Genomic DNA, 144179 nt, shown 5'->3' on the forward strand with positions numbered 1-144179 from the left:
ACATGGGATACATACACAGCATATACAGACACATGGGATACATACACAGCATATACAGACACATGGGATACATACACAGCATATACAGACACATGGGATACATACACAGCATATACAGACACATGGGATACATACACAGCATATACAGACACATAGGATACATACACAGCATACATGTACACACAAACAGAGCATACATACATGCATAAATACACACAGCATGCACACATACAGCATATACACACATGGCATTTACACACACACACACACACACACACACACACACACACACACACACACACACACACACACACACTACACATATAGTATCCATACACACAACATATACAGATATAGTATACATGCACAACATATACACACACAGCATATATACATACAAACATAGCGGATACATACACACAGCATATACAGACACATGGGATACATACACAGCATATACAGACACAGGATACATACACAGCATATACAGACACATGGGATACATACACACAGCATATACAGACACATAGGATACATACACAGCATATACAGACACAGGATACATACACAGCATATACAGACACATGGGATACATACACAGCATATACAGACACATGGGATACATACACAGCATATACAGACACATGGGATACATACACAGCATATACAGACACATGGGATACATACACAGCATATACAGACACATGGGATACATACACAGCATATACAGACACAGGATACATACACAGCAGCATATACAGACACATGGGATACATACACAGCATATACAGACACATGGAATACATACACAGCATATACAGACACATAGAATACATACACACAGCATATACAAACACAGGATACATACACAGCATATACAAACACAGGATACATACACAGCATATGCAGACACATGGGATACATACACAGCATATACAGACACATGGGATACATACACAGCATATACAGACACATGGGATACATACACAGCATATACAGATACATGGGATACATACACAGCATATACAGACACATGGGATACATACACAGCATATACAGACACATGGGATACATACACAGCATATACAGACACATGGGATACATACACAGCATATACAGACACAGGATACATACACAGCATATACAGACACAGGATACATACACAGCATATACAGACACAGGATACATACACAGCATTTACAGACACAGGATACATACACAGCATATACAGACACATGGGATACATACACAGCATATACAGACACAGACACAGGATACATACACAGCATATACAGACACATGGGATACATACACAGCATATACAGACACAGGATACATACACAGCATATACAAACACAGGATACATACACAGCATATACAAACACAGGATACATACACAGCATATACAGACACATGGGATACATACACAGCATATACAGACACAGGATACATACACAGCATATACAGACACAGGATACATACACAGCATATAGACACATGGGATACATACACAGCATATACAGACACATGGGATACATACACAGCATATACAGACACAGGATACATACACAGCATATACAGACACAGGATACATACACAGCATATACAGGTTTCTAGGTACTCTGAAACCCCCCTGCGTGCGCGGATGGGCAGGGGGCCCTGTTGGAAAGGGGGGCCCGGGGGTACGTATCCCTGGGCCCCCCCCCTTAATCCGGCTCTGATCCCCAATTAAATACATGGGCGCCATAAGCCCCACGCCCGACAGGGGTGTCAGTGGGTCCTGCACTGTACTAGGGACAGCGGGGACGTCTCCCCGCTGTCCCTGTCTCATATCCCCCACCTGCGCACCGGCCCCCCCCTCCCCGCCTGGAGCCCGGCCGCGGCCGCCCGGAACCACGTGGGCGCCCGAGCTGCCGCCGAGAGCCGCCGGCGGGGAAGGCAGGAGAGGCCCGGCGCTGATCAGCGCGCTGCGTGACGTAGCCGGCGCCGCAGATCGTGCTGCTGAGGACCGGGCAGCGGGCCGTCACAGCCCGTCCCCGCCGCCTGTCAGCAGCATTGGGAGAAAGTCTCCGGGGGCCCAGAACTAGGAGAACGTGAGCAGGGGGTGCCCTCAGCCTCCACGAGGCGGCGGGGGGGGGGGAGCAGAACTCCTGGGACGCGACATGTGAGAATGGGGGGAAAAAACTCTAAAGCAAATATATTGGCACTCACAAGGCAGCTAACCAGCACAAAGAGGGGCAAAAAGGAGGGGGTATATGAAAGCAATGAATACACAATGAGGAAGCAATGAATACCACGAATAAGTCAGATATACTTATCTTTCTTGGGCCATACAATGAATGGCAAGAGGAAGTCTAGGAAAATGGCCACCACCTATATACTATCCTAAGACCCTCCTCTTGATCCTGATGCACAACCTTCTAATCCAATAGTAAAAATCCAACCGGGAAAACTGATCTGCCTAGCAACTGCTTAGCCATTTCAACAACCAATCACAAAAAGTTGATCGCTTATATGGCCTCAGGCTTATGCAGCCTTCAGCTTATCTTCACACTGCTTCACATGCATTTGAGTACTTAAAAAGTCATCACAATCAATTTCCTAGCAATAGAATGGTGTTTAGAAGCTCAAATCTAATGCCTAACTTAGTTCTATTTACTGGGGGATTTCAAGTTTGATTTTGAGTTCAATTTAGAGTTCGATTTCAAATTCAACTTTAGTAAATGAGGGGATTCTATATTGGACTTTGAGAAAACATCAATGTTTGATAGAAATTTGATTTTGAGTGGCATTTGAATAGAATGTGGTGGTAGAATTGATTTGCCATTCAATTTTGACTTTAGTAAAACTGTTCAATCAAACTCCAAAGGAAATCGAATGGAAATAGAATGCCAAAATCCCTTCTAAATCAAAATCGAACGATAGTAAATATTGCCCCAGTGCTGCAGTCCCACAAAAAGAATACAGATTAATTTTATGTACAATAAATAATAAAACGTATCTTAAATGTAACAAAGGGTTTGTTAAAAAGAATGCTGGTACATATCTGGTTCTGTAAACATTTTTTATGAAGAAAACTTTAACAATAAGCATTTTGAACAAACCATTCTAGCACCATATAGTGGTCAAATAGTGAAGAACACCCATGCACACTCAACACAAAAATACATAGAAACTCTGCACTCACTTGCTATACTCCAAATATATATATTAGTCTGTCCGTATGCATCATAATCTTTTCTTCTGTCCAGTCCTACACTGTCCCTACAAAATTTAAACATGACAAATGCTCTGCGATATTCTACACTCAGAGGCAGATTTAGACTGCATGGGCAAGACACCGATATGGGGCCACCCCTTTCTCAAACAATCCATAGCACTGCTGTATATGAGCTTAATTCATGATTGCATGCTGCGGCTGATGTTCACACAAGTGAGTGATTATTGACAGACTGCGCATGCGCAGCGATTTGCACTGTGTCAAGGTGTCTTTGCAATCCCGCTTGCAGTCAGGTGTGTGTGTGTCGATATCTACAGCTATTACTATTTAATAATACAGGTTGAGTATCCCTTATCCAAAATGCTTGGGACCAGAGGTATTTTGGATATGGGATTTTTCCGTATTTTGGAATAATAGCATACCATAATGAGATATCATGGCGATGGGACCTAAATGTAAGCACAGAATGCATTTATGTTTCATATACACCTTATACACACAGCCTGAAGGTAATTTTAGTTAATATTTTTAATAACTTTGTGTATTAAACAAAGTGTGTGTACATTCACACAATTCATTTATGTTTCATATACACCTTATACACACAGCCTAAAGGTCATTTAATACAATATTTTTTAATAACTTTGTGTATTAAACAAAGTTTGTGTACATTGAGCCATTGGAAAACAAAGGTTTCACTATCTCACTCTCACTCAAAAAATTCCGTATTTCGGAATATTCCATATTTCGGAATATTTGGATATGAACCTGTACAATGCAATTGTAAAGCAATTGTAAATCCCTGAGTCAGTGTATGTGTGGGGGGGTACTAGGACAGGGCTGTAAGTGCAGACAGGGGGGTATTAGGACAGGGCTCTCAGTGCAGAGAGGGGGTATTAGGCAGGGCTGTTAGTGCAAGCTAAGCAAGCCCACAAGGGGCTTGTTGTGCTCGCCCCCTGCCCCAGCCGGTATTCCGCCACCGGGAATCAGCGGTCTGGATGCTGACTACTGGTATACTCGGCGCCGGTAAACCTGACACACACCCACATGTATATATGTGTGGGTGTGTATGTATGTGTGTGTATATATATATATATATATATATGTATATATATACAGTATGTATTTTGTATATATATATATATATATATATATATATACAACCCAGAGCCTACAATTTCAATTTAACTGACAGTAGGAGGCAAAAAATTTAGTACAGCCAGCCTTGAATTGTTTCCTTGACTTCGCACCTGTCTGAGTATGTCGATATTTTCTTAAGGAATTATGTCACTGACCTACCAGCATATTTGAAAGACACCACCTCTGTATTGAATTTGATGGTGCGCCTAGAGTGGAAGGACACATATAGATAGGCTACAATAGATGTACAATCCCTCTATACATGCATTCAACACAAGAAGGGGATCGAGGCGTGTAAGGGCTTCCTCAGCAAGGATGACCAGAATACTGAGGACCATACTCATTTTATATGTGACCTCATGGACTTTATTTTAAAACATAATTATTTCAAGTTCTTAGATCGCTTTTATCTCCAGATTTGTGGAACCACAAACCTTTTTATGGGCCACTGGGAAAATGAATATATCTATACCAACCACCCTTTTATAGCAAACATCATTTTTTACAAAATATATATTGATGACATTTTAATCATATGGGATTGTGACGAATCCAATTTTAAGGACTTTTTTACTTACATATCAGACAACACCCTGACCCTCAGTTTTACCTTCAACGACAGTACAGATCAGATAGAGTTTCAGGATCTAGTGCTAACACACTCAGGAAAAGATGTTATAACAAGGAATTTCATCAAAAAGGTTGATATGAATAGCTATGTACTCTACAAGAGCAACCATCTCAAACAATGGAAAGATAACATCCCTTTTTCGCAATTTAACAGGATCGCAAAAAATTGCAAACTAACCGAGGATCGTGACCAACAACTCACTATTTACAAAGAAAGATTTAAGGAGAAAGGTTTTCCCGAACATATTCTGGAAGAGGCAAACACAAAGACAAGAACACTGGAAAGGAAGCAAATCCTGAGGTACCAACCCAAAGACATGATGGAGGACAAAGTGAAGTTCATTACCACTTATAGCAGACATGACAATCTCATTAGAAAAATGTTAAAGACCCATTGGAACATTTTATTTATGGATCCTATCCTGAAGGACTATCTACCAAGGGAACCTCAGTTGGTATTTAGGAAATCACAAAACCTTAATGATCTTTTGTCACCAAGTTTGCTTAGGAATCACAAAACACCCACAACATCCATGCCAAGATGTGTGGGATGTTTTAAATGTGGCCGCTGTAACATCTGCAGATACCTTCATCCGAACAGGAAAACATTCCAGAATATGAATGGGAAGAAAGAATTTAGGATGACACGTTGCAGTTAATAAAATGTTTAATCAGTTATCTATCTCCTGGAATGTCCATGCAAACTAAGATATGTTGGGAAGACAAAGAGACCACTCAAACTTCGCATACAGGAACATATTAGAAACATCAAGAACAAGGTCCAAACTCATGCAGTCTCCTAACACTTTCTACTGCATCATAGGTCAGACCCGGACGAACTCACATTTAAAGATATAGAACTGGTCTCGCTGGACGAAAGAGGTGGGGACCTTTCCAACCTCCTATCTAGAAGGGAGATGTTTTGGATTTATGAACTAGGATCCCTGCATACAGATGGATTCAACGAAGGCTATGAGATAGCTCCTTTTCTGTGAACGCAGGTGAACTCATTCGAAGTCATTGGCTCTCTATTCTTCCGTCTTCACTTTCTGATTCTCGATTCTTTCCCCGTGAATATAGTTTTTTTTTACTAGGGATCCACAAAAATGGGGACTATTCTTTTCAATGTCATCTTTATACCCTCCATCATCCTTACAGCCTTACCACACAGGACATGCCCAAAACTGTTCGATCTTGGCAGCCAAGCAGTGTCAGGCCTGGTCAGTACTGAGTTAGGAGACTACCCAGGAAGACTGGGTGCTGTAATTGAAATGGAATAAATGGAATAGGGGTACACTTTTGGAACCTATACATAAAGTCTCTTCTACTGCCACATATATATATATATATATATATATATATATATTGTTTTCACATAATTCACTAGGATCACCTTCTCAGTTCAGATATTTTGCCCTAATGGGCATAATCCTTTCATCTCGCTTTACCTGCATTTACTAACATATATGATTATGTTCAATTATTTAATTTTTCGTTAAGGTCTGTATTTCAGACTATTAGTATAATGTGGGTAACTAAACGTGTCTGGCTATATGCAAAATTATTACCCTTAAACATTGGGTCCAGTTCTGTAATAATTACTGTGGAAAGCTGATACCTGAGAACCGAACCCTACCAGACTTCTCTACCTGAGCCCGGATCCGAGCCCGGCTCGGGTTTTCCCGCCTAAATCGGAAACCAAAACGAAGCAAAACGTCATCATCCCGCTGTCGGATTCTCGTGGGTTTTGGATCCCATATAGGGAGCCACGTGTCCCCCCCATTTTCACTCCGGAATTGGAGAGTGTAGCGAGAGGACGTGTCTCCGTCCTCAGTGTCTGTGCGGGAGGGAAAGTGGGGTGGCGGTTCTAGTGCTGTCTTGTGCTGCTCAGTCCAGTGTAGTGTCTTATGCTGCATCAGTCCAGTCACGGTGGTGGTGTCCTCTGCTGCCATATATCCAGTGCTGCTGTATAAGTCCAGTCCAGTGGTGCTGTGTTGGCCTGCATCAGTCCAGAGGTGGTGTCTTGTGCTGCATCAGTCCAGTCACAGTGGTGGTGTCCTCTGCTGCCATATGTCCAGTGCTGCTGTATAAGTCCAGTGCAGTGGTGCTGTGTTGTGCTGCATCAGTCCAGAGGTGGTGTCTTGTGCTGCATCAGTCCAGTCACAGTGGTGGTGTCCTCTGCTGCCATATGTCCAGTGCTGCTGTATAAGTCCAGTCCAGTGATGCTGTGTTGTGCTGCATCAGTCCAGTGGTGGTGTCCCTGTGCTGCCGTTTAAGTCCAGTGGTACTGCCGTATAAGTGCAGTGATACTGCGGTATATGTCCAGTGGTACTGCCGTATAAATCCAGTGATACTGCCACATATGTCCAGTGATACTACCATATAATTCCAGTCTTACTGCCGTATATGTCCAGCGGTACTGCCGTAGAAATCCAGTCCAGTGATACTGCCGTATAAGTCAGTGATTCTGCCGTATAAATCCAATGATACTGCCGTATATGTCCAGTGGTACTGCCATATAATTCCAGTGATACTGCTGTATATGTCCAGTGGTACTGCCATATAAATTCAGTGGTACTGGCGTATAAATCCAGTCCAGTGATACTGCCGTATAAATCCAGTGATACTGCAGTATATGTCCAGTGGTACTGCCGTATAAATCCAGTGATACTGCCATATATGTCCAGTGGTACTGCCATATAATTCCAGTGATACTGCCGTATATGTCCAGTGGTACTGCCGTATAAATCCAGTCCAGTGGTACTGCCGTATAAATCCAGTCCAGTGGTACTGCCGTATAAGTCCAGCCCAGTTGTGCTGTCCTGTGCTGTATATTATTTACTCCAAATAAAGGGGTTATTAATATTTAATCCAAATCATTTTTACAGGGTTTGCCCTGTGTGGTGTAGAGGTGCACTCTCCTTTTCTATATTTTGTTATATAACTCCAGAAAAATAATGGAGAACAAAAATTTGGAGGATAAAATAGGGAAAGATCAAGAACCACTTCCTCCTACTGCTGCTGCTGCTGCTGCCGCTGCTGTTGTTGCTGCTGGGAGTCGATCGTCATCCCAGAGGGGAAGTCGGAAGACCACTTGTACTACTTCAACTAAGCAAATGACTGTCCAACAGTCCTTTGCGAGGAAAATTAAATATGACAGCAGTCATCCTGTTGCAAAGTGGATAACTGAGGCCTTGACAGCTATGTTGGTGTTAGATGTGCGTCCGGTATCCGCCAATAGTGCAGTGGGACTGCAGTGCCGACCCTAGATGGGACAGGTGTTTGTGCCGCACACTGAGTCGCTTAGCTTAGTCATACAGCTACCTCATTGCACCTCTTTTACTTCTTTGCATGATGTGCTGTTTGGGGACTATTTTTTTTAAGTGCCATCCTGTCTGCCACTGCAGTGCCACTCCTGGATGGACCATGTGTTTGTGCCGCACACTTGTGTCGCTTAGCTTAGCCATACAGCTACCTCATTGCACCTCATTTATTTCTTTGCATGAAGTGCTGTTTGGGAACTATTTTTATTTTAAGTGCCATCCTGTCTGCCACTGCAGTGCCACTTCTAAATGGGCCAGGTGTTTGTGCCGCCCACTTGTGTCGCTTAGCTTAGTCATACAGCCACCTCGGTGCAATGTTTTGGCCTAAAAACAATATTGTGAGGTGTTCAGAATAGACTGGAAATGAGTGGAAATGAATGTTACTGAGGTTAATAATACCGTAGGATCAATATTACCCCCAAATCCTGTGATTTTAGCTGCTTTTATGTTTTTAAAAAAAATCATCCAGATCCAAAACCAAAACATGAAAGGGTGGTTTTGGCAAAACCAATCCAGATCCAAAACACGAGTATGGAACCAGAACCAAAAGCAAAACACAAAACACGAAAAGTGCCCGGCGCACATCTCTAAATAATATATATATATATATATATATATATATATATATATGAGATAACCCAGAACCTAATACAGCTAGCCTTTTTTTTATTCTGCTGCTGGTAGGCTCTAATGTATAATAGGGGTGCAGGCTGGCTCCACACGCCATCCTCTTTGTTCCCTGCAGCCTGCACGCCCAGCCAGTGACTGAGCAGCAGGCTGCTGCTCAACAGATTATTGGACAGCTGAGCCGTCGCTCAGCTGTCCTTCCTCTACACTCTCACTGTGTGCGGCACCAGCCTTTTAATGCAGTGGGAAGCCAGGAGCCGCCGGTGGGACAGCCATAGCTCAGCTGCCCTGTGTGTGGAGCTGCCAAGCTGGCGACGGTGGCCCTTTTAAAAAGGGGGCCCGGGGAACTTACCCCTGGGGCCCCCCTCTAAATACGGCTCTGCCTGTCCTGCGATGAGGTGGTGCCAGCGCTGTGGCTGCGAAGTAGGAAGCTGGGAGCACTACTGCGGATGGCATGGTAAGAGATCCGATCTATGGTGGATCTGGCATGTGGAGGGTAGAATGGCTGGTGCTGCTGGGGGGATTGATATGTCCCATGGTAGCAGCTTCAGCGTGGGAGGTAGTATCGGCGGCTTGTTGGGCACAGCAGGGGGTAGGGAGCAGTTATAATGCTTGCGACTGCAACAGCAGCTCCCGCACAGGGATACTCTGCATCATACTTGCCTACCCTCCCTGAATTGCCTGGAGGCTCCCGAAAATCAAGTGGCCCTCCCGCCCCTCCGTAAAAGGTGGGCAAGCCTCCCGCTTTCCGCGCTGCCCCTCCACGACCCTCCTCGGCCGCCCGCAGCAGAGAACAAGGGGGCGGTCCGATGACACGATTCGCACTGAATCGCGTCATAGTAGCTCCGCCCCCCGCTATACAGTGCCTCTTTTCTCGGCATTGCATAATGGGGGCGGAGCCACAATGTCGCAATCTTGATGCCATGCCCCCTGGACTGTCCACTACCCTGTTCGCCACGCCCCGGAACACCAATCCTGCTGCCGGCCACGCCCCCATGCACCTACAACGCTGCCTCCTCCCGGAAGAGGGGGCAGCAAAGTAGGTAAGTATGCTCTGCATTCTCAGGGTGTGCGGGCAGCAGTGGCACTACCAGTGGGGATCGGTAGGAGATTTACCGCTAGGGAATATGGCCCTGCGCGGGACCCCTGGGACCTGCCGGGCCCTAAGCGGCTGCCTTTGTTGGCTAGCGGTAAATCCGCCACTGTCTACACGGTAGATGCTAGATCCAAGTGGCCTAAGGGCCCCTTTTACGCCAGGGGCAGGAGCCACGACACAAGGGGGAGGAGCAAGGTCAGCGGGATAGTTCCTCTACTATCCACGCCACCAACTATTACCTTTAGTAATCGAGTCCGAAGCGTGGCGAGCGAAGCGAGCCTGCGAGGGTACTTTTCGGGTACCCTGTTCGGCCGTAGCTCCTCCCCCTGGTGACTTGTCTCCTCCCCTAGTGACATCAGAAGGTCCCCTCTCCCACTCAGCTTTAGAACCAACCCTGTCTACACTAGATAGAACACAGGTTTTAAACCTAAGCCATATATTTTACATGACTAGAGGTCCAGCAGCCCATAAGCTTAGAGACAGGAGCTTCCCCAAGCACAGCAGTTAATAGACAACTTTTAATTACTGTAGCTGACCCAATTTGGCTTAAATAAGTGGGAACTGCATGCAAGAGAAATATTATCACATTTTCATTTATTTTTGCACTCACAAAAGGCATTAATCCATGTGACCTCATTATTTAAATAACAATTCATAGAAGCTCTGCACTCACTTAGCACTGTAGTCTATATAGAGACAGGAATATTATTTCCACACATTTCCAGCTTGTGTCAGCTAATTCCCAAGTGTCTATTAATTGCTATGCTTTTATGGATTCTCTATAGTTCACTAGAATAAAAATGTTTAAATTTGAGTCATTTGTAAGAAAATATGGTTTTAGCTAAGATTTACTAGTCTAAAATATGTTCTTCAGTATTAGTGTTAATTTTTCCATTTGGTATGTAAATATTTAGTTTTGTTTGTTTCTGCCTTTGGTTGCTAGTATACTACAGTGGTAGTAATGTCAGTTGCATATGGACGTGATCAGCTGGGTTAATAGGAGACAAAGGGCTGTAACACATGCGCCGGCTTCCGCCACCTGGCAAAATTCCGGACGGCTTTTTGACGCGGCCGTTCTGCTAAGACACATTGAGAGCAATGTGTCCTTTCACACGGCACGGCCCTGGCATGGCTGCCGGGTTGCAGCCGGAACTAACCACTGGAAGGTCTTTGGAGGCAGTGAACTGTGTGTCTGAAGGGGAGCTTTCACACACAAAGTTCTTTTTAGCCGCCGCCGCTGCTGCGCATGCGCACATCATTACACACGGCTCAAAGCCATTGTGTGTGAAAGACCCTCCCAGATGGCAAAAAGCCGGACAAAGTTTGTCCGGCTTTTAGCCATCCGGGGAAACCCGGAGCGCGCTTCTGTAGCTCTTTCTGCTTCACCTCTTAATGAGGCCAAGCAGGAAGCATTAGTACCGAGATGTATTAACATCTTACCCGCCGGAGTAAGGAGAGAAATCTCCCCCCTCCCCCCTCCAGCGATCCCTGCCAGACCCACAACACATCAGCCTAGTATCTTACACTCGTTGGGGCAAGTAGATAAAATTTCTTAGTGGTACTGTGTGTGGGGTGGCACTTGATATACCGGCTGTCAGGATCCCGGTGCACAGCATACCGGCGCCGGAATCCCGACCACCAGTATACCGACAACTAATCTCCCTCTTGGGGTGTCCACTACACCCCTGGAGGAAGAATAAATAGCGTGGCGCGCCACTGTGCCCACAGTGTGGTGAGCGCAGTGTGGCGAGCGCACACTTTTGCGCTCACACCGCTGCTGGCACTCCAGCGGTCGGGATCCTGGCGGCGGTATGCTGGGCGCCGGGATCCCAAGCACCGGCAATTCATACTACACCCCTATGTGTGCGTGCCAAAAAATGGTTGTGGCCACATGCCACATGGGGCGTGATCAATGAAAATGGGGGCGTGCAGTGCCAGATACACATATGCCCCCAGTGGTGTAGTGGCAGATACACATATGCCACCACAGTGCCAGATTTGTCCCCACAGTGCCAGATACAAATATGCCCCCAGAGTGCAAGATACACATATGCCCCCACGGTGCCAGATATGCCCCCACAGTGCCAGATAAAAATATGCCCCCACACTGCTGCTCCCCGCTGCTTACTGCTGCTGTGTGTGTGTCAGGAGAGGAGAGCACAGTGCACACCTCTCCTGCCCCTCAGTGCTCAGCTCAGTGGCGGCGTGTATCTCAAACCGGGGTGCCAATCTGGAGCTGCCGCTGCCGGTCCGCGAGCTCTGATTGGCACACAAACCAGCAGCTGGTTTAAGATTCTACATGCCACCGGACTGAGCAATGAGGGACAGGAAAGGCACGCACAGCGCTCTCCTCCCCTGACACACACAGCTGCAAGTAAGGTGGGCGGCCAGCGGTACTGCGTGCTGGCTTTCAATTTCTCACCGGTACGCATTACCGCCTCTTACCGCCATACTTGCAGCACTGCTTACACTCCACCTGGCCCCACTGCTCTTGCCAGAGATCTCACAACCATTGCGAGATCTCCTGTGTGCAAACAGTATGACTTTCTGTCCCAATATAATAGCACGGCAACGGCAAAATGGTTAGATGGTTGCAGAAAATGTAGAGAATTGTGATTTCTCTCTAAATTACCTGCTTCCATATATACTGATGTTCTCTGTTAGTGCAACATAGCACTGGTTATCGTACATTTGGCACTTACCACCCTTTTTTACATCTCCCCCTAAAATAGAAATCATACAATAGTGTAATCAGGCCCGGCGACAGGGGGGGTCAAAGGGGACACTCGTCCCGGGCCCCGTCATTGTGAGGGGCCCCAAGGTCCAGCGGCGGCAGCATGTAATCATAAATGTAAAATAATTATATAACTCACGGCATCTCGCAAGATGCAGGCCGCCCGAGCCCTGTGGTCACCCCTCAGTGCACTGCCCCTAGCCCCAAGTCAGCTGTCAGCCTGAGCCAGTCCCCGGCCGTGCCATGTGCAGTGCACTGACGTTGCACCACTAGTCACACAGCAGGACGCTGGTCCAGACCGCCCTCTCCTCTTCAAGTCCTCACCGCACTCCGCCCTGTGTCTCTGCTGTGTGTGAGGAGCCGGAGCGCCAAGCAGGAGCGGCACAGGACAGACTCGGACAGTACTGCAGGACTGGGACTGCTGGCAGATTGTCACTCGGAGGAGCTGGTTAATTAGCGGCACCAGCGGTTGTGTGCTGCTGGTAAGGATCTCTCCAACTCCAGCATGTTTGTGTATTTGGGTTTGGTTTGGGCTTTTGGGTTTGGGGCGGGCTGCGGACTGGCACATATGGATGTATCTGCGTGCATATTTATTGGCACATGCAGGGAGGGTTGTGTATGGGTCAGGGAGCAAGAGGGGGGGCCCGCAGAGATATCAGTGTAATGGGCCCCAAGATTTCTGTTGCCGGCCCTGAGTGTAATGCAGACAGGGCCGGCTCCGGGGTTTTGAGCGCCCCGGGCAGACGATGGGGGCGTGGCTTCATACAGGGGGCGTTGTCACTTACGCCCCCTGTACAGTAGTAGCGCCGATGAAAGATGTGCGGTGCGCGATGACGTCATCGCGCACCGCACAGCAAAGGTCCTCTCCACGAAGGGGAACTAGACGCTTCGTGTCTAGTTCCCTTCGTGGAGAGGACCTTTGCTGTGCAGTGCGCGATGACGTCATCGCGCACCGCACAGTAAACGTCCTCTCGACGAAGGGAAACTAGACGCTACGCGTCTAGTTACCTTCGCGGCGGGGGACAGCGGCGGCGGGCAGCGGGGGGCGCACGGCACATCAGCAGCGGATCTTGCCGTGGTGCGGCGCCCTCCGGAAGGCGGCGCCCCGGGCAAAAGTCCTGCTTGCCCGTGGCAAGATCCGCTCCTGAATGCAGAGAATGTTTGATGTAAATTCCCAGTCACTGGGCGACGAGGTGGAAATTACATTCTTCTTTTTATGTAGTCACTTTGTTGAGGGAACTGTCTATTCTGCACTTAAGTTTTCAAAGTGGAAGTGACCTAATTTAAATATGCAGCCATTAAGCCAAATAATACAGGTACAGTATGTGTGTTGCACCAATAATGACGACTTGTTATTTTCTATTAACAGAAATATCTGAGATCATTTGTTTCCCCCCCCCCCAGAATAAGGTATTTATTTTTGAACCTATATTCCACAAAGTTAGTCTAATGTGTAAGATCTCTGTTTTTAATTTACATATAGTGAGCAGAAATTGTTTTTTAATTTATAATATTGGTATCGTCCATAATTCAGGGCCGTAACTACGTGTGTGCCAAGGGGGCTTGGCACACAGCGCAGTTGCCCTGAGGGCGCAACGGCCAGCGGCATGTAATGAGTCAAATGTGTAAAATGGGGTCTCGTCTGCCGCAATGTGTAAAATGGGGTCTCGGCTGCCGCAATGTGTAAAATGGGGTCCCGGCTGCCGCAATGTGTAAAAAGGAGGCCTGGCTGCCGCAATGTGTAAAAAGGGGTCCTGGATGCCGCAATGTGTAAAAATGGGGACTGGCTGCCGCAATGTGTAAAAAGGGGGATTGGATGCCGCAATGTGTAAAAAGGGGGCCTGGCTGTCGCAATGTGTAAAAATGGGGACTGGCTGCCGCAATGTGTAAAAAGGGGGACTGGATGCCGCAATGTGTAAAAATGGGGACTGGCTGCCGTAATGTGTAAAAAGGGGGCCTGGATGCCGCAATGTGTAAAAAGGGGGACTGGCTGCCGCAATGTGTAAAAAGGGGGACTGGCTGCCGTAATGTGTAAAAAGGGGGCCTGGATGCCGCAATGTGTAAAAAGGGGGACTGGCTGCCGCAATGTGTAAAAAAGGGGACTGGCTGCCGTAATGTGTAAAAAGGGGGCCTGGATGCCACAATGTGTAAAAAGGTGGACTGGCTGCCGTAATGTGTAAAAAGGGGGCCTGGATGCCGCAATGTGTAAAATGGGGTCCTGGCTGCCGCAATGTGTAAAAAGGGGGCCTGGCTGCTGCAATGTGTAAAAAGGGGGACTGGCTGCCGCAATGTGTAAAAAGGGGGACTAGCTGCTGTAATGTGTAAAAAGGGGGACGCTGTCTATTGTAATGTATAAAAGGGGCTCTACCTGGTGTAGTGGCGCTACTGTGCAGCGTAATTTGAATAATGTAGACTACTGTGCACCGTAGTATGAATTGCTATTATTTTGTGGCCACGCCCCTTCCCCATTAAGCCACGCCCCTATAATGTTTTTGCGCGCCTACGGCGCGCACTGCCCCTACGGCGCGCACTGCCCATATCTTGCATTGGGAGGGGGGGGCGCCACTATCGTTTCTTGCACACAGCGCTAAAATGCCTAGTTACGGCACTGCGTCCATTGTTCTAAATACTTCACAATGACATCTGCTAATATAATTGTACATTGTAATCCAACTGGATGTTATAGTTATATTTTAGTGAATAATGACTTTTGTATAAGGATTTTGAATACCTTTTTTACATTTAAGTAAAAATCTTTATATTGCAGAAGAAGTGTGGCCTTTGACCTTGCTGCATGCATTTGTCACATGGGTATTGCAGTATTATTGGAGTCCAGTTGATGTGAATTTGCTGGATAATTCATCAATGATGATCCGCCTTCAAGTTATCTCTGTTAAGCTTACAATAAAGAAATGTTTAAGTACACACGTAACGCATGGTTTTTCAATTGTTGTTTCCAAACAAATCTAATCTACTACAATTTCATCGCCCTCTCAGAGTTTGTATTGAATGTGTTTATTTCATTCCAAGTTGTTCGCTAGTTGCCATTTTTCGCAACGGAGCGATTAGGTGGAAAATGCGCACGAACATGGTACGCAGCGCGCATGCGTTCAGTAATTTAACACAAAACTTTGGAGATTTGCACAAGCTGGAGCGACGTTTTTTCATCGCTCGAGTGATCGTAGTGTGATTGACAGGAAGTGGGTGTTTCTAGGAGGTAACTGGGCGTTTTTTTCAGGGAGTGTGCTAAAAAACACAGGCGTGCCAGGTAAAAACGCAGGAGTGGCTGGAGAAACGGGGGAGTGGCTGGCCAAACGCAGGGCGTGTTTGTGACGTCAAACCAGGAACTAAACGGACTGAGCTGATCGCAATCTAGGAGTAGGTCTGGAGCTACTCAGAAACTGCAAGGAATTATTTAGTAGCAATTCTGCTAATCTTTCGTTCGCTATTCTGCTAAGCTAAGATACACTCCCAGAGGGCGGCGGCCTAGCGTGTGCAATGCTGCTAAAAGCAGCTAGCGAGCGAACAACTCGGAATGAGGGCCTATATGGCATGGATTCATCAAGGGGAGCAGCATCTATACATAGCATATTATAGTGGACTACTGGTTTTTATTATCATTTATATTCTGAATATTTTATACATTTTCTATATAATTATACTGGCTGGTGTATATACATTGTGATTTATTGTATTAATAAACTGCCTGTTTATCTAGCGCTCAGTTTTTCCTTTATATTTGCTATATTATAGGGGCTGAGTATTCCCCAAACTGATAGCAGTTGGATCAACAGGTGTTTTAAAATATAGCTATCAGCGCCAGGTCTATTTCTTCTTTTTTTGTCAATTACCGTTACCAGTCTGCAGTACCTGTTACTCCATCACTACGCTAGTGTGCTTATCTCCCTCAGCCAGCATATTCCTGTATGCCCTATTTTCCTCTGTCTGCTATACCATTGTGCAATACCTATGCTTCCAGTGTTCTATCCCAAACATCAGCTGCGGAGGGTGCATATCCCTAGTGTATATTGAATATATTCCTCCCCTATTGTTTCCTATCATGTTACCTGTTCCACTTCCAGATGGTGTACCTGATTCTAGAGAACTGTCACCTACTCACTCCATATTGTAACAGACCTGCCCTGTGGCCCTAGCCCAGAGCCCAAAGACAGATCACAGACACTGACATTTTTCTTTCTTGTCGTACGGCATTGGTCTCCCCTCCTCTTCATCCAGCTTTATTGGCTGCCTATCCTCCTGAGATTCCAGTTCAAACTTCCACCATCTCACCTTTTTCCACATTCCTTCTCTGCTTCTCTTCTACCAACATCTCGCCTGTCCTTCATGGTCACTTGCTCTCATATTCACCTCCAATTCTTCAGACTAAGGGGTCTATTTACTAAGCCTTGGACGGAGATAAAGTCACTGGAGATAAAGTACCAGCCAATCGGCTCCTAACTGCTATGCCACAGGCTGTGTTTGAAAAATGTCAGTTAGGAGCCGATTGGCTGGTACTTTATCTCCAGCCAAGGCTTAGTAAATAGACCCCCAAGTCAGACTTTCTACCATTCTCCACAATTTTAAGCATGTCCTAAAGCCACAACTTTTCATTAAAGTTTACCAGCCCTCCTCATAACTTGGCACTCATCTTCTCTACCCATCTTCCATGTATCCTTCTTCGTTCACCCTCTAACTAATCACCCTTTCCTTTTACTATGCAAGCTCTCACAGGAAGGATGGGCTGCCAGTCTGTGTATGCTGGGACAATGCACCCATACAATTGGCATCGCTGATGTCACAAACAGCGATAGCGATTGTAGGTGGAAGTACAAATCCATACCCTCCAACATTTTACACATAAAAATCGGTACAAATGAGAAAGGGGCGTGGCCACGGGTAAAGGGGGCATGGTCATGCCCCTTTTCCTATACTGTCAATGGAAGTTTGGAGAGCCAAAAATCGGTACAGACCATAAAAAAAAGGTACTGTACCTATTAAAAAGGTACAGTTGGAGGGTATGCAGATCTCTAAACATCCTAGAAGGTGGTGGATTTGAGACCTTGGCTTATAACTGTGGTGACATACATTTGACATCTTCCAGGTGCACTTTATATGGCAAAGTAAATTCTTTCCTGCTTTTCAACCAATGTAATAAAAAAACTGCTAAAAGTGCAAATTTGACATTTCTAATAATGACAAACCACATGTCCTCCCACACTCTTTATTAATGTAAGACGTAAAACAATCAATCATTAATGAGAATAAAATCAATTTAGAATACAAGACAGTGACAGTTTACTTTCAAGCAAAATACTTCACTTTTCCCACTCTAAATTTCAAGCCAAACCTGCATAATTATTACTGCCTTTCTGAGGCTGTTCTGAATTCCAGAATATTTCCGCGCACTTGTGTATGTTTGTACATACTGTATGAGGCAGATTAGTAAGTGCACTCATACATAATGAAATGCAATGTGGAAGTCACAGCTTTTCAGTTTTATAAATGACGCCCATAATGTTTATGTTCTATTTGCTATATAGATGCAGATGCTACCAGGTTAGTACTTCCCGATTCCCAAAGCATTAATCAGTTACATAGATAAATCAGATACTACTGCATAGCCTGTAGTGCATAGCTAGGTTTACCACATTTGATTCCTGAGATTGGAAATAATTGGCAGTGTACAATTTTATAAACTGCAAGAAAATATATTGCTTTACAACAATATGTGTAACAGTAAAATTCTGTTTATGTTGTTTTTAGTGTTACATTTATTTGGAAGCGACGTAAGACTTCATAGGATTCTCTTCCCATTCAGGCAAAGTGGATACATTGGCTATGATTTTCTCCTCAATGGGCCACCCCCAGGCCTGGAAGTATGGGGCCAGGTTCTTATGAACAGCTTGAGAGAACTTCTCTGCCCATAGATTCATCTTATCCTTATTGTTATTGTTGACATTTGACAATGTCTGATATTCGGAGAAAAGGTGTTTGAAGGGATCCCAGCCAAAGGCCTCTTGTAACTGGAGGATATACAGTACATAAAAACATGAGTAAATTGTTATTTATAAATAGATACTTCACAATACAATTTGTATAAGATCCAAAATGAAATGGTATGCTTTTCCTCAGGCAGTCACGTGCTCAATTCCCTACCAGAATCCTCTGGCACCTTCTTTTCACTTGATCCCACAAATGAAGATGAAGTATCAACACTCTTCTCATCCTCCTACTACACTACCTCTCCTCTTGATCCTATACCCTCACAAATCAGTAAAGCTCTGTCTCCTGTGCTCATCCCAACCTTGACTATAATTTGTAATTTCTCTCTCTCTCTCTCTCTCTCTCTCTCTCTCTCTACTGGTATCTTTCTATCCCTGTTCAAGTGTAACCCCTCCCCTAATATTCTAACATGAGATTCTAGATTACTTCTCTAGGGGATGGTTGTTCAGTATCTGTGCCTCCACCCAAGCTAATTATTTGGGCTTGCCTTGGTAAGCCTACCTTTAGTAATGAATTAACTACAGGATTATCCTATCTGTGTCATAAAACATATATATGCGCACATTCATTTCAGTATAATATTATACCTGTTCTTCTGTTCGCATTTCAGGATCTCCGGATGAAATTTCAAAGCACATCAACATATGTGGTAAGTATAAATACATGCATTTATTTTTTTTCACAAAAGAGTATTTACGCCATACATTTCTTTCCTACATAGTAAGGCAATTTACATTTCAATCCTATCCCACTATATCCCTTTCTAGAGCCTATACAAGTTGTTTTTGCATGCAACACACAAAAAATTACCATAACATTAGAATAAGAGTGACCCGGGTACTCAAAAAATAGGTATAATGTCTGGGCCCTTAATTAGTGTATAATAAAGAAAGCCTTGCATAACAACCAAAGTTAAAGGGGTAGAAAACTCTCCACTTTCTGCTTAGTTAGATTCCCTTCTTTTCTTCTTTAGCAGAAAGTGCTCTGTACAGTGTAGTATATTAAATAAATCCACACCGAGACTTAGTCATAGGATGAATTGTATCTGTAGTATATTGTCCACTTCCTTAGTTGTGATAGAGTCTCCACATAAAGATATCAGGTAATGTCTATGAAACAGCATGCATGGAATATCCTGCCCTTTGCTACAATTGTGTCTCTTTTTCCTGAAGCTCTGTGTAGTCTGACAGCTAGTTTTTAGTAAATGTATCCATCTCAAATGTAGCTGCTGTAATGTTTCAATTAATTGCCACACTATAAGTGGATACCCTGTAACCGCATAAGTCCTGGCTGTTTCTTCTGCAAAGATCCCTTGCAATTTATGAGGCTGCTGAGACTACCTTTGTAACTTTATAACTGTATATATAGTAAGCAGTGCATTTATTCTTCAGTTTGGATATTAGTCTTTCCGCTTCACTCTCCTCTTAAGCACTTAAACTCTTCACACTGACCCGTAGCATACGTATAAATTATATACATATATTTATATTCACATACGGTCTGTACTCTCTGATCTATAAATGTCCCTTAGAAGTGATAACTGTCCAACTTCCGTTCTATGGCGGTTTTATATATATATATATATATATATATATATATATATATCTCTTTAATCAGCTTTTCACTGAATTTACTGTTACAAGGGCAGTTCCTTTTCTAGTGTGTTCTCAGGCTCTACTTTCGTACGTACAGTTACTGCTACTACCCCACTTTCTTTCCTGGGTCAAGGGACAGCAATTTTAGTATTTCAGTCCCAACTGTACTACATACTATAATAATCTATGGAACATCACACAACTAGCATTGTAGTGCTGGACGCTTGAGTCTTATAGAGGTTGCAATATATAGTGACCCATATGACTATAAACAGTTTGTCCAGTTTATGAAAATCTTTGCTTGCGAGAGGACAGGATTTAGTCAATGCCCCAGTTACTGCTTCTTCTATACACACACCAATGTAGGCACTCCTATTTCTTGTACTTTATACTGCAGCTATATATGAATTAAACTTCTGCAGTGTGATATCTTCCTTACAGAAGGAGTCTATATGATTTGCTGAGAAGTCTATTGTGAGTGCTTTGTCCCTCAGTGTGTCAATAATGCATTCGATTAATTATGCACTTACATTCCTCAGAAGCGCTGATCACGGGCAAACACTCCCCCGACTCCTCTCTTTATCTTGCTGACAGGATTTGATGAGGCTGAGGCATGCAGGTATGGGCGGCGCTTATCGTCTGCTTCTTAGGCTGACTGAAAGCGACTTGGTTCTGGCGTCCCTCCGTTGCTATGGAGCGATCACTCGGCCCCCAATGTCTTTCACCTGCGACCGCCCTCCTGGATGTCACAGCCACTCTGATATCAGCGGCGTCTCAGCACGGCACGTCTCCCGTCTCCGCCGGCGCCTGGGCGCAGAGTACAGGTACACCGGCTTTGCGGTCACTTCTGCCTCTGCTGCCTGCTCGCAGCACCTCTGCTCCGCCTGGCTAGCTCCGTCTGGCACCGCTCCCCCTGATCTCAACTGCCGCTGTACAGTTTACAGCCTTCAGCAGCGGTGAACATCAGGGTGCGGGCGCTAACGGAGGGATCTGCAGTCTGACAACCGCCAGTCAGGAGCTGTATTTATACCGCTCCAGACTCACGGCTCGTGCTCCCTCTTCCCGCCGAAGCCACGAGCTATCCCCCCCTAGTCAGCAGCACTGTAGCGCTCGTGGGGCGCTCGTGGCATTCCCGAGCTTTCTGTCACAGCTGTCAGTGCCTGACAGAATGCTCACCGACATCTGCTTCTAAACCCACTCAGCCTCTCCATCTCCACTTTCCCTACGCTATGCCACTGCAGTCTACATGTTAATCACCGGTACTCACATCACTTTTAACATATATATTCAATAAATAAACTACAAATATTTATCCACTCTAACTTTTTTTTATATACATCATTAACACTTTATATATGGTTACACTCTCCCCCTGGTGATCTAAACAACGTTATTTGGGTTAGATTACCACAAATATACACAATATTAGTTTATTCAATAACTATTTGTAAAATTCTCAAAATATGGCCAGGTGAGTATAGCATTGGGATGTATTATCCTGGGTATAATGCTAGGGATTCCTAATTCATCATAAGTAAGCATAGATGGGGGTTGACAGGTTCTTCTTGGTCTGTTTATAGTTTCTTGTTCTATGCTTATATCACTACAGGGAGAATAATGATCAAATCCCTCCCCTGAACCACTACTCTCCTTATCTTGAACAGCATTGTCATACTCTACAGGATCTATACAGGTAATTGTGTGGTCAGGCTCTGAAAAAGACTCAGGGAGCCCCCTGATGTCTCCTATATCAGTCACTTTCCTTCTTTCAACATATGGATCCTTATAATAACAGCCCTGACCTTCATCTTCTCCCTCATCATCACCATCATTGTTAGATCTTAATGAGTCAGTTAGCTTATTTGATGTTTCCTTCCCAAATGGTACCACCTTCTTTTTACTTTCAAGGTCTTCTAGGCGTACTTCTCTACCTATGGGAAGTAGATTTTGCCTATGATGAGTTAAAACTGCACCTTGTCCATTTTCAAGCTGAATTCTATACACAGGTAGGTCTTTAAACTTTTCTATCACTATATAGGGGTCCTCTCTCCATCGATTTGAAATTTTAAATTTCCTCGGAATCCCTAGTTGTCTTAACAATACTCGGTCCCCAGGACACAGAACCTGATCCCGCACACTTCTATCATAGCGAACCTTGTTCCTCTCCCCCAATCTATTGGCAGTTCGCTCAGCTAAAGCATAGGCATCCCCCAATTCTCTTCTCAGTCTTTCTACATACTTTAAATGAGAAACACAAGGGTCATTGCCTGCATTAGTTCCCATACATACATCTATTGGGAGCTTAGCCTCCCTCCCAAACATTAAATAGTAAGGTGAAAATCCAGTGGCCTCGTTTCGGGTACAATTGTACGCGTGTATTAGACGGTCAATATGCCTCTTCCAATGCTGCTTGTTTAAAGGATTCAGGGTCCCTAACATGTCTAACAAGGTTCTATTGAACCTCTCGGGTTGCGGGTCACCCTGAGGGTGATATGGAGTTGTCCTAGATTTGGAAATCCCACAGCTCAAACACATTTCCTTTATTAGTCGACTTTCAAAGTCTCTCCCTTGGTCCGTATGCAATCTATTCGGCAAACCATAATGGATAAAAAATTTATCCCATAAAGTATTTGCTACAGTGGTGGCCTTTTGATTTGGCGTCACATATGCCTGAGCATAACGAGTGAAGTGGTCTGTTACAATTAATATATTACACTTCTTTCCTTCTTCTACTTCAAGGGAGAGATAGTCCATACAGACCAAATCCATAGGCCCTTTGCTTTTAAAGGTCACCAAAGGAGCTACTCTGGATGGTAACGTTTTCCGTAATACACAGTTTCCGCAGTTTTGGCAGTATTCTTTTATTTCTTTTCCCATACCCGGCCAGTAAAATCTATCTGCTATAAGGTTTAATGTTTTCTCAAATCCCAAATGGCCATGATTATCGTGTAATGCGTGCATTATTAAAGCACAGTGTTTCTTAGGTAACACTAGCTGAAACTTCTTTCGCCCATCCACTTGTCTAATGCTGCGGTATAATATCCCTGCTTTTATAAGCAAATTACGTTTTTGTTTCCTCAACAGTCTGACTTCTAATAGAGATTCATGGGCAATTTCCGATTTTCTACTACCTGGAATTAAGTGTTGTATGCAGGGGTCCTGTTGTTGCTCTTTCCGAATTTGATAGCGTTTCAGTTTAGGCAAATCTTCAAGCTCTACATGACTAATCCAACAATATGATGGAGGCAGTGCGGTTGACTTCATTCCCAAAGCGCTAACTTGTTCACTTCCAGCTGATACTTTCAAACTCATTTTATGACACATTCCTTTGATCTCTCCCGCAGGTATCTCTATCCATTCTTCTTCTGTATTTTCCATCTGCTGGTTTGGAATTCTGGAAAGGGAGTCGGCGTCAATATTGCTCACACCTGGTCTGTATTTCAGTGTGAAATCATATAGCGCCAGGGCAGCCAACCACCGGTGACCCGTGGCATCCAGTTTGGCCGTTGTTTGTACATAGGTCAGAGGATTATTATCTGTTTGTACCTCAAATGTCACTCCATATAGATAATCATGGAATTTATCTATTACACTCCATTTCAAAGCCAAGAACTCTAATTTGTGAGCGGGGTACCGTTTTTCACTACTAGTTAGGCCTCGACTTATGAATGAAACAGGTTTCAATCCATCGGAATGTTTTTGATACAGAACACCCCCCAATCCTTCTAAAGAGGCATCAATATGAAGGACATAGGACAACCCAGGATCTACATAGGCTAATACAGGGGCATTAGTCAATTTTTGCTTTAACAAATTAAAGGCCATTTCACAGTCGGTAGTCCATCTTTCTCCAAATGGATCATTTACTTTATGCAAGGGACCTCCTTCACCCGACCGTTCTCGCCTCTTCTTCTTATTTGACGTTGGATATCCTCTTGTCAAATCGGTTAAAGGCCTAGCTATACTGGAATAATTTGGGACAAACCTGCGGTAGTACCCGCAAAAGCCTAGGAAAGACCTTAGTTCTTTTAACTTTGTTGGTCTAGGCCAATTCTTAACGGCCTCCACTTTTTCTGGGTCGGTGGAAACCCCACTTCTGCTTACAATGTGCCCTAAATATTTGACCGTTGATTGGCAGAGATGACATTTTTCCAGTGACAATTTCAAGCCCCCTTCCATCAATCTATCCAAAACTTTAAGAAGTCGTTTATTGTGTTCTTCCAGGGTAGCTCCAAAAACGATTATATCGTCTAGATATACAATGACTTCCCTATAGTTCATATCCCCTACAGTCCTTTCCATTGTTCTTTGAAAGGTAGCTGGGGCTCCTTTTACTCCTTGGGGCATGTTTAAAAATTCAAAGAAACCCAGCGGGCATATAAATGCAGTTTTTTCACGGTCTTCCGGCTTCATGGGGATTTGGTAATACCCATTCCTTAAATCTAACACAGAAAACCAAGAGCTCCCTTGGAGACAGTCCAAAGCTTCGTCTATCCTTGGTACTGTATACTGGTCTGTAACAGTTCTGTGATTCAATGTGCGATAGTCTACACACATTCGTATTTTTCCACTCTTTTTCCGCGCAATCACTATGGGGGAAGCGTAAGGACTTCTAGACTCGATTATAACTTGATTCTCAAGTAGTCCTTTAAGGTGTTGCCTTACGTCTTCAAAGTCTGCAGGAGCTATCCTGCGGGATCGTTCCCGGAAAGGAGTCTCATCCATTAATCTAATACTGTGCTCCACCCCATTAGCTGTCCCCAGATCCCATTCTCCCATAGAGAATACCTGTTTCTTAGATTCCAGCTCCTTAATTAAAGCAGATTTTTCCTCCAAAGAAATGTCACTCCCTTGGAAACATACATCAAATTTATTTTCTAAAACAATTATACTCTCAGCGGATTTAAGGCAACAAGTCCGTGCAGAAGACAGTTCCTCGTCTCCTTCGTACCATTCAGCCAGTAAAGGGTATATCCGGGTGTTAGTCCCTATAATCACGGGTGGTTCGTCCCTCCCTTCAGGAACTTCTGGACATATCAATGCAATAAGTGATGTCTGCATCCCTTCCTCTTCTCTTACCCTGTTGTTAATCTCAAGAGTCACTTGTACATACCCTAGATAAGGGTACTTTTCAACACTTAGACCCCATATTACTAGTCCGCTTAAGGGCTGGATGGGTACATCAGAAATGTTCTCATGGTACCAATTTTCAAATATGATAGAAACTTGGGATCCACTATCCACCAAGATCTTGCAGTGACGTCCATTTATATTAGCATTCAAAAGGGGAGCAGGTCCCAGCAATCCTTCTGGTAGACTTCCACTCCTCCAGGAATTCCCCATAGCACAGTGACTAACCTCTAGGGGGCCTGTGAGGGGCCCACAGACCGCCCCCGTCCGTTTCCCGACCCTGAACCTTCCGTATTCTGGTTACCTCCTGAAACACGGTCACTATTCCGATTCCAATTTCTATTCAAATGACATTCAAAGGCCCGATGTCCTATTCTCCCACATTTAAAACATCCTCTATTAAAGTTGTTACTCCCTCTACCTAATCCTCTTACGGGGCTGCTTTCGTTGGATATTTGCTGAGTATTCACAGCCTGTGCTGCAATGAATTTGTTAATTTTCTTACTTTGTTCGTCCATCAATTTTAATATTTTTTCTTCAAATGCATTGCTTTCCACTACAGGTTGTATTACCTTTACCTTCTTTACCGTTTTCTCTCTCATTTCTATTAATACCTCTTCTTGTTTGACTTCTTTTAACAGTTCGTTAAAAGTAGGAAAAGGTTCTTTAATTCCTAAACATCTTAATTTCTGAGCTACTGAGTCGGTGGTCAATGCACCCCGCAGTAACTGTTTCATTCTGCTTCTGTCCACATCTTCCCTTACTATACCCCCTTTATCCACTATCTTATATAGTAACTTGTCTAACCTAATCAAAAATGCACTCAGCTTTTCAGTTGGTTCCTGAAATGTATGGTGTAACCTAGAGGTGAGATCTCCCACATCCTCAAGGGTGCCATATGCATAATCTAATGCCTCAAAGAATGTTTCTAAAGTAGCATTAGGATTACTACGTCTAGCAGCTTGTATAATTCCCATAGCCGGCCCTCTCAAGCTTTCTACTACCCTCTGTCTCTTTATCTTATCCGGACATTGCCATTCTTCCACTTGTTGTACCGCCGCTTCTTTCCAGGCCTCATATGTCTCCTCTCTGTTATGATTCCTGTACTCCAGACCGGAGAAGATCTTATGACAGGGATCTGAGTACAGGAAAATAAGCTGGTTGTGGGAGCTGGATAGCCTAGTAACCCCTGGCGCCCTAACTCCGTTGTCTCGCCCGTGTTATCAGAAATCCCCTGCGAGACTATGGTTGCTTGAGCCCATGGCAGCCGCGTTCGAAGGGCGGATTATGTCTGCCCAACCCCGATGCCCCCGCAGGTCTTAATGGGAGACAAGGGGAAGTCCGAGACAGGGTGATAACAAGGGGCCCTCTGACTAAGCAACCAGGCCAGGGGTTACAAGCTAACTAACTAAATCAAAAGGTATGTGCGGACTAGCCGCCAGGGAAAAGGACAACCAAAGATCCACTGATCCGACACTCCTATCCGGCACCGCTGGACACCAGAGTGGATCTGTGGAAGCGGAATCCTCCGCAAAGCTCCAGAACACAATTAAACAAAATAATAAACAGAAGCGGACAAGCCGCAACACACGGCTGCGCCGCGACTCACGAACACCACCAGATGTTAAAGGTGCTCGGTCAGACTCCAGGAACAGATGGTAACTTCCGAGTACAGGATCTCTGAGAACAGGAACAACCGAATAGACCGGGACTGGGAATTCTCTGCAGCAGACACAGGCAAACAGGAAGCTATCACCGGCGTCTGTAAGCAGTCCTGAGGGTGCCTTTATTCAGGCACCCTCCAATCAAGATCCAGACAGGACAATCAACATAGAAATGCCGTGCAGCTTGCATGCTGCACGGCCAGCACATAATTAGGGTAATGAGAATAGACCCAGCAACGGGGAACGCGGCTGAACGTGGCGTCCCCGTTGCTAAGGTCAGAGCGGCTCCGTGCGCCCGGCGTCTTAGCGTTGCCAGGGAGCCGGCGGCTGAACGCGCACGGCGTCCCTGGTTGCTAGGCGCCGGGCCGCACGGCCGAGCGGACCCCGGCGCCTAACACTCTCCTGATGGTACAGGTAGAATCCCGGAAAAAATCCGTAACCGCCTATAACTCCCTTCATAATGCCACCTTTCTAACTGAGTGACCACTCTATCCATTATGACCTCAAACTGTCCACCAGTGGCATTGGTACCAGTATCCTGAGCGTCACCCCCTTCACCACCACTATTCCTCTCATCTCTATTATGGTTGTCTAGAGAGGGCACTGATATATGTGCACTAGTTGCTTCTTCTCCATCCCCCCATATGTTAGGCCACATCACATTCCACCTCCTACCCGTCTTTTCATCAGCTACCACTATCAATGGTATTACATCAGTCTCCAGCTCATTTTCTGTTTCTATCAGTACTGCTATTACTCTTCCCAATCCTCCCATCCATTTATCTACAACCCTTGGCCTAATTATTCCATATAACCTGGCTAACCTTTCTACTATCTCCGCATCAGAGAATTCTGAAAAATTCCCTCCCACACTTAAACATTTCTTGGGATCTTTTTTCTTCCTTTGACACCAAGCACTAATATCTTCCCCAGTAAATTTTTCCATTGTTTTATCCTGAATATATTCGTCTCGGCCAAGTGCCTCCAAATGTAACCCCTCCCCTAATATTCTAACATGAGATTCTAGATTACTTCTCTAGGGGATGGTTGTTCAGTATCTGTGCCTCCACCCAAGCTAATTATTTGGGCTTGCCTGGGTAAACCTACCTTTAGTAATGAATTAACTACAGGATTATCCTATCTGTGTCATAAAACATATATATGCGCACATTCATTTCAGTATAATATTATACCTGTTCTTCTGTTCGCATTTCAGGATCTCCGGATGAAATTTCAAAGCACATCAACATATGTGGTAAGTATAAATACATGCATTTATTTTTTTTCACAAAAGAGTATTTACGCCATACATTTCTTTCCTACATAGTAAGGCAATTTACATTTCAATCCTATCCCACTATATCCCTTTCTAGAGCCTATACAAGTTGTTTTTGCATGCAACACACAAAAAATTACCATAACATTAGAATAAGAGTGACCCGGGTACTCAAAAAATAGGTATAATGTCTGGGCCCTTAATTAGTGTATAATAAAGAAAGCCTTGCATAACAACCAAAGTTAAAGGGGTAGAAAACTCTCCACTTTCTGCTTAGTTAGATTCCCTTCTTTTCTTCTTTAGCAGAAAGTGCTCTGTACAGTGTAGTATATTAAATAAATCCACACCGAGACTTAGTCATAGGATGAATTGTATCTGTAGTATATTGTCCACTTCCTTAGTTGTGATAGAGTCTCCACATAAAGATATCAGGTAATGTCTATGAAACAGCATGCATGGAATATCCTGCCCTTTGCTACAATTGTGTCTCTTTTTCCTGAAGCTCTGTGTAGTCTGACAGCTAGTTTTTAGTAAATGTATCCATCTCAAATGTAGCTGCTGTAATGTTTCAATTAATTGCCACACTATAAGTGGATACCCTGTAACCGCATAAGTCCTGGCTGTTTCTTCTGCAAAGATCCCTTGCAATTTATGAGGCTGCTGAGACTACCTTTGTAACTTTATAACTGTATATATAGTAAGCAGTGCATTTATTCTTCAGTTTGGATATTAGTCTTTCCGCTTCACTCTCCTCTTAAGCACTTAAACTCTTCACACTGACCCGTAGCATACGTATAAATTATATACATATATTTATATTCACATACGGTCTGTACTCTCTGATCTATAAATGTCCCTTAGAAGTGATAACTGTCCAACTTCCGTTCTATGGCGGTTTTATATATATATATATATATATATATCTTTAATCAGCTTTTCACTGAATTTACTGTTACAAGGGCAGTTCCTTTTCTAGTGTGTTCTCAGGCTCTACTTTCGTACGTACAGTTACTGCTACTACCCCACTTTCTTTCCTGGGTCAAGGGACAGCAATTTTAGTATTTCAGTCCCAACTGTACTACATACTATAATAATCTATGGAACATCACACAACTAGCATTGTAGTGCTGGACGCTTGAGTCTTATAGAGGTTGCAATATATAGTGACCCATATGACTATAAACAGTTTGTCCAGTTTATGAAAATCTTTGCTTGCGAGAGGACAGGATTTAGTCAATGCCCCAGTTACTGCTTCTTCTATACACACACCAATGTAGGCACTCCTATTTCTTGTACTTTATACTGCAGCTATATATGAATTAAACTTCTGCAGTGTGATATCTTCCTTACAGAAGGAGTCTATATGATTTGCTGAGAAGTCTATTGTGAGTGCTTTGTCCCTCAGTGTGTCAATAATGCATTCGATTAATTATGCACTTACATTCCTCAGAAGCGCTGATCACGGGCAAACACTCCCCCGACTCCTCTCTTTATCTTGCTGACAGGATTTGATGAGGCTGAGGCATGCGGCTATGGGCGGCGCTTATCGTCTGCTTCTTAGGCTGACTGAAAGCGACTTGGTTCTGGCGTCCCTCCGTTGCTATGGAGCGATCACTCGGCCCCCAATGTCTTTCACCTGCGACCGCCCTCCTGGATGTCACAGCCACTCTGATATCAGCGGCGTCTCAGCACGGCACGTCTCCCGTCTCCGCCGGCGCCTGGGCGCAGAGTACAGGTACACCGGCTTTGCGGTCACTTCTGCCTCTGCTGCCCGCTCGCAGCACCTCTGCTCCGCCTGGCTAGCTCCGTCTGGCACCGCTCCCCCTGATCTCAACTGCCGCTGTACAGTTTACAGCCTTCAGCAGCGGTGAACATCAGGGTGCGGGCGCTAACGGAGGGATCTGCAGTCTGACAACCGCCAGTCAGGAGCTGTATTTATACCGCTCCAGACTCACGGCTCGTGCTCCCTCTTCCCGCCGAAGCCACGAGCTATCCCCCCCATGTCAGCAGCACTGTAGCGCTCGTGGGGCGCTCGTGGCATTCCAGAGCTTTCTGTCACAGCTGTCAGTGCCTGACAGAATGCTCACCGACATCTGCTTCTAAACCCACTCAGCCTCTCCATCTCCACTTTCCCTACGCTATGCCACTGCAGTCTACATGTTAATCACCGGTACTCACATCACTTTTAACATATATATTCAATAAATAAACTACAAATATTTATCCACTCTAACTTTTTTTTTATATACATCATTAACACTTTATATATGGTTACACAAGCATGCAGTGATTGCTCCAATTCTGAATAAACACAATTCTGACCCTAACTCTCTCACTAACTACTGTCCCATTGCTTTGCTCCCATGCCCGTCCAAGTTACTGGAGAGAATTGCTTACACTCGCATCACACACTTTCTTAACTCACACAATTTATCGGACCCACTTCAGTCAAGCTTTCGTTCCCAACACTTCACAGAGACAGCACTGACTAAAGTTGTGAATGATCTATTCACTGCTAAGTCTAAAGGCCATTACTCAATTCTTATTCTTCTAGAGCACTCTGCTGCTATTGACACTGTTGACCACTCTCTTCTCTTACAAATACTACAATACTGTAGGTTTTCAGGACACAGCCCTTTCTTGGTTCTTATCCTACCTATCTAATCGTTCTTTCTGTATTTGCTTCTCTGATTCCACCTCCTCTTCACTACCTCTATCAGTTGAAGTACTGCAAGGCTCAGTCTTAGGCTCTCTGCTTTTCTCAATCTCTTGGCAAACTAATCAGCTCTTTTAGATTTCAGTATCTTCTATGTGCAGATGATACTCAAATCTACCTATCCTCCCTAGATTTGTCACCATCAGTACTGGTCCGCATCACTGAATGCGTTTATGCTGTTTCATCTTGGATGTCTTCTTGCCACCTCAAACTTAATATTTCCAAAACAGAATGAATTATGTTTCAACCGGCCAATAGTAGTTACCAACTTGATATCTCTATCACTGTTGATAACTTGACAATCAACCCTACCCAACAAGCCTGCTGTCTAGGTGTCATCTTTTACTCCAAACTGTCCTTTGCTCCCCACATTCAATATGTCTCTAAATCATGTTACATACATCTAAAAAACATATCCAAAATAAGACCTTCTCTTACGCAAGACACTGCAAACGCTCTAATCCATGCACTCATCATCTCTCACATTGATTATTGCAATAGTCTCCTTACTGGTCTTGCCATAAAAAAGAGCTGCATGGCTAATCTTCCTTGCTAGACGTTCATCATCTGCTGATTCACTTTGTCAGTCCCTCTGTTGGCTGCCTGTATTCTACCGTATTCAATATAAAATACTTTTACTTACGTATAATGCTATCAACCAAACTACACCAACATATATCTCTTCACTTATCTCAAAATATCTCCCAAGTCGACCTCTCCGCTCTGCAAAAGATCTGTGTCTCTCATCCACATGCATTACTTGCTCCCATTCCTGACTGCAGAACTTCCTTCAGGCTACAGGAATGTGCCTCAGGCACACAAAGCATAATCCGCGATAACGTGCCGCAAAAATACATGTGATCAGGGATTTATCCCCAATCCCATGTGTTAACACACAATCGCGGGTCCAATTTCACCCGATGATAAAAATGGCCTCTAATTGGATACCGTGATAATGACCGTCAGTCATTAGTCGCGATATCCGAACGTTTTTACTGTCTGAAAGTGCTCCGGGGCAAATAGGATACCGCCCATTTTGGTTTCGCCAAGGTGCACATGTTCTCCTTTTTCTTGCTTTGCTCTTTGTGAATTAAAACTATACATTTTTAAAACATAAAGATTTATCTGTACAAACCCGAAGATATGTCTCAAGAGCAGTCCACATACTCCAATCTTGCAGTTTGGCTCCATCCTTTATATACTTTGTCAGTCGTGCAGTCCTATCAGCTGGCTTTAGATCAGGATGAGCTCGATCCCTAGAAATGTTCAGCACCGTCTCATGTACATATACAGACCACAGGTTATTTGTGGCTTCTGTGGTATGAGGGGGAAATTCCCAATTAGACTTCTGCTGATTGTGACCAAGTTCATGTACATATCCCCATAATCCACTTTTTTTTATTTGCTGAAGGTCTATCATATCCTTTGCTCTCTGCAGATGACACATTATTGGATATCCAGAATGCATCCAACCTACAGTATAGTAATATATTAAAGCCATGTAAGTAATTGACTGCGGTGCATTGACACTATTTTTAACATGCAATTCATGCAATTAGCAACAAGAGCAAAAACGGGTAACCTTTTGGGTAGGTGTTTGGGAAGGCTAAATCCTGGGAAAGATGTCCTGTCCCGTTTTGAGTTGGTGTTTAGGAAGGATACTATCTGTTTTGTTATGGGTTGGTGGGAAGAATAAGTTCTCAGAAGAATAATACATACCCTATTCTAAATTAGTTTTTGTGAAGGATAAATCCTGGGAAGTATAAGTCCTATTCTGGACTAGTGTCTGGAAAGGAAATGTCCTGTCCTCTGCTGGTGTTAAGGAAGAAACGGTCCTGTTCTGGGCTAGTGTTTTAGAAGGATAGGTCCTGTTCTAGGCTAGTGTTGGAGAAGAAAATACCCTGTTCTGGGCTAATGTCTGGGAAGGAAAAGTTCCTCATCCAGAGTCGTACGCAGGAAAGCATCTGTGCAATACCGTCTAACTAATATGCTAAAGCAGCAGGAGGTGCCTTGTGTAAACAGAAGCCTCCTTCCTGCTTCTCTGATCCACTGCTCATAGGCAAACGCAAGAGGGGTTTCTGGTTGCCTGGAAACCACCCTCCTCTTGGCAAGTGGCTCAAATTATGACAGAAACAGCTATAGCATATAATACAATTACTAGAGCTGCTGCCACATCACACAATTTAAGGGACAGAGCAGAGCTGCTGCACATGCCCAGTGGTAGTCAGCTTCTTTTGACAATTTTGCTGTTTGTGTGTGGATCTGAGTCCTCAAGCAGTGCAGTGGACCAGAGAGTAGCTACCAGGAAGGGAGAATATGTGCTTAAAAAGTGTTATACTGGTTCTATTATGTTTGTGTATTTATTTAGTATGGTATGTTGAACCTTTTCCCAACCATTTCTTTTTATTATTTAAATGTTTGATACAGCCTATATCGTAGACCATCTATAGTGTTAAATATTAATACTGTATTCCCTACAGCATCCAGTGTATAAAAATATTTACAATAATGTCCAGGGTTGTTACTAGGTTCTTCTACCACTCCCCCACAGTTCCACACTTGCTCCAATGTTCTGCTAAGTTGGAGATTGCTGACTGCATTTTGAAACCCCCCTTTAGAAATCCTGCATTTGCCGCTACTGCTGCATCTGAAGATGTAACATCAGATCATTCTGTGGGACCATCTCTCATCTGAGAAACCTTTAGGTTGCTTAGATGGCTATCTCAGATCCACAGCTAAGGCCAGTAAATCTGTGTCGGCAGACACAAACACTGCCTTTCGCACTCCAACAATCTGTCGACATGCCTCCGATTTGTGGAACGGACCCAGTTGCCACTTCTTCCCCGTCCCCAAACACCCTCACCCTGTTGTTATGAGCCACGGCTGTGGCTCATTCCTGTTTTGAATTTTGGTTATGTATTTTATGTTATACTTCTATTTCTGTTCCCCGTGGGTGTCATGGGGTGTCTGGAGCCCAGAAGGGATCTTTGAAGTAATATCCCCAAGTGGGGTCTCGAGAGACACAGCCCCAGAGAAGGGTCTAGAGGTCGCTTCCTCAGGAAAGGACTCAAGAGGCATAGCATTAGTGGAGGTTCTGAAGGTTATAGCTTCAGCAAAAGTCCCGGAGGTCATAGTCCCGGGAGAAGTTTCGATAATTATCGACTCAGAGAGGGAGGCTGACGGCCCGGTCCCAGAGAGGGAGGCTGACGGCCCTGTCCCAGAGAGGGAGGCTGACGGCCCGGTCCCAGAGAGGGAGGCTGATGGCCCGGTCCCAGAGAGGGAGGCTGACGGCCCGGTCCCAGAGAGGGAGGCTGACGGCCCGGTCCCAGAGAGGGAGGCTGACGGCCCGGTCCCAGAGAGGGAGGCTGATGGCCCGTTCCCATAGAGGGAGGCTGATGGCCCGGTCCCAGAGAGGGAGTCCGACGGCCCGGTCCCAGAGAGGGAGTCCGACGGCCCGGTCCCAGAGAGGGAGTCCGACGGCCCGGTCCCAGAGAGGGAGTCCGACGGCCCGGTCCCAGAGAGGGAGTCCGACGGCCCGGTCCCAGAGAGGGAGTCCGACGGCCCGGTCCCAGAGAGGAAGGCCGACGGCTCGGTCCCAGTAGAAGAATCCGAGGCCACTGCCCCAGCGGGGTTCACGAAGGCCACTGCCCCAGCGGGGTTCCCGAAGGCCACTGCCCCAGAGGGGGTTCCAAGGGTCACTGCCCCAAAGAGGGTCCCAAAAGTCACAGCCTCGAGTAAGGTCAGTAGTGACCTGGTCCTAGCAATGCACTCCAGTCAGTCAGATGGGGAGGAAGCAGATCTTGACTCTTTTGATATCTCAACGTCTATAGTCTTTGATGGGTACTTAGTCCAATTTTTTGCACTAACCAAACACTACTACACCATTTTGTTGTCTAGACCATTTCTGGGCATCACTTCAGAGAACCTTGTGCTCTATCTGATATAATCCTTTAGAGGGGAGCCTTTTGAGTGGGCATCCAACTTAATGAAAACTGAAGATCCCATTCTTCAGGATCCCCCGGCATTCAGTGATGCAGTTATTAAGAGATATGGTTCCAAAGAAATTGGTTCAGGTTCCTCTAGGTCACCCGTCTTGCCTGCAGAGAGTCCACCGTATACTGTAAACTCGGCACAAAAATCTCAGCCCATTGCTTTGACTACAGGATGTGCTTTTCTGTCTTCTTCTAGTAGTAGTACTGTGCCTGAAAGTTCAGCTCCCAAGGTTAAGAAACCAATCTCTGATTTGAACCCAGCCTTGCTGGGAGGTACCATCAGTTCAGACAATATTTGGGGAATTACCTTGGTCAGACCTCAAGAACTTTGTAAAAAAAAAAAAAGAAGAAGAAAAAGAAATAATTGTTGACTCTTGCCTTGTGTAAAAAAAAAAAAGTTTTTTTTTCCTGTCTTGTGTCCAGTGGCCACCGTCAAGGGGGGGGCACTGTTACAAGCTGTTGCCACAGCTTGTTTCTGTTTCTTGTCTTTGTCTGTTTGTTCCAGTGTCAGGTTTATTAATGTATACCTTGTTTTGGAAAACCTGACTTTTGGGGTCCGTTGACCCCTCCTCAAGGGGGGGGGGGTACTGTTATGAGCCACGGCTGTGGCTCATTCCTGTTTTGCATTTTGGTTATGTATTTTATGTTATACTTCTGTTTCTGTTCCCTGTGGGTGTCATGGGGTGTCCGGAGCACACCCTTAAGGAGAGGATACTGTTATGAACCACAGGTAGTGGTTCATTCCTGTTTTCCGTTTATGTATTTTATGTTATCTTGCAGGCCAGGATTTCCCTTTGCTCTGGTTTAGAAGATTCTTGTTTGCTGCCGGTGGTGAGTCTGTGTAATTGCAGCCTGTTCCCATGTGTTCAGCCTCACCTGTCTGTTAATTGCACCTGTCAGTTGTGCAGCAGGGCAGCTGCACAACATAATTAGTTAGGTTCTCTGCAGCTATTGGAGGACTGCCTGTTATATTTTGGCTGAGTGCATTACACAGACGCCGGTGATAGTTTCTGAGCTTCTGTCTAGCAGTTTCTGTCTAGCTGCTTCCAGTGTCTGATCCAGTGTCTGATCCAGTGTCTGATCCAGTGTCTTGCCTTGAAGCGTTCCTGTTCTGAAGTCCAGTGGCTTTGTCTGTTCCTGATCCTGATTCCGTATCCTGTTCCTTGGTGTCCACTGCTCAGTCGTTGGAACTCTGCCTGTCCTCTGGTCCTGAGAGCCTGTGTCAGCTACATTGGGGGTTCCTGTCCGTTTGCCAGTATTTGTACCGGTTCCGTGAGTAGCGGCTTTGCCGCGTTCGTCGGCCAAGGCCGCTGTATTCTTTAGTTTCTAGTTACTGGTGTTTTGCAGAGGGTTCTGCATATGCTGTCACCACCGGTACACAACAGTATTGTGTCGGCGTGTGGACAGCATTTCCTTTGTTGTTGTTTATCCTGGCGGCTGTGCCGCACATACTTTATTTAAGTTCTGTAGCGCCCCTAACTCTGTATTTCTGTCTTTAGTTAGAGGTTCCCCTTGTCATCACCTCGTCTCAGTTTACGCCTTGTCTCCAACTAAGACCGGGTGGCATCGGAGTTGGGCAGACATAATCCACCCTTCAAACGCGGCTGCCGTGGGCCCAAGAAACCATAGTCACGCAGGCGTAGGCTGACAACAAGGGTGAGACAACGGAGTCAGGTTTCCATAGGGGTTGCTGCTGAGCTCCGTATCTATTGCAGCTTTACGTTCCTGTACTTGGGGCTCATCTGCCCAGTTCCAGGAGTACCAAGTACAGTGAACGTAACACCTGTCACTTAGGCTGGGGCTTAGGGCTCTGCGTACAAGGAAGCAGGGCCCATTCTGCACATGCGCTGAATGGGTCCTGCACACAGGGTCGGACTGGCCCACAGGGGTACCAGGGAAACCACAGGTAGGCCCCACTGCCTGAGGGCCCACTCCTTCCTCTAGGGATCAGGTTCCAGACTATGCGCTTGTATTATACATGGTAGATATGTTGCATTACACTGCACTAAACTATTGTGTATTTCAAGCCTCTGTGGAGGCTGGCCCCACCCTTTGTAGGCTGGCCACACCCCTAAGTATGGGCTCCTAGAACTGCATTCCCCCGGTGGGCCCTTCATGTCCCAGTCTGACACTGCCTGCACATGCACAGTTTCCTCACTTGTACGCTAACCATTACCATACAAGTCTGAATCAGGCCCTTAATTCCCTGCTTTCCCAATGATGAAGCAGGATAGTTAGCATGGCCCACATGTCACGGCATGATCATGGAGCATCTGAGAAATGGTTGTGTGGTTTGGGATCATGAAGATGTGTGAACTGATTTGCTATCTGGCAATGTTTCCCAATATGTTCATGATAATTATTATTGCTACCCAAAACTGATAGGGAATTCTGTTTGTGTATTTAGGCAGAGTTTATTTTAAAAATAGAAGACCTTCCACCCCCTAAAAATTAAAAAATACCATGAAATCATGAGAGCTAGCAGTCTACCAACCTAGAGAGAGCTGCACATCCGCCACGATTCTTTCAGGACGTGCAAATTTCTTTGGAATTGCAGCAAGATCAGCTACTGCCACCATGACATCATCCCACTGAGTCATTAAATCATCAGGGTCATCTAATGAGCGGATTACTTCAGAAGGGACAGTAAGGATTATGTTATCTGTAATCAGCTCAGCCCAAGGAGCTGGATATTTGCGAATAGTTTGCACCCAGGATGAGTTGGAAGTTTGGCCTAGGGGAAAAGTCAAAACAATTCACTGATTAAAGTAGTAAGTATAAGTAAGCTGCATATTTTCCACATCAATGTTAAAACAGTGGGGTATATTTACTAAAATTCGTATTTTCCCGACTGAGGTTAAAGTTCAAACACGAATGACATCGAAAGTCTAAATTTGCAACTTTTTGAATTTATTACGACTAATTTACTAAGCTGTCGTATTCTGCATTTTCGTATTTACCGATTTCGATGTCATTCGTATTTTTTGGCAGTGTTTTACGGGAGTGAATTGTAAAACACTGCCGATTTTAGCACAATGAATCTCGGCCGGATCTGTGCGATCCGTGCTGGGCTTCATTGTGCATCTTTCGAAAAATGTTAAACTTGGTTAAATTTTTTTTAAAAAAATGCGTGGGGTCCCCCCTTCTAAGCAAAACCAGCCTCGGGCTCTTTGAGCCGGTCCTGGTTGAAAAAATATGGGGAAAAAAGTGACAGGGGTTCCCCCATATTTAAACAACCAGCACCGGGCTCTGCGCCTGGTCCTGGTTCCAAAAATACGGGGGACAAAAAGCATAGGGGTCCCCCGTATTTTTAAAACCAGCACCGGGCTCCACTAGCCAGGTACATAATGCCACAGCCGGGGGACACTTTTATATAGGTCCCTGCGGCCCTGGCATTACATACCCAACTAGTCTCCCCTGGCCGGGGTACCCTGGAGGAGTGGGGACCCCTTCAATCAAGGGGTCCCCCCCTCCAGCCACCCAAGGGCCAGGGGTGAAGCCAGAGGCTGTCCCCCCCATCCAAGGGCGGCGGATGGGGGGCTGATAGCCTTTGTGAAAAGTTTTGAATATTGTTTTTAGTAGCAGTACTACAAGTCGCAGCAAGCCTCCACCGCAAGCTGGTACTTAGAGAACCACAAGTACCAGCATGCGGAGGAAAACCGGGCCCGCTGGTACCTGTAGTACTACTACTAAAAAAATACCCCAATAAAAACAGAACACACACACCTTGAAAGTATAACTTTATTACATCCATGCACACTTACATACACACATACTTACCTACCTCTGTTCACAAGTGGCTCGGTCCCCTTCTCCACTTAGAATCCACGGGGTACCTGTAAATAAAATTATACTCACATAATCCAGTGGAGATCGGTCCTCTTCTGTTCTCTTTGTAATCCAGGAATTTGGCAAAATAACAAAACGAACACCCGACCACGAACTGAAAGGGGCCCCATGTTTTCACATGGGACCCCTTTCCCCGACTGCCAGGAACCCCCCCTGACTTATGTCTAAGAGGGTTCCTTCAGCCAATCAGGATGCGCCACGTTGTGGCACCCTCCTGATTGGCTGTGTGCTCCTGAAGTGTCTGTCAGGCAGCACACGGCAGTGTTACAATGTAGCGCCTATGCGCTCCATTGTAACCAATGGTGGGAACTTTGAGATCAGCGGTTGACCGAAAGTAACCTCACCGCTGACCACAACAATCCAGTTAGAGTTAAAAAAAAAATAGTAACAGTTGGGATTTGCCTAACCAGCCTTATGCTGGTCACAAACAAATTATATTTCTCTAACATCCTAGTGGATGCTGGGGACTCCGTAAGGACCATGGGGAATAGACGGGCTCCGCAGGAGACTGGGCACTCTAAGAAAGATTTAGTACTACTGGTGTGCACTGGCTTCTCCCTCTATGCCCCTCCTCCAGACCTCAGTTAGAATCTGTGCCCGGCCAGAGCTGGGTGCTTTTAGTGAGCTCTCCTGAGCTTGCTAATAAGAAAGTATTTTAGTTAGGTTTTTTATTTTCAGAGAGCTTCTGCTGGCAACAAACTCTCTGCTACGTGGGACTGAGGGGAGAGAAGCAAACCTACTAACTGCGGCTAGGTTGCGCTTCTTAGGCTACTGGACACCATTAGCTCCAGAGGGTTCGAACACAGGATCTTAACCTTGGTCGTCCGTTCCCGGAGCCGCGCCGCCGTCCCCCTCTCAGAGCCAGAAGACAGAAGCCGGCAGAAGCAAGAAGACATCGAAATCGGCGGCAGAAGACTCCTGTCTTCACATGAGGTAGCGCACAGCACTGCAGCTGTGCGCCATTGCTCCCACACTACCCGCACACTCCGGTCACTGTAGGGTGCAGGGCGCAGGGGGGGGCGCCCTGGGCAGCAATTATGATACCTCTTTGGCAAAAAGGCACATATATACAGCTGGGCACTGTATATATGTACGAGCCCCCGCCATTATTTTTACACAGAAGCGGGACAGAAGCCCGCCACTGAGGAGGCGGGGCCTTCTTCCTCAGCACTCACCAGCGCCATTTTCTCTCCACAGCTCCGCTGAGAGGAAGCTCCCCAGGCTCTCCCCTGCAGTCTCAAGGTAGAAAAAGGGTAAAAAAGAGAGGGGGGGGGGGGAACATAAATTTAGGCGCATTTATCATTATACAGCAGCTACTGGGTAAACACTAAGTTACTGTGTAATCCCTGGGTTATATAGCGCTGGGGTGTGTGCTGGCATATTCTCTCTCTGTCTCACCAAAAGGCCTTGTGGGGGTCCTGTCCTCATTTAGAGCATCCCCTGTGTGTGTGCGGTGTGTTGGTACGTTTGTGTCGACATGTTTGACGAGGAAGGATACGTGGAGGCAGAACAGGTGCAAATGAATGTGGTGTCGCCGCCGACGGTGCCGACACCTGATTGGATGGATATGTGGAAGGTGTTAAATGATAACGTAAACTCCTTGCATAAAAGGTTGGATAAAGCTGATGTCTTGGGACAGTCAGGGTCTCAACCCTACAGCTCAGAGGCCGTTGGGGTCTCAAAAGCGCCCACTATCCCAGATTGTTGACACAGATATCGACACGGATTCTGACTCCAGTGTCGATGGCGATGATGCAAAGTTGCAGCCTAAAATGACTAAAGCCATCCGCTACATGATTATTGCAATGAAGGATGTATTGCACATATCGGAGGAAAACCCTGTCCCTGACAAGAAGGTTTATAGGTTTGGGGAGAAAAAGCAAGAAGTGACTTTTCCCCCTTCACATGAATTAAACGAATTATGTGAAAAAGCGTGGGATTCTCCTGATAGGAAAGTACTGATTTCCAAAAGATTACTTATGGCGTACCCTTTCCTGCCAACGGACAGGTTACGCTGGGAATCCTCCCCTAGGGTAGACAAAGCGTTGACACGCTTATCTAAGAAGGTGGCCCTGCCGTCACAGGATACGGCTGCCCTAAAGGATCCTGTGGATAGGAAGCAGGAAGGTATCTTGAAGTCTGTTTATACACATTCTGGTACTCTACTGAGGCCAGCAATTGCTTCGGCCTGGATGTGTAGTGCTGTAGCAGCATGGACAGATGCTCTGTCTGAGGAGATAGATACCCTGGACAGGGAGACTGTTTTACTGACCCTAGGACATATCAAAGACGCTGTCCTATATATGAGGGATGCCCAAAGGGACATTTGCCTGTTGGGCTCTAGAATAAACGCAATGTCGATTTCTGCCAGAGGGGTCCTGTGGACTCGGCAATGGACAGGTGATGCCGACTCTAAAAAACACATGGAGGTTTTACCTTACAAGGGTGAGGAATTGTTTGGGGACGGTCTCTCTGACCTAGTTTCCACAGCTACGGCTGGGAAGTAAAAATTTTTACCATATATTCCCTCACAACCAAAGAAAGCACCGTATTACCAAATGCAGTCCTTTCGTTCACAAAAAAGCAAGAAAGTCAGAGGTGCATCCTTTCTTGCCAGAGGCAGGGGTAGAGGAAAAAAGCTGCACCATGCAGCTAGTTCCCAGGAACAAAAGTCCTCCACGGCTTCCACTAAATCCACCGCATGACGCTGGGGCTCCACAGGCGGAGCCAGGAGCGGTGGGGGCGCGTCTCCGAAATTTCAGCCATCAGTGGGTTCGCTCACGGGTGGATCCTTGGGATATACAAATTGTGTCTCAGGGATACAAGCTGGAATTCGAAGTGACGCCACCTCACCGTTACCTAAAATCGGCCCTGCCAGCTTCCCCCATGGAAAGGGAGGTAGTGTTAGCGGCGATTCGCAAGTTATATCTCCAGCAGGTGGTGGTACAGGTTCCCCTCCTTCAACAGGGAAGGGGTTACTATTCCACTATGTTTGTTGTACCGAAACCGGACGGTTCGGTCAGGCCCATTTTGAATTTAAAATCCCTGAACATTTATCTGAAGAAATTCAAGTTCAAAATGGAATCGCTCAGAGCGGTCATTGCAAGCCTGGAAGAGGGGGATTTTATGGTGTCTCTGGACATCAAGGATGCTTACTTACATGTCCCCATTTATCCACCTCATCAGGAGTACCTCAGGTTTGTGGTACAGGACTGTCATTACCAATTCCAGACGTTGCCGTTTGGCCTGTCGACGGCACAGAGAATTTTTACCAAGATAATGGCGGAGATGATGGTGCTCCTTCGCAAGCAAGGAGTTACAATTATCCCATACTTGGACGATCTCCTCATAAAGGCGAGGTCCAGGGAGCAGTTGCTGATCAGCATAGCACACTCTCAGGAAGTGTTGCAACAGCACGGCTGGATTCTGAATATTCCAAAGTCGCAGCTGATTCCTACGACGTCTGCCCTTCCTGGGCATGATTCTGGACACAGACCAGAGGAAGGTGTTTCTCCCGGAGGAAAAGGCTCAGGAGCTCGTGGCTCTAGTCAGAGAACTCCTAAAGCTAAAACAGGTATCGATGCATCGGCTGATCACCCTGTCCCCCAGGGCCAGGGTGTCTCTTCTGTGGTGGCTGCAGAGTGCTCACCTTCTGGAGGGCCGCAGGTTCGGCATACAGGACTGGGTCCTGGTGACCATAGATGCAAGCCTCCGAGGATGGTGGGCAGTCACTCAGGGAAGAAACTTCCAAGGGCTGTGGTCAAGTCAGGAGACTTGTCTGCACATCAATATCCTGGAACTAAGGGCCATATACAACGTCCTGAGTCAAGCGGAGCCTCTGCTTCGAAACAAACCAGTGCTGATTCAGTCAGACAACATCACTGCAGTGGCCCATGTAAACCGCCAGGGCGGCACAAGAAGCAGGGTGGCAATGGCGGAAGCCACCAGGATTCTTTGGGGGGCGGAGAATCACGTGCAAGCACTGTCAGCAGTGTTCATTCCGGGCGTGGACAACTGGGAAGCAGACTTCCTCAGCAGGCACGACCTCCACCCGGGAGAGTGGGGACTTCATCAGGAAGTCTTCACGCAGATTGCAAATCGATGGGAGCTGCCACAGGTGGACATGATGGCGTCCCGCCTCAACAAAAAGCTAAAAAGGTATTGCGCCAGGTCAAGAGACCCTCAGGCGATAGCTGTGGACGCACTAGTAACTCCGTGGGGGTTCCAGTCGGTCTATGTGTTTCCTCCTCTTCCTCTCATACCCAAGGTGCTGAGAATCATAAGAAAATGAGGAGTGAGAACAATACTCATTGTTCCGGATTGGCCAAGAAGGACTTGGTACCCGGAACTGCAAGAAATGCTCACAGAGGACCCATGGCCTCTGCCTCTCAGACAGGACCTGTTGCAACAAGGGCCCTGTCTGTTCCAAGACTTACCGCGGCTGCGTTTGACGGCATGGCGGTTGAACGCCGGATCCTAGCGGAAAAAGGCATTCCGGATGAAGTTATTCCTACGCTGATAAAGGCTAGGAAGGACGTGACAACAAAGCATTATCACCGTATATGGCGAAAATATGTTGCTTGGTGTGAGGCCAGGAAGGCCCCTACAGAGGAATTCCAGCTAGGCCGATTCCTGCACTTCCTACAGTCAGGAGTGACTATGGGCCTAAAATTAGGGTCCATAAAGGTCCAGATTTCGGCCCTATCCATTTTCTTTCAAACAGAACTGGCTTCACTTCCTGAGGTTCAGACGTTTGTTAAGGGAGTGCTGCATATTCAGCCCCCTTTTGTGCCACCAGTGGCACCTTGGGATCTTAACGTGGTGTTGGGTTTCCTGAAATCCCACTGGTTTGAGCCACTTAAGACCGTGGAGCTAAAGTATCTCACATGGAAAGTGGTCATGCTGTTGGCCTTAGCTTCGGCTAGGCGTGTGTCAGAATTGGCGGCTTTGTCATGTAAAAGCCCCTATCTGGTTTTCCATATGGACAGGGCAGAATTGCGGACTCGTCCGCAATTTCTGCCAAAGGTGGTGTCATCTTTTCATTTGAACCAACCTATTGTGGTGCCTGCGGCTACTCGTGACTTGGAGGATTCCAAGTTGCTGGACGTAGTCAGGGCTTTGAAGATTTATGTAACCAGAACGGCTGGACTCAGGAAGACTGACTTGCTGTTTATCCTGTATGCATCCAACAAGCTAGGTGCTCCTGCTTCAAAGCAAACTATTGCTCGCTGGATCTGTAACACGATTCAGCAGGCTCATTCTGCGGCTGGATTGCCGCATCCAAAATCAGTGAAAGCCCATTCCACAAGGAAGGTGGGCTCTTCTTGGGTGGCTGCCCGAGGGGTCTCGGCATTACAGCTTTGCCGAGCTGCTACTTGGTAGGGTTCAAACACATTTGCAAAATTCTACAAGTTTGATACCCTGGCTGAGGAGGACCTTGTGTTTGCCCATTCGGTGCTGCAGAGTCATCCGCACTCTCCCGCCCGTTTGGGTACTTTGGTATAATCCCCATGGTCCTTACGGAGTCCCCAGCATCCACTAGGACGTTAGAGAAAATAAGATTTTACTCACCGGTAAATCTATTTCTCGTAGTCCGTAGTGGATGCTGGGCGCCCGTCCCAAGTGCGGACTTTCTGCAATACGTGTATATAGTTATTGCTTAATAAAGGGTTATGTTATGTTGGCATCCATTGGTTGATGTTCTGTTGTTTGTTCATACTGTTAACTGGGTAAGTTTATCACAAGTTATACGGTGTGATTGGTGTGGCTGGTATGAGTCTTACCCTGGATTCCAAAATCCTTTCCTTGTAATGTCAGCTCTTCCGGGCACAGTTTCCTTAACTGAGGTCTGGAGGAGGGGCATAGAGGGAGGAGCCAGTGCACACCAGTAGTACTAATTCTTTCTTAGAGTGCCCAGTCTCCTGCGGAGCCCGTCTATTCCCGATGGTCCTTACGGAGTCCCCAGCATCCACTACGGACGACGAGAAATAGATTTACCGGTGAGTAAAATCTTATTTTTTCTTTCTTCATTTCTCAATGAACATTTGCATCTCTGTAAAAAAACACATTAATATTCCAGTCCATGTTACATTATTACTAATTTATTAGCAATTTGAGTCTTTCATCATCATCATCATCATCATCGTGTTGGTCAAAAAATTGCTGACCATTTTACACACATTACCGTTTTCCTGCTTTTTCTCCAGTAATCAGTATGCTACATTGTAGACATGCCTAATTTAATGTAATATGAAATAGGATTGCTGTGCTTCATACATTAACAATGCACATACTGTATGGTTTACAGTGGGATTTAATGGAGTCTGAGATCGCCGGAGGTCTGGGATGCCTGTAGAGCTATGACTTTTTCTGAAACGGCATGATTTTGCCTTATAAGTAATTGCCCCTTTAAAAAAGCGCCCAAGTTCAGCCGGTGTCCCGCACCTCCGGCGATCTCGGACTCTATTACATCTCGCCAAATATGTGCATTGTTATTATATGAAGCGCAGCAATCCTATTTCATATTATGTGAAAATGGGACCCCCCCTGGGCTAGCATAACTAAACTGCCTCAGAACACTATCCACGTGGACGCCTACCGGGAATACTACACTGTGCCCGAAGTGTGGTAAGCAGAGCAAGACACCATGCCCGAAGTGAGCCTGCGAGCGTCCATGTTTTGATGTTCTGAATAAGTTTGGTGATGTTCTGAAGCAGTTTAGTTATACTAACCCAGGGGGTCCCATGTTCTGACCTTGAACCGAAACATTGTTTAATGCTATGCAACATATGTGTTAGAAAAGTTGTAATAAAGGTATCCCACGCTTACCTTTTATATAGGTTGGAGCCAGTTCTGCTCCATGCACTGATACTGAAATCATCCCCAGATTGCTGTTTCCCTTCACAATAATGTACAGCAGGCCTCCCCAGACAGAGGAGACCACAACCCTCTGATCAGTAACACTCTTCTTTAAGACAACCACTGGAGCACGGCACAGCTCATTTCGGCTACTCAGGTTATCTGTATGACAACCAACCTGAACCTGTAATACATACCAAAAGGATATGATAGATAGGAACTACACAGACAGAAGGGGTAATTTTTTTATACAAATAAATTTGCTAATACAGTAATTATTGTATGCCTGACTGCAGTTGAGTTGAGTCTTTCTCAGAGTAGTGGAACAGTATTTCATACACAGTAGGTGGAGTTTAGTCTCCCATTAGCCTCTCTAATGCTCGGAAAATTGAAAACACAGCGACAGTTGCAGTGCCGACTACATACATAGTACAGAGGGGGAGCGGGTTAGCGCATATCAACATACATGCTGAGACTTTTGTAACATATGTGCTGGCTGCAGGTCTTCGGGGATCATCAGTCATGTGTCTATCACAGCTGCCGCTGCCCCCAGGGCGCAGCATTCAGCTTCAGTTTCCTTCAAAGTCTTCCCCCAGACTCCAGTGAAACTTATCAAATGGGAGTCAGGTAGAGGGGTGGGGTGGGGTGGGGGGGGTTAGAAGGAGAGTTATGCCGAATGCTGAGTCCATGGTGCTGCATAGCGCCTATGATAGATGCAGTGCTTCCGATCCCTGGGGACCTGCTGCTAGCACATACACTATGTGGACAAAAGTATTTGGCCACACCTGTTAGAATTCTGGTGTTTCAATCAGACCCGTTGCCACAAGTGTATAAAATCAAGCACCTAGCTATGCAGTCTCCATTTGCAAACATTTCTGATACAAAATGGATCATTCTGAAGAGCTCAGTGATTTCAAGCGTGGTACTGTTAAAGCATGCCACCTTTGCAATAAGATGGTTCATAAAATTTCATCCCTGCTGGATATATCACAGTCAACTGAATGTGATATTACCAGAAAGTAGAAGCGTTTAGAGACAACAGCAACTTAGCCATGAAGTGGGAAACCACATAAAATCACAGAGCGGGGTCAACGTCTGCTAAGGCGCATGGTTCGTAAAAGTCAGCAAAGCTCTGCTAATTCCATTGCTGAAGAGATCAGAACTTCCACTGGCATTAATGTAAGCAAAACATCTGTGCATCTGGAGCTTAATGGAATGGGTTTCCATGTCTGAGCAGCTGCATGCAAGCCTCACATCACCAAGTCCAATGCCATGCATCAGATGAAGTGGTGTAAAGCACACCGATACTGGACTGTGGAGCAGTGGGAACGTGTTATGTGGAGTTATGACTCATGCTTCTCTGTTTGGCAGTCAGATGGGTGAATTTGAGTTTGGCAGATGCTGGGAGAACGTTACCTACCTGACTGCATTACGACAACTGTGAAGATTTGTGGAGGAGGGAAAATGGTATGGGGCTGTTTTTAAGGGTTTAGGCTAGGCCTCTTATATCCAATGAAGAGCAATCTTAATGCTTCAGCATACCAAGACATTTTGGACAATGCTATGCTTCCAACTTCATGGCAACAGTTTGGGGAAGACCCTTTTCTATTCCAACATGACTGTGCCCCAGTGCACAAAGCAAGGACTAAAAAGACTTGTTTTGATGAGTTCAGTGTGGAAAAACCTGACAGGCCCTCACAGAGCTATGACCTCAACCCAATTGACTTCCTTTGGGATGAAGTGGAATGGAAATTGCGAGCCAGGCCTACTCGTCCAACATCAGTGCCCAACCTCATAAATGCTCTACAGAATAAACGGGCACAAATTCCCACAGAAACACTCCAAAATATTGTGGAAAGCCTTCCAAGAAGAGTGGAAGTTATTATAGCTGCAAAAGGGGAACCAGCTCCATATTAAAGTATATGCATTTGAATACAATGTCATTACTGTGTCCCTGCTGATGTAATGGCCTGGCATTCCGAATACTTTTGTCCATATTGTGTATGTTACATACATCTTATCATGTATGTTGATATGTGCTAACCCACTCTCCCTCTGTACTATGTAGTCAGCACTAAACAATTAACTTAACGGATTGTCATGTAAATAATATTTCAAAGAGATAATTTATAATGAGCAGAAGTAGTTTATTTGGCCTGAATAATGACACAAAAGATATTAAACTATCAAACTATCAAATGGAACGATACCTACACAATCATCATAATCTTACTTTTTGCTACCTTACATTACCATTACTCCCAACACTGAAACATATATAATCTGGTCAAAATAGGCCCATCCCTAATCCCGCCTCTAATTTGGCCAAATAAAACCAATAAGGCCCATGACTCAGAGCTGTCCTACTAAATAGACATTTAGAAGGTATACCATTTAACTAAAAGCAAATATTATTCAATATAAAGAAACATTACCTGAAGACCTTTCCCCAAGACTGAGTCTGGAAACAGAAGTATTGCTGTTTTCCTGGGAGGGAGGTAGAGTCCAGTACTTCTCCATGCATCGTCACCTGGGGCAGAGTATCAGTGTCACTACATATATTTCTCAATAATCCTTCTGATCAAACATAATTGCCATGATTCAGAATTTATCTTAAAGAAATCTTGTGTGTTTTTGCATTACCAATGTTCCGGAACTGGTGCAGAGACATGCGCACTTCACCTGCTTCTCTACTTGCAACTGAGGTGGCAATGGGGTGTAACAGGAAGTGCTCATGTAGGCACAGTTCAGTGAGGCCATGTTGACGCAATTGCGTGTTATCCAGAGTTGGGCATAAGCAGAGATTTAAAGTTTAAAATATTAAATATAAAAAAATAAAGAGTAAACTTTCTACGAGTGTTGAACAACATGACAGATTTTCAAGAGACCATTGCTAGAAGTGTAAAAAAAATACAATATGACGCACATTGTAACATTAATTAGAACAATAATAAAATCTAAAAAACACACATCCACATGGAGCATGTGTCATTCTCACAGCACAGTGTATCCATAAATCTAATGGAATATCTGCAAATACAACATATACAGGTATGTACTCATATACCTAGCCTCAATACGCCAATGCGTCGTGAGAAGCCTGCCACATGTGAGCCCCAGGGGGGTACCATGTTGACCTTTTGTACCTGTCGACCTAATGTATGTCGATAATATGGTGTCGACCTAATACTGGTAAACCCATCAACTGGATACCAGTTGGAACATCACCTAGTAGTTGACTGGTTTCATACCGTCGATCTGAGTGGAAGCATTTATGTTGTTGTAATTTTATATCAGTGTTTAGCGAGTCTATACGTATACTGTATAATCTTCCCAATGCTGGTATCCTTGTGTAGGGTGACTTCCAGCCAATCAATGCGGCAGACTTTAAACAGTTTAGCATAGAACAAAGATATAGTGGGAAGGGGGGTCATTATGGATCCACATTTCTAGAATACACTCTTGTGTGAATACAAATATAATAAGTAGGCGTTTTCTACTACCCTGTAATAATATAATTAATGGGGGAATGATATCTAAAATTGTCAACTCCACTGACAAAGGCAAGTAATTAAATAAGTAGGTACTTGCTGCCAGAAATTAATTATAATGAGGCATTCCCAAAAGCAGTCCACAAACTTAGCATCCACTGCACTGCGGAATATGTGTGCGCTATATAAATAACTTGTAATAAATAAATCAATAAATCCACTGCTCCACATTTGGGTCAAGTCCCAGTCTCTGAAACGCCAAGTAAGAATCTATGATGATCGTAATGATACCCTTCATGATATATCTAATAAAACATTTCTCTATACATGGGAGAAGACATAGTGTATATTGAATAAGAGAATGTTTTCAGAAGCTGTTCTAGGGGGATATGAGGAAATGTCTGTAGCCAGGAAGATATTCCCTCATTAATTTTCTCCAGGTCTGTAGGAGCTTGCAAAAGCTTTTAGTGGGTATTGGACCAATTGTGAAGAGTGAGATGCCAATTAACTTAGCCAACATAGTGCTGAGCTTGATACAGTGCAAAAATCTGTGAATTCTATACTGTGTATTTATCTACAATGGACTGTATGCGCAGGGCGCTTGAATGTTGACATCCGCTAAAGCTCTCATATTAGTGATACCTCGCGGACCCCAGGAGATAAATGATTATGGTCTGACCCTTTTGAAATTCTGTATTAGCAGATAGTGGTGACAACAGCGTGTAGCCACACGGTTCAGGCCGTCATTAATAGAGGGTTTTGAATAATGTCCTTTTGAAGTTTTTGTTTATGGTTGTGTTAAAATGAGAGATGGTTTGATGAGGCAAAAAGGACTGTTCAACATCAGAAATTATGTCTAAATTTGCGTGGTCAATCCAATCGCGGATATATTGGCATGGCTATATAGTTTCAGATTAGGGAAGTTAACACCTCCAGTAGCTGGGGATTGTTGCAGCTTCAGTAAACTCATTCTAGGCTTTATGTTCTGTCATTTAAATTTACAAAACGCACCATAAATGAGTTTCTCATCTCCCATGGACAATAAAATAGGCAACATTTGAAGCGGGTATAATAGATTCAGAAATGCTATAATTTTAATCAGATGTATCCTACCCATGTAAGAGAACATTAAATGATTCCATTCAGTAAATCCTCCTACTGCTTCCTTAATGACGCTGGACATATTAAGATTATATAAATCTTGCACATTCTTTGGTAAGTAAATTACCAAATTTTTAAAAAACTTTTGGAGCCCTAGAGATCTGAAGATCAGCACTCCATAAAACCTGTGCGGTGGGGCCTAGGAGTAAGGCATGTGATTTAGCATAATTAATATTGAATCCCGAGACCAAGCCAAATTATCCAACTTTTTCTCTAAATAGAGGAAAATGGTAATTCTGGATGAGAAATATACAAAGGCAGATAAACTGCAAAAACCTTGAGTTTAACCTCTTGGGATCCTAATTGGATTCCACGAAAAGTGATCCAAGATTATAGTATTCTCATAAGGGAGTCAATAACTATGTTGAATAAAAGGTTTGATAGAATGGTCTCTTGTAAATATCATGGTTCGTCATACATAGATGGTTTGCACTTATATTTTTTTATATATATTTATTTTTTAATGTTATAGCACCATACAGCAATCTTTTGTCTTTTGCTGAATGTGAATAGGTGAGACAATATTTCTTTTTTTTTTTATAAGCTGGTGTGCACGTTGTTTATGCTTTTTGGGTACTGAATTTATTTAAATGACGATATGCCTGTTGTCAGACAGATCTTTTACTCCAAAGTATGAAATGGACACTGATGACTGTTGGCAGATTAAGAGTACAGATAGGAAGCAGACGCACAAGATACATTCAACTTTGCAAACAGACAAATAAACACATTTTTCTTTCTTTGCACACAATATGGGAGCACTTATTTCAGCCCATTAGAAATGCTCAAGAAATAAGCACTCACCATATTTTTGTTATAAAAAGCCATTACTGTTTAATCATCTGACTGTAAAAGTCCCACAGTGCCATTAAAGCCAGGTTAACAATGGAGCAAATGGGACTCCAGCTCCAGACCTCCACATAAAAATAGGCCCATCATCGAGACTGCATGGTAATGCCACTCTGTTGGCCATAAAATTCTATTTCTCCTTTTCTCACAAAATGAGGCAATTATTCAACTTTTTCCATATTTAGGAAGATATTGGGACTATTAGTGTAGAGGGTGTACACACCCATGTGAGATTGGCCACGACCACACTGCACTGGTAACAGCTCTTCAGCTTTGATCATTTTCAGCTCAAACAATGTAGCCATTAATCTGGCCCTGAGTTACCATGCCAACATATTGGACCACAACCAAGACCTTTTTCAAAGATTAGGATATCCACGTTGCATCAGAATATAATGCTCATGTGGTTTATCTTCAGATGGTGTTTGGAACCTACCAGCCCTGAAAAGGGTCCTGGAAATGTCGGCATGGCACTATATGATTTCACCCCAGGGAGGTGATCAAACATTAATGGCTTTCTTTGGAAATGCACAATTCTTGAACTTGTTCTTTGATATATATATATATCTGTTAGACAATGATACTCTACCAGTGTTTGTAGCATCAATCTGCACAGTGACAGCAGGTTGGTCCAGCAAATTTTTCAATTCTTGGTCATCTAGTTTAGCAAAGCTGCTGAGATCTTGGGCCAGACATATCAGGAAAGCGTCCTTGGAGCCATTTTTCACTGGACACATTTTACTAACCTCAGGCAGTTTATAGCCCCCTACTACAGATACCAGCTCATGCAGCAGCAATGAAATTAGAGGGCTTTCTGGCACCTTCATAAATTGTATGGTATCCTGTGTGAGCTGTGACAACCAACTATCCAGAGGAGCCTTCAGATTTGCTCCACCCTGCAGGTCACACAACAATTGGCTGATTGCTCTAGGGAAGTGGTAAGTGTTAGCAGTTGCCTGAGGATCCAGACCCTTATATACTCCTGCTTCAACTGTTGTCGACAGAATTGTAATTCCAAACTTGTTGAGGATTTTGTTTCCTGGGTATTCAGAGTGCACATTTGGATTAGAATAGGACCAGTACCAAGCATGGCCAGCAATGAACAGGCCTCCTCCTTCTGCCACAAACCGATTGATTTTGTTTGCCTCTTTGTCACTGTAAGATGTACAGCAGTATACACTGTGCTTAGAAAGCAGTTGTGATATTTCACAAGTGAATCCTCCATTCTGTAATACAGGTACAAGATCTCGATAATTTGAGTTAACACCAATTGTTCCCTTTTTCCCCTTTCCCAGCCATGATATGGCGTTCAGAATGAGGGTCTTGAATTCTGGTCTGAGTAGCATGCCTTCATGTGTTCCCACAAAAACACGCCCTTTGCCATAGTATCCAGCGCCAATGAAACATTGATTGTTTTTGGTCAGACCTACTGGGAATGTCAGAGGTCCATGAAGCAGAAGTTCGGAGAGAAGGCCACCCCCAGTGAGGTCCAGATTTTGAACACCTTCCATGAGTTGCTTTAAATCTGCTGAAAAGTTCAACCTGTGTCAAACACAATAATATACACATGCAGCCATCAGCAATGCAAAACATGTCAGAGTAACAGAGATAAAAGCCTTTCAATATCACAACAGGAAGCAACATTGAAGTAGGACAGAGGGCCCTACACAATCGGTGACCCACCGCCAAGCTGCCCGATGGCCGATACGGCCGTCAAACGACCAGGCTGCGTGGGGGACGGACGGTCGGGGGGAGTGACGTTTCTTAACTCCCCCTGTCACCCGGCTCTATAGCCCTGCATGCTAATATGGACGAGATTGTCCATATTGGCCTGCAGGTATGAACGAGACAGCACCAATGATGAACGAGCGCAGGGCCGCGCATCGGTCATTGCTGGTGCTTACACACTGAATGATATGAATGAGTTCTCATTCATTAATGAACGAGAACGTTCATATCGTTCAGTAAAATCTTTAAGTGTGTAGGGCCCTTTAGTCAGATCGTAATTTACTTGTAACCAACAGCTGAAATAGATAACAATAATGATAACAATAATGAACTTAGCTCAAATTCAAGAAAAGAATTACCATCCTCAAGTATAAACCAACATAACAAAAGAAGCGCAAATTAAAAAAATAATACGATCCTAATTAGGTAGGCCAATCCCAGATCTGTGCCTCTAATCCTGGGATTTTTGGGATTAAGGGGCGCTTGCGCATAACTGCTTTCAGCACGGGCAGCGCTGAGCACTAGTACTCGCCTCCGGCGCTGCCTGCCCTCGGAGGTCCCACGGCTGTGCTGTGCAGCTGCACGTGATGTCATCGAGGTCAGGCTGCACAACCGCCAGCACTGTGTGTGTAGCGTGAGCTGTAGGTGGCGCCTCTGGCCTGACTCTGGGACATGGATGGCCATCGGTGGGTTATGCATCGATGGTACCATTGATGGATAACCTCAATGGTGGGAAACCCTCTGTAAGGGAACCATCAATGGTTTTGCCCATCGGTAGTCACCCTTAAATATTGAGTGAGTCAGGGGCCAATCAGGAACCAGGGGCATGACTTCATGTGTGTCAGGGGCGGAGCTATGCTCCGTGTCCCTGACACCCTGGAGAATAGACAAAAAACTCTTTATCATCGATGGTGGGAAACCATCTGGTTCTCCCCCATTGATACTAAAAGTAGTTACCATCAATGTTTTTGAAACATCAATAGCTGATGGCCATCCCTACTCTGGGATTGGCTGCTGTTATTTGACACATTTGGGAGTCACTTGGTACCTGTGCTGCTGCCTGCCAGTGAGTGCTTGTGCCCTTGGCTGGCCCTGCCAATAGCAGTGGGCTTGTATAGTAGCATTTGCATGATGGCCAGTGTGTGCATATAGGTATAACTGTGTATAAGCATTTTTTTTTTAATAGGAACACAATACCAGGAGTGGAATGTAGCTCTTATACAAACACTTTCCTGGGAAGGGGAATTTCAATAATAATGTAACTCTCCTTTTGTTAACATTTGGATAATATTGGTGATTGTCAAAGGGAGAGTAGGGTTACGACACTCAGAATATATAGTAAACCACAAAAAAATAAAGTAAAAAAAATTGTTGTTCTCCAGCCAAAAGTTCAAACTGGAGGGGGTGTAGTTATGTGACCAGCAGTCAGGAGACCACCAATCACAATATCTACGGCTACATCCCGCCCCCTCTTAATCCCGACAGTCGGAATGCCGACTAACAGAGACTATTCCCACTCGTGGGTGTCCATGACACCCATAGAGGGTGAATAGAACCTGTAGCTTCTTTGCACTTGGCCCCCCTGCCAGCATTCTACTCCCCGGGATCCCGGGGTCGGTATGGTGACCTGTGGGATCCCAAGCCCTGGGCACCCATACCCAACCCAAATTGGAGGAATATGCTGAATCCACTAAATAGCAAGCACTAAACACAAAGGGGATTGGTGCTGAAAAACTGGTTCAGTACTAATCCTCAGACTATTTGGGGATGTGAAGTTAGAACTCTTTGAATAAAAATGTCACTATTACCTTTGAAAGGGATACAGTACCAACCAATCAGCATCTAACTGCCATGTTACAGGCTGTTTGAAAATGGCATTTAGGAGCTGACTGGCTGGTATTTTATCTCTCTCCACTTTTTTCTCTCTCCAAGCTTTTATAACTATACCCTATAGAATCTAGATGACAGGCAGAAATTTCTATGGTATTATTATTATTATTATTATTATTATTATATTTGAATAATGCAACCATAAATATGTATATTACCATACTTACTCTTTGTAAAATGGGCACCATTGCATGTTTTTGCTCACACAGAAATTTCCTCTCTCTCCATACATGTCAGTGAAGTAGATCCCAGCCACAGATGTAATTTTGTTTCCAGGAAAATTACACAGAACGTTGTCTTGTTTGTGGTCAGCAGCCCATTGGTAAGCTTGTGCTCCAATAAGCAAACCCCCACCTCTTCTCACAAATGAGACAATCTCATTTGCTTCACTGTCATCATATCCGGATGTACAGAGCACAGCCAGATCTTCTTTAGGGCTAGCATTCTTCTCAACTTGGTATCCAATGGAAGAGAGAGTCTCTTCTAGGCTACTGACACTGGCGGTGACACCAATGACCGTTCTTGAGGATGGCATCAGCCAGGATATTGCATTTTTCAGGAAATCTATGAATTGCGGCTGGCTGAAATATAACTCATGGCCCAGGACAACAACCCTTCCCATGCCATAGGAACCAGCACCAATAAGGACGTCTTGTGATGGACTTACAAGCACTGGGAATGCAGTGTCACCACTCAGGAGAAGTTTGCAAGGTACATGGTCCCCAGAGAAATCCAGGCTAGAGAGACCCTGGGTCAGGGAATGGTAGTCGTCACTAGCTGTCATACTTTCTGTAAACTGTAAGGCAAAATAAAATAGGCAGTGAACAGAAGAAATCTCTACATGAAATTTTTTTTTGAGCCAGAGACATGTAATATTAAAAGTTACACAGGGGGTAGACGCCCACGTGGTCTTTACCTTTATACAAAGTTATGCCAATGTCAGACTATCCCTTACTTCTCTGGAGTTAAATACCAGAATTTATGGGGTTAGGACAGACAATGACATTTTCTATAATGCAGATTATACTGAGAATGAGGCAAATGATGGAGCATTATACGTAGGGACTCATTCTTCACTGTTTTATTACTGTGAAAACTATATAGCCTAAAATGTGCCACATACAGAACGTGCACTGCACTAGTGCACCTAAAATAATGTAAAAATTACATATTGTAACATGCGGGTAAATTTATTATAGCTGCATGCATCGTGCCACTATAACACTTCCTGCTTCGCCTCATACCGAGGCAAAGCAGGAAGAGATATTGACAAGATGTAAGAACATCTTGTCTGCCGAAGCTGGGGAGTGAAAAATCCCCCCTCCATCGATTTCCCCCTGAGCACACAGCGCGTCAGTTTAGTGCTTACTTGCTGTGTCTCACTGCCCGTCCGGCTCCTCTGTGCAATCAGGAGCCGGCACCCGCCACAGCCAGGGACAGCTCTCTGCTGTGGTGTACAGGCATCGCCACCTGCAGCCGTCGAAATTGACAGCTGCAGGTGTCGGAACAGTCAGCGATGCTGACTATTCATAGATTGTCCGCGCATATCGGCTTGCTATCTAAATGCACCCCTCTCACTGTGCACACTCCACCAGTATCTTACATGGGGGAGAAGCGGTATCAGTGCACATAATGTGCGCTGATACTGATTCTCTCCCATATTGGAGGGTAATACATTTACCCCATAGTGTTTATGGGCCCAAACTGCTGACATGGAGGGGTGTAGCCAGTTGGGTTAATGTTAAAATTCATGTGATCTTTGTACCACGCTGAATAGAAAGGTGGTTCTCATAACAAATATGTGGCCTTGAGAATGGATAAATAGACGTGTTATTACCAGGGACGTATGGTGAGGTAAATGGCTCAGAAGGTACTGGCTAGCACCAGAGCCAGATTTACACACAATATACAGTATAAGCCAAAGGGTTCATGTGGGCATTATACACAGGTGCAGCAGTATATATACTGCTGAAAATTGGGTGAGTTTTGATCAGAGTTGTGTGGAAAAGGTAGGCAGATGAGGCACCTGTCTCACCTCACTACACGTTACTGGTTATTATTTAATTATAACCATAAATGGTTGCTGTTCAAATAACATTACATTGGCCCTGTATGTTGTAAAAATTCAGGGGGCAGTTGTTAAAAGTTAAAAGCACACTGCTGTATGCTCTAAAATATAGGGGTGCTGCTGGTCCTGTATGTTGTAAAATTTCAGAGGTGCAGTTGTTAAAAGTTAAAAGCACACTGCTGTATGCTGTAAAATATAGGAGTGTTGCTGTTCAAATAACATTACACTGGCCCTGAATACTATAAAAATTCAGGGGTGCATTTGTTAAAAATTAAAAGCACACTGCTCCTGTATGCTTTAAAATATAGGGGTGCTGCTGGCCCTGTATGTTGTAAAAATTCAGAGGTGCAGTTGTTAAAAATTAAAAGCACACTGCTGTATGCTGTAAAATATAGGGGTGCTGCTGGCCTGGATTGTTGTAAAAATTCAGGGGTGCTGTTAAAAATTAAAAGCACACTGCTGTATGCTGTAAAATATAGGGATGTTGCTGTTCAAATAACATTACACTGGCCCTGTATGTTGTAAAAATTCAGAGGTGCAGTTGTTAAAAATTAAAAGCACACTGCTGTATTCTGTAAAATATAGGATGTTGCTGTTCAAATAACATTACATTGGCCCTGTATGCTATAGAAATTCAGAGGTGCAGTTGTTAAAAATTAAAAGCACACTGCTCCTGTGTGCTTTAAAATACAGGGGTGCTGCGGCCCTGTATGTTGTAAAAATTTAGAGGTGCAGTTGTTAAAAATTAAAAGCACATTGCTCCTGCATGCTGTAAAATATTGGTGTGCTGCTGGCCCTGTATGTTGTAATAATTCAGGGGTGCAGTTAAAAATTAAAAGCACACTGCTGTATGCTGTAAAATATAGGGGTGCTGCTGGCCCGGAATGTTGGGAAAATGTAGGGGTGCTGTTAAAAATTAAAAGCACACTGCTGTATGCTGTAAAGTGTAGGGGTGTTGCTGTTCAAATAACATTACACTGACCCTGTAGGCTATAAAATGTAGTGATGCAGTTGTTAAAAATGAAAAGCACACTGCTGTATGCTGTAAAATATAGGGGTTCTGCTGGCCCTGTATGTTGTAAAAATTCAGAGGTGCCATTGTTAAAAGTTAAAGCACACTGCTTTATGCTGTAAAATATAGGGGTGTTGCTGTTCAAATAAGATTACACTGGCACTGTATGTTGTAAAAATTCAGGGGTGCAGTTGTTAAAAATTAAAGGCACACTGCTGTATGCTGTAAAATATATGGGTATTATTGACCCTGTATGTTGTAAAAATTCAGAGGTGCAGTTGTTAAAAGTTAAAAGCACACTGTTGTATGCTGTAAAATATAGGGGTGTTGCTGTTCAAATAACAATACACTGGCCCTGTATGTTGTACAAATTCAGGGGTGCAGTTGCTAAAAATTAAAAGCACACTGCTCTAGTATGCTGTAAAATATACTGTAGGGGTGTTGCTGTTCAAATAACATTACACTGGCCCTGTATGTTGTAAAAATTCAGGGGTGCAGTAAAAATCAATGTACGCTGGCCCTGTCTTGTATGCTGTAATTATTCTAGGGTGCAAAGAAAATCAATGTACACTGGCCCTGTCTTTTATGCTGTAAAATTACAGGGGTGTTGTGAAAATACAGGGGTGCTGGCACTGTCTGCAATTGCGATGCCTAGGCCTGACCTTCACAACACTGTATGGGAAGAGGAGGCTCCTACCACCATTTGCACTCCCCCTGCAAGTGCTGGTAGGAGCACCGCCAGTCCAGTTGCTGATATTGAGATTGAGGATGTCACTGTAGAAGTACACCAGATTGAGGAGGATATGGGTGTAGCTGGCGCTGTGGAGGAAGTTGACGATGAAGATTCTGATAGTGATTTGGTTTGATTGAATAAGGCACCAGTGGAGACAATTGTTGGCCATGGGATGAAAAAGCCCATTGTCATACCTGGGCAAAATACAAAAAAAGCCACCTCTTCAGTGTGGGATTACTTCTCCACAAATCCGGACAACAGGTGTCAAGCCATCTGTTGCCTTTGTCAATCTATAATAAGTAGGGGTAAGGACGTTAACCACCTTGGAACATCCTCCCTTATACGTCACCTGCAGCGCATTCATCATAAGTCATTGTCAAGTTCAGAAACTTTGGGTAATAGCGTAAGCAGTCCACTGACACCTAAATTATGTGGTATTGTTTGTATATTATTTCTCTGTGAGGATGAGGATGTAAACACTGAAGGGGGGGGGGAGGATTCTGAGGATGAGGACAACATCTTACCACTGTAATGCCAGTTTGAGCAAGGAGAGATTAATTGCTTCTTTTTTGGTGGGGTGCCAAACCCACCAATAATTTCAGCCACAGTCGTGTTGCTGAAATTATTGGTTTATTAAAGTGTGAATGTCCTGTTTATACAACAAAAGGGTGGGTGGGAGGGCCCAAGAGCAATTTCATCTTGCACCTCTTTTTTTAAAATTTGCATTATGTGCTCTTTGGGGCCTAATTTTTAAAACTGCCATCCTGTCTGCCACTGCAGTGCCACTCCTAGATGGGCCAGGTGTTTGTGCCACCCACTTGTGTTGGTTAGCTTAGTTATCCAGCTACCTCGTTGCAACCTTTTGGCCTAAAAACAATATTGGGGGTCATTCTGGGTTGATCGCTCGCTAGCTGTTTTTAGTAGCTGTGCAAACGCATAGTCGCCACCCACGGGGGAGTGTATTTTCACTTTGCAAGTGTGCGAACGCATGTGCAGCCGAGCACTACAAAAACAGTTTGTGCAGTTTCTGAGTAGGTCTGAACTTACTCAGCTGCTGCGATCACTTCAGCTGTCCGGGGCCAGAATTGACGCCAGACACCCGCCCTGCAAACACTTAGACACGCCTGCATTTTGCCAAACACTCCTAGAAAATGGTCAGTTGACACCCATAAACGCCCTCTTCCTGTCAATCTCCTTGCGATCGGCTGTGCGAATGGATTCTTCATTAAATCCATCACTCAGGAATGATCCACTTTGTGCCCTTATGACGCGCCTGCGCATTGCGGTGCATACGCATGCACAGTAGTGACCTGATCGCTGCGCTGCGAAAAACGTCAGCGTGCAAACAGGTCAGAATGACCCCCATTGTGAGGTGTTTAGAATAGACTGGAAATGAGTGGAAATTAATGCTATTGAGGTTAATAACACCGTAGGATCAAAATTACCCCCAAATCCTGTGATTTTAGCTGTTTTTATGTTTTTTTCAAAAATCATCCAGATCCAAAACCAAAACCAAAACCTGAAAGGGTGGTTTTGGCAAAACCAATCCAGATCCAAAACACGAGCGGGGATCCAGATCAAAAACAAAAACACGAAAAGTGCCCGCCGCACATCTCTAATACCTATAGAACCAAATTACAGTATGTGACTGTGAACCATTTAGAATTGGTTCACATTTTGCTAAGTGATTGTGTACAAATAAATTATTAACCATATTATATTATATTATAATATAATTATTTGACAATGTCTAATTTGTTAGATTTATTTACATTAATGCACTATATTGAGGGTGTATAGTACATTATACTACATTAGTTAAAGGCACCATAGGTCAAACATTCATAGGTCTACATCACAAAACATACCCAGAAAGAGAAAAATCTCAATATGTATAGTTTAGAGCAGAGAAAGAAAAGGGGCATAGGTGTGCGCAGGGGGGGTTCCTGGTGCGCGCAGGCACCCCCTAATGACTGGCACCCCGATCTCACATGCCTGATGCAGCGATCACCGAGCAGACAGATTACTGTCCCCTCTGCGCTGCACCCTGTCAGCGTCCTGCATTACTGACCGGACACTTGGGTTAATAAAGGATGCCACCGCCCACCCGTCACACCCGCCACATCTCTCCTTCTATGCTATGCCAACGCCAGCCATTGATGAGGAGCAGAATGCAGCCAGCATCCCTCTTAGGAAGACAAATTCAATACTGGCAGGCGGCCGGCAGCAGCATTGACACGTCACTCGTTTTTCCAGCAGCAGCAGTAAGTAGTCTGCTACTGTCAGTGTCAGTGAGTGACTGACTTGTAAATAAGCTGCTGCAGCTTGCAGGGGAAAGAGAGGGAGAGCCAGACCAGGCTTAGGAGGAGCAGTGTAATTGCAGTGCGTGCCATCAGGGGTGTTTGTTTGGTGCACACCACAACATCTGACAATGCATCTGCTTTACTAGGATTGGCACAAGGGTGAATATTTTATATTGTATATTATAATTGAGGCCGTCACGATGTCCGGGAGTGAAAATGAGGCTTGGATCCCGAGATTTAAAATGGCCGCCGGAGTCTATTTAAAGTATGTAGTAGAAACGAGGCTTGGAACGCACGTCCAAGTGCGCATGCGCAAATGGCCGCGGGAAATACAAATGGAGGTGACTATAAATAGCGATTCTGCAGAGGATGGTCATTCAAACTGAGGAAGCCGCTGAGTGTGGAAGGCGGAGAAACGCGTTTTTGAAGGGACCATCATCATCAGTGGTAATCACCACTTAATTGTCTAAAGCGATCACCGGCTCGTGGCTACGATATCAGCCTTTCACCTGCAATTTCGGCCAGTCGCCAGCAGAGGGAGCCGGAGATCTGTGGATGAAATCCTGTGAAATACAGTCTCCAGATAATCTGCAATTAATGGACAAGCACCAGCAGAGGGAGCTCTTTTAATTGGAATCATCCTAACAGGCTGACTTTTGAGGTGATATAAGGATTCAACCATATACGGTAATTGCCTATTTGGAATCAATATATGTGTGCACACATTTTTCCGGGACACTGATGAATTACTGACACGTGAATATAATTAGTGTCTAAAAATGCTGAATCAGCGGGTCCATTAATGCATCAAGTGGACTCTATGAAATCCATGGTGGAAATCCAAGCCTCGGTTTTTTAGTTAATTTTTAATTTCCAATTGTCTTATTAGTATAGGTGGAGCATTTGCACTAGAAGTTTATATATATATATTTGCACTAGAAGCTCATATACATATTTATTATGGTTTTAATGTATGTCATTTATGCTGCAGCATTATATGTTAATAAATTATAATTTGTATATTTTAATTAGTATTATTGTAATCATTATTTATTTGTCTCCAATAATTAGTAGGGTCAGCGCTCCTGATTTTCCACAGGGGGTCACACCCTTGTGGGTAGTTTGTGTGTTTTGTTAAATATAGGGATTGCAATTATCCCTATAATTAGGAGCAGCAGTCCTTGCTATTATTGAAATCTCCTTCAGTCCGGCAGTAACTGGCGCCTGAGAGTATACACACCTGTCCACACAATTCTAGTGTGGGGGCGGTTGTGTATACACCCAGTACGATATTTTTGATATTTTATATTGTGTTGACGTCAATAGATGGTGCTAGACACGCCCAAAAGGCTTTGCTAGACACACCCCTCCGACGGTGCACCCCCTAATAAAATGTGCTGCGCACGCCTATGAAAAGGGGGACATGATAGAAACTTTCAAATATATCAAGGGTTTTAACAAAGTGCAGGAGGGAAACATTCTTCAAATGAAGAGAAGCAATAGGACACAAGGACATGCACTGAGACTGGAGGGGGGGGGTTCAGGGGAAATTTGAGGGAAAATTACTTCACAGAAAGGGTAGTGGACAAGTGGAATAGCCTCTGATCAGAGGTAGTAGAGGCTAAGACAGTAGAATTTACACATGCAATTTAAACATGCATGGGATAGACATAAGGATATCCTTACAAAGAAATAAGGATCAAATAAGGTTTGAGATACAAATATGGTGCAAAAAAAAAAAAGGGGGGGGGGGCAGACTAGATGGGCAAAGTGGTTCTTATCTGCCGTCACATTCTATGTTTCTATGATTCATGCTCTGGGTTCTTGTCAATAAGTAACTGGCCTACATCTCAGCAAAAATATATCTGCTAAGACAGATTTTCACATTTCACAGCTTTTACGTTATTTCTGTGCATTTTTGTATGTATTTTACATGAGAGCTTATACATAGAACCTGTCATGAACTTAGGTATTTAACAGATAACTACTGCCAACTAGGTTTGGCACTACCCAGGACAGAGTGTCCTAATCGAATGTGCTGGTGGATTTTGGTAGGGACATGCAGGTTGCAGCCCACTGATTGGGTACCTAGTGTACCCAATCGGTGCATCCCACAATGCTCAGTATATTAAAGTTCACCTATGCTAGTACAAACAGCAGAAGTGTGCTCATCTAAATTCTACTCAGACTGGTATTGATATCACTCTCTCATCCATGGTTCACAATACACTTTATAGTTCTGATCTTATCCCAATATTCTCCCTGACTATCCGTCATCTCTACTTTTTCTATTACTCTCACATCTGGAAAGAAAGGACACTGGGTCTTGCATTGCTTTAACGCAAAGGACCATGCCTTTTCAAATACAGAAAAGCAAAAGTGGGTTCTCCCTTCCTTGCTCCCTTGGACTTCGCTGATGGCCATACCACACTGTATATGCCCAATCTCATCTGATCTCAGAGGCCAAACAGGATAGGGCCTGGTTAGTACTTGGATGGGAGACAATCTGAGAATACCAGGTACTGCAGGAATTTAACAAGGAAACTTTATTTATCATATCACAGGACTACTTACCTGACCAACTATCATTTGAGAAATTAGCATAGCAATTAAATGTAACAGTTGTAAACTACACTACTAATAGTAGGATTTATATAGGAGACCAACAGCTTAGTGGGCATTGGACTCCCTCTATTTTTTCAGGTTATTTTAAACCTATAATTACTTCAGAGAGACCATTTATTCTAGCCTATATGTTAACCTTTTTTTTTTAGGTATTCGGAACCTTTATTTGTTGACAAGGTAATGTTATGCACACCAGTGCCAGCAGGAATGTACTGGTGTCTGAACGGTGAGTGATGCAAAACAAATGAACTCACAGACAACTGGGGAATATGACATTACATACACAGAAGGTGATAGGGTAACAAAATAAACACAAAGTGAACAGAGAAGCCCAAAGGCTAAGAAACTGGGTGTCTCCCTAGTATTAGGAATGCTCAGATGGAAAGAAGCGAGATGTAGTGATTTAATACGTAGAGAATCCGAAATGCTGTTGCTAAGGGCAACAGCAAAACCCTAAAGGGTTACCAACGGGTGTGGCAGTAAACTCCTTGGTCAGAGAATCGAATAATAGACACAAGGAGAGTCTCCACAATCCTAGTCCTCACTTGCAGTGCACTGGTTCAGCTTACTGCCACTAAACTGACACCTGAACACCATGCACAGTGAGAAAGGATTTTGGCAGGCAAGTCTGAGAATACAGCCGCAAACTTGCTAGGTTCACAGAGTAGCAAAAGAACCCCAGCAGGTTAAATGACTGACTCCAGTCTTACTGCTAGGTCTGGATTGGCAGTGTGTAATACCAAATCCTAAGGCCTATTTGCAGTAAGCAACAAACAAATACAAAGTTTACACAGTACTAGCTAGCTTTCAGGAACTGACTAACCAACAAAGATTCAGCAGCATCTGCCTAACCTGAGAAGAGGGTTTATATAGCAGGTGCTGTCCACGCCCCACTCAGACCTCACAGACTGTGAGCACAAAAACCAGCACCGGATCCCCTGCCGTGCACAGAGCCTGTAACCACTGCACAGCAAAAGACCCGAACCGGAGTATCAGCTACGCTCAGGTTACTCCGCTAGCACTTGTCTCCCGGTTGCCATGACGACGTGGCGGCACAGAGCAGGAGACCCTAACAGTACCCCCCCTCTGACGAGGGGTCAAAGAACCCCTACCACCGGGTTTATCGGGGAACTGCGAGAAGAAAGAGCGTAACAGTCTGGGGGCATGAAGATCACAACTGCGCACCCACGACCGCTCCTCCGGGCCATACCCCTTCCAGTGTACCAAAAATGACAGCCGACCCCGAACCATCTTGGAGTCAAGAATCCTTTCAACAACAAACTCCCTCTGGCCACGTATCAGAAGAGGGGAAGATCTTCCACTGGAAGAAGGATTACTAATCGCCCGTTTTAAAAGGGAACAATGAAATGTTTTATTGATACCCAAAGAACGGGGTAGATCTAACTGAAATGCCACCGGATTGATAACCCTAGTGATCTTATAAGGACCGATGAACCGGGGGTCTAACTTATTAGATGGCTGTCTCAACTTCAAATTCTTGGTAGACAACCAGACGAAGTCTCCTAATTTGAAGCTGCAGGGTCTTTTCCGCTTATCAAAAACCCTTTTGGTCACTAATGACACAGACACAAGGGCTTTCTTCACTTTCCTCCAAATACCTCTAAGGACCGAAACCACAGAGGAACCACCAGGCGTGGAGTCCAGGGGGTCAAAAGAATTGGCCTTAGGATGATGCCCATACACACAAAGGAAGGGAGAGATCCCTGTAGCAGAGTGAGCCGCATTGTTATAGGCAAACTCCGCCATGGACAGATGAGCAACCCAGTCAGTCTGACACTTGGAGACATAACACCTGAGGAACTGCTCCAAGGACTGGTTCACCCTTTCAGTCTGCCCATTAGACTGCGGATGGTAGCCTGACGACAAGCTGACAGAAATCTGGAGATCGGAACAAAATGCCCTCCAAAATTTGGCCACAAACTGGGATCCGCGGTCAGAGACCACATCAAGTGGCAACCCGCGGAGGCGCACAACATGCAGCATAAATAATTCAGACAGGCGTCTGGCCGATGGCAGCCCAACCAATGGAACGAAGTGCGCCATCTTCGAAAACCTGTCAACGACAACCCAGATGGCTGTCATCCCCGAGGATTTGGGCAAGTCCACCACAAAATCCATTGAAATGTGGGTCCATGGCTTAGATGGAATAGAGAGTGGATGTAATGGGCCAACAGGAACCCCTCTAGGAGTCTTATTCCGGGCACAGATGTCACATGCCCGAACCCACTGATCCACATCCCTAGCCACCGAGGGCCACCACACCGCCCTAGATAGCAACTCCCGAGTTCTGGCAATACCCGGGTGACCTGCCGACTTCTTGGCATGGAATTCCAGGAACACTCGCTGTCTTAACCTAGGAGGCACAAACAAAAGACCTACCAGAAGGTCTGGAGGAGCCTGCTCCTGTGCTCTAAGGACTAATGAGAAGAGGTCCTGGGTAATGCCCACTTTAATACATGATGGGGACACAATGGGCAATGGCTCCTCGGTGGTCTCCTGGATTGGAGCAAAACTCAGCGAGAGCGCATCAGCCTTGATGTTTTTTGACCCAGGGCGATATGTTATCAAAAAATTAAAGCGAGCAAAAAACAAAGCCCATCGTGCCTGCCTGGCATTGAGGCGCTTCGCTGACTCTAAATATGCCAAATTCTTATGGTCGGTGAGAATTGAGACCACAAACTTAGCCCCCTCAAGCCAGTGTCTCCACTCCTCGAGTGCATCCTTAATAGCCAACAATTCCCGGTTACCCACGTCATAATTAATCTCGGCAGGCGAAAATTTACGGGAAAAGTAAGCACAGGGATGAAGGCGATTATCAGACACCCCCATCTGAGAGAGCACTGCCCCAATACCCATCTCAGAGGCATCCACCTCCACCACAAAAGGACGCTCTGGATCTGGGTGTCGCAGCACCTTGGCCGAGACAAATGCCCTTTTGAGACGGGCAAAAGCCGCTTTGGCCTCACAAGACCAGTGAGCAACATCCGCCCCTTTCTTAGTGAGTGCCACCAAGGGCGCCACTATAGACGAAAATCCAGCGATAAATCGTCTATAAAAATTCGCAAAGCCCAGAAAACGCTGAAGCGCCTTCAAACTAGTGGGCTGCACCCAATCCAGGACTGCCTGTACCTTGGAACCCTCCATTTGGAAACCCTCTGGGGAGATAATATATCCTAGAAATGCGATTTGCTGAACTTCAAATTTGCACTTCTCCAGCTTCGCCCCAAGCCGGTGGTCTCTGAGTTTCTGGAGGACTAAGCGTACATGCTTCCGATGTTCCTCCAGGGAATGGGAGAAGATTAGGATGTCATCTAAGTATACAACTAAGAATCTATCCAAATATTCCCTGAGCACATCGTTCATGAAGTCCTGGAAGACTGCCGGGGCATTACAGAGCCCAAAAGGCATCACCAAATATTCATAATGCCCTGAGTGGGTATTAAAGGCAGTCTTCCATTCATCCCCCTTTCTTATTCGGATTAGATTGTACGCACCGCGTAGGTCAATCTTAGAAAAAATGGTGGCAGTACGAAGCTGGTCAAACAAGACCGAAATGAGAGGCAGTGGGTATGAGTTTTTAATCGTGATACGGTTCAATTCCCTGAAGTCGATGCAGGGTCGCAACAAACCGTCCTTTTTACCCACGAAGAAGAACCCCGACCCAACTGGAGACTGTGAAGGTCTGATAAATCCCTTAGCCAAGTTCTCCAGAATGTACTCTGCCATAGCCTGAGTCTCAGGACGTGACAGGGAGTACAACCTGCTCTTGGGAAGCTTAGCATTCGGCAACAAATCAATGGCACAGTCATAGGGGCGATGGGGAGGTAGTACCTCTGCAACTCTTTTGGAGAACACGTCCGCAAAATCTGCATAACATCCTGGCAATCCTGGCAAACTTAGCTGCGAAAGCCTGACTGGAAGGCTCAAGCAACTCCTGAAACAATCAGTACCCCAACTAAGAATCTCCCCAGAGACCCAGTCAAATTGAGGATTGTGGGCCCTTAACCAGGGTAACCCCAACACCAATGGGGCAAAAGTACAGACAGTCACATAAAAGGACAATTTTTCCGAGTGTGTGGCTCCAATAAACAAAGAAATCTGGCTAGTGCAAGAGGTAATTTTACCCTGGGATAATGGTTCCCCGTTTAACCCACAAATCTCAATTTCCGATGCCAAGGATACTAAGGGAACAGAGTGTTTCAGGGCGAATTGGCGGTCCATAAAAACCCCGTCAGCCCCACTGTCCACAAAGGCCTCAGTCTTGACAGTTTGACCGAGGATCTTCAAGGTCACCAAGTCACCGAAATGATAAAAGTCTTCTTGGGAAATTCTGACTTCTGGCCTGACAGGATATTTCCCATCACCCTCAGGCCCTGAAGTTTTCCGGCTTTTCTGGGCATGATACTACCACATGACCTTTATTCCCACAGTACAAACATAACCCCTGCTGTCTCCTCCGCGTCTTCTCACGCGAGGAGAGGCGGGTAGCCCCAATCTGCATAGGCTCCTCGGAAAATTCCTCAGAGTCTGAGGTTCCCTTGGGAAAGAAGGAAACCTCGGTCTCCCTTTCAAGCCTGCGCTCTCTCAGCCGTCTATCCACCCGAATGGATAACTGCATGAGCTGATCCAAGCTATCAGGCAAGGGATATTGTACCAGTTGGTCTTTTAACTGGTTAGAAAGACCTCTTCGGTACTGGTGTCTCAGGGCTGGGTCATTCCACTGAGTATCATGGGCCAACCTCCGAAACTCCGTACAATAAACCTCAACTGGCCTTCGCCCTTGCTTAAGGATCGAAATCTGAGCCTTGGCTGAGGCCGTCTTGTCAGGGTCATCATACAACATGCCCAGTGCCGTAAAAAAAGCATCAACACTTTTAAGCGACGGACAGTCAGGCTGCAACCCATATGCCCAGACCTGTGGGTCTCCTTGTAGCAAGGAAATCACTATGCCCACCCGCTGAATCTCCGACGCAGAAGACTGAGGCCTAAGCTGGAAATATAGCTTGCAGCTCTCCTTGAAACAAAAGAACGGCGAGCGATCTCCAGAAAACCGATCCGGGAGATTTACTTTCGGCTCCTTAACCCCTGAAGGTACTGCTGCTGCGGGAGCTCCGCCAGCGGCCTGCGAGGTGTGCATTTTAATGGACAAATCATTAAATTGTCGAGTCAGGACCTGCACCTGATCGACCACCTGTTGCAAAGTATTTTGAGGGGTATGCTCCATATTCCCACAATATTTCAACAGGAGTTTTAGGCTGCTGAATATGTTATGCACACCAGTGCCAGCAGGAATGTACTGGTGTCTGAACGGTGAGGGATGCAAAACAAATGAACTCACAGACAGACTGGGGAATATGACATTACTTACACAGAAGGTGATAGGGTAACAAAATAAACACAAAGTGAACAGAGAAGCCCAAAGGCTAAGAAACTGGGTGTCTCCCTAGTATTAGGAATGCTCAGATGGAAAGAAGCGAGATGTAGTGATTTAATACGTAGAGAACCCGAAATGCTGTTGCTAAGGGCAACAGCAAAACCCTAAAGGGTTACCAACGGGTGTGGCAGTAAACTCCTTGGTCAGAGATGGAATAATAGACACAAGGAGAGTCTCCACAATCCTAGTCCTCACTTGCAGTGCACTGGTTCAGCTTACTGCCACTAAACTGACACCTGAACACCTTGCACAGTGAGAAAGGATTTTGGCAGGCAAGTCTGAGAATACAGCCGCAAACTTGCTAGGTTCACAGAGTAGCAAAAGAACCCCAGCAGGTTAAACGACTGACTCCAGTCTTACTGCTAGGTCTGGATTGGCAGGGTGTAATACCAAATCCCAAGGCCTATTTGTAGTAAGCAACAAACAAATACAAAGTTTACACAGTACTAGCTAGCTTTCAGGAACTGACTAACCAACAAAGATTCAGCAGCATCTGCCTAACCTGAGAAGAGGGTTTATATAGCAGGTGCTGTCCACGCCCCACTCAGACCTCACAGACTGTGAGCACAAAAACCAGCACCGGATCCCCTGCCATGCACAGAGCCTGTAACCACTGCACAGCAAAAGACCCGAACCGGAGTATCAGCTACGCTCAGGTTACTCCGCTAGCACTTGTCTCCCGGTTGCCATGACGACGTGGCAGCACAGAGCAGGAGACCCTAACAGGTAATCAAGATACTCTACACCTCCTTATTCTCACAAGCCAAAATAGGTGTCCTATTGTATTAAATTAGGACTGGAACTAATGAGAAAGAAAATCCTTTCTCTTCTCTTTTAAAATTTCAGAATATTTCCTTGGCTACTTTAGCAATTTTAAGCCAGACTATTAAAAGTTAGATTTTAAACTTTCTATATTTTCTTTGTTTATCATTTCATCATTATATTTAGATGATTGTTATATTTAAGAGTGCTCCCAAAAGAGTTTCTTTGTCTTTTACTCTCAGCAAAACATTGTAGTCTACAACTACAAAAATTTTTGATAGCACCACCACCCTGTAACCTGTCGGAAATTACTCAAATGCGACTTAATATTGGTTTTGAATTTAATTTATTTTGCTTTACTGTAGTGAAACTAGTGCAGACTTATCTCTTACCTATGCTAAAGCCTACAGTTAACAAGAGGACAAGGGTATGTCGTGACCGCCTACTTTGATTGGCAGTAGCGCGCTTCTTGGTGTAGTTTCTATAGAAGCAAGATTAGCACCCATGGTTATCCAGGGTCTACTCCAACAGGTATCTGACCCTCTAATTAAGTAACAATATATAATTTCAGGGCATGGTCTGCAACCTGACCCATAAAGGAGGGGGTGGACCCTCAGGCAGTGGGGCCCACCACTGATTTCCCCTGTACTCCTTTGGGTCAGTCCAACCCTGGGTCCAGAGTTCCTTACAAATTCTACTACAGAAAAGTGCCTGTTACATTTTCCATTTTCCTTCTGAGTCCATTAGTATATTAGAACCATGGGCGCAGGACTGCAACCCCCCCCCCAGTAAAATCTGCCATAGTAAGTGAGCCAGTTGCAGTCCATGACTGTACTGACTATACTTTCACTGGTAGTGACTTCCTATTGGAAGCCCTACCTGTCAGTCATCTGTCACCCATTGGGAGGTATTTCCTTCCTTCCTGCAGAAAGCCACTCCCTGCCTGATCATCAGCCCTAGCTGGCTTTTATGGTCTGCAGCCGATGCAGCCCATAGAAGCCTTGAGTTTGAGCATGTGCAGTCAAGCTGCCACTTGTGTGCATGCACTGGTCCCGTTGCCTGTCAGCAGTATTGTGTTAGGGGCTACCTCTCTTCCTCCTCCGGACAAGGTAGCGCAGCCAGTGGCAACACTTCGCCTCCACAAAGGTAGGGGCAGCTGCTGATTCGGATTCATTCAGACTGCATTCAGAGCTTGTCTGGACATTTCAAGTGTTTCAAGCTGCATTCAGAGCCTATAATTGTGACTGGATTTGTTCAAGCTGCTTTCAAGTTTATCATTGCATTGGACTGAGATAAAAGGTTTCTCAAGATTCATCAGAGTATTGTGAGGATGATTCAGAGATAAGATAGCTAGAAAGCACAGCAGCAACGTATTTGGATGCTGCCAAGGTCAGTAAATCTGCGTCATAAGATGCAGATGTTGGCCTCGACGCACCTCAAAAATAACCTCAACACAGGGCGTGGCCAGGCTGGGGGAAGGAGGAAGACGCTTTGAGCCTGGGCTCCTGTGCCTACTCAGTTTTATAGCCCTCCGTAATCCTTTTCCGACCCTGTGGTCAGCACCACTGAATAGCAGAGACTTAGCTGCGTCAGGAGGTGGGTTGCGGAGCCGGCGGGCAACCCCTGTGCCTGTGCGGGTTGCGGCCTGCCTACCTGAAAGAAGCCGGGGACTCGAGTGGCGCTGGGTCCGAGCCGGAAGTGACGCGACGGGACCCCGAGCGGGACGGAGGTACGGAGCGTCCCATCGATCTCCCCCATCTGCGACATCCTCACCGTCCCTGCACCAGCCCGCCTCAGTGAACCCTCCCAGACGATAAACGAGACCCCCGCTGAGAGTCCTGACGAGATGGGTGAGCGGACTTGCGATTGCGGCCGCGCTGCCCGCCCCGCGCGCGTCAACCGCTGCAGCCAGCTCCCGGCGCTACTCTACCCCTGTACATGACAGGGACCCCGGGGCTCCCGGCTCATACCCGCTGACACCACCAATGATCCCAGGGGCTCACAGTATTAACACACCAGAGGCCTGTGACTGGAATCTGACGGCGCCATCTTGGCTGCTGGCAAACAGCCAGTACTGTGGTGCAACCTCCATCCTACACAGCTTTTTTGCAAAAATCTATCTGCATCTATTTGCCTCTACATATGAGGTAGGCTCTGTGTATATTCACTCCCGGATAGCTGATATACGGTCTTACAGGGAGAAGTCAGACATATTTATAAGGATAATTAATTGACCCTTCATATTCAATATTCAATTGGCTGTCATCCCCACTGATACCCGGCACCTGGGTGCTGCGGGGAGATTTGTCTCTAGCCGAGCCGTACTGATGTGATCACAAGCGCGATGTCTGGAACTCCCCCCCGCTTCTGAAGCTGTGAACCCGCCTGGGCATGTATATCGAGCCGACATAGGCTTATCTCTCCTCCTGGCTCCGATTTCTCTTGTCTACGACAACCGTGGTAGGGATCTTACATTGGGACAATGCCGCCTAAACGCCAAAAAGACCCGACTCCATCCCGCCAGGTCACCTTCTTTAAGCAGTGCCCATCTTCCCAGTGCCAGAAAAGCTCTGTCATTCCGGACCCCCTGCCTAAGCAACTCCGGGGTGGCGACGACATATCCGTGACTCCTCGGGTGAATCAAACAAAACTCTCTCAACTGGATGATGATGCACCCCTCACACTCGGCTCTATGCGGCAACTCCTGGCTTCCTTTAAAGATGATATCACGATGGAAGTTAAGACAGCGCTTCAAAGCTGCCAACAGACGGTCGACGCTATAGGCCAACGCACGGATCATCTAGAAAATAAGTGGGAGGAGGTGGTGAAGTCTCATAATGAGGTGATTAACCAACTTGAAGAGCTACAGGCCGAAGTCGCGGATCTTAGGCGGAAGACCTGTGACCTTGAGGACAGGTCACGCTGTAACAATATAAAGCTCCGGGGCATCCCAGAACCCGTCACCAACGCAGAGCTCACTCAATTTGCGACAGACCTCTTCATGGGGCTTCTCCCTACCAGCTCTATTGATGACTTTCTCATCAACCGCATCCATCGCCTACAGAAGGCTAGAAATGCCCCAAAGGACGCTCCGAGAGACACTCTAATGAGGATGCATTACTTCCATATCAAGGAACAAATCCTGCGGGCGGCTATGCGCCCGGACCTGCCTGCCAGGACCTTGGGAGATGTACAAGTGTACGGAGACCTCTCGGCAGCTACCCTAGCTATAAGACGTTCGTTCTATCCGGTGACTTCGGCGCTCAGGAAAGCTGATATCCTATACCGATGGGGGTTCCCGACGAAATTGTTGGTTAGACGTAACGGTGTTATGCACGCGATAATCACGCCAGAGGCAGGTCTGAAATTGCTGGATTCCTGGAGGAGAGAAGATACACCTGAAAAGGCACTGGCAACTCTCAAGCTGGCCCAGGAGTGGTCGATGGCAGGCAACTGACTTTAGAGACTGATTACCTCATCCAGGTTGTATGCCATAGCCGAGCATGATCTTGATTTTTCTGTATCCCTTTAAATCACAGCGTGCCTTTACTATGCCCTCCCGGATAATGCACCGGTTGAGCATGAAGTAGAATTTTTCTCTATCCATATGTGCGGTACTAGTTTAACTTGGGTTGTTTATTTTGTAATGTTTTCGCTATAATCTTGCTGCCCATGGTTAACCCCGCATTCCCTTAATGAGACATCTATGCTCCTCTTGACGTTATATATGTTGTCTGTGGAGCTGCCCGAGAGGAGGCATGTGCCCTATGGCCCCTTGAAGATGTCCATTTTTCAGGTTGAATGTTTTAGGAGTAGGGGGGAGATAACTTCCCGCACCTCGCCCCGACCCCATGTGTTGCCTTGCTAGGCAACCCTATTTGGCATCCCTGAGGTGCCCGCTCTATGTCCCTTTCTTACTGTTTCTTCTACCTTCCCTGTCTTTCCCGTCTCTCCAAGTTTTAACACACACATACTCTAGCAGATCCCACTACATAATTTCTATATGCAGCCTGGTTTTAGCATTGTTCACCGATAAGCCTAATGGTTAATGTACTTTCCTTAAATGTGAAGGGGCTGAATTCACCGAACAAACGACGATTGGCCTTGCGCCACTTTGCAAAATGTAAGGCGCATATAGTGGCCTTACAGGAGACCCACTTCATGCTTTCGTCACCCCCCCTTCCCTCTTAAGGATAATAAATTTCCCACTGGTTATATGTCCAATGGCCCGAAGAAGAAGGCTGGGGTGGCCATATTATTCTCTAATTCTTGTGATTTCTCTCTAGAACATCAAATTTCAGACCAAGACGGTAGATACCATATTCTGACAGGTAAATTGGAAGACAGGCCGGTCACTATAGCCACGCTGTACGCCCCCAATACCAAACAAATACCTTTCCTTAGGAAATTTTTCAAAATCCTTCAGATGCACCTGGTGCTTTATTGTTGTTAGATGATTTTAACATGGTCCTTGACCCAGCGGTAGACAAATCCCTAGCCTGCCCATCTCCCAATGCGAATTCGCAGCGTGACAGCTCCCATGCCTTTAGAAATATAATGCATGAATATGACCTCTATGACGTTTGGAGAGCTAAGAACCCGACCTGTAGGGATTATTCGTTCTTCTTCCCGGTCCATGGCTCTTTTTCTAGGATCGATCTAGTGATATCGGATAAGTGGACTCTCCAACAGATTACGAAGGCTTCTATCCTGCCAGTATCGTGGTCCGATCATTCTGCCCTCTCTGTCCGTTGGAACCCCCGCCATGTGCGGTCCTCTCCTACCCTATGGCGCCTTGGGGACTATCTCCTTTTAAACGCGGATGCCCACCGGTCTATTGCACAGGCCCTCTCCCTATATATCGAAACTAATACCCCAGCAGACACGTTCATATTCACACACTGGTGTACCCTTAAGGTGGTGGTTAGGGGAGCGTCAATTCAGGCAGCTGCTTATATACGCAGGACCTCCCGGGAAAAACAGGTAGAACTCGAAGCCCGTCTTAAAGATCTAGATACTCTACTTAAGCTGAACCCCTCTAATAAGAAAATATATCGAGATTTGACTCGGGTCAGGGATGAGCTGAATAAATTAGCATTAACGGAGGTCCGTAAAAATCTTTTTCGACTGCGGCAAAAGTTCTATATGCAAGGAGACAGGGCGGGTAGAATGCTTGCACGCAAATTGCGGGGGAAAAATGCTAAGGAGAGGGTGAAATACATCATCAATTCAAATAATATCAAGATAACCGACCCATCAGATATTGCTAACTCCTTTGCCACATATTACTCCTCCCTCTATAATCTGAAAGACGATGTCTCTATCCCGCAACCCACGCCAGCTAATATAGCAGCCTTTTTGAAAGATGTCAATCTCCCCTCCATCGACCCAGCTACTCTGCAGACTTTAAATCAACCATGGTCACATAAGGAAATCACTCAAGCTATAGACTCGCTCCCATTAGACAAAGCTCCAGGTCCTGATGGGTTTATAAATAAATTCTACAAATGTTTCAAAGACACTCTGGTCTCTGTCCTGGACGGAGTTTTTAACCACGCCTCCTCCGTAGGGATTTTTCCAGTAGAGATGCTAGAGGCTCGCGTAGTAGCCTTTCCTAAACCGGGGAAGAATTCCGCCATGATGCCTATCACCCCATAGCCTTATTAAATACTGATTTGAAAATCTATGCCAAGTTAGTGGCCAACAGGCTCAACCCTCTACTTCCCTCTATCATTCATGGTGACCAGGTGGGCTTCGTCCCCGGCAGACAGTCCCCCGACAACACTAGGCGAGTGATAAATGTGCTGGACGCCCTCTCTGGATCAGAATCTCCTTTATTGTTGCTCTCGCTAGACACGGAGAAGGCGTTTGACCGCCTTCATTGGGGATACCTGCAAGCGGTTCTTAGAAAGTTTGGCCTTACCGGTAGGGTCCTGTCATCCATTATGGCTTTATATTCTCTTCCTTCAGCAAGGGTGTGTGTGAATGGACTCCTCTCATCCTCTTTTACCATTACGAATGGCACTCGCCAAGGGTGCCCCCTATCCCCGCTAGTTTTTGCTATGGCGATGGAACCATTGGCTGAGAAAATACGATCTTCCCCTTCGATTAAAGGTGTGGAATTTTTGGGACATTCTCATAAGATATGTCTTTTCGCGGACGATGTCCTTTTGACACTCACTAGCCCTACCTCCTTCCTGCGAGCGTTGCACACACTCTTGTCTGAATATTCAGCAGTATCCTACTATAAACTTAATAGCACTAAGACAGAGGCACTCCCTATTAACTTTACGCCCCCCCTCTTGTCCGAACTGAAGGCTTCCTACTCGTACTCCTGGCAGGATAGAAGCCTCAAATATCTGGGGATCCATATCACCAAGAAGCTAGATGATCTGATATCAGCTAACTCCCCCCCCTCTTGCGCAAATCCACAACTCTGGTCTCGGACTGGATGATGCAACATGTCTCATGGCTGGGGAGAATAATAGCCGCATTGAAAATGACGATCCTTCCCAGACTCATGTACCTGTTTCGGGCCATCCCCTTCCTCTTACCCAACTCCCTTCTGTCCAAATTTAACGCGGTGTTTAACTCTTATGTCTGGAAAGGCAAGAAACCGAGGTTAGCCGGGAAAACAATGACTCGACCCAAACGAGACGGGGTTTAGCATATCCGGATTTGCATTCATATCAACTGGCTTGCCGTCTAGCACAGATAGGGGCATGGTATATTCAACCTACGTACAAATCGTGGGTCCAACTTGAACAAGGGCTTATAGCCCCGTTACCCCGGACTGATGTATTATTACTCCCTAAATCGGAGGGCACAGTGTTAATCAATAGATCTCTCTCTGTCCAATCTGCTAGGAAAGCTTGGCTAGAGATAGTGCGAAGCGGGAATGATATAACTCTTCCCACCCCTGCCATATCATTGACAGGAGTAGCCTCCTTGATCCCTGATTTGAGATTCGATTACTGGATATTGCAGGGAATCCAGTCCTTACAGGATATAATGGTGCATAATACCCTTCTTTCTTTTGCCCAGATCCAGGAAAATTTCCTACTGCCACATGGGGAATTCTATAAATATTTGCAGCTTAGACATTGGCTCCGCGGAGTCTCGACACCACCCATCCCCCTCTCCTCCTTGCCTAAACTTGTTCAAAAGCTCCTGGAAACCGGGGAGGGCAGGGGAGGCATCACTAAATGGTATAACTACATTAACAATCCCCAACCACTAAAGAAAGCCCCCTTCCAGATGAAATGGGAGGCAGATCTTAGATGCTCAATCTCAGAGGAGGAATGGGAAATGATATATAGATCCTGCTATACAGTCTCTAAATGTATATCACATATAGAACTATCCTATAAACTTCTTCACCGCTTATATTTCACCCCATCTCGCCTACATGCGATGCAACCCTCCGCATCCAAAATGTGTTGGCGGAACTGTGGTAAGGTCGGTACTTTAATGCATATCTTTTGGGATTGCCCAGTACTTACCTCGCTGTGGACCTCTGTCTTCCACCTCATAGAATCAGTGCTGGGCCACCATATATCCCCCCACCCACGACTGGCCCTCCTCCATCTGTACTATGGCGATTTAACGCCAGGTGACCGCTATATCTTAGACCATATCCTTATCTCAACAAAACTTTTAATTGCTCGCCAATGGCGCTCCACCGAGGCTCCCCATATATCTGCAATAGAAATGGCCGTGCAGTCGCACTACGAATTTGAGACAGCGGGAGTGGCCTATGCCTCTACCCCAACATCCCCACTGCTCCGATGGTATCCGTGGTCCACCTATTGGCATAGTCGCTCACCGAACCCCACGCCCCCTCCTGACGCTTAGGTATATTCGATATTATATTAGTATGTATGTTCTGTTGGTCGGATTTACCCTCGCATTGCTATTCTTTTGTACAATGTTTTGTATAATACTCTTTTTGTAACTCTGTATTTTGCTGATTGGTATGTGTACCCCCTTCACCCTTCCCCCCCCCCCCCCTCCTTTATTTTCTGTACCCCTATCCCTTTTGCTTTGTTTACCCGCAAAATAATAAAAAATTAATATTGAAAAAAAAAATGACCTCAACACACCCTCATTTTCTAAAACACAGCCCATCAATGTCCTGTCCCTGGCCCATGCTCAGTTTATAAAATATTGGCCAAATATTGCCCTTGCGTCCACCTCTGAATAAGCCCTTTCATTATTGTGTGATATTTCTTCATTAGTAATACATATGTATTACTGGCAGACGGGATGCAGGCTGTCGGAATCCCGGCAGTCAGGCAGCGAGTCCCCTCGTGGGAGCGCTGCGCTCGCCATGCTTCGGCCACAGTGGCTTGCTTTGCTCGCCACAGATTATATTACCACTTGGTTGGTGGTGGGATTCTGGCCTTTGGCATTTCACCACCTGTCGGGATTCTGGCGTCGGTCTCCTGATCGCCAAAACCCTGACAGCTGGTATTTTAACTGCATCCCTTCTCATTATTGTGTGATGTTCCTTCATTATTGTGTGATGCTTCATTATTGTGTGATGTTTCATTATTGTGTGATATTTCATTATTGTATATTTTATTATTGTGTAATGCTCCTTCATTATTGCGTGATATTCCTACAATCTTGCCTTCTACAGTATTGTCCACATTCTTTTCTATTGCATTCTCTACATTGCCTGCCGATATACTGCATTGTGAATATCTATGCCAGAATATAATGTCTTGTGCACTGACCAATTTCTTCTATCTAATCGTGACTTCTACCATTTCCAACCATCAATTAATATTGGTGTCTATTGATATTTCCAAGTATTGCCTATTGTCTTTTCCTCTATGCTCTACTTACAGTAATTGTAAATTTCTATTATTTCATTCTGTACCACTGTTTCACAAGCTAGATTGCACAGGTCGGTGCAGGCATCTGCACGAGAGAAAGCTAAAATTAACATTTGCTATTATTACTGCCGCAGGTGAAATGTCAACATTGTGAGAAGTATACATTATGCCAGTACCCCCAATAACATAATAGCATACAGTGTCTCCAGTTCATATTATGCCACACTATAGCGCCTCCATTCAAAGGCGTCACTGGTTGTGGTGACACTCGGAGCGCACTCTGTATTATGACCTCACCCCTCGCGGGAGCCGCAGTCGCCCGAAAAGGGGCCTGACCTAATCAAAAAGAGGGCGTGACCTCGCAGATATTTTTTTCTTTGCTCCGGGGGCATGTCCAGCTTCCCCAAAGATGCTGGCTGCCCCCGGAGACTGCTCAGCGTGCAGTGCCGGCTCTTATCTGTGACAGGACCCGAGGGGTTTATCTCACTGCAGCAGTCGGCTCCTGTCACTACAGAAGAGCTGGCACTTTGGTGTCACCCCTTCCGAGAGGAACATCCGGGTGTGGGCCACACCCCCTGCACCCGCCTTCTGACGCCACTGCCTCCACTTGATATTATGCCACAGTGTAGTGTCTCCACTTCATATTGTGCCACATTACAGTGTCCCCAGTTTATAGTACTATATGTAACATTATAATGCCCTCCAGTTTATTTTATACCACATTACAATGAGCAGGTCCAGAGGCATACCTAGATATATTGCAGGCCCCAAGGCAAGTCTATAAAGGCCCCTGCTGTATGTACTACCCACATTTTTAAAAAAATAAGAATTTACTCACCGGTAATTCTATTTCTCGTAGTCCGTAGTGGATGCTGGGAACTCCGTAAGGACCATGGGGAATAGCGGGCTCCGAAGGAGACTGGGCACTCTAAGAAAGAATTAGGACTACCTGGTGTGCACTGGCTCCTCCCTCTATGCCCCTCCTCCAGACCTCAGTTAGGGAAACTGTGCCCGGAAGAGCTGACACAATAAGGAAAGGATTTGGAATCCCGGGTAAGACTCATACCAGCCACACCAATCACACCGTACAACTCGTGATACTATACCCAGTGAACAGTATGAACAACAACTGAGCCTCTCGAATAGATGGCTCCAAACAATAACCCTTTAGTTAGGCAATAACTATATACAAGTATTGCAGACAATCCGCACTTGGGATGGGCGCCCAGCATCCACTACGGACTACGAGTAATAGAATTACCGGTGAGTAAATTCTTATTTTCTCTGACGTCCTAGTGGATGCTGGGAACTCCGTAAGGACCATGGGGATTATACCAAAGCTCCCAAACGGGCGGGAGAGTGCGGATGACTCTGCAGCACCGAATGAGCAAACTTAAGGTCCTCCTCAGCCAGGGTATCAAACTTGTAGAATTTTGCAAACGTGTTTGAACCCGACCAAGTAGCAGCTCGGCAAAGTTGTAAAGCCGAGACCCCTCGGGCAGCCGCCCAAGAAGAGCCCACCTTCCTCGTGGAATGGGCTTTTACCGATTTAGGATGCGGCAGTCCAGCCGCCGAATGTGCAAGTTGAATCGTGCTACAGATCCAGCGAGCAATAGTCTGCTTTGAAGCAGGAGCACCCAGCTTGTTGGGTGCATACAGGATAAATAGTGAGTCAGTTTTTCTGACTCTAGCCGTCCTGGAAACATATATTTTCAGGGCCCTGACTACGTCCAGCAACTTGGAATCCTCCAAGTCCCGAGTAGCCGCAGGCACCACAATAGGTTGGTTCACATGAAAAGCTGATACCACCTTAGGAAGGAATTGGGAACGAGTCCTCAATTCCGCCCTATTCATATGAAAAATCAGATAAGGGCTTTTACATGACAAAGCCGCCAATTCTGATCCACGCCTGGCCGACGCCAAGGCCAACAGCATGACCACCTTCCACGTGAGGTACTTTATCTCCACGGTTTTAAGTGGCTCAAACCAATGCGACTTTAGGAAATCCAACACCACGTTGAGATCCCAAGGTGCCACTGGGGGCACAAAAGGGGGCTGAATATGCAGCACTCCCTTTACAAAAGTCTGAACTTCAGGCAGTGAAGCCAGTTCTTTTTGGAAGAAAATCGACAGAGCCGAAATCTGGACCTTAATGGAACCCAATTTTAGGCCCATAGTCACCCCTGACTGTAGGAAGTGCAGAAATCGACCTAGCAGAAATTCCTCCGTTGGGGCCTTCCTGGCCTCACACCAAGCAACATATTTCCGCCATATGCGGTGATAATGTTTTGCGGTCACATCTTTCCTAGCTTTAATCAGTGTAGGAATGACTTCCTCCGGAATGCCCTTTTCTTTTAGGATCCGGTGTTCAACCGCCATGCCGTCAAACGCAGCCGCGGTAAGTCTTGGAACAGACAGGGCCCCTGCTGCAGCAGGTCCTGTCTGAGCGGCAGAGGCCATGGGTCCTCTGAGATCATTTCTTGAAGTTCTGGGTACCAAGCTCTTCTTGGCCAATCCGGAACCACGAGTATAGTTCTTACTCCTCTCCTTCTTATTATTCTCAGTACCTTGGGTATGAGAGGCAGAGGAGGGAACACATAAACCGACTGGTACACCCACGGTGTCACTAGAGCGTCCACAGCTATCGCCTGAGGGTCCCTTGACCTGGCGCAATATCTTTTTAGTTTTTTGTTGAGGCGGGACGCCATCATGTCCACCTGTGGCCTTTCCCAACGGTTTACAATCATTTTGAAGACTTCTGGATGAAGTCCCCACTCTCCCGGGTGGAGGTCGTGTCTGCTGAGGAAGTCTGCTTCCCAGTTGTCCACTCCCGGAATGAACACTGCTGACAGTGCTATCACGTGATTTTCCGCCCATCGGAAAATCCTTGTGGCTTCTGCCATCGCCATCATGCGTCTTGTGCCGCCCTGTCGGTTTACATGGGCTACCGCCGTGATGTTGTCTGACTGGATCAGCACCGGCTGGTGTTGAAGCAGGGGTCTTGCCTGACTTAGGGCATTGTAAATGGCCCTTAGTTCCAGAATATTTATGTGTAGGGAAGTCTCCTGGCTTGACCATAGTCCTTAAAAGTTTCTTCCCTGTGTGACTGCCCCCCAGCCTCGAAGGCTGGCATCTGTGGTCACCAGGACCCAGTCCTGTATGCCAAATCTGCGGCCCTCTAGAAGATGAGCACTCTGCAGCCACCACAGCAGAGACACCCTGGTCCTTGGAGACAGGGTTATCAGCCGATGCATCTGAAGATGCGATCCGGACCACTTGTCCAACAGATCCCACTGAAAGATCCTTGCATGGAACCTGCCAAATGGAATTGCTTCGTAGGAAGCTACCATCTTTCCCAGGACTCGCGTGCAGTGATGCACCGACACCTGTTTTGGTTTCAGGAGGTCTCTGACTAGAGAGAAACACTTTTTTCTGGTCTGTGTCCAGAACCATCCCCAGGAACAGTAGACGCGTTGTAGGAACCAGCTGCGACTTTGGAATATTCAGAATCCAGCCGTGCTGTTGTAGCACTTCCCGAGATAGTGCTACGCCGACCAACAACTGCTCCCTGGACCTCGCCTTTATAAGGAGATCGTCCAAGTACGGGATAATTAAAACTCCCTTTTTTCGAAGGAGTATCATCATTTCGGCCATTACCTTGGTAAATACCCTCGGTGCCGTGGACAGACCAAACGGCAACGTCTGGAATTGGTAATGACAGTCCTGTACCACAAATCTGAGGTACTCCTGGTGAGGAGGGTAAATGGGGACATGCAGGTAAGCATCCTTGATGTCCAGTGATACCATGTAATCCCCTTCGTCCAGGCTTGCAATAACCGCCCTGACCGATTCCATTTTGAACTTGAACCTTCTTATATAAGTGTTCAAGGATTTCAAATTTAAAATGGGTCTCACCGAACCGTCCGGTTTCGGTACCACAAACATTGTGGAATAGTAACCCCGTCCTTGTTGAAGAAGGGGTACCTTGATTATCACCTGCTGAGAATACAGCTTGTGAATCGCCTCCAGCACTGCCTCCCTGTCTGGGGGAGCTGTTGGCAAGGCTGATTTGAGGAAACGGCGAGGGGGAGACGTCTCGAATTCCAGCTTGTACCACTGAGATACCACTTGTAGAATCCAGGGATCCACCCGTGAGCGAGCCCACTGGTCGCTGAAGTTCCGGAGACGGGCCCCCACCGCACCTGGCTCCGCCTGTGGAGCCCCAGCATCATGCGGTGGACTTAGAGGAAGCGGCAGAGGACTTTTGTTCTTGGGAAGCGGCTGTATGGTGCAGCTTTTTCCCTCTACCTCTGCCTTTCTGGGGCCGAAAGGACTGTACCTGATAATACGGTGCTTTCTTTGGCTGTGAGGGAACATGGGGTAAAAATGTCGACTTCCCAGCTGTTGCTGTGGAAACGAGGTCCGAGAGACCGTCCCCAAACAATTCCTCACCTCTGTAAGGCAAAACCTCCATGTGCCTTTTAGAATCTGCATCACCTGTCCACTGCCGAGTCCACAATCCTCTCCTGGCAGAAATGGACATTGCATTAATTCTAGATGCCAGCCGGCAAATATCCCTCTGTGCATCTCTCATGTATAAGACTGCGTCTTTAATATGCTCTATGGTTAGCAATATAGTGTCCCTGTCGAGGGTATCAATGTTATCAGACAGGGAATCTGACCACGCAGCAGCAGCACTGCACATCCATGCTGAAGCAATAGCCGGTCTCAGTATAATACCTGAGTGTGTATATACAGACTTCAGGATAGCCTCCTGCTTTCTATCCGCAGGCTCCTTTAAGGCGGCCGTATCCTGAGACGGTAGTGCCACCTTCTTTGACAAGCGTGTGAGCGCTTTATCCACCCTAGGGGATGTCTCCCAACGTATCCTGTCCTCTGGCGGGAAAGGGTACGCCATTAGCAACTTTTTAGAAATCACTAATTTCTTATCGGGGGAAGCCCACGCTTCTTCACACACTTCATTCAACTCATCAGATGGGGGAAAAACCATTGGTTGCTTTGTCTCCCCAAACATAATACCCTTTTTTGTGGTACCTGGGTTAATGTCAGAAATGTGCAACACATTTTTCATTGCCGTAATCATGTAACGGGTGGCTCTGTTGGAATGTACACTAGTCTCATCGTCGTCGACACTGGAGTCAGTATCCGTGTCGACATTTGTGTCAGCCATCTGAGGTAGTGGGCGTTTTTGAGCCCCTGATGGCTTTTGAGACGCCTGGGCAGGCACGGGCTGAGAAGCCGGCTGTCCCACATCTGCTATGTCGTCAAACCTTTTATGTAAGGAGTTGACACTGTCGCGTAATTCCTTCCACATATCCATCCACTCAGGTGTCGACCCCGCAGGGGGTGACATCACATTTATCGGCACCTGCTCCGCCTCCACATAAGCCTCCTCATCAAACATGTAGACACAGCCGTACCGACACACCGCACAAACACAGGGAATGCTCTGACTGAGTACAGGACCCCACAAAGTCCTTTGGGGAGACAGAGAGAGTATGCCAGCACACACCACAGCGCTATATAATGCAGGGAGTTACACTACACGTGATTTCCCCTATAGCCGCTATATATATATAGTATTTGCGCCTAAATTTAGTGCCCCCCTCTCTTTTTTACCCTATTGAGCCTGGAAACTGCAGGGGAGAGCCTGGGGAGCGTCCTTCCAGCGGAGCTGTGAGAGGAAATGGCGCCAGTGCGCTGAGGGAGATAGCCCCACCCCTTTTTCGGCGGACTTCTCCCGCTCTTATAATAATAATGTGGCAGGGGTATTTTAATTTTACACATATATAGCTTCTTAGGCTATATTATGTGTGATTAGCCACTTTAAGGTACTCTAATTGCTGCCCAAGGCGCCCCCCCCACCCCCCCCAGCGCCCTGCACCCATCAGTGACCGGAGTATGTGGTGTGCACAGGGAGCAATGGCGCACAGCTGCAGTGCTGTGCGCTACCTTAATGAAGACCGGAGTCTTCAGCCGCCGATTTCCGTGAAGATCTTCATGCTTCTGGCTCTGCAAGGGGGACGGCTGCGCTGCTCCGGGACCGGACGCCCGAGGCTGGGCCTGTGTTCGATCCCTCTGGAGCTAATGGTGTCCAGTAGCCTAGAAGCCCAAGCTAGCTGCAAGCAGGTAGGTTCGCTTCTCTCCCCTAAGTCCCTCGTTGCAGTGAGTCTGTTGCCAGCAGATCTCACTGAAAATAAAAAACCTAATAAACACTTTCTTTTCTAGAAGCTCAGGAGAGCCCCTAGTGTGCAACCAGCTCGAGCCGGGCACAGATTCTAACTGAGGTCTGGAGGAGGGGCATAGAGGGAGGAGCCAGTGCACACCAGGTAGTCCTAATTCTTTCTTAGAGTGCCCAGTCTCCTTCGGAGCCCGCTATTCCCCATGGTCCTTACGGAGTTCCCAGCATCCACTAGGATGTCAGAGAAAGGTATATAACACATGTAACTGTGACAAGGAAGGCGGGCCCCTCTCAGCTCTGGGCCCCATAGCAGCTGCACTCCCTGCACCTATAGTAACTACGCCCTTGGCCAGGACCCGGAAGCAGGGTGGGACTGGCCCAGAGGGGTACAGGGGAAATCCCTAGTGGGAGGGCTTCACTACTTTCTTTAATGTCATGTTCCAGTCTGTTCACTCTATTATTCGGTCAATTACATGGTCTCTAATGACTGGACAAGCATCTATGTGGGCTGCCAACATCCTCCCCTCTTTGGTTACTGGCCACACCCCTTAAGCATAGTCCCCTATCACTGCATTCCCCTGGTGGGCCCTTTATGCCCCAGTCTGACACTGCCCGGAAACCGTGCTGGAGCCACTGCAGCCATCAGGGGCAGGTAAGTTAATGCTGGGCCACCAGAGATGATTTGTCAAATTTCATCACTGTCTGCATGCTAAATATCAACATGGTCAATGTTGCCACTATGACATAGGGCCTAATTCAGAGTGTGTTCAAACTGAAATCTAAATTGCAGTGTAAAAATAAAGCAGCCAGCATTTACCCTGCACAGAAACAATATAACCCACCCAAATCTAACTCTCTCTGCACATGTTATATCTGCCCCACCTGCAGCGCACATTGGAGGTCATTCCGAGTTGTTCGCTCGCAAGGCGATTTTAGCAGAGTTGCTCACGCTAAGCCGCCGCCTACTGGGAGTGAATCTTAGCACCTTAAAATTGCGAACGACGTATTCGCAATATTGCGATTACACACCTCGTAGCAGTTTCTGAGTAGCTTCAGACTTACTCGGCATCTGCGATCAGTTCAGTGCTTGTCGTTCCTGGTTTGACGTCACAAACACACCCAGCGTTCGCCCAGCCACTCCTCCGTTTCTCCAGCCACTCCTGCGTTTTTTCCGGAAACGGTAGCGTTTTTTCCCACACGCCCATAAAACGGCCTGTTTCCGCCCAGAAACACCCATTTCCTGTCAATCACACTACGATCGCCTGAGCGAAGAAAAAGCCGTGAGTAAAAATCCTACCTTCATAGCAAATTTACTTGGCGCAGTCGCAGTGCGGACATTGCGCATGCGCACTAAGCGGAAAAACGCTGCGATGCGAAGAAATTTTCCGAGCGAACGACTCGGAATGACCTCCATGGTTTTGCCCATTAGCTAACAAATTTGCTGCTGCGATCAGATCTGAATTAGGCCCATATTCCACACCCATAAAATCACTTGCACTATTAAACATTATTATAACAGTACACGCTATTTTGTTTTGTGTTTTTTTTCTTCACTTTTTGAAGCTACATTTTATAATAGTCACCACTATGGGGAACTGATAGACATTTTAGATGAGATTGTTAAAAGTCACATTGATCACTCCAAAAAGGGGAGTGCATATATATATATTTTGCTCACCATAACAAAACCACGCTATAATTAACAAGTGGGGAAAAAGTCCAATCTGTGGGGGAAACAGCTGGAGAATATGGGGTTTCTTCATTTTTATTACAGACTACCCCTGCCATTAGCTACTGCTGAGAATCGTCAGCACTAGACATAGCCGGTGCCCTCGAGTGAAGGCTTCCCCGTGCCATGCATGGTGAAGCATATTTCCAAATACGGCTACTGCAATTAGACAGACAGCAAGAAAAATGTTTCATTAGTTAAATAAAACATTTTTTAAGTGTATCTTTGTATGATATTTTCTACTTTTTAATTATTATTAAAAAAACATTTTTTTATTTTTTATTTTATTCTTTCAATGAAAGTGGAACTAGAAGCACAAATCAGCTTCTAGTTTCCATGCATTGGCTTAGCTGGCTCATGGGTGTTGAGAGGCTCCATACACTGGCTTAGCAAGCGGTATTCCTACTACTGCTACCAGACAGTATAGATAATCTATACCTGCAATAAGCGGTGACAGAAAATCCACCTTTTCTCCATGGCTTCATAAATAGACCCCTCTTTGTGTATTTTCTATTAACTCGCTATATTGTAGGAATAATGCCATTAATAGTTGTGTGGTTTGGCATTAGTTCCAAAGTACTGTAACAAACATTCACTTATACTTTAAGCAGACATAGACTAATTTATAGGACAAACAGCTTTCACTCTTACAGGATTTTCATCACGGATGTCTGTAATTAGTATACTGCACTATTTAAATCAGATTCACATACTGTAGTATAGATGTGGCTCCTCATTACAGAATCATAATAACATAGTATCCATTACTGAGCTATGGTTAAACTGTATTATCCATAACAGAACTACATAATTCACAACAAACATAACAGGTCTAATTTATATCTAGTATAAGCAGAGTTAATAAATTATACTGAGCAGTCGGATACATACCAGTCACGGCAGGAGACGTGTCAAGAGGTTGAAGGCGAGGTAATCCTTACTATGCCAACAAACCCAGCTTTTATATACTTAGAAGAGTTTATGTCATCTACATTACTCCAAGGAGGAGCTAACAGTGCAAATATTGGGTATTGCCTGGAGGCGAGTGACAGATCTGGGAGATGGGCAAGAAGGAAAACTATATGGACATAGAGACGAAATGCATTAGTGAATGCAGGGAAGCAACTCATTTTTTTTCTACAGTATCTGTACAATATAGAGTAATGCAGTTCATGAATGCAATGGCAGCTGGACAAGTAGGCAGGAGCACTGTGTGCAGTCTGTATGTAATGCTTCGTGTTCAATAAAGTGCAGTTTTTCTCCTAAAGGGATCATCATCATTACAGCTATACATATTACAAATATATATAGAGACAGACAGACAGATAGATAGACAGAGAGACAAATAAATAGATAGGGATCATCATCATTACAGCTATACATATTAGATAGATAGACAGACAGACAGACATGTAGATAGACAGACAGACAGACAGACAGACAGTAACATCTGACAGGAGCCGCTGGCATCATGCAGCAGTGCGTGCCAGCGGCTCCTGTCAGATATTGCCACTCGCAGCTGGACGGCTATAGGCATCAGCCTTGTTACTGAAGCTGCTGCATCCATACGTCTAGGCCACCTGAGCCAGTATGGATTTTTTCAAGTATGATTTTAAAATCATGTGACCTTGTAACCCTTGCGAGAGCTTGTGGACAACAGCAGGTCCTCAAGATTTATCTTATATGTCAAAAGCATTGAATATGTGACATATTACATCACCTGTCTTGATAAAGGCCTGTGACCAGACCGAAACGTCAACAATAAAATAATGGTGATCTAAATGAGAAGCTGATACAAGAGTTGTCTTTGTGAGAGTGCACCTCCAAATCTTTGGAACTTTTGCAGTATATATATATATATATATATATATATATATATATATATCTCATAGTATATATACAGTATACATACATATAGTTTATATCCTATATTTTAAAAGGCTAACACTGCTCCTCACCTCTATTGGTGCCTCATTTTTCTCCTGGCATATTGATGATATTTACAGGTGTATTGTCATCATGACCTGAGTGAAAACAGTATTGCACTCTGTACTGTATATTTTTTTTTTCTATTTTTCTTGATGAGAAATATATTGCAAGAATGTTTTTTTTTCCAGACATTCAGTGTGGAAGCATTAGTGGTTTACTATCAGATAAGCTGCATATGAGACATTGGCGGTGTGATGTAAATATTGCACTAGGAGGCACCCTTGTTCTATTATAATTTCAGATTTATTGTATTCTATTATGATCAGAACAAGGTTCGACTCTGTTCCTTATTTTTTTTAAATCTTCTAAACACTTTAAGGAAGAGAACATACATTGCACATTTGGACACTATTTTTAGGGTTTGTTTCAGTGAATTGTATTGACTTAAGCACCATAAAGTACCAGACATCTTTTAGGTTGCCAGTATATGCTTTGTTTTCTTCAATATTGGGAAAAACAAATGCAATAAAAAGAGATATATACAGGGTGTTTCAAAAAGATGGACCCAACTTTAAAGGTATAAAATGAACTAGAGGGCATTTTAATGTTATATAATATGAACTGGGGAACTGTAATGAGGCACATTATGAACGGGGAGCACTATATATCATAATGTGAATTGGGGGTACTGTGTGGCATAATGTGTACTGGCAGCTTTTAATGTGACATAGGGTGAACTTACTACGATTCATAAAAGAAACTAGGGCACTACTATGGGGATAACATTAAATAAGGCTCTACTATGGTTCAAAAAATGAGCTAGGGCACTATTATAGGGCATACAATGAAAAACTGCTGCAGAGAAGTGTCTCTCTAGAAGCACTGGGACGGGGGCCCCTTCAAAATGTTGCTCTGGGGACCACAAAGTTCTGGCTACACCTCTGCTTGCAGGGTCACCATCTTGTAAACGACTGAGGCTAGGGGCTGCAGGGGCAAATGCAGGATTTACTGTGGGGGGTTTATATATATATATATATACACACACACACACACACACACACACATATTATATATACATATGTATGTATATATATATATATATATATATATATATATATATATATAAAATGAAAAGATTCACAAAGACAGACTGCACATACATAATACAACACACTGCCTGCCGTAGCATAGTGAGGAGGACATATGGAGTTGCTGTGAACGAGCAGCAGCTCCCACTCACTAGCAGATGCTGTAGGGAGACTGCAGGCAAGAGCTCCCTGCAGCGGTAGCTGCGATTGGAAACGCGGTCGCGGCTTTTCTTGAGAGGGAGACACAGCTGTCTCCGTCTCTAAAAACCAAAAATCAGTCCATCAGGGGGGTTTCTGTGCAACCAGAACCCCCCCTCCCCCCCCCTACGTGCGCTACTGGGCTGTTGGTGTGCTGGGAGAAGCATCTAGTGGTAGTCACTTCATGGGCGGCATTTGTATAATGCACACATGAACCCCTGTGCTCGGGTTGCGGTCGCTAGGTCGACAAGCATTGGATCGACCACTGAAGGTCGACATACACTAGGTCGACAGGCTGATTAGGTCAACATGTGCAAGGTCGACATGGAAAAAGGTCAACATGAGTTTTTAAAAAAAAAATTTCATTTATTGTCCTTTTTCGTACTTTACGATCCACATGGGCTACAATTGGGAACGGTAACCTTGCCCGAAGCATGGTGAGCGAAGCGAGCCATGCAAGGGCATGTGGGGCACTAATTGGGGTTCCTCATCACTCTACGAAGAAAAGGACACAAGAAAAAATAAAAAAACTCCTGTCGACCTTTTCCCATGTCGACCTTGCACATGTCGACCTAACTACCCTGTTGACCTAGACACCCTGTCGACCTAGTGCATGTCAACCTTTAGTGGTCAACCCAATGCATGTCGACCTAGTTAATGTCGACTCAATGACCCATACCCCTTGGGCTCATATAGTGTGTGTAAATCTGTCTCCGGTACTAGCCAGTGAGGCACTGAGCCAGTTACCTCACCATACGTCACTGATGAAATGTCATGGAGGGCACCAGGTAAGTGACCCTTTTAGTGCCAAGTCATGACTTTTGGAGATATATATATATGTAACACAATAACAAAAATACCCTTATCTAACGCTCATTGAAAAGTTAGCTGCAACTCTTGGGGGTACCTCTGTTAGATATAACCCACATACAATTCCAGAGTGCGCTCACATAAAGTGAGTTTAGATTATATCTTGTTCTCAAATATTCACATTTAAAGATCCATTAATGTGATACAGTTTCATAGAAGATAAGATTCATAGATGTATGAGTCTTCTTATTCTGTATGTGTCAATCCAATTATGGTTGTGGAGGCAATCCTATAGGAAATACTCTCTCACCAAGATAAGAAAGAAATCACCCCAAAAAAGGGGCCAAATGGCCAGTCAGTAAAAGATACCAAATATATATTTTTCAGTTGTTTATAAAAATCCAATAGTCTTTTAAAACAGTAATTCTTACATACATAGAAATTAACATGCCATGACCAATACTGGAGAGTGTCGTACAATAACCTTCCTCCACCTTATTGGATTAGACAATGGATTTATAACCCTACGCTTTTCGTCCAACGGACTTCCTCAGGGGTATCTTAAGTGGGTGAATTAACATAAAGGATAATAAGTTTGGAGTTCCAACATGAAGTATACCTAATTTTAATGTTAATATTAAAGGCTAATACATACAATACCAAAATGATTCTGAAAGGTAAGTATGTAACAATTCCCAATGTGGCTTTATCCAATGAGTAGACTGGTGCAATAAAATCCAAAATCTAATGTAAAAGGAGACTCCCCATTGGAATATACTTGTATCTTAACATATATACAAAAAAAAAAAAAAAAATAGTGTCTTAAAAATGGTACATACCCCGATCCATAAAAACTTTTTCCTAGGTACAGACTGTTTATGTCAAGGAACACTGGGATCATAGTGCTGGGTCATTTGTAGATTATTTGCCTTTTTTCTATGAAACCCAAATGCCTATTTCTTATTAATATCAAAAATGTAGTTGTTGAATTACTTTACTATTTTCAAACTAGATCGGTAAAAATACCCTATACTGACTTTAGATGTTTATCCAACAGTGGCAATATCTTGTTGATGAACTATGTTTGGATAAAATTGGGCTCTTCTATATAGAATATATACCTCTTCTAGGTACCTTAAGCCTAATTACATATATGTGTATAGCTATATGTGTGTATGGCCATATTGATAATATACTATACACTAAAAGTTAAATGTTTTAAAGCACCCCTGTTATTCCAGTTTTATTGAAATTTATGAAGCTTCAGCCCAGTGAAATACCTGGAATTGTACAAAGGTAAGCGGTAAACTGCTGGACATTAGAAGAAAAAAGTTTAGGTTAATACAACCTGAAAAATAATGTCAATTTCTTCATTATAAAAAGGCTTTTTTCTGGGAACAATTACGAATTTACATATTTTCTGCAGTAATTAAAAAATAGGCTTTCCTGAGCCATGAAGTACCACCAGTGGACTATTGAAGACTAGAAGAAGGTCTTATGGACCAATGATTCAAACTGTAAAAGTTCAACATACAAGGATTTTGCATACCATTGAGTACGTGAAAGGATGGTTCATCAGCATGTGGGGCATATTTGCTATTTGGCTGCTTATCTGTGTGTTTAAGCCTAAATTTTAAAAGGGCAATGTGTAAACACCCCATGACACAACATGTAGGAGGAAGTGTGATGGTCTTTTGCTGGATCCTGAGTCGGCAACTTGCACAGAGTAATAGACAACCTGGACTAAGGGGTCTATTTACTAAGCCTTGGATGGAGATAAAGTCGCTGGATATAAAGTACCAGCCAATAGGCTTCTGTCATTTTTCAAAGACAGGCTGTGGCATGGCAGTTAGGAGCCGATTGGCTGGTCATTTATCTCCAGCGACCTTATCTCCATCCAAGGCTTAGTAAATAGACCCCTAAAAGAGCAAAAAAAAATTTTATTTTTTTACTTTTCATGGAAAAAAGCTTTTTTTTTTAATAATAAAGTATTTTTCCCTGAGATGGTAATTATCAGAGAACAGAAAGCAATGGCTACTATATATAGTATTCACAACAATAAGAAATTATATACTGCCGGAATGTATCAAAACTCACATGCAGGGCAGGGCTCCAAAAGGGCTGTGATGTGTTCAGATTGAAGTTCACATCTGCATTCCAGATCTAAGTAAATCTGACAGCTTTGCAGCCCCCATAGAAACCTGTCAGAAATGGAGAGGCCGAGGCAGATATGGCAATATCTGCTTTGGTTACTCCATAGTACATTGCAGTGATACTTAATATTTGTGGGTACCCCCCTAAAAAACGTCTTTAAGAAATGATATAACCACAGAATGTATTAATGTTCACTCGTAGACCATCCCTGCGATCAGTGCTTAAAGTGAACCTAGAGAGGTGGTGGAACTCACCCCCCCTCCCCTCCAGCACCCATGTAATAAAGGTATTGCGTGTGCCCCCAAAAAGTGGAGTGGTCTCAAAAAGAAAGGGGCGTGGTCACACAATAGTATCCCCAATTAAAATGATGTCACACGTTAGCACAATCTTATTAACATTACACTACATAGTGTCCCTTATTCATGTTATAACACACATTAGTGCCCCTTATACACAAAGCCCACATTAGTAGCACCCCTAATACACATAATGCCCACAGTAGTAGCTACCCGTAATACACCTAATACCAACAGCAGTAGTGCCCCTTATACAATGCCCACAGTAGTAGTGCCCCTTATGCAATGTCCACTGTACTGGTAGTGCCCACAGTGGAGTGACCCTTATATAGAGCCCATAGTAATGGTGCCCCTTATGTAATGCCCCCAGTAGTGGTGCCCCTTATGTCCACAGGAGTGATGCCCCTTATGAAGTGCCTCCTTTACAATGCCCTCATTAGTAGTGCCCCCAGTAGTAATGCCCTTAATGGTAATGCCCGTGTAGTATTGCCCCCAGTTGTAATGTCACCTGTAGTTATGCCCTCAGTCGTTTAGCCCCTTGTAGTTATGCCCCCAGTAGTTTAGCCCCCAGTGGTAATGCCCCTGCAGTTATGACTCCAGTAGTTTACCCCCCCTTTAGTTTAGCACCCCCAGTGGTAATGCCCCCGTAGTTTAGCGCTTGTAGTTATGCCCCCAGTAGTTTAGCCTCCCTGTAGTTTAGCCCTCATGTAGTTTAGCCCCCTGTAGTTTAGCCCCCAGTGGTAATGCCCCCTGTAGTTTGGCCCCTATAGTTATAGCCCCTGCAGTTATTCCCCCAGTAGTAAATGCCCCCAGTAGTTTAGCCCCTGTAGTTTAGCCCCTATTTAGTTTGCCCCCAGCAGTTAGCCCCCTGTAGTTTAGACCCCAGTAGTAATGCCCCCAGTAGTTTAGCCCCTGTAGCATTGGCATTTCTATCATGGGTGCAATGTGTGCGGTGCACATGGGCCCCTGGCTCCAGGGGGTGCCCACACTGCACACATTGCACCCATATTTTAGTACTCACCTCTCCGGAGTACAGCGTTGGGCGCTGCAGCTGCTGCGTTCGCGCAAAAAATCCCAAGCGCAGTTTGAATTTTGTATCCGGAACATGGTGGGCACCATGTTTCCCAGAGACCTGCGCAGTAGGCTCCGGCACAGTGTTGGAGTCTACGGCACACCCAGAGTCTCCACATGGGCCCCCTCCTCGCTTAAGACGCCCCTGCCCTGTAGTTATGCCCCCAGTAGTTTAGCCCCCTGTAGTTTTGCCCCCCAGTAGTAATGTCCCCAGTAGTTTAGCCCCTATAGTTTGCCCCCCTGTTGTTTGCCCCCCTGTTGTTTGCCCCCCTGTAGTTTGCCCCCCTGTAGTTTGCCCCCAGTAGTTAGCAGTAGAAGCACCGCTAATACACTCACACATATGAAAAAAACAAAACAAAAACACAATACTCACCAAGCCCCACTCCTGCGTCCGACCGCTGTGGGTCTTCCGGCATCCACTCCTCTGCACCATGGGAAAGACGCCATGACGTCTCTCCAATAGCGCACACTGACAGAAACAGGAGCCGGATGGAGCTTCTGCCACAGTCGCCCGCTTCTAACACAATCTTGTAGAAGACCATTGTACACGGCCCTTAGTTCCAGAATGTTTATTGGAAGGATGGATTCCAGACTTGACCACCTTCCTTGGAAGTTTTGCCCTTGGGTGACTGCTCCCCAACCTCTGAAACTTGCATCCGTGGTTAGGAGGATCCAATCCTGAATCCCAAACCTGCGGCCTTCTAGTAGGTGAGAAGTTTGCAGCCACCAGAGGAGTGAGAGTCTGGCTTTCAGCAACAGATGTATCCTGTGGTGCATGTGAAGATGAGATCCCAACCATTTGTTCAGGAGATCCAGTTGGAAGGGTCGTGCATGAAATCTTCCATACTGTTGAGCATTGCACTGATGAACCAACACCGGGGCTGGCTTCAGGGCATCCAGGACCATTGTTTAAATTATCACCAACGTATTCTCCTCTGGTAGAAACACCCTCTGAACTTCCGTGTCGAGAATCATCCCCAGTAAGGACAGTCTCTCCTTGTCGGCTTCAAATGCAACTTTGGAAGATTCAGGATCCATCCATGATCCTGGAGAAGTTGAGTTGAGAGAGCATTTCTCTGTAACAATTTCTCCCTGGAAGACGCTTTATCAGCAGGTCAAAGAATTATGTTCACACCCTGCTTGCGGAGGAGTAGCATCATTTCCACCAGACCTGAGATCATCGAATGGCTTCCTGTAGGATAGGACTTTCTATCAGCGAAGCTGGTAAGCCTGATTTGAAGAATCTGTGAGGCGGGAGTTCTTGGAACTCCAGTCTGTACCCCTGAGTAGCAATTTCTTGTACCCAGGGGTCCAGGCCTGATGACGCCCAGACGTGACTGAAATTCCTTAGTCTTGCTCCTACCTGCCCCGATCTCCAGCTCCTACCTGCCCGATCTCCACCGTTTTGAGGACGCAGAAACAGGTTTCTGCTCCTGGGAACCTGTTGGTGCACGTTTTCTGGATTTCCCCTGACCTCCTCTAAAGAAAGTGGAAGGGTATTTGGACTTTTTAACGTTCGCGGCCCGAAAGAACTGCATAGCAGACGTAGGATAAGATTTCCTATTCGGTGGTGTTGCAGAGGGAAAAAAGGTAGACTAACCCACAGTTGCCATGGAGATCCACGCATCTAATGCTTCCCCAAACAGAGCCTGACCAGTGAATGGTAGGTTCTCCACACTTTTCTTGGATCTGCATCCGCCAACCATTGGCGCAGCCAGAGTCCCCTGCATGCCGAGACAGCCATGTCAGAAGCCCTCGCATTAAGATGCCCCAGGTCCTTCATGGCTTCCACCATGAAACCTGCAGAATCTTGTATGTGACGTAAAAATCATTCAATGTCACTTCTATCCATGGAATCTAATTCCTCTAGTAAAGTGCCTGACCATTTTACTATGGCTTTAGAAATCCACGCACAAGCAATAATGGGTCTTAAAGCTATGCCATTAGCTGTGTATAGTGATTTGAGAGTAGTCTCAATATTGCAGTCTGCCGGCTCTTTCAAAGCGGTGGACCCAGGGACAGGTAAAACCACCTTCTTAGACAACCTAGATACCGAAGCGTCTACTACTGGCAGGTTTTCCCAATTTTTCCTGTCCTCCTCAGGGAAAGGAAAAGCAATGAGAACCCTTTTTGGGATCTGGAATTTTTTTCTCTGGGTTTTCCCAGGATTTTTCAAACAATGCGTTTAATTCCTTAGACGCAGGAAATGTAAGGGAGGTTTTCTTATTGTCTGTAAAATAAGCCTCCTCTACCTGCTCAGGTATTTTCTCAGTAATATGTAAAATGTCCCTAATGGCCTCAATCATAAGCTGCACCCCCTTACCAAGGGATGCCTCCCCCCACCCCCGCATATCCCCATTACCATCACCTGTATCAGAGTCGGTATCCGTGTCAACTTGCAGTATCTGGGCAAGAGCACGGTTCTTTGGGTAAATAGGGGGGACCTAGATGAGGTATTGGCAGCTGAACATTGCAACATCTCTACATAGTTTTTCAAAACCTGTGTTTGCTTCTCATTATATGACATCCGAGATGAAATCTGAGATATCATTCCCCTTAAGGAATCCACCCATGGGGGTTCATATTCAGAGGGCTGGGAAAGCACATTGCAGTCCTGCGTACATGGCATAGACTCATCAGGTGAAGAAAGACACTCTGTTGCACAAGAGACAGATTCCCTAGACATGATAATGTCATCTATATAGCAATGCACATACACAGGAAAATGTCAGCCACAGTTTCCACCAGAGTACTTTCAGAGAGTCACAGACTATAAGGAGCCAGCCACACAGTGCTTCAATAGGCAGTGTAATATACAATAAGCCCAGCGCTGATATAACACGTTAATGGGTTAATATATATAACACTCTCCTCCTGTCTATAACACCCTGGTACCACAGAGGTAAGCTGGAGTTATGTGGAGGGCAGCGCTCCCTGGCAGCTTCTGTCTGTGTGATCTGCAGGGAGAAAATGGTGCTGGTGAGTGCAGAATCCGCTCTGAGGAGAAGCCCCGCCCCCTGTAATGGCACGCCTTCCCGCACTTATATTTTTATACTGGCCTGAGGTACCTTGCTGCTAACAGTGGGATTAGCCCGTTAGCGTAGTTTGACCAGTGTTGTAGTACGTTGCAGCCCAGGATGCCCCTCACAGCGCCATATATCCATGTTGCTGAGCCGTCGGAGCGCAGCCTGACAGGACTGAGCTCTCACCCTTGTGCCACCATTACCACTGGCGACTCGCTTCCCGAGCCGCCAGCATCATACTCACCACTCTTCTATCTTCTGGCTCTGTTAGGGGGTGGCGGCCGTGCTGCAGGAGTGAGCGGTCGCCTCGGGGCTTGCGATAATCACACTCAGGAGCTCAGTGTCCTGTCAGCGGAGACAGAGAACCATTAACCTCTAGGGTTGGTTCCTGTTCCCCCCTAAGTCCCATGAAGCAGGGAGGCTTTTGCCAGCAGCCTCCCTGTACCTAACTCTTTTTTTTTTTTTTAAATAACAAAACTAGAAAAACTCCTAGGAGCTTCCCTAGCTGTGACCGGCTCCTCCGGGCACATTTTCTAAACTGGGTCTGGTAGGAGGGGCATAGAGGGAGAAGCCAGCCCTCACTATTAAACTCTTAAAGTGCCCATGGCTCCCAAGGGACCCATCTATACCCCATGGTACTAATGTGGACTCCAGCATCCTCTAGGACGTAAGAGAAAATGTATGGTTTCAGCGGATATCGTGCTAATATGATTTGATAAATTGGCCCCACAGTTAATAGAACATGTCACATGAGACATATAATTTGCTTGTGACAAGGTCACATCGGATCTATGATTGTTGAAATAAGATATCCCTGCATGTCCCAACCTGGCTGTCTGACTGATGAGAACTATCTGTGAAAGTGGCTCCAGCAGGTGATTTAGCTTGGGTAAATATGGATCTAAATATATTATCCAAATTTACAGTAATTCCATTAATCTTTGTAATGTGTCCCCAATCTGTTGTTTGTTTTTCAGCCTGTTTGTGGTTTCAGTTTTCACAGACTGTTTTTTTGTTTGTTGATTTTTCAACGGCTTCTGACTTAACAGACATTTAATATTTAATTTTTAAAAAGGCAAACATAATAAAGACAACACCACTTTTCATAAAGCTAGGTACACACTTGTCAAATCCTCAGCAGATCAGACTACAGATCTTGGGGTTCATTCCGAGATGATCGTAGCTGTGCTAACTTTAGCACAGCTATGATCATTCACACTGACATGCGAGGGGGACGCCCAGCACAGGTCTATCCCGCCCCTCATGTCAGTGCCGGCACCCCCACCCCGCAGAAGTGCAAAGGCATTGCACAGTGGTGATGCCTTTGCACTTTAAGAGTAGCTCCCGACCAGCGCAGCTTTAACATGCTGGCTGGGAGCTACTCATCACTCGCCGGCCTGCAGCGGCTGCGTGTGACGTCACGCAGCCGCTGCGGGCCGCCCCCCGTTCGGTCCGGCCACGCCTGCGTTGGCCAGACTGCGCCCACAAAGCAGCGGATAAACGCTGCTGTCTCGCCCAGCGACCGCCTCTGCCTGTCAATCAGGCAGAGGTGATCGTAGCGGCCCGACAACCTTCAGTCGTCTGGCATGCGCTGGTGCACTGCAGCGCCGGCGCATGCGCAGTTCTGACCCGATCGCAGCGCTGCAATAAACTGCAGCGTGCAATCAGATCAGAATGACCCCCCTTATACAATCCTTCTGCAGACCTTCTCACAGATTCTACATCCAATCCATGCCTGCACACTTGTCCAATTTTTCAGCAGACTAATCTGTCTGCTGAAACATTCTGCTGAAAAATATAATTTTGGCTGGGGAAAGGAGGATTTATTAATGAAGAATTTAATTAATTATAATGATATGGAGAGCATTTTAATGTTCTTTCCAGCCAGCCCTGGTACAAAAAAAAAAGAGGAACAAAACGGGCAGGGGTCACCCATATTTATGAACCAGTACCAGGCTCTTGGAGCCAGTCCTGGCTCTAAAAATATGGGGAACAAAACAAACAGCAGTCCCCCGTATTTTCAGAACCAGCACCATTTGGAACGAATGCACGCTAGCGAGGATTGCCCGTACACACTGCAGCAATGTTAATTTTCACAAAAAAGGATGCTAGCGATAACTCTAGGTTTGATGTGCAGCATGGACAACCAGTGACAGTCAATGGCGACCTGCAAGAGAGCACAATCATGCAGTGGGAGAGTGCAATCATGCATACAGATTGAGCGATGTAGACGATATGTCATTACAAAATGGCATATCGGCTTGACATCGCTCTAATTAGTGTATACCTGTCTTAAGAGTCAATGTACAGTTTTCTGACCAGAATTCTGTAAGGACATTTTTTCTTCCTGTACTGTAGATAGGCATTAACTAAAACCACTTACACCTAGAGAGAACATGGTTTAGGTGAACACACACAGAAACAGGTGAAAAGAAGACCTAAACCTCCTGATATAGAGGATTTTGCAAGACATCCATGATTTATCCTGGATTTCTTATCATGAGAAATACATTTATTACAAAGCATTTGTAAAGAGCAGAGAAAAGACCTGGGTACCGAGACTGGTAGAGAAAAAGGTAAAATAGCCAAAGCAGGGGGGCGTGGCCTGGAGACTGTACTGACTGGCAGCCTTTTCAGAGAGCTCCCTCATACCCACGGAGCTTTTAGGCTTTATATCGTTACAGAAGGGGCCTACTAGCTACAGATTAACTACCCCTGCAGAGGAGATGGCCGTGCTTGTGGTGGGCCAGCGCTGTGGAATCGGGGAGCCGGTATCCTGGCTCCTGCGGGTTGAGGCCTGACCACCACCTACAAGCCGTGGCCTCGATTTGTGGATGGCTCCTCCGGCCATGACGTGATCCCTCCTGGTGAGCCTGACAGGAGCCTCTTCTCGTTGCTCCCTCCACTGGACCGTCCCTCCTGAGCCGCTGGGACCAGCCGCACGGAGAGAGCAGGGTGAGACAAGCGGGACGACGGAGCGGGTGACTCAGAGCTTCGGCGGCCATTTTAGACCCGGGTGCCGGATGGAGACGCGGCAGAAACCTCTGCTCCAGTCTGCTTGTGGTGCGCTCCTCCTCCATGGCCTTGCACACACATTTTACCGGCAGGCATTGCAGCTCTTACTATACCGCCGGATCAGACGAGGTGCCGAGCCTTGCACGGGCTCACCCTGGGGCTGACCTTTTGTTCCCTTAGGGCCTTTGTTAAGCACCCCGCTCCCCCATGAGATGCCCCACGCGACCTCTCCTTGCTCCCAGGAACATTACAGCAGGAGGTGGGGAACGAGCCTTCCAGCTGCGACTTACAGATATGCCTCCAGTTGCGGCCCCGCTCATCGGTGGTCCCTGGACAGTGGGCCTGCCTCCCACAGCATTGTGCTGAGCAGACCTGCCTGAGATACCACTGTGATGCTTCATTGAGGCTCTGCAGTGCGGATTATAGTATGCACGGGTTGTCTGGTTCCTGTGTTCGGGGCCCCTCTGTTAGGGGATGCTGCTGGTCGCTCCCATGAACCGGATCTATTAATGTTGCGCTGAGATGAGACCTCCTCTGCATTACGTTCTCCTAGTACCTCCCCGCAGTCACTTTAGCCGACACATTTCTACATGCAACACGGTCATTCTTCTATTAGAAAGAGGTCCCGCTGCAACCCACTTTCTACTGTATTAGGATCTTCTCTGACACGTGCAGTATCATGCCTCCGAAGAAGCATAAAGCCTCCAGACCGTTCTCTCAGGTCGCCTTTTTTAAGCCTTCTCCCTATCACAACAGGCCTCCAGAGGCTGGAGTTCCTGCGACTGGCTCAACAACCCCGACCATACTGTCCTCTCCTCTGGCGTCTGCTTCCCCTTCCAATGACTTCACCACATCTAGAGGATAGCGAAGCATTAACTGTGGGCAGTATGAAGCTGTTGCTACATCACTTTAAAGACAAAGGGGTAAATTTACTAAGCTCCCGATTTTGACCGAGATGCCGTTTTTTCATCAAAGTGTCATCTCGGTAATTTACTAAGCAATAATCACGGCAGTGATGAGGGCATTCGTAATATTTTGAAGTCCTAGGAAAAAATCACGAATGAATACACCATCGGTCATTTACTAAGAAGTGCAAAGCAAAAAAAAAACAAACACTGCCGTGAAAAATTACAACTCGTAAAAAAGTGCTAAAAAAAACAGACCTTTTATTTTTTATTCGTGATAAGATAGGCATGCACGGATCCTTGAGATCCGTGCATGTATATCAGTGGGAAGGGGTGGGAAAGTGCTTATTTTTTTAACAAAAATTGCGTGGGGTCCCCCCTCCTAAGCATAACCAGCCTCGTGCTCTTTGAGCCGATCCTGGTTGCAAAAATATGGGGAAAAAAATGACAGGGGTTCCCCCATATTTAAGCAACCAGCATCGGGCTCTGCGCCTGGTCCTGGTTCCAAAAATACGGGGGACAAAAAGAGTAGGGGTCCCCCGTATTTTTAAAACCAGCACCGGGCTCCACTAGCTGGACAGATAATGCCACAGCCGGGGGTCACTTTTATATAGTGCCCTGCGGCCGTGGCATCAAAAATCCAACTAGTCACCCCTGGCCGGGGTACCCTGGGGGAGTGGGGACCCCTTCAATCAAGGGGTCCCCCCCCAGCCACCCAAGGGCCAGGGGTGAAGCCCGAGGCTGTCCCCCCCCCCCCCCCCCATCCAATGGGCTGCGGATGGGGGGGCTGATAGCCTTTGTTGTCAAAGAAAATATATTGTTTTTAGTAGCAGTACTACAAGTCCCAGCAAGCCTCCCCCGCATGCTGGTACTTGGAAAACCACAAGTACCAGCATGCGGCGGAAAAACGGGCCCGCTGGTACCTGTAGTACTACTACTAAAAAAATACCCAAAAAAACACAAGACACACACACCGTGAAAGTATAATTTTATTACATACATACACACATACATACATACATACTTACCTTATGTTCCCACGCAGGTCGGTCCTCTTCTCCAGTAGAATCCAAGGGGTACCTGTTGAAGAAATTATACTCACGAGATCCAGGGGCCCAGGGTCCTCGGAGAAATCCTTTGTAATCCACGTACTTGACAAAAAAAACAAAACGCTTACCCGAGCCACGCACTAAAAGGGGACCCATGTTTTCACATGGATCCCCTTTTCCCGACTGCCAGAAAACCCACTCTGACTTCTGTCTAAGTGGGTTTCCTCAGCCAATCAGGGAGCGCCACGTTGTAGCACTCTCCTGATCGGCTGTGTGCTCCTGTCTTGACTGACAGGCAGCACACGGCAGTGTTACAATGTAGCGCCTATGCGCTACATTGTAACCAATGCTGGGAACTTTCTGCCCTGCGGTTGACCTAAAGTGACGTCACCGCTGAGCAGAAAGTTCCCACAGTGTTTAATAATAAAAAAATAAAAAAAATGAACCCCAGCACGGATCACACAGATCCGGCCGAGATTAATTGTAAAAAAAGTCGGCAGTGTTTTGCTAATCACTGCCGTAAAAAACAATAAAAAAACACGAATGACATCGGAACAAAAGAAAAACCCGAATACGACAGCTTAGTAAATTAGTCGTAATAAATTCAAAAAGTTGCAGTTTTACACTTTCGATGTCATTCGTGATTGAACTTTGACCTGAATCTGGAAAATACGAATCTTAGTAAATTTCCCCCAAAGTGACATCTGAGTTTAGAGCCATGTTGAATTAAATCCTGCCAGAGTTCTATTGAAGATCTGGGTGAGAGGACTGGTCAGCTGGAAACAAAAATGGGTGAGGTGGTGGGCTCTCATAATTCTCTTTTCTCTATCGTCCTAGTGGATGCTGGGGTTCCTGAAAGGACCATGGGGAATAGCGGCTCCGCAGGAGACAGGGCACAAAAAGTAAAGCTTTAGGATCAGGTGGTGTGCACTGGCTCCTCCCCCTATGACCCTCCTCCAAGCCAGTTAGATTTTTGTGCCCGGCCGAGAAGGGTGCAATCTAGGTGGCTCTCCTAAAGAGCTGCTTAGGAAAGTTTAGCTTAGGTTTTTTATTTTACAGTGAGTCCTGCTGGCAACAGGATCACTGCAACGAGGGACTTAGGGGAGAAGAAGTGAACTCACCTGCGTGCAGGATGGATTGGCTTCTTGGCTACTGGACATCAGCTCCAGAGGGACGATCACAGGTACAGCCTGGATGGTCACCGGAGCCTTGCCGCCGGCCCCCTTGCAGATGCTGAAGTAAGAAGAGGTCCAGAATCGGCGGCAGAAGACTCCTCAGTCTTCTAAAGGTAGCGCACAGCACTGCAGCTGTGCGCCATTTTCCTCTCAGCACACTTCACACGGCAGTCACTGAGGGTGCAGGGCGCTGGGAGGGGGGCGCCCTGGGAGGCAAATGAATACCTATTTTGGCTAAAAATACCTCACATATAGCCTCCGGAGGCTATATGGAGATATTTAACCCCTGCCAGAATCCGTTAAGAGCGGGAGACGAGGCCGCCGAAAAAGGGGCGGGGCCTATCTCCTCAGCACACAGCGCCATTTTCCCTCACAGAAAGGCTGGAGGGAAGGCTCCCAGGCTCTCCCCTGCACTGCACTACAGAAACAGGGTTAAAACAGAGAGGGGGGGCACTAATTTGGCGATATGCTTATATATATATTAAGATGCTATAAGGGAAAACACTTATATAAGGTTGTCCCTATATAATTATAGCGTTTTTGGTGTGTGCTGGCAAACTCTCCCTCTGTCTCTCCAAAGGGCTAGTGGGTCCTGTCCTCTATCAGAGCATTCCCTGTGTGTGTGCTGTGTGTCGGTACGTGTGTGTCGACAGGTAGGAGGACGATGTTGGTGAGGAGGCGGAGCAATTGCCTGTAATGGTGATGTCACTCTCTAGGGAGTCGACACCGGAATGGATGGCTTATTTAGGAAATTACGTGATAATGTCAACACGCTGCAAGGTCGGTTGACGACATGAGACGGCCGACAAACAATTAGTACGGTCCAGACGTCTCAAAAACACCGTCAAGGGTTTTAAAACGCCCGTTTACTTTAGTCGGTCGACACAGACACAGACAGGGACACTGAATCCAGTGTCGACGGTGAATAAACAAACGTATTCCTTATTAGGGCCACACGTTAAAGGCAATGAAGGAGGTGTTACGTATTTCTGATACTACAAGTACCACAAAAGAGGGTATTATGTGGGATGTGAAAAAACTACCATAGTTTTTCCTGAATCAGATAAATTAAATAAAGTGTGTGATGATGCGTGGGTTCCCCCCGATAGAAAATTATGGGCGGTATACCCTTTCCCGCCAGAAGTTAGGGCGCGTTGGGAAACACCCTTTAAGGTGGATAAGGCGCTCACACGCTTATCAAAACAAGTGGCGGTACCGTCTATAGATAGGGCCGTCCTCAAGGACCAGCTGACAAGGCTGGAAAATATAATAAAAAGTATATACACACATACTGGTGTTATACTGCGGCCAGCGATCGCCTCAGCCTGGATGTGCAGAGCTAGGGTGGCTTGGTCGGATTCCCTGACTAAAAATATTGATACCCTTGACAGGGACAGTATTTTATTGACTATAGAGCATTTCTATATATGCGAGATGCACAGAGGGATATTTGCACTCTGGCATCATGAATAAACGCGATGTCCATAACTGCCAGAAGATGTTATGGACACGACAGTGGTCAGGTGATGCAGATTCCAAACGGCACAGTATGGCCGTATACAGGAAGAGGACTTGTTTGGGGTCGGTCCATCGGACCTGGTGGTCACGGCAACTGCTGGAAAATCCACCGTTTTTTACCCTAAGTCACATCTCTGCAGAAAAAGACACCGTCTTTTCAGCCTCAGTCCTCTCGTCCCTATAAGATCATATCTGCCCAGGGATAGAGGAAAGGGAAGAAGACTGCAGCAGGCAGCCCATTCCCAGGAACAGAAGCGTTCCACCGCGTCTGACAAGTTCTCAGCATGGCGCTGAGACCGTACAGGACCCCTGGATCCTACAAGTAGTATCCCGGGGGTACAGATGGGAATGTCGAGACGTTTCCCCTTCGCAGGCTCCTGAAGTCTGCTTTACCAAGTCTCCCTCCGACAAGGAGGTAGTATGGGAAAAAATTCACAAGCTGTATTCCCAGCAGGTGATAATTAAATTACCCCTCCTACTACAGAAAAGGGGTATTATTCCACACTATATTGTGGTACTGAAGCCAGAAGGCTAGGTGAGACTTATTCTAAAAATTTGTTTTTGAACACTTACAAAGGTTCAAATTAAGATGAAGTCACTCAGAGCAGTGATAACGAACCAGGAATAAGGGGACTATATAGTGTCCCGGGACATCAGGGATGCTTACCTCTATGTCCCAAATTTGCCCTTCTCACTAAGGGTACCTCAGGTTCGTGGTGCAGAACTGTCACTATCAGTTTCAGACGCTGCCGTTTGGATTGTCCACGGCACCCTGGGGTCTTTACCAAGGTAATGGCCGAATTGATGATTCTTCTTCGAAGAAAAGGCGTCTTAATTATCCCTTACTTGGACGATCTCCTGATAGGGGCATAGTCCAGGGAACAGTTGGAGGTCGGAGTAGCACTATCTCGGATACTGCTACAATCAGCACGGGTGGATTCTAAATATTCCAAAATCGCAGCTGATCCCGACGACACGTCTGCTGTGCCTAGGGATGATTCTGGACACAGTCCAGAAAAAGGTGTTTCTCCCGGAAGAGAAAGCCAGGGAGTTATCCGAGCAAGTCAGGAACCTCCTAAAAACAGTGCATGATTGCACAAGGGTCCTGGTAAAAATGGTGGCTTCCTACGAAGCAATTCCATTCGGCAGATTTCACGTAAGAACTTTTCAGTGGGATCTGCTGGACAAATGGTCCGGATCGCATCTTCAGATGCATCAGCGGATAACCCAATATCCAAGGACAAGGGTGTCTCTCCTGTGGTGGTTATAGAGTGCTCATCTTCTAGAGGGCAGCAGATTCGGCATTCAGGATTGGATGCTGGTAACCACGGAGCCCAGCCTGAGAGGCTGGGGAGCAGTCACACAAGGAAAAAATTTCCAGGGAGTGTGATCAAGTATGGAGACTTTTCTCCACATAAATATACTGGAGCTAAGGGTAAATTTATAATGCTCTAAGCTTAGCAAGACCTCTGCTTCAAGGTCAGCCGGTATTGATCCAGTGGGAAAAACATCACGGCAGTCGCCCACGTAAACAGACAGGGCGACACAAGAAGCAGGAGGGCAATGGCAGAAACTGCAAGGACTTTTCGCTGGGCGGAAAATCATGTGATAACACTGTCAGCAGTTTTTCATCCCGGGAATGGAAACTGGGAAGCAGACTTCCTCAGCACGACCTCCACCCGGGAGAGTGGAAACTTCATTGAGAAGTTTTTTCCACATGATTGTAAACCGTTGGGAAATACCAAAGGTGGACATGATGGCGTCCCGTCTGAACAAAAAACGGGACAGGTATTGCGCCAGGTCAAGAGACCCTCAGGCAATAGATGTGGACGTTCTGGTAACACCGTGGGTGTACCAGTCGGTGTATGTGTTCCCTCCTCTGCTTCTCATACCTAAGGTGCTGAGAATTATAAGACGTAGAGGAGTAAGAACTATACTCATGGCTCCGGATTGGCCAAGAAGGACTTGGTACCCGGAACTTCAAGAGATGCTTACAGAGGTCTTATGGCCTCTGCCGCTAAGAAGGGACTTGCTTCAGCAAGTACCATGTCTGTTCCAAGACTTACCGCAGCTGCGTTTGTCGGCATGGCGATGGAAAGCCGGATCCTAAGGGAAAAAAGGCATTCCGGAAGAGGTCATTCCTACCCTGGTCAAAGCCAGAAAGGAGGTGACCGCACAACATTATCACCACGTGTGGCGAAAATATGTTGCGTGGTGTGAGGCCAGGAAGGCCCCACAAAGAAATTTCAACTCGGTCGTTTCCTGCATTTCCTGCAAACAGGAGTGTCTATGGGCCTCAAATTGGGGTCCATTAAGGTTCAAATTCGGCCCTGTAAATTTTCTTCCAGAAAGAATTGGCTTCAGTTCCTGAAGTCCAGAAGTTTGTCAAGGGAGTATTGCATATACAAACCCCTTTTTTGTGCCTCCAGTGGCACTGTGGGATCTCAACGTAGTTCTGGGATTCCTCAAATCACATTGGTTTAAAACCAGTCAAATATGTGGATTTGAAGCATCTCACATAAAAAGTGACCATGCTCTTGGCCCTGGCCTGGACCAGGCGAGTGTCAAATTGGTGGTTTTTTCTCAAAAAAGCCCATATCTGTTTGTCCATTCGGACAGGGCAGAGCTGCGGACTCGTCCCCAGTTCTCTCCCTAAGGTGGTGTCAGTGTTTCACCTGAACCAGCTTATTGTGGTGCCTTGCACCTACTAGGGACTTGGAGGACTCCAAGTTGCTAGGAGTTGTCAGGGCCCTGAAAATATGTTCCAGGACAGCTGGAGTCAGAAAATCTGACTCGCTGTTTATACTGTATGCACCCAACAAGTTGGGTGCGCCTGCTTCTAAGCAGGCGATTGCTCGTTGGATTTGTAACACAATTCAACTTGCACATTCTGAGGCAGGCCTGCCACAGTCTAAATCGGTTAAGGCCCATTCCACAAGGAAGGTGGGCTCATCTTGGGCGGCTGCCCGAGAGGTCTCGGCATTACAACTCTGCCGAGCAGCTACGTGGTCAGGGGAGAACACGTTTGTAAAATTCTACAAATTTGATATCCTGGCAAAAGAGGACCTGGAGTTCTCTCATTCGGTGCTGCAGAGTCATCCGCACTCTCCCGCCCGTTTGGGAGCTTTGGTATAATCCCCATGGTCCTTTCAGGAACCCCAGCATCCACTAGGACGATAGAGAAAATAAGAATTTACTTACCGATAATTCTATTTCTCGGAGTCCGTAGTGGATGCTGGGCGCCCATCCCAAGTGCGGATTATCTGCAATACTTGTACATAGTTACAAAAATCGGGTTATTATTGTTGTGAGCCATCTTTTCAGAGGCTCCGCTGTTATCATACTGTTAACTGGGTTTAGATCACAAGTTGTACGGTGTGATTGGTGTGGCTGGTATGAGTCTTACCCGGGATTCATAATTCCTCCCTTATTGTGTACGCTCGTCCGGGCACAGTACCTAACTGGCTTGGAGGAGGGTCATAGGGGGAGGAGCCAGTGCACACCACCTGATCCTAAAGCTTTACTTTTTGTGCCCTGTCTCCTGCGGAGCCGCTATTCCCCATGGTCCTTTCAGGAACCCCAGCATCCACTACGGACTCCGAGAAATAGAATTATCGGTAAGTAAATTCTTATTATTAACTCTCATGATGCCCTCGAGGGTGAAGTTGCTGCTCTGCGGGATAAAGTAGTGGATTTGGAAGGCCGCTCACGCAGAAACAACCTTAAACTCAGGGGGGTCCCTGAATCGGTTTCCAATAGCAGCCTTCATGACTATACTATAGAGATCTTCAAGAAATTGCTGCCTTCCGCCACTTCTTCGGATTTGCTTATAGACCGCATCCATCGAGTTTCCGAAGGCCCGAAGTGCTCAAGAGGGTTCGTCGAGAGATGTTCTAATGAGAATTCACTTCTTCCATATTAAGGAGTCCCTGCTTAAAGTGGCTAGACCTTCTTCTGACTCAGCAGAGGCTTTAGGCCAGCTTCAACTCTTTGGAGCCTTGTCGCAGTACACCCTTAACAAAACACGCTTTCCAATCTGTTACTGTAGCTCTTCGGAAGGCTGGAATTGTTTATAGATGGGGCTTCCCCACGCATTTTCTAATCTCCAGAGACGGTTCCACTATTGTTATTTCTCCTTCATCCACTAGGGGCCACTGGAGTGTAGTTACAATGGGGAGATAGTAGGTGGTATTGGTAGCTGGCACTTTAAAAATTATCACACTGTGGCTAGCTCCTCCCCTACTATCTCCCCTCCAAGCCAGTCTTAGTTTAGTGCCCGAGGTAGCTGGTTCACTTGGGTTTAGCTGAAGAATTTTTTCTTTATTATTTTATTTTTCTTACAGACTGGCAGCTCTGCCACTGCCAGTCTGCACCGTGGGAGCTGCCGGCGGGGTCCCATCGCAGCTGCGTGCGGCTCGGGATGGGCCCCGGCTGAGGGAGACACTGAGCTCTCCTGAGTTGGCGGACACCGCTGCGTGCGGCGCGTGTCGCGGCCACTCCATCCAGCAGAAGATTCCGGCAGCATGGCAGCGGTGAGTATCAAAAACGGCCGGACACCGCTGCGTGCTGCGCGTGTCGGGGCCACTCCATCAGAAGATTCCGGCCGGACACCGCTGCGTGCGGCGCGTGTCGGGGTCGCTCTGTCGAGCAGTGTACAACGCCTGACGGAACTACGGGAAAGCGGTGAGTACAATCTCCCCCCTCCTCCAGACTGATTTATATTATACTGTCAGCTTTAGTGACCCCTATACTCCCCAGTCATAGACAGGCTGGAGGGTATCAAAGGCGCATTTTGTATGTTTTACACAAGCTCCAGCCCGCTCTGTAAGCGGGCTCAGCGCTCTCCGCTCCCCGGCTGCAGCATACAGGCAGCCGGGTGATACAGTCCTGTCACAGATTTAACTTATGACTAAAGGCGGGTTATTGTGAGACTTGTAGTTCCACAGTAACTGGTATCTACAAGATAAAAATATTTTTATTTAATTTTTACAACGTGCAGCGGGCTAGGCGCTCCCCGCTCCCCGGCCGCAGCATACAGGCGGCCGGGGAGATACAGAGCGCTTCCCGCTTACTTACACTGCAGCGGGTTTCATTTTCAAATTGGGCGCCAAAGCGGAGGGGCGGAGCTAACTCCCGCTCTGTACGGCGGGCCCAGCGCTCTCCGCCCCCCCCGGCCGCTACAGCACCTCCGCTTCCCGGCCGCTGCAGCAGCGCGTACAGGTCCTTCCCCGGCCGCTACAGCTCCTCCGCTTCCCGGCCGCTGCAGCAGCGCGTACAGGTCGATCCCGGCCGCTTCAACACCGCCGCTCTCCGGGCTGTTACAACAGCGCTTACCCGCTGCAAGGCAGTTATTTTACAGGTAACGGTGGGGGTGAAGCTCATTCCCGCTTTGCTCAGCGGGCTCCCGGCGGCGGTTCCCAGCGCTCAGGGTCAGGCAACTTAGCCTGTCTTAGGGGGATTTTAGTTTTCTCTGTGGGCTACATTCCTCCCTGCAGAGGAGTCCTTTGCCAGGCATATTATAAAGACTGTAGATCAGGGAGCCTGCTCTATAACAGGAGCTGGGGCTCAGTTCATTAATGCTTGAAATCTAGTATGCAATATTTATTTACAGTATTTCATATTCACTGTGTGAGTGTGTGTATATAGATATATATACATATATATATATATATATATATATATATATATATGCAGAAAAAGTCGCACTCACGTGTAATATTGGAACAACAGCTGGGGTGTCTTCCACGAAAACCCCTGTCCAGGGGATCCACTTGTAGATACAAAAAAATGGAGCACTCACCAGTCTTTTCTTATGAAATATTTAGCAAAAGTTTATTGCCCAGACAGCATACAATATGCACTAGAACACTCTTGCATGAAATGGGCTAATCCCGCCCATATTGTGACGTCATGTGGGCGTTGATAATTGAATGGTAGGTATATAAGGGGCCGGTGAGGCATGGTCAGATAGGCTGATGGTATCTCTGTATGATGGCAGGACGGCTGTGAATTGATGTTTATGTCTCCTGATGAAGGTCTGCTATGACCGAAAACGTTTGAGCTTACTTCTGGATAACTATAATTGACTGTGTTACACAGTCATGTATGCTGTCTGGGCAATAAACTTTTGCTAAATATTTCATAAGAAAAGACTGGTGAGTGCTCCATTTTTTTGTATCTATATATATATATATATATATATATATATATACAGCAATAGGAATCATGCAGCGGCACTCAGAGACTAGATCCCAGTAGGTAACGTTCTCTCCAAGATATGGATACATATATGTGTGTATGTATATATATATATATATATATATATATATGTGTGTGTGTGTGTATATATATGCAGACAATACCATATATAGGGTAGAACACTTCCGCAATGTTTTATAATGACAAAATACCGAAAACATCTGGTGCACCTTAATTAGCGGTACACTACAGCCTTCCCTTTATTATTCCTGTGTGTCACTGGGTACAAATGATATTGGTAATTTGGGGAATGTGTATATATCAGACAGTGTGGCTCAGCACACTAATCCCCTAAACACCCAACCACAGAGGCCTGGGTCCAAGTACCTCCACAGATACTTTAAGGCATCAGACAAATAGCGCTACGACTCGGTACGCTAGTAGCGGGTATATGAACAGGAGGACCAGGGATTGAATCCCAACAAAAAGAGCTCCTATAGCCCAGTGGCTAAGACTCCTGTCCCACAGCGCAGCGCTACTGGTTCAGGTCTCCGCTGCTCCAGACAGTTTATTTGCATCGTGTCGGTCACTACACGTTATAGTGCAGACCTTACATAGGGCTCTGTTTATTTAACCCACCTTTTCTCCTTTCGTTTGTCTCACCTGGGACAGTCAAAGAAAGTATGTGGTAAAGCCATCTGCTTAGCCCTCCACGCACCTGCAGGACGCTCCTGTTTGAACAGCTCAGATTATACAGGTAATGTCGCTGTTAACCAGAGACCTTGTACGTCATTTCCCCTCTCCAGGTTTCTAAATGAACTTTGATAGCCTTTCATGTTACACGACTCAGCGGTGGAAAGGCCTCTCTTGGAGAAGGTGAGAGATGTCCAGGATACGGAGGATGTCTGGTTTCGGTGCAGTCTGAACCTGTGTCTCAGAATATCCAGGTGCATTATACAGCAGTTCGTCTAATACTGCAGGTAAGGGAGGCGGACACGTCAGGTCCATCACGACGCCGATGACGAAATGGTCCAGTTTCGGATGGGCTGCGCAGGCTCCGGTAGGAGGCTTACAGACACCCGAATGCAAAATTTCAGGTATCAAACTATGTTGGTTTTCCTATCCTTTCCCCACAGACGGAAGGAAATGGCGTCAGAACCTCTCCAGGTATACCCCTCAATGTATCACTGGTCCAACAAGCTGCCATTTTCCTGAGGCAACATTGCTCAGGTATCTATCGAAGACACATATACGACAGCGGGGTTCTACCTTGTCCGGAGCAGGTAGGTTGTGGAACAATTGTCCTCTAGGTTACAGGATATTTTGCAGATCAGAGTCCGGATTCTGCTTTTATGTTCTTTTGAGGTCTCCACGTCTGCAGACTTGGAACCTGTATTTTCACTTGGGCTGTCTTAACCCGACGACCGGTTGTGGAACAATTGTCCTCTAGGTTACAGGATATTTTGCAGATCAGAGTCAGGATTCTGCTTTTATTTTCTTTTGAGGTCTCCACGTCTGCAGACTTGGAACCTGCATTTTCACTTGGGCTGTCTTAACCCGACGACCTCTGGGGCTGCGACAGTGACAGGTAAACATGAAATCCTACGGGGCAGATGGTTCTGGGGAAGGAACTTTCTGCAGGATTTCTTGAACCAATGGAGGTAGGTCCACTTTGATTTCTCCTACTACTGCCCCAGCTCAAAGACAGACCTTTACTGGTCTTCCCTTTAGATTTTTCCGTGCCCTTTCAGGCTTTTGACTCCACACGGGTGATATCTTCGTCGCCAGGGGTTCTCGGGGTAAAAAGGCTGAAGCAGAGGTTCAACATCCTCGGTCCAGTCTGATTTTATGTCATCCTATACACCCATTACACAGACTTTTCTACCACCTGCAGGGTCCCAGGGTAGGCGCAGGTCGATGGGAGAAGGCTTGGGCGGTTACAACCGTCTCAGGAGTCCCTCGGCATGGGTCGGCTGATTTACGATGACAAGAGTCATACTGCAGGCTGCGCTCCATAGGTTTCTAACCGCAAAGGGTGTTGATCCCTGTTTTTCACATATCATTTGAATTAGGACAGTTCTCAGGCCTTTGTTTTCTTTTCACGTTCCGAAGCCAAGTGGCTCGGACAGGCCTATTCTGGCCTTACAATCCTTTTAGTCTGTGATTGCTAGTTTAAACAAGAAAGGGAGTTTTACGTGTCCCTTGTCTTCAGAGATGCCTGTTTACTGATTTCCGTTGGACAGGCTTTTCTCAGATTCCCCCTTAACAGGATTCTCATTTTCACTGTAAGTCCTTTACTCTTCTCTCTTCCGCTCCCACAGAGTTTAGGAAGATAACAGAATAACTCTTTTTCAAGGGCAGTTGGTGACGTTGGTTCCCTAATGGGACAATTTACTGCTACTATCCCACTCTGTACATTAGGTGGCTTCTGAATATCCGGAGGATCCACGAGCTTCTGATTCGACACAGATCCAATTTATGCTCCACATAGACGTTTCTCAACACGGTCCGTCAGAGGATTTTTCATTCCTCGGCACCAGAGACTCTATTTCTTCAGTCAAGTTGCGACGCAATGAGTGGTCGCCTCCATTCCTCTCGGAGCGGGGGACAACAATCTTGTTTCCAGATCAAGCCACCAGGTCAGACTCCTGGGTGAGGGAACATGCCCCGGAGTTTTGTCAGCTGGTCCGCTGTGGGCGGAGATTTCGGATCGACCTCAGGGCGTTCTGACTGACTCTTTAACCCTTTATTACTCTCGGACGGCAGTAGCCGTGGAGGCCCTCAGGGCTCCGGGGAGTTTTTCTGGTTATTCTATCCTGCCTCTTTTTCTATTTCTACTTCATGTTCAGTAACACAGGAGGGGATTATGCGTGCTAGTCCTCTCGGTGGCGCTGGTTGGGCCACGCATGACTTGAAGATACAGATACGCCTGTTGTCAGTAGAGGAGCCTTGGCTCCTACCTCGACTGGACTGTCTACTTCAACAGGCTCCTTTTTTTCTCCTTGTTCAATTTTACACTGGTTTCGGTTACCCGTGTGACTGTTCACGAGACCTCAGAAGGGAGGAGTTCCCTAGTTCGGTTAGGCCTACTGGGCTCCGATTTCAGATATTACCTCTTCTCGCTTTTGCCACTTTGGGAAAACTTTATGGGACATAATGAAGATAAAAGGGGTTTTTCCCCCTTCTTCCAGTTACCATTCATCTTTGGTTTCTCTGGGAGGTTTTTTGCTCCGCTGCGCTTCAAACCACACTGACCGGAATTTTAGGTCTCTGCCTTTTTCGCTTTTCTTCCAAATGATATTAGCCTAGCGGCCGTAAGTTCGGCCTCTTGTTCAGGGAGTACTCTATTGGCAACTCCCCGGGCTGTGCTTCGGCCTCAGCGGTCGTTTCTTCCAGAAGGGATGTCCATTTTTCATATAAATCTGACACTAGTGGTTTTCAATCCTCTCTGAATGTTGTCAGAGCTCGTCAACTCTCTCTACAGAGGTCTCAGGCTATTCGATGAAGTGTTTTTCTTCTTTGCTCTGGACGATGCTCCCGTACTAAACAGCCGGGGTCCCAGCATATGCTGGACAGTTGGATACATCTGATCATCAGACAGTCTTCTTGGCGGTTACTAGGGAGCCTCCGTTTTCCGTTTCAGCGCGCTTTACGCGCATTGTAAGACCTTCGTGGGCAGCCGCCCGCGGGGTCTCCATGAATATTTTGTCTGGCGGCTACTTGGTCAAACCGACATTAGTCTTGTCAAATTCTACAAGTTTGACACTTTTACGGCCTCTGCATCACTGTTTGGCCGAGCAGTTTTTACAGGACTCTCAGCGCTTTCCCACCCGTTTTTTGGGAGCTCTGGGACGTCCCCATTGTAACTACACTCCAGTGGCCCCTAGTGGATGAAGGAGAAATCAGGATTTTGGTACTTACCGATAAATCCCTTTCTCCGATTCCACAGGGGCCACTGGACGCCCGCCCAGCGCTGTTTCTCCTGATTTTTGTTTGATTAACGATTGCAGATCACCATATGACTGCTTGTTGGGTTCAGGCTAGCCTGGTTTTTGTCAGGTTCTGTTCCAGGTTTAGTTTGTGTTCGCCTGGTTTACAGGGCGTCGCTAACCTCCTCTACCTTACGGTTTGTTTATTACAGCTCTCCTCGGGCACAGTTTAACGTAGACTGGCTTGGAGGGGAGATAGTAGGGGAGGAGCTAGCCACAGTGTGAGAATTTTTAAAGTGCCAGCTACCAATACCACCTACTATCTCCCCATTGTAACTACACTCCAGTGGCCCCTGTGGAATCTGAGAAAGGGATTTATCGGTAAGTACCAAAATCCTGATTTCTTCATTTGAAGATGGTATGAAACTTTTGCGTAAATGGAATCTGGTGGGAGATCGCGGATCTGACTCTCCTGACCGCCGACTCCAGCAGGACTGGTCGACGGTTGAGAAGTAAAGTTATGCTTATGTTACACCTCTTTGCCATGAACGACCTACGTTTAACTGTTATTACCTCTCCAGAATGTTTTACTGCAGAGACTGCTATGGTTAATGCATATATTGATTATTATCATTGCGTTTGCTCTGTTGTCCCTTTTCTCCAGGTTTGACCATATATGCGCAGTTTGGAGTTTTGTTTTAGGAGTCGAGGACACGTATTATACCTCATTTTGATGTTTTTTGCTGTTGACTTTAGGTTAACCTGTCTATTTTGGATTTCAGTGATTTGCTTAAGATAACATGTTTAAGCAGTTTTACATTTATATGTTATGTATATCGTGTGGATTTATGTATGCCGAGACTCACAACCCTTGGCTGTTTGATTGCGGGGAGGTTGGCTACCAACCTCTCTATTTAGTTGTGTGAGGCGTTGGATGTTTTGGCGCCTTACTATGACTCTGTATCTCTACGGGGTCTGTTTCCTTACTTTCTTTTCTCTCTCTTTTCCACCCCTGTGTGTTCCCCTTGTGTGTCTTGTCTCCCCCAGGGTTTTGTTTCCACTATGTCACAAAGTTTAGGATACGGTATTCTTCCTAATTACATCTGTTGGTCTAAGCGACCGCTCCGCTTTCCACTTAATTATGGTCAAATTAGTCTCGCTAAATGTTAAAGGGTTGAACTCCCCACTAAAGCGTAAATTAGCTCTGTCCTCCTTCTATAAAATGAAGAAGAATGTGGTTGCAATTCAATAAACTCATTTTTGGAAATTAGACCCCCCTAGATTTCAGAATAACCATTTCCCTACCTGCTATATAGTTAATGGTCCCACAAAAAAGGCTGGTGTAGCAAAATTATTTTCCCTAAACTGCTCTTTCACCCTAGAATCTCAAATTGTAGACCCTGAAGGTCGGTACCTCACATTGATAGGATTGCTTGAAAATGTCATGGTCACTTTAGTCTCATACGATGCACCTAACTCTGGTCAGCTTGCGTTCTGCAAGAAATTATGTTCCTTAATACAAAAGCACACTAAGGGGGGCAGTTCTGATTTTGGGGGATTTCAATCCTCTTATGGATAGATCTCGTACTACTAGAGGCAGTGGCAGAACTAGCGAGCGGTGGGCCCAGGTGCGACAAAATGCTTTGGGCCCCCCCGCCCATCCCATCCAAGTCCACCCCCTTACCCCTGGAAAGGATCTGGTGAGGGGAACCTGGTCACGGCCAGAGAAATGGATACCTAGCAACGGTGCCGTAACTAGACATTTTAGCACTGTGTGCAAGAAACGGCATCGGAGCCCCATCCCTGCATGCAAAACAGGGGCAGTGCGCACTGTAGGCGCGCGCAAAAATACATAGTGGCGTGGCTTCGTGGGGAAGGGGTGTGGCCACAAAATAATACCAATTCATAAAACGGTGCACAGTAGTCTCCATTGTTCAAAATTACGCCGCACAGTAGCACCACTACACCAGGTAGAGACCCTTTTACACCTTACAGCGGACAGATTCCTCTTTTTACACATTACGGCAGACAGCGTCCCCTTTTTACACATTACGGCATAGAGCGTCCCCCTTTTTACACATTACGGCAGATAGCGTGCACTTTTTACACATAGCGGCAGACAGCGTGCCCTTGTTACACATAACGGCAGACAGCGTACACTTTTTACACATAACGGCAGACAGCGTGCCCTTGTTAAACATAGCGGCAGACAGCTTCCCCCTTTTTACACATAACGGCAGACAGTGTGCACTTTTTACACATAACGTCAGACAGCATCCCCTTTTTACACATAACGGCAGACAGCGTGCCCTTGTTACACATAGCGGCAGACAGCTTCCCCCTTTTTACACATAACGGCAGACAGTGTGCACTTTTTACACATAACGGCAGACAGCGCCCACTTTTTACACATAACGGCAGACAGCGTGCCCTTGTTAAACATAGCGGCAGACAGCTTCCCCCTTTTTACACATAACGGCAGACAGTGTGCACTTTTTACACATAACGGCAGACAGCGTCCCCTTTTTACACATAACGGCAGACAGCGTGCCCTTGTTACACATAGCGGCAGACATCGTACACTTTTTAGACATAACGGCAGACAGCGTGCCCTTGTTAAACATAGCGGCGGACAGCGTACACTTTTTACACATAATGGCAGACAGCGTTCCCCTTTTTACACATTACGGCAGACAGCGTCCCCTTGTTACACATTACGGCAGACAGCGTCCCCTTGTTACACATTACGGCAGACAGCGTCCCCTTGTTACACATTACGGCAGACAGCGTACACTTTTTACACATAACAGCAGACAGCGTACACTTTTTACACATTACGGCAGACAACGTGCCCTTGTTACACATTACGGCAGACAGCGTCCCCCTTTTTACACATTACGGCAGGCAGATTCCCCCTTTTTACACATTGCGGCAGGCAGATTCCCCCTTTTTACACATTGCGGCAGGCAGATTCCCCATTTTTACACATTGTGTCAGGCAGATTCCCCATTTTTACACATTGCGGCAGGCAGATTCCCCATATTTACACATTGCGGTAGGCAGATTCCCCATTTTTACACATAGCGGCAGGCAGATTCCCCATTTTTACACATTGCAGCAGGCAGTCCAAAGAAAGAAAGAAAGACAGAAAGAAAGAAGACAGCCTATAGTGAATCAGAGGGGCAGCAGCGCCTCCACCAGTAACAAAGCGCTGCTGCAGCTCCCTCCTCCACCTCCCTCCTCCTCCTTCCCCCGTACCGCTGCGCTCCTCTCCTCTCCGGGCAGCTGTGTGCTGCGGGCAGCGGTTGCCCGCAGCACACAGCGGCATGTAATGAGTTTGACTCATTACATGCTTTGGATCCCTGGACAGAGGCGGGCCCCAGTGCAACGCACTGGTTGCACTGGCGGTAGTTCCGCCTCTGACTAGAGGTACCCTATTCGGGAATCAGTCCAGCCGGTATGGGATGACTGGCCTTCGCCACTTATTAGGTGAATACGATCTTTATGATGCATGGAGAACCAAACATCCCAATGTGAGAGACTACTCTTTCTACTCGCATGCTCTTTCCTCGTATTCTAGGATAGACCTTGTTTTGACTAATAAGGAGACCCTAACAGCCATTCTGGAAATAACTATTTTCCCAATGACTTGGTCCGACCATTCCCCATTATTGGTAGTGTGGGATCCGGAGACCTGTAAAGTATCTCCAGGGCCCTGGAGGCTGGGGAAATTCTTGCTTAGCCACCCCAAAGCTTTTCTCGCCATACAACACTGTATAAAGTTATACCTAGACACTAATAAACCGGAAGATACCTCAATCTTTAATAACTGGTGCTCCTTTAAGGCAGTAGTTCGGTGATCGGCCATTCAGAAATCTAGGCTTAAACGCTCTCAACAACTTGAGTGCTCTTTAGCTGAAAGAGAGGCTGCCAGACTTGAATTGCTGCATAAAGCTGACCCCCAAAATAGGTCTGTGTTCAAGTTTGTTACTAGCTGCTAGGGAAAAGGTTAACATATTTTCTCTTCAGAATGTGCAACGTAATATCACACGACTGAACCAGAGATTTTATGTACTTGGTAATAAGGCGGGTCACCTCTTGGCTCGGAAGCTGCGAGGTAGGAGAGCAAGAGCTCTCAGGACTTTTTTAAATACCTGCAAATACGGCACTGGCTTCATTCCTGTACTGGTAGATTTGTGGGCCCCGTTAACCTCCCTGCTTCATTACACTCTAGACTGTCTACCCCTGCACATAGAGGTGGGATTTCTAAATGGTATCAGTACATTGTTCTTCTGACTAAACAGGGTAAGACTCCCTCACAGCTGAAATGGGAGAGAGACCTTTCTATTGTTCTACGAGAGGAAGAGTGGGATTCCATTTCCTCAATGTGCTTTAAGATCTCTAGATGCCTCCAACATTTTGAAATGTATTATAAATTATGCCACAGGGCCTACTTTACTCCGCAGCGGCTTAATAGCATCTGGCCCTCGGTCTCCCAGCTTTGCTGGAGAGTGTGGCCATGTGGGTAATATTTTGCATATTTTTTGGGAAAGCCCGACTTTGAGGCCGCTGTGGACCGCAGTGTTCTCTCTTCTGCGGCAGGTGCTGGGGGTGGAGGTACCAATGAATCCTATGTTTGCTTTATTTCATTATTCAACGTTTGACTTACTACTATGTGACAGATATGTTGCTGGCCATGTCCTAATATCCACCAAGGCGGCAATTGGATAGCTGTGGAAATCACAGTCAATACCCAACATACAAGTCATTATCAATAATACCCATAAGCATTTTTTATTTGAAATAGCGGGAGGGGTATATTCAATACCGCTTCCTTTGGTGCAGAAAAAATTGTTAAAATGGAAGGCATTTCGGGAGCGGCGAGGGCTTCCTATGGCTATGAATGACTCTACAGATCTGTCACAATTACATTCCCCATAATCTGATACTATCTGATTACAATTGACATTTCTTACTTACCTTTATATATCAATGTTTGATTATGCCGTTTTAGGAACACTCCTATAGTGGAATCTGGCCTGTGTTTTTTATGTTTCCCTATCTGTGTCCCTGTATTGTTTCTTTCCTTCCCTTACTTCTGTAACTGCACTATATGTTGTTTTCTTTGATCTTTATTTGTTTGTTACCAAATTTAGTAGTACACGATTAGCAAATTGATCATTCTGTTGTATGACTACCGTATTATGTGAATTTTGGCTGGTAGCTCAATTCTGCCATCCTTCTTAGATATCCTTTGTAATGTGTACTATTGCTTTTGGATTTCTGTTTGTTTAAAATCTAATAAAAATCATTATATAAAAAAAAAAAATAGCCAAAGCAACATATTAATCTTTATTGCACTGGCTCATCTGAACTATGAAATGATTAAGTGGTCCAGAGACCTGACAATAATCATCTACAATTCTAAACAGGTTTGGGAAGGAGACCAAACAATTAGAGTAAAATGGTGGCACAAAATGGGACCTTAAACTGGTAAGTACCCATTTGGATCTCCTGTACATCTCAACACCCAGGTACCTTACAGCAAGTAGTTCAATACAAAGTTCTTAAGTGAGTGGAAAGGGTAGACACCCCTTCCTAGTGCCATTGCTCATCTTAAATACAGATGAGCTAATCCCATTCGTGACTACAACAGAGCAGGGGTAATGATAAAGAGCCTGGAGGATCTTCAGAAAATTACCCTGAAACAAAAGTTTGCAGCATTTGGAACATTAGCCAGAAAGTAACGTATATGCACACTCTTATATTTTTGTTCATTTGGTCTTCTGTTATTTAACAGGCATTGGTCCCCTTATATTCAGAAAAAGTATTCTTATATAGAAATGTATTATTCCATTAGGGGGTGCCACCAATACAGTAAGGTTACAGACAACAAATAAAGGAGAAAAAAAGTACTGTATGATAGGCGCACATAGAAGACTAATTCTTTAAAATATAACTTTTATTATCGTCAGTGTATATAATATCTTGTGATAATAACTCACAGTTGTGTTGGTAGAGCAGCGAAAATTAGAGGTTAAAATCAGACTAACACAGACATACAAATATGTGCTTGAAAAATGAAAGAGTGTAATAAAGATGTAAAAAGCAATGTCCACTTGTTACTGTCTTGCTTGTGGTATTAATTGCGCCAAGATAACCTGATTCAGAGTTCAGGGTTAGTTTGAACACATTAGTTATCTTACTAATCTCTGTTTAGATGCATATGTAAAGATACTCAGATCCCAGACTGTCAAATGACAGTTTAATTCAGGTTTTAATCCTAGTTCCCATAGTTATAAGGCTATATTGCCTCAGAAAAATATTGGAGTCAGAGACTTATCAGAGTTTAGTCACCATGTTATGAGATTCGTATATAAAACAGTGATTGTAAATATAACACTGCATTCATTGTATATACAGTGTGTTGATTTATTCCATAAGGAATATATTGTTCCTGATGAGTGCCTGCTGTTGTTGGGTCACCAATAACTTATACCAGTGATGGCTAACCTTGACACTCCAGCTGTTGTTGAACTGCACATCCCAGCATGCCCTGCTACAGTTTTGCTATTTGGCCTTGCTAAAACTGATGCAGGGCCTGCTGGGATGTGTAGTTCAACAACAGCTGGAGTGTCAAGGTTAGCCATCACTGACTTATACCATGTATAGACATTCAGTCAAGACAAAAGGCATCTATTTGTATGTGAGATATTTTGATCCTTCACGTGTCCATAGTTCAGCAATATACACTGTAAAAATTATAGGTATTCCTGGATTGGGGATTTGATGTATAATGGTGTCTCTTGAAAGACATTTAAATGGAACAAGTCCACATTAATATAAGTGTCAATATAGTCCCCCTTCTGATCAGGATACACTGTAAATATATTTACATTGCTCTTACTTTCAAGACTGATGTGAAATTGTATCAAGTATATAATGTTGATACATTCCTAAGTAATAAACATTGTAGCATATTGCTATTTTGTGCACATGTTCATTCAGCTTGATGATTCACATAGAATGTTATCATAACCAGTTTTAAATAGAGATGAGCGGGTTCGGATTTATTACCAGAATTAACGCCAGTTCGGTTTTATCTGGATTTTTCTTATTGGCTATCCAAAACACGTGACATCCGTGAGCCAATAAGATGCCGTTTTGAGATCCGAGTAAAATGAACCCGCTCAGCTGTAGTTTTAAATGTATAGTTTAACAGGTCCCTAACACATGCATATAGTTTTAGTTTCACTGGTAATGAGTTATCGGAGCAACTGCCATGAGTAAGCAGTAATATGTTATAGTTAACTGAATCCCTGATATGCAGTGCTAAATTAATCTGTGTGATTATCAGTGCTATATAGCTGATACAGTAGTAAGCTCATAATAAAGCAACTGCAATAAATTGATAACACTGTTATAATAGTCTCAATTGCTAACACACAGTGTTTAATGTATCAGTGCAGTTGTCACTTTTGCAAAAATTATAATGAGCTCTCAGCACAGCAGCTGCCCTGTATGAGCAGTAGTCTGCTATAGTTATTTCCACAGCTGACATGTAGCAATTGATTATTCACCACAGTAGTCACTGTTACCCAGCTACTTTCTGGGTGACTGGTATATGGTTTACTACATTTATTTCTCCAGCTGGCATGCAATAATTGATTATTAAATAGAATAGTCACTGTTACACAATCTCTTTCTGGGAGATTGGTATGCAGCTTGATTTCATTATACTGAACTCCCTCTCTAATCTCTGATAACTCCCCCAGGTCTGAGGATTTTAGGTGTTCATTATGGACTGACAGCCACACAAGCTTTTAATTAATATTTGTTTTCATTCAGAATATTGAAACATTATAGCATACTTCCCAACATGACCCTCTCCAGGAGGGACACAGTGCTCTGCTTCTGGACTTTTAATATATGATTGCCAGCACCTGTGTTAAACAGGTTAATGGATAAGAAAGGTGTTTCAGCACAGGTGATGGCAATCATACATTAAGAGGGAAGTCCAGGAGCAGAGCACTCATGTTGGGAGGTACGCTGAAAAGATATGAACAATAACTTCACAGAAAGGGTAGTGGATAAGTGGAATAGCCTCCCATCAGAGGTGGTGGAGGCTAAGACTGTAGAGCAATTTAAACATGCTTTGGATAGGCATATGAATGTCCTTACACAGAATTAAGGTTCAAAAAGGGTTGAGATTACCTAAAGGATAAAAAAAAACGGGCAGACTAGATGGGCCAAGTGGTTCTTATCTGCCGTCAAATTCTATGTTTCTATCTTGTTCATTAATGAACGAGATCATTCATATCTTTCAGTGAAATCACCTAATGTGTAGGGCCTATTAGTATGAACACATTAGGTATCTCATACCTCCCAACATGGGCCCTCATTCCGAGTTGTTTGCTCGCTAGCTGCTTTTAGCAGCATTGCACACGCTAAGCCGCCGCCCTCTGGGAGTGTATCTTAGCATAGCAGAATTGCAAACGAAAGACTAGCAGAATTGTGAATAGAAATTTCTTAGCAGTTTCTGAGTAGCTCCAGACTTACTCAGCCTTTGCGATCAGTTCAGTCAGTTTCGTTCCTGGTTTGACATTACAAACACACCCAGCGTTCGCCCAGATACTCCCCCGTTTCTTCAGACACTCCCACGTTTTTCCCAGAAACGCCTGCGTTTTTTCGCACACGCCCAGAAAACGGCAAGTTTCCGCCCAGAAACACCCACTTCCTGTCAATCACAGTACGATCACCAGAACGATGAAAAATCCTCGTTATGCCGTGAGTAAAATACCTAACTTTTGTGTAAAATAACTAAGCGCATGCGCTCTGTGAACCTTGTGCATGCGCAGTAAGCGACTTATCGCAATATAGCAAAAATCGTCAATGAGCGAACAACTTGGAATGACCCCCATGACCCTCTCCAGGAGGGACAAAATGCTCTGCTTCTGGACTTTTCTCTTAAATTATGATTGCCAGCACCTGTTTTGAACAGGTTAATGGATAAGAAAGGTGTTTCAGCACAGGTGATGGCAATCATACATTAGGAGGGAAGTCCAGGAGCAGAGCATTCTGTCCCTCCTGGGTCATGGTCATGTTGGGAGGTATGTTTCAGTGCGTTTGCACCAAAGATGAATGATGTGTGGCCCCATGCTCGTTCATCGTTGGTGCCGGGTCGCTTATACATGCAGGCCAATATGGACAATCTTGTCCATATTAGCATGCAGGGCTATGTGGCCGGGTGAGTAGGGGAGTGAAGAAACTCGCTCCCTCCCTCACCGCCGGGTCACCCGTTGGCCAGATCTCCTGGTTCTAAACTTACTGCACCAGGTATTCCCTGGTGGTCCCCCACCGGGTACTGACCTGGCCCTCAGCTATTTGGCTTCCAAGATCAGGCGGTATTGGGCATAACCAGTGAGATTTGATAGTAGGTTATAGGTATTTTTTATGCAACCATCTCCTGAATCATTGATGAGAGTTCAGAAAATACTTGGAAAGAGAGGGTATAGTGGATCTGCTTTTGGTGTTAAGTGAGCTGAAAAGCTGCCGTGGGAGTATAAGTCCCTCAAATAACCAATGAGAGTCGTGAATCAAAAGAGTATATTAGAAGGAGGGCAAATCCCTGGCCTGCAAGATCCAAGCTCAGAATTGCCTCTCATCTATCCACCGTGTCAGCCCAGTGCTTTAGACCAATTGTGCATCTGTGGAGTCATTATTATTATTATTATTATTATTTTCTCTAACGTCCTAGTGGATGCTGGGACTCCGTCAGGACCATGGGGAATAGCGGGCTCCGCAGGAGACAGGGCACATCTAAATAAAGCTTTTAGGATCACATGGTGCGTACTGGCTCCTCCCCCTATGACCCTCCTCCAAGCCTCAGTTAGGTTTTTGTGCCCGTCCGAGAAGGGTGCAATCTAGGTGGCTCTCCTAAAGAGCTGCTTAGACAAAGTTTTTTTAGGTTTAAATCTCAGTGAGTCCTGCTGGCAACAGGATCACTGCATCGAGGGACTTAGGGGAGAGATTTCCAACTCACCTGCGTGCAGGATGGATTGGAGTCTTAGGCTACTGGACACTTAGCTCCAGAGGGAGTCGGAACACAGGTCATCCTGGGGTTCGTCCCGGAGCCGCGCCGCCGACCCCCCTTACAGATGCTGAAGATCGGAGGTCCGGAAAGCAGGCGGCAGAAGACTCCTCAGTCTTCATGAAGGTAGCGCACAGCACTGCAGCTGTGCGCCATTGTTGCTACACTTCTCACTGATCAGTCACGGAGGGTGCAGGGCGCTGCTGGGGGCGCCCTGGGCAGCAATATTAAATACCTTTAGTGGCGAAAAATACATCACATATAGCCATTAAGGCTATATGTATGTATTTAACCCAGGCCAGTTTTCTTAAAACCCGGGAGAAAAGCCCGCCGAAAAGGGGGCGGAGCTTATTCTCCTCAGCACTCAGCGCCATTTTCCTGCTCAGCTCCGCTGGTGAGGAAGGCTCCCAGGACTCTCCCCTGCACTGCACTACAGAAACAGGGTAACAAAGAGAAGGGGGGCATAATTTGGCGATATTTATATATATTAAAAGCGCTTATAACAAAAACAACACCTTCTAGGGTTGTTTATATACATTTATAGCGCTTTTGGTGTGTGCTGGCAAACTCTCCCTCTGTCTCCCCAAAGGGCTAAGAGGGTCCTGTCTTCGATTAGAGCATTCCCTGTGTGGCTGCTGTGTGTCGGTACGTGTGTGTCGACATGTATGAGGACGATGTTGGTGTGGAGGCAGAGCAATTGCCGGTAATGGTGATGTCACCCCCTAGGGAGTCGACACCGGAATGGATGGCTTTAGTTATGGAATTACGTGATAATGTTAGCACATTACAAAAGTCAGTTGACGAAATGAGACGGCCGGAAAACCAGTTAGTACCGGCTCAGGCGTCTCAGACACCGTCAGGGGCTGTAAAACGTCCCTTACCTCAGTCAGTCGACACGGGTACCGACACAGATGAATCTAGTGTCGACGGTGAAGAAACAAACTTATTTTCCAATAGGGCCACACGTTATATGATCACGGCAATGAAGGAGGCTTTGCAGATCTCTGATACTGCTGGTACCTCAAAAAGGGGTATTATGTGGGGGGTGAAAAAACTACCTGTAGCTTTTCCAGAATCAGAGGAATTGAATGACGTGTGTGATGAAGCGTGGGTTAACCCAGATAGAAAACTGCTAATTTCCAAGAAGTTATTGGCATTATACCCTTTCCCACCAGAGGTTAGGGCGCGCTGGGAAACACCCCCTAGGGTGGATAAGGCGCTCACACGTTTATCAAAGCAAGTGGCGTTGCCGTCTCCTGATACGGCCGCCCTCAAGGATCCAGCAGATAGGAGGCTGGAAACTACACTGAAGAGTATATACACACATACTGGTGTTATACTGCGACCGGCAATAGCCTCAGCCTGGATGTGCAGTGCTGGGGTAGTGTGGTTGGATTCCCTGACTGAAAATATTGATACCCTGGATAGGGACAGTATTTTATTGACTCTAGAGCAATTAAAGGATGCGTTTCTTTATATGCGAGATGCTCAGAGGGATATTTGTACTCTAGCATCAAGAGTAAGTGCGATGTCCATATCTGCCAGAAGAAGTTTATGGACGCGACAGTGGTCAGGTGATGCGGATTCCAAAAGGCATATGGAAGTATTGCCATATAAAGGAGAGGAATTATTTGGGGTCGGTCTTTCGGACCTGGTGGCCACGGCAACTGCCGGCAAATCCACTTTTTTACCTCAGACCCCCTCCCAACAGAAAAAGACACCGTCTTTTCAGCCGCAGTCCTTTCGCTCCTATAAAAACAAGCAAGCAAAAGGACAGTCTTATCTGCCGCGAGGCAGAGGAAAGGGTAAGAGAGGGCAGCAAGCAGCCCCTGCCCAGGACCAGAAGCCCGCCCCGGGTTCTACAAAGCCATCAGCATGACGCTGGGGCTTTACAAGCGGACTCAGGAGCGGTGGGGGGTCGACTCAAGATTTTCAGCAATCAGTGGGCTCGCTCACAGGTGGATCCTGCAGATAGTATCTCAGGGTTACATGTTGGAGTTCGAAAGGTCTCCCCCTCGCCGGTTCCTAAAGTCTGCTTTACCAACGTCTCCCTCAGAAAGGACGTCGGTATTGGAAGCCATTCACAAGCTGTATTCTCAGCAGGTGATAGTCAAGGTACCCCTCCTACAACAGGGAAAGGGGTATTATTCCACACTATTTGTGGTACCGAAGCCGGACGGTTCGGTAAGACCTATTCTAAACCTAAAATCCTTGAACCTGTACATACAGAAATTCAAGTTCAAGATGGAGTCACTCAGAGCAGTGATAGCGAATCTGGAAGAAGGGGACTTCATGGTGTCCCTGGACATAAAAGATGCTTATCTGCATGTCCCAATTTACCCCTCACACCAAGGGTATCTCAGGTTCGTGATACAAGACTGTCATTATCAGTTTCAAACGCTGCCGTTTGGTTTGTCCACGGCCCCTCGGGTCTTTACCAAGGTAATGACCGAAATGATGGTTCTTCTACGAAGAAAAGGCGTATTAATTATCCCTTACTTGGACGATCTCCTGATAAGGGCAAAGTCCAGAGAACAGCTGGAAGTCGGTGTAGCACTAACCCAGGTAGTGCTTCAGCAACACGGGTGGATTCTGAATCTTCCAAAATCTCAATTGACCCCGACAACACGTCTGCTGTTCCTGGGAATGATTCTGGACACGGTTCAGAAAAAGGTGTTTCTCCCGGAGGAGAAAGCAAGGGAGTTATCCGAACTTGTCAGGAACCTCCTAAAACCAGGAACTGTGTCAGTACATCAATGCACAAGAGTCCTGGGAAAGATGGTGGCTTCTTACGAAGCAATTCCATTCGGCAGATTCCATGCACGAACATTTCAGTGGGATCTGCTGGACAAATGGTCCGGATCGCATCTGCACATGCATCAGCGGATAACACTGTCACCAAGAACAAGGTTGTCTCTCCTGTGGTGGTTGCAGAGTGCCCATCTGTTAGAGGGCCGCAGATTCGGCATACAGGACTGGGTCCTGGTGACTACGGATGCCAGCCTACGAGGCTGGGGAGCAGTCACACAGGGAAGAAACTTCCAGGGCGTGTGGTCAAACCTGGAGACGTCCCTTCACATAAATATACTGGAGCTAAGAGCGATCTACAATGCTCTAAGCCTGGCAAAACCGCTGCTTCAGGGTCAGCCGGTGTTGATCCAGTCGGACAACATCACGGCAGTCGCCCACGTAAACCGACAAGGCGGCACGAGAAGCAGAAGAGCAATGACAGAAGCTGCAAGGATTCTGCGCTGGGCAGAAAATCATGTCATAGCACTGTCAGCAGTGTTCATCCCGGGAGTGGACAACTGGGAAGCAGACTTCCTCAGCAGACACGACCTTCACCCGGGAGAGTGGGGACTTCATCCAGAAGTCTTCCACATGATTGTGAACCGTTGGGAAAAACCAAAGGTGGACATGATGGCGTCTCGCCTCAACAAAAAATTGGACAGATATTGCGCCAGGTCAAGAGACCCTCAGGCAATAGCTGTGGACGCTCTGGTAACCCCGTGGGTGTACCAGTCAGTGTATGTGTTCCCTCCTCTGCCTCTCATACCAAAGGTACTGAGAATTATACGGAAAAGGGGAGTAAGAACAATACTAGTGGCTCCGGACTGGCCAAGAAGATTTTGGTATCCGGAACTTCAAGAGATGCTCACGGAGGATCCGTGGCCTCTACCTCTAAGAAGGGATCTGCTTCAGCAGGGACCTTGTATGTTCCAAGACTTACCGCGTCTGCGTTTGACGGCATGGCGGTTGAACGCCGGATTCTAAAAGAAAAGGGCATTCCAGAGGAAGTTATTCCTACCTTGATTAAGGCTAGAAAGGAAGTGACTGTACAACATTATCACCGCATTTGGCGGAAATATGTTGCGTGGTGTGAGGCCAAGAAGGCCCCAACGGAAGAATTTCAATTGGGTCGATTCTTACATTTCCTGCAAGCAGGATTGTCTATGGGCCTAAAATTGGGGTCCATTAAAGTTCAAATTTCGGCCTTATCAATCTTCTTCCAGAAGGAATTGGCGTCAGTGCCTGAAGTACAAACTTTTGTCAAAGGTGTACTACATATACAACCCCCAATGGTGCCTCCAGTGGCACCGTGGGATTTGAACGTAGTTTTGAATTTTCTCAAATCTCATTGGTTTGAGCCTCTAAAATCGGTAGATTTAAAATACCTTACATGGAAGGTAACCATGCTATTGGCCCTGGCTTCTGCCAGGAGAGTTTCAGAGTTGGCGGCTTTATCGTACAAAAGCCCATATCTGATTTTCCGTTCGGACAGGGCAGAACTGCGGACACGTCCTCATTTTCTCCCTAAGGTGGTTTCGGCTTTTCATTTGAACCAGCCTATTGTGGTGCCTGCGGCTACTAGCGACTTGGAGGACTCCAAGTTACTGGACGTTGTCAGAGCATTAAAAATATATATTTCAAGGACAGCTGAAGTCAGAAAATCTGACTCGTTGTTTATATTGTATGCACCCAACAAGATGGGTGCTCCTGCGTCTAAACAGACGATTGCACGTTGGATCTGTAGCACAATCCAACTTGCACATTCTGTGGCAGGCCTGCCACAGCCTAAATCTGTAAAGGCCCACTCCACAAGGAAGGTGGGCTCATCTTGGGCGGCTGCCCGAGGGGTCTCGGCATTACAACTTTGCCGAGCAGCTACGTGGTCAGGGGAGAACACGTTTGTAAAATTTTACAAATTTGATACTCTGGCTAAGGAGGACCTGGAGTTCTCTCATTCGGTGCTGCAGAGTCATCCGCACTCTCCCGCCCGTTTGGGAGCTTTGGTATAATCCCCATGGTCCTGACGGAGTCCCAGCATCCACTAGGACGTTAGAGAAAATAAGAATTTACTTACCGATAATTCTATTTCTCATAGTCCGTAGTGGATGCTGGGCGCCCATCCCAAGTGCGGATTGTCTGCAATGCTTGTACATAGTTATTGTTACAAAAATCGGGTTATTACTATTGTTGTGAGCCATCTTTTCAGAGGCTACTTCGTTTTTTGTTATCATACTGTTAACTGGGTTCAGATCACAAGTTGTACGGTGTGATTGGTGTGGCTGGTATGAGTCTTACCCGGGATTCAAGATCCTTCCTTATTGTGTACGCTCGTCCGGACACAGTACCTAACTGAGGCTTGGAGGAGGGTCATAGGGGGAGGAGCCAGTACGCACCATGTGATCCTAAAAGCTTTATTTAGATGTGCCCTGTCTCCTGCGGAGCCCGCTATTCCCCATGGTCCTGACGGAGTCCCAGCATCCACTACGGACTATGAGAAATAGAATTATCGGTAAGTAAATTCTTATTATCCTTTATATGGCTTCACAAGGGTTCTGCAGCGCCCAATTACAGAGTACATAATGATAACGTCTAATTTATCTTAAAACACAAAGCTATACCTCTAGATACACTTATACTGTGAAGCCGCTATGGCTGCTAGACCGAATACACGTGCTACGCACTTTGTACGCTATTTGCGTACAGAGTCCCGTACGTGGTACGTACTTGGCGTACCCACGTCGCGCTGATAGTACAGAGTACGCACAGCGCACGCACACACAATTGATAACCTTTAAACCTTAAATAGTAATGCAATGTAATATGATTATTCTTACGCTCTAAACCATGTGCCGTAAAGAACTGTAAGGATGTTTTACCTTAAACCTTAAGTAGCGCTGGCGGTATAAATTACCCGCACTGCGTACACCTTATCAATACTTATAAACCTTATACAGTTAAAAGACACTTTAAACCCTTGCAGGAAAGTGAGGACACCACACCGTTTTGTAGTTGAAATCACAGGGTTCTAAGGCCACTGTGGATTATTCCAAAAGGTAAAACAGTACAAATTATACACTACAGGCTAACAAGATAAGTCTAAACAGAATAATGGCTACAGTCAATGTACATACATGTGAATATTCGCAAGTGCTTCCCGGATCCGGTCCTCCGCTAATCAGGTTGAAAGCGTTAAGAGTCTGTGATAGTGACCTGGCCTGCAGCTTGCTCTTTATTCAGTAGATCAAGACATAATACAATAGACACTGTGTGCTCTTCTTCCATTGGTTAGGGGGTGGGACATGTCCTGTGCACCAGGGACCATTGGTCAGTTCAAGAAGTGGGCGATGGCTAGGACTTGAGATGTGGTTTCTGTTGTTTACATCTGAGTTCCCGCCCCATGATCAGTTAAACCCATCACATTAATCATAAATCTGGTATTATTAATAACTTAATGAGGTAAATTTTAACAATGTTCTTATTGCCACCAGATTAATGTTCACGTGGCTCTGAACAATATGATCCCACACATGATAAGATTATCTATTTCAATCTTCAAGATATACATATATCCACATATTCATATATATATATATATATATATATATATATACACAGAGTAGTGTCCACTCTCACGTGTTGCATAGAAGTTTGCTGGGGTGGCATCCAAATACATAGGAACAAAGTCCCATTCTAACACAAATCCAAGAAAGCAGGAGCACTCACCAGTCTTCAAGATAGCAAAGGATTTTTATTCAAGTCATCAGTGCAAGGTTCAGATCAACGTTTCGGTCTATATGCAGACCTTTGTCAAGATGATTATAGACCAGGGCTGGCCAAACCGGTCCTCGAGATCTACCAACAGTTCACATTTTCCAGACTACCTAGCTGGTGCACAGGTGTAGTCATTACTAATTAAGATGTGCTGCATTCATTCCTAACTGACAATTCTACAGATCTCCAGGAGGCCTGGAAAACATGCACTGTTGGTAGATCTCGAGGACCGGTTTGGCCAGCCCTGTTATAGACTGAAAAGATTATTGAGCTTTAGACGGGCGCGCAACTTGAAGGACATCTTAATGCAGCCAGATAGACCTATTGAATCAGGCTCGGATATGTGGCTGGCACCCAAAAAAATGGGGTGCTACAGATGCACTAATTGTACAACTTGCCGGAGTATGACAAGTGGAGAGTACTTCCATCATCCGCATACTGGTGCCAAAATATTTATCCGACATAGACTGAGCTGTACATCTGACTTTGTTGTCTATACGTTGACATGCCCTTGCTCCCTCGTCTATGTGGGTAAAACAATTCGCCCTTTTCGTGAAAGGATGGCAAACCATCGTCTGTCTGTGAGGGAGGCTTTGACGAATGGTAACTCCGATAAACCGGTGGCTAGACACTTCTATGAGGCCCGTCATCCTCTGGTGACCCTGAAAAGTATGGTGATTGATAGAGTGGCACCATTAAGAAGAGGTGGGGATCGGGCGAAGCTCTTGTTGAAACGTGAGGCGGCTTGGATACACCGCCTAGATACCATAAAACCACGTGGCTTAAATGATGGCATACATTATGGCATTTTTCTGGATTAACCTTGGACCATTTTTTCATTCATTTCTTAATTTATCTTTTTTCTTCAATTTTTCTTTCTTTTTTATTATATTTTTTGCCTGTGATGGTGGCCTATCTGTGATTCAATATTGTTTTTCCTTTTTCTTTTTCTGTATTCCTAGATATGGTCCTCTTCCTACATGCAATTTGACTGTATGAATATTTATTTAAGAAAAATCTTTTCACCTAAAGAAACTCTTTAATGGGTATAATATGTTTAATCCAGTCCTGCTGGTTATTTGTGTATGCTTATGGGTGTATATATATACCTATCTGTATATGTGTGCACTATTTTGCATGCACATATTAACTATATGGTTCACCTTGATTCCAGTCCCGCCCTGCTTATCCAGACCAGTCTTTACATACTTTAACAATGTACTTGTTGCTATAGCAACGGATTAGCTTTGACGGATGTAGTGACCATTTGATTCTATGCACTACATTATGAACCTTTAGGATAGTCTCAGCTATGGTTGAGACTATTTTGATTGCCTGCGGGAGATTGAACCTTGAAAACTTATGAGAATATAACTGACTCTTTATTTTCCGGTCTCGGCACTCTGTTACTATGACGGCGCTTGACGTCCGGTCAGCTGATGCGCTCCACGGGCAGGAAGTAAGGACGCCTGTGGAACGCATGCCGGAGCTCTCATCTTTTCAATGTGCTCCTAATGGTATACACAATATCGTGACTTACCATCATAACTGGATTTAGGTAGGGTGATGACTGGCATTTTAAATTGATCTGTATATGTTTTATGTATGTTTGTGATATGTTTATTGTTATTGTTGCTTCTATATGGGGTGTGGGGGTGTTGCTCTGATTTATTAGTGGGTGGGCTTATACAGGGTATATAAGGGTAATCTTTTCAGTCTATAATCATCTTGACAAAGGTCTGCATATAGACCGAAACGATGATCTGAACCTTGCACTGATGACTTGAATAAAAATCCTTTGCTATCTTGAAGACTGGTGAGTGCTCCTGCTTTCTTGGATTTATATATATATATATATATATATATATATATACGTACACACATACTCCTGCTATTACAATTTGTTAGGAGTTATATATTTATTTATATATATATATATATATATATATATATATATATATATGAACACCTATATTTCCATGGGTTTTAGACTAGGAATGTTAATATATTAAATTTCTATCTGTCTGGTCTTGTTGTGGTTAGCTATTGTTTTTGATCTTTCAAACAGCCTTGGCTCCTGGGCATTGTCACCCTGTTTGTCCCTTCCTTTCAGATGAGACAATGACAACTCAGCACTCATTGTTTCAAATAGAAGCCTGGCCATCTTAGTAAACAAAGGTGTTTGCCCTCTTCATAGAATCTCAAAGCTTAGTGTAAATAAGGCCTTTGTATTCTAGTCTCTGGGAGATTTAATTTATGTGTGACTGAGATTCATTCTCTTTCCCTCCACATACATAATATACAGTATTTATATCTATATTCTACTTCTGCACATAACTATACACAGGAACATGCGATCTTTCTCTAACCAACACCAGAATGTTACCCTTAAAATACCCTACAGCTGGATTCTAGACATCACCTTCTAACCTGAGTCTGACCCTTCCTATCATGCAAAGACGAATCCCTTTGTCCTGGAACTGTTTAAACTGTTGATATTCGCTGATGTGGTGTAGGGGAACTATATCTAAAATGTACACTATTTGGGTTAAATATGTAATGTTCTAATAACCCTCTATGCGTTCACAAACTGTACCGTAAATGCGCATACCATGCTCTAAGGCGCATGGCCGTGGAAAGCTACATTACGCAAATTGCGGATATGTGCACGCACGGCAGACTGAGTGCACGTGCAGCGGATATGTGCATGGGGTTAGTACATGGGGCATGCATTACAATATTTTTCGACTTTGACAGTCCACCCATTGGCAGTCAACAATAACTACCACTATCTAAACATTAAACAGAAAAATATACAATACAATAGCTATAGATGATTGGATGGTAGTAGGAGAGGTGTAGGTGGGAAATGTATGAAGAAACCGCCCATTGTGGAGGCGGAGAAACGCGTCAGGTGACTTGTTACAACTGTGGAACGCAGGTGGACCGCAACCGGAAGCTGGAAGCACCGTAACCGGAAGCCGCGAACCGCGGCATCATAGCGTCCCCTGCTACCCAGGACCCATATACACGGCTCCCTGTCTCCGTTCCCGCTAAAGCTAAGTGCAAGCCTGAAGGACATTGTACCATACACAGCAGGCACAGCCTTAAGAGAACCGCCGCAGTGCGGCCAGCTACACGGAGGGAGACAGCTGCGGGATTGGCATACTACAAATCCGGCCACACCATTTGGTGAAGTATACACAGGCGTTGTCCATCTTTGGCCTTCTCTTTCCCGCAAAGTGCACCTAAGCCCGCATAAGCACTAAATTCTTACTATTAATTACAGCTGCATGCATGCAAAAGAACTAACAATTTAAATCAGGGATAGTGCCTTAACATTTTTATACAGTCCTGGGACCCAAGACACAGTTACTATTACTAACTTTTTAATATTCTTGTATCACTGTTGTAACTTGGATTATAGTATTTCTTTGTGTATAGATATTGCCTATGGCATTCTAGCCATATATGTTGATTTGCTCTAAAAAATCTTTTTACCAATAAATGATATTGAATTTTTACAAAACCAGCAGCCGTTGTACTAAGATCTCCCTTGAGCGCCCACATTATTTTTCTTCTTGGGATAGTAAAAGCATGTATGTATGAAGTCCATGTCTGAGGGGCATGTATCAACGTGCCGTATATGTTCTAAATAAGCTTCAAGGTATTGCGAAGTATACATTAAATCCTTCTTATCCCGTATCAAGGGTCTGTAATTGGGCCAACAAACACTACCGAGCTCTTTTCGGCTTCTTGTTCCAACAAATGGGGTGCACATTTAGTTGATGATACATGGAGGGGGAACATATGTGAATGCTAATATATGGATATCGGGGAAAAAGAAGAGTGAAGAGAAGAAAGGATCTGTTTTCGGTGCACACAGGTTTAAAATTTAACTTTTATTATGACCTTAAAATTGTTCTACTATTTCATCCGGGTTTTCTCGGATGAACTGATGCGAAATATTAAAAGAAAAGAAAAACACATATAAAGTGATGTGTGATTTGACAAGACTGTGATAGAGAAAATAAAGAAATATACGTTAAAAACTCTTGGCTGGGCGTCTTTTTTATGTGTCTATTGCCAGTGTGTACTGTCTCATATAGCTGATTTATGATATATTTTAATTCAACAGTACCACAATGGTATATATGATGTGATACAAATGTTTATTACTGGGCTTCTTCAAAGAAAAGAAAAAAAAATTGTAATTAAATGTTACTCTTTGGTGCTCCCAAGCTGGTAGATAGATATGTTACAATGTTGTTCTATTAGCTCATCTAAGGGATTCTGGCTCACTGCCCAGATTTTTTAATATAATAAATACTCAGAAATGACTGATGATCTCCCTCCAGAGAGTTACCAGGAAATAATATCCCGTACAGTATGTTCCCACATTAGCAGATATGCAACAACATAAATATGCTTTATCAAAATATTAAATTACTGGTACATACTTATATATGTTAGTGGTTTAATAAGCCGTGTCTCAATATCCCCATATATTCATCTCTCACATGAAATATTATGTGTCATCTTCGGATGGATAGTCAGATCCCTGAAAACAGACAGGATTGGTCCGCCCCACAATATGGTAGATAAGCTCTTATAGTAGGAAGGGGGTATAGCAGAAAATCAATCCAGGAAGCCAAGAGACAATCCCATCAAAGAACTAGGGATTCTCTTTTATTTACCAACCCAGGGGCTACACATATGAAATCAGAGAATGAATGTGTTAGATTCGTAGGAACCTTCAACTCTGAATGGAGATTGATCCTGCAAATACTACAGAAACATTGGCGCGTTCTGATGACTGATCTTGATTTGTGTATCATCTTACCAGACAGAATACAGGCAAGTTGGAGAAGGTCGAGAAGTATCAAAGATACTCTGGTTAAGAGCCATTTTACGACCACCAAGAGAAATCTCTACAACACTATAGGTTCCTATAAATGTCTCAGCTGCAAAGCATGTACATACATTGTGGAAACCAAGTTTTTTTAAGATAAATTCCACAAGAAATGGCATATTAGAGATTACATCAATTGTAAAACCATGGGTGTCATATATCAACTGCAATGCCCCTGTGGTAAAGCCTACATATGCAAGATAACTAGACCACTGAAGAAAAGAATTTAAGAACATGTGGGATCTATTAGAAATGCCCGCCAAGACCAAATGAAATTTAAGACATTAACATCAGTTGCGAGACACTTCTTGCATTTTCATGACAGTTCCCCAAAAGATCTACGAGCATTTGCCCTGGAAAGAGTCAATCTAGGCATAAGAGGTGGACATTTAGATCAGGAACTACTTCAAAGGGAAACCAGGTGGATCTTCCTCCTTGACACAATGACACCCAAAGGGATGAATGAGAACAACAGTTATTTACCCTTCGTATGACAACGGAATGACTTTTGAGAAAAAAGTGGATATATGGAGTAAGGGTGAATCCATTTGTACTACTCAAATCACTGACTCTTTACATCTCTCAGGGACCTCTGAATTTGTTAAGATAATTTCATATATTGGTGTGTAAATAAATATGCATCAAAACTTCTATATATGAGAGAGAATGAAGTAACATTTCCTATATTTCCGAAATAAGTCACTCTAGTACAGGAGATGAGTGACATGAGTCTTAATCTCTTATGTGAACTTTTTCAGCGATATAATAATCAACTATATGCTGTATCCTTCCTCCTATGGAGAGACCCAAATTTAGGAATAACTAATAAAGCTGAATTAAATAAGAATTAACAATATATGATACAAAATGGAAGTGATGGATAATAAATAATGATCATAACTAAAAATAAAAATACAAGCAAATACTAATAAACTTACCTCAAATATGGGATGACTGAATCCCTGCTGGTATTCACTAGGAAGTCATATTGAATGTGGATCCAAACTTACCTCTGTAGGATATAACCTATTCTTGTAGGATAAATGATGTGAGCCTTTCCTCTCTTGATCATTAGTGAAGATAGGAGGCTATTGGATTAATCAACCATAATAAGGATGGAACATGACAGTAATCCTTGGATACTTATATATTGAAATGGGATATTTAATGAAACAACGAGGTCCTATCTGGTATGGAGAACATACCCCAAGATATCCATCATATTAAAAGAAGGATACGTCTTGGAGAGTTATATATTTCATAATAAGAATATACAATGTTCACTATAGCTACACTAGAATTGTGTATATATCTCTTTATTCTGGTTTGCAGGTTTTGTTTTAGTTTACACATACCATATCTCACTGAGGAGAGATTCACTTACTGTTAGTATGGTTTGCAGTGCCCCCCCCCCCCCTTTTTTCACTTCGAGCCACGTTCACACTGCACGTCACTTGATAATGTCTTATACTAATAATTTAATAAACCTTGGTCACTTAGATTGAATATGTCCTGAAGGAACATAATAGCATTCCGGAGGAACTCATTCATTATTATATATACATATATATTCTCACATATCACTATTAAGGTACACTTGTATTCCCTTCCTTCTTTGTTTTACATTAATTCACTTATCACACAACATTTTCCCCTTCCTTGTCTTTTTTCCTTTTTCTATTAAGTTGTCACACTTTCAATGACACCCTGAAATTTGTTTTCTTTATGGAACACATTTAGTTATTAAGATAATTATTGACAAGATATATGTATATATATGTGTATATATATATATATATATATATATATATATGTGTGTGTGTGTATATATATATATATATATATATATAGAAATGGTGACTCCGGCACTCCGCTTGAAACAGCTCACCAACAAAATACTTGCTCCTGTGCCTTCCCACCGGGGGACTCCCCCAGGATAACACCAAACAAAAGAGGCGGCACTCGAAGTCAGTGAACAAACGTAAATATATTGTGATAAGAGCGTTGACGTTTCGGGGACGTGCTCCCCTTCCTCAGAACAATTTAACAATGTGAAAAAGCTGAAATAAATACCCACTTACCCCATGGGCCTCCCCCACCGCGATGCGTCCCCTGTCACGATCTCCCGCACACTCCGGTGTGTCTTCCTCGTTTCCGGCGGAGGGGCGGAAGTGACGTCGTCCGGCCTGGCGTGGCAACCATAGCAACCTGTCGCCATGGTACCATGCTGGACTCTCACGATGCCTTCTGCTCCCTACCGCCTATCAGAAATGTCACAGCGGGGGGCTCGGCTCGTAACCGGGGAAACGCTGTATAAATAAACATAAAAATACAAGCATTTAATAAAACATATTGACTGAAATAAGTGCAATATCAATTAGGCTGTTCTGATAAACCAAACTTAAGAACAGGTACAGTGTAAAACAAACATATAACCACTCAGCTGTATTAAATATTAAAAAATATTAAAAAGTTTGCTGTGGTTAAAGCGGCTGGTATATAGCAGTTAGTATATAGCCATGTAACTAGTCTGCACTAAAGCATGTAACACATAGTGGATGGAGAGCCTCCACCAAATCTTGCCGCAAGGCAATATCTGACCAAATTATCGGCTATGGCTCACAACCAGTGAATGAGGCCCAGTGTGTCGTTCAAGCCCCTGGGGCGCATGGTCTGTAGCTTAAAAATCCAACGGGATTCTAGCTGCAAAAGCTTTTTCCCTCTATCTCCCCCTCTTATGGATTCGGGCACATGGTCAATGATCCTGTGTCTTAACGTTGCCATGTTGTGTTTGAATTCCAAAAAATGTCTGGCTACAGGTTGTTCTGCCACCCCCGTATTGAGCGCATTGCGAATAGCTTGTCTATGCTGTGCCATGCGGGTTTTAAATTGGCACTCAGTTTTTCCCACGTAATAAGTGCCACAAGGGCACATGATGATGTAGATAACGAATTTAGAGCTACACGTCAGGGGCCATTTGATTGGAAATTTTTTGCCCGAAAAGGGATGCGTGATCGTGTGCCCAGGAGACATGTATGTGCAAGTGGTGCATCCCAAGCACTTATAGCACCCATTTTTTCTCGATAAGAAATGTGTAACTGGTGCTTTCATGCTTGAGATGTCCGTTTTCACCACAATGTCACGGATATTGCGCCCTCTGGTATAACTGGGCATGAGTTTCTTTTGAAATAATTTCGGTAGGTCGTTATCTGAGGAAACGATGGGCCAATATTTTTTAGCAGCTTTACTGATTCTATTACTCGCAGAATTGAATTCATTGACCCACGTGACAGTGGTATTAACCAGACTGGATTTCTGATTTTTATTGGACATGAGCAGCCTATTTCTGTCCTGTGCTACAGCTTTTTTTCGGGCACTCACTAACAGTGAGGATGGGTATCCCCGCTGTCTAAACTTCTCTTCCATCTCGTCTAACTGTTTGTCCCTCTCATCCTCGTCACTATTCACCCTACACACTCTTAGAAACTGTGAGTAGGGTAAACCTTTCCGAGTGGGGACTGGGTGAAAACTGTCATGGCACAAGAGGGTGTTGCGATCAGTGGGTTTGGAGTAAAGTTTAGTCACAATCCGCCCTGCTGTTAATCTAATGTGGATGTCCAGGAAACAGATTTCCTCCCTGCTGGTGGTAAGAGTTAATTTAATGGGACTGGGGGAGCTGTTGTGCCCTCTAACAAGCTCACCCAGCTGTTCTTCCGTACCACTCCACATGACAAACAAGTCGTCTATGTATCTGTAGTACAGGAAGACCTGCTGGGCCACCCCTGCGTTCTCAAAAAATAAGCCCCTCTCTACATCCCACATGTAGGCGTTGGCCAGCGATGGGGCCACCGAGGACCCCATCGCACAGCCGGTGCGTTGTCTATAATACTTCCCATCAAACAGGAAATAATTGTGGGTCAATGTGAAGTCAAGTAACTGCAGAAAAAAATCAACATCTGGTCCCGTATACAAAGCATTACCAACCAATAATCTCTTAACAGACTGTATACCTGCTGCATGGGGAATGCAGGTGTATAAACTTGCCACGTCCAGCGTGGCCAAGATCAGGCCATCGGGGACAACATCAATGGTGAGAATTTTTTTTAACAATGTGTTGGAATCTTTGAGATGGGTGAACGTCTGCTGTATACACGGTTGTAGGTATGTATCCAAATATATAGCCAAAGGTTCGCACAGAGACCCCCGTGCAGACACAATGGGTCTGCCCGGCGGTCTCTGGGCGTCCTTGTGGATCTTGGGGATGGTGTACAGAATGGGAGTAATAGGATACTCAGTAAGTAACTTCTCGTACACCACCTTACCAATGATACCATCGTCTTTGGCCTTATCTAAGATTTTAATAAGTTCACGTTTATACATCTCAGTGGGATCTTTGTCAAGTAAACAATAAGTCTCTGTATCGTTTAATTGTCTTAGACATTCCTCACGGTAATCGTGAAGGTTTTGCACCACGATGGCCCCACCCTTATCAGCTCCACGAATGATTATATCTTTCCTATTCCCCAAATCAATCAGAGCCTGTTGTTCTTCTCTAGACAAATTAGAGCGAAATTTCAACTCGTTCTGTTTGGTGCCTTCAGTCTCAAGTAATCGATGGAAAGTTTTCAAAGATGCACTCTGTGAAGTGGGGTCAAATTTAGAGCTGGGGCCCAATTTCTGGATACGTGGTGGTAGTGATGTGGTACGTTCGTCGGGTTGTGTCTTGCCAAAGAACTCTTGAATTTTCAATTTCCGATTAAACTTAAACATATCCACCTTCCACCTAAACGGGTCTAGGGAATTGGTGGGAACATAAGACAGTCCTTTGTTTAAGACTCTTACCTCCACGGGTGAGAGATCCACTGAAGATAAATTGAAAATCATTGTGTCTTTCCCTTCACGGCCTTTCTTCCTCCCTTGCCTTTGGTTTTGTCCACCTCTTCGTGTGTGTTTTTTGCTTTTGTTTTTGGTATTGCTTTGGACCCGATTCCCGCCCGGGTCTTGACCCCTAAAGGGATTGCACGTGGCGTGGAACTATTACTGGAATTTTGGTCGTCAGACTCACTTGCAGATGTACTCTGGAAATTGACGCGTGGTCGCCTTTTAATGAACTTCGGCGGTTTACCCCGTCCATCCAGGGAATTGGAGCCTCCCAGCCATGGATAAACTCTGTGCTGGGTGTAATCCGCTTGTACCTTGGTGAGTTTCTCCCGTTTGAATTTTAAAAGTCCTACTTTATACTGTTCAACTTGAGTGGACAATTTGGTCAGCCAACCATCAGATGAATCCGCAGCCAGGGATCCCAGGTGCTCTTTCTCAAATTCTCCAATCTTTTCTTTAATGATGTTATATTCTCTTGTGGATTCTTCTATTACAAGAAGAATAAGATCCATTGAGCACTTATTAAGTACTGAGACCCATTTTTTACAAAAAATTGCGTTGTGCCTCCCGATTGTCGGGGTATTGTGCACCCTGAACCCCCTGGGCAGCTGTTTTGCCCTGTAATAATCTGACAAGGTGCGGCTGTGATACAGGTAATCAAGCTCACGTTTTTTCATTTTTAACAATTCCCTGAACACGTCCTCCGAGGTGGTGCAGGATTTGTCTGTAAATGCTGGATCTTTGTGTAATATGGCCTCTGCCTCGAGGTCAGAAAAGCTCAGTGTGTCCATAGTGTCGCATAGCAGCATGAATGGTGTGTGGTCACCTCCATCCGGAGCAGCAGTCGCCATCTTCCACAGCAGGTATTTGAGTGAAGTGCAAATTAGTGCATAAAGTGCTGGTGCTTAAAAAAGCGTGCAAGTGATCAGGAAACCCTGAGGAAATGAGGGAAAAACAATGCTGGAGGGTGCCTTGAGAAAACCCCTGTGTCTGCACGACACGCCGAGGTTATTGATACAGAAATGGTGACTCCGGCACTCCGCTTGAAACAGCTCACCAACAAAATACTTGCTCCTGTGCCTTCCCACCGGGGGACTCCCCCAGGATAACACCAAACAAAAGAGGCGGCACTCGAAGTCAGTGAACAAACGTAAATATATTGTGATAAGAGCGTTGACGTTTCGGGGACGTGCTCCCCTTCCTCAGAACAATTTAACAATGTGAAAAAGCTGAAATAAATACCCACTTACCCCATGGGCCTCCCCCACCGCGATGCGTCCCCTGTCACGATCTCCCGCACACTCCGGTGTGTCTTCCTCGTTTCCGGCGGAGGGGCGGAAGTGACGTAGTCCGGCCTGGCGTGGCAACCATAGCAACCTGTCGCCATGGTACCATGCTGGACTCTCGCGATGCCTTCTGCTCCCTCCCGCCTATCAGAAATGTCACAGCGGGGGGCTCGACTCGTAACCGGGGAAACGCTGTATAAATAAACATAAAAATACAAGCATTTAATAAAACATATTGACTGAAATAAGTGCAATATCAATTAGGCTGTTCTGATAAACCAAACTTAAGAACAGGTACAGTGTAAAACAAACATATAACCACTCAGCTGTATTAAATATTAAAAAATATTAAAAAGTTTGCTGTGGTTAAAGCGGCTGGTATATAGCAGTTAGTATATAGCCATGTAACTAGTCTGCACTAAAGCATGTAACACATAGTGGATGGAGAGCCTCCACCAAATCTTGCCGCAAGGCAATATCTGACCAAATTATCGGCTATGGCTCACAACCAGTGAATGAGGCCCAGTGTGTCGTTCAAGCCCCTGGGGCGCATGGTCTGTAGCTTAAAAATCCAACGGGATTCTAGCTGCAAAAGCTTTTTCCCTCTATCTCCCCCTCTTATGGATTCGGGCACATGGTCAATGATCCTGTGTCTTAACGTTGCCATGTTGTGTTTGAATTCCAAAAAATGTCTGGCTACAGGTTGTTCTGCCACCCCCGTATTGAGCGCTCAATACGGGGGTGGCAGAACAACCTGTAGCCAGACATTTTTTGGAATTCAAACACAACATGGCAACGTTAAGACACAGGATCATTGACCATGTGCCCGAATCCATAAGAGGGGGAGATAGAGGGAAAAAGCTTTTGCAGCTAGAATCCCGTTGGATTTTTAAGCTACAGACCATGCGCCCCAGGGGCTTGAACGACACACTGGGCCTCATTCACTGGTTGTGAGCCATAGCCGATAATTTGGTCAGATATTGCCTTGCGGCAAGATTTGGTGGAGGCTCTCCATCCACTATGTGTTACATGCTTTAGTGCAGACTAGTTACATGGCTATATACTAACTGCTATATACCAGCCGCTTTAACCACAGCAAACTTTTTAATATTTTTTAATATTTAATACAGCTGAGTGGTTATATGTTTGTTTTACACTGTACCTGTTCTTAAGTTTGGTTTATCAGAACAGCCTAATTGATATTGCACTTATTTCAGTCAATATGTTTTATTAAATGCTTGTATTTTTATGTTTATTTATACAGCGTTTCCCCGGTTACGAGCCGAGCCCCCCGCTGTGACATTTCTGATAGGCGGGAGGGAGCAGAAGGCATCGCGAGAGTCCAGCATGGTACCATGGCGACAGGTTGCTATGGTTGCCACGCCAGGCC

The 144179-nt window shown here is 45.3% G+C and overlaps 1 protein-coding gene across 3 annotated transcripts; it reads right to left on the reverse strand.

Annotated features, from left to right (window-relative positions):
- Nucleotides 1-17985: 17985 nt before the first annotated feature.
- On the reverse strand, nt 17986-100846 carry LOC134932303 (TRPM8 channel-associated factor homolog). Of its 3 annotated transcripts, none has more exons than XM_063926617.1 (8): nt 100576-100846; nt 55140-55768; nt 51944-52896; nt 48289-48383; nt 45824-46037; nt 37641-37880; nt 32290-32627; nt 17986-18793 (listed from the first exon to the last, which is right to left on the reverse strand). In XM_063926617.1, exons 1-8 carry the CDS (start codon nt 100684-100686, stop codon nt 18542-18544), a joined length of 2832 nt encoding a protein of 943 aa, XP_063782687.1. In that variant the 5' UTR covers nt 100687-100846; the 3' UTR covers nt 17986-18541. The 3 variants fall into 3 exon arrangements, with proteins under 3 accessions (XP_063782687.1, XP_063782686.1, XP_063782688.1); XM_063926616.1 differs by lacking the exon at nt 100576-100846 and adding an exon at nt 99984-100335; XM_063926618.1 differs by lacking the exon at nt 100576-100846 and adding an exon at nt 100083-100334.
- Nucleotides 100847-144179: the final 43333 nt, after the last annotated feature.

The sequence above is a fragment of the Pseudophryne corroboree genome, chromosome 6, assembly GCF_028390025.1.
Source record: "Pseudophryne corroboree isolate aPseCor3 chromosome 6, aPseCor3.hap2, whole genome shotgun sequence".
Classification (NCBI taxonomy): Eukaryota; Metazoa; Chordata; class Amphibia; order Anura; family Myobatrachidae; genus Pseudophryne; species Pseudophryne corroboree.

Bases quoted from the DNA above. Each gene is read 5' to 3' on its own strand.
- LOC134932303 (XM_063926616.1), bottom strand. From the start codon at position 100,121: ATGGCCGGAGGAGCCATCCACAAATCGAGGCCACGGCTTGTAGGTGGT. The intron at 46,038-48,288 runs GTAATGTTTCTT...TATGTATTACAG, and splicing joins TCTTGGGGAAAGGTCTTCAG to GTTCAGGTTGGTTGTCATAC. The intron at 32,628-37,640 runs GTTGGTAGACTG...ACTATACTGTAG, and splicing joins GGATGTGCAGCTCTCTCTAG to GTTGGATGCATTCTGGATAT.